The sequence below is a fragment of the Cupressus sempervirens genome, chromosome 2, assembly GCF_028749045.1.
Source record: "Cupressus sempervirens isolate cs-2001-9-10 chromosome 2, ASM2874904v1, whole genome shotgun sequence".
Lineage (NCBI taxonomy): Eukaryota > Viridiplantae > Streptophyta > Pinopsida > Cupressales > Cupressaceae > Cupressus > Cupressus sempervirens.
The window spans coordinates 781,600,097-781,744,275 of NC_143119.1; the positions used below are offsets into that span (position 1 = coordinate 781,600,097).

Consider the following 144,179-nt stretch of genomic DNA (forward strand, 5'->3'; position numbering starts at 1 on the left):
TATATATATATATATATATATATATATAAAATTATATAATATTATTCTATTGGATATTCTCTAGGACCAACATATTCTAAAATTACTCTCCCTTTTTTGTGAAATCACTTGAAACATGAGATATTGCTATTTGAATTTTAAAAAAACCTTTGAAAGTCATAAAATCATCCATTTGAAAAATAGTTATTTTTGTTGAAATATTCTTAGAATATTCTCAAGCTTGTGGTTGGAAATGGACTGTTGTTGGTGGAGGGTCTCTTGTAGTATTAAAATAGTGACAAGTGACAATATAGGGTTCCTAGGGTGTTGGTAGATATGGTAGCATCCTTGAAAGATTGACAATGAGACATGCATCCATCAAACCTTCACAAATTTAAGTCATGCCTCTATAGAATGATGCCATGATCATTTACATTGTACCTTGCAAAGTATATAACTTTTTTTAAAATCCCATTATATGTATGGTGTAAGGTACGAAAAGAATTTACGTTGTACCTTTATTTAAAATATATATTATCATTTTAATTAACTTTTAGCCTATTAGAACCTCTTCACAACACTTTTTAAGTTCACTTAACAAATATCTCACTTTTTTCGCACCTCATGTAGACTTGAACCAAGTGTTCCAACACTTGTCCATAGAGTCTTACACGTGTTTCACTTTTGGAGTGGGTGGTAAGAGTTTCACTACTATCTTGCCACCTCCTCAACCTTGCCTTTATATGCAAGGTTATTTGTTACAAATTACATGTTGTAGTTGTGTATGATAATTGTTTCATTTAGATATTTTTATTTATAGAAGTGATTTAATTTTTCCAAAATCTTGGCTACTCCAATATGGTATTAAAAAATCTCTGCATTTATCATTTCTTAAACTAGCCTTAAAATATAAGAGTCATGGTAGGATATTTTCATTTGGTTCATCACGTGACACACAAACATCGTCATCATAGTAAAAACACATTGAGAAATAAATTTTGAGGCATACAAGAATATCCATAGATTTTTTGATGCAGGAGCATCCTGGGGTAGTTGGCAATCCTGTATTTTGGTGATGCGAAGCATTGAGCTTGGATTTTGTAGACCTATGTTTCAGACATGTTATATTCAAGAAATATTGGTGGACCTTGTCCTATGTGCACATAAATATTGGAGTGATCATATTGGAGTTAGAGCCCTTTTGGTGGTTGCTAGTAACATGTTCCTGATTTTCTTGGGAAGACTTTGGAGATTGTTATCGTGAGCTTTGATTTGAGGGAGTTGGGTTATGAAATCTTAGATCTAGATCATTGAATGGCATGTGGTCCTATGTCTAAGGTTGCATAATGGTATATTATCATATGAGTTAGTTATGCATTGTAAATTTGGGGCTTATCCTAAGTGTATATTTAATTTAGTCTATCGGACCAACTTGTGGTTTGAGTGTTTATTTAGTGTGAGTGTTTATTTAATGTAACTTTCTAGGCCAACTTGTGGATTGGTTTAGTATAAGTAGAGGGTCTTGTGATGTCTAGAGTCATTCATTCATGAGGGATTTGAGCAAGAGTTGCTGAGAGGAGAAAAGTTTAATAGAGGTAGTAGCAAAGTGTGGGCTTAGGAACAAGAAGATTGCTTGGTGACTTACAAGCTCAAGTTTAGATCTTCCTTGGAGTTTCTACTAGATTGTTTTGTTGTTACAAATATGGGCTATCTAGGATTTATTTGGATCTTGCGAGATCTTGCAAAATTTTTATTGTAATTGATTTGTATTTGGCCATAATGGGAAAAGCCTTGCAACTTGACACATTGCATGTAAATAGTTTTTTGATGAATAAAGAGTTGAATTATCTATCAAATCTTGTATTATATGGCACATTTCTGCTATGTGGCTATTATTGGGGGCTAGGTCATCTCCTTTGGAGGTACAACTACCTTGCATTGCATCATTTTTAATGCAAATGCATATCCCTCTCATTAAATTCCTCTATCCTTCAACTTCAATGGGAGTTGATGGGTCTAAAAAATGCCTTTATTTTGTTATGTTTAAGATACTTTGTGATACTTCATTTATCCTTGTTTTAACACTTATAAGCCTGTGTTTGATAAACCTTTGATGATTTATGGGGTAGAAAAACTATGTCATCTTTTGCCTAAATTATATCTAATATGTAGTATTTCATATAAATATCCAAATGTGCGTTCTTATGCTTGAATTTAGTTTGATGGATGTTTATTTGCAAATATGTCTTATATCATAACTAACCTGATAATAAGGATTAAAGGATGAGCGGAGGAATCCAGAAGTTGGTTGCCGACAGCATTCAAGGAGAAACGAGCATCAAGGAACAACCACGAAAAGGAAGTTATAACCACTCCTGGAAACATGGCAGCGAATAAGGAGGAGCTTTTACGAGCCATTGCCTTCTCTGCATTTACATTGTAACAAGCAGATGCTGAGACTTCATTGCTCCCTCCTCAATTCTGTTATCCTTCCTTTCCACTTTCAGTTGTTCTCCTATATTCTCTCCTGCAGACTTAACTTAGGACAATTACTTTTCTATTATGTAATAAAGAGTAGATTCCCTATATATGTCGGGATCGATTCCTGTGTGTGAAGTTTTTGGTTTTGATAAGTTTTATCGAGTAAGAGAGAACATTGATTCACAGTTTGTTGTAGTTGTGTTTTACAATTTTGAATCATGTAATGACTGATTAATGAAATGAATTAGTTCTCTTTAGCTTCTATCCTGTGTTGGTAGATTAGAGAAGCCAACCAAGGGTGCCCACTTGGAAGGTGGATTAGATTAGGATAGAATAGATTCATTTTACTAGCATTAGCAGTATTTAAAGTAAGACGTAGCTAGTTAATTCTTTCTTGTAGCATCACACTTCATAAAAATTCCTGCAACATCTACGAGAATAGACTAGTGGATGAGTCAAGATGGAATCTTTGTTATCTTGTCATTGTGTTTTCAACATTCATAGATTCAGTATTTTCCTTTCCACAATAGTAGTGTAGTTTCCTTCCTTTGCATTTTTACTTTCCTGCAGCACAAGCATAATGACTCATCAAGGTACCTAGTGCACATATTGTGCCGACCATTTCAAGTATATGTCCTTGGGTTGACAATCTAAATGCACCTCATGGTAGGGGAAAAGTAGTCCTTAGCTTGAATAGATTATTCCTAAGCCAGGCCTAGCACATGACTATGGAACACTTATTTTGAGGAGGTTCATTTTTGGCGCCATTGCCAGGGATGGTGTCAAGCTAGGAGCATTTTTGAGTCATAGTTTTTAGATTAAGTTCTTTTTACTAGTGTGAAAATTTTAGTTGCATGCATCGAAGAGGAAGACGACGAGATGAATATGGTAGATTTCTTCCACAAGGATCTGTTAATTTGAATGAAGAAGTTGAGTTGTCCTTTGAAGACGCAAGTCCTATTTTCCCCATAGTATCATCATCAAGAGCTGAATCCCTAGATATATCTAGTCTCCAACCTTTCACTAAAATAGTGACCAGTCTTCTTGATAACACTACCTTGAATCAACCAGTTGTTAATCATCCAGTGCCTAACATTCCTTTTCAGCAGCAACCTCATAATCAAGTCCCACCAGTCATGGCACAACCCACTTTTCCATTTCCACTTCCAAGTCTCATAACCAATGCCAATCTCAAGAATATACCTCCCACTGCTCTTCCAAAGTTCTATGGCCTTGCAACCGAAGACCCTAATACCTTCTTGTTTGAGTTTGACATCTTTTGTCGTAGTTTCAACTATAACACTGATGTCCATAAGCTTAAATTATTTCCAGCCACATTCAAAGAATCTACTTTATGATGTTTCATGGGCTTAGGAGCCAATGCAATTGCAAATTGGGATGAAATGCAAGCCTTGTTTTTGGAAAAATATAAAGAATATTGCAAAGCATCTGGCACAAGAGGAGATGATATCTTTAGGATATCACAGAAGGAGGAAGAGACATTAGAAGACTATGTTTCTTGATTTTTATATACACTACAAAAGAATCCTCAACACACATTGTCGGAAGATTCCCAAAAACTAGTCTTTTTGAGAGGAGTGAATGAAGACTGTTTGGAAGCATTGGACCTGATGGCCAGTGGAGATGTATATCAAGCTCAATGGGATGACCTCAAAAAGATATGTCAGAACTACTCAAGGTCAACTATGAAGAAAGGTTGAGGACCCCGTTCTATAGTTACAAAAGGAATTAGTCAAGGCATTTCAAAACTTGAAATATCCAATTTGTTGTCAGATTTCAAACAAGACATCATTAATGATGTCACTACATAGTTGGATACAATGACTGCAAAGAAGAAGCAAGCAGAGGCTGAGTTACAATTAGCTGAGTATTGTCCTCATTGCCAGAAGCAAAAGAAGGATTGCCACTATAAATTGGTTGCAAGCATGGAGAACCAGCATCTTCCAACTAAATATGTAAAGATAGATGGGGATGATGAGCAAGTATTCTTTGTTGCTCAACGCCAGCCATGGGCTCAACGTCAAGGTATGCCTCAAGACCCCTTGCAAAATTCAAATTCATATGATAATCAATGGAAAAACTGCAATACCCAAGGTCCTCCACAAAACCAACCCAATTGGAATAATGTTGGGCAAAATAACCCACAACAGTCTCAATGGTCTCAAAATTTCCAACAACCTTGGCCTAACCAGCAGAATAACCAATGGCCCCAGAACTAGCAGAACCAATGACAACCACCCCAAGGGAATTGGCAATCTCCAAACCAATGGAAGGGATCTCAACAATGGCCTAACCAAAATACTGGTGCTCCACAATTACCCCCTCCAGCTCAACAACCTGCTTTAATGCCACCACTTGCAAATAATGGACCTCAAAAGAAAACACAGCTACCTACACAGCCTCAGCCAAATCCAAATAGCCAACCACAGCAGCCCATATATAGTGTTGATACCCAACAGTACCCTACTTATGCCCTAGATGTCGCAGATATACATTTGAGATCTGGAATGACCTTACCAACGCCAAAGCCACCTCTTATAACTGAAGTATCTGACTCTCCTGAAGCATCAAAACCTTTGGTTGATGAACCTGTTGACCCAACTAATGTTACCATACCAATACCAGTTCAACTAGTAGTAGAGCCTCCTTTTCCAGACCAACTAATACAAAAGAAACTTGAACAAAGCAAGGAACAACCCTTTGACATTGTTAATCAGTTGAAGAATATGCATGTCCAAATACCTTTGTTTCAAGATATTAAGGACATTCTTGCTAATGGAAAAACTATAAGGGAAGCTTTTCTAAAGAAACCTAGAAGGAAGAAGAAGGATCCTACCACAGTTCATGTTGTTGGACACTTAGCTGATATCATGTTAGGAAGAGTGATTTCACCAAAATATTCTGACCCAGGGAGTCCAGTAGTAAGTGTCAGCATAAATGGTCAATTTGTTAAAAATGCCTTAATAGATTTGGGAGCTGCTATAAATGTGATGACCAAAGAAACCATGAAGAAGTTACAAATAGAAGGATTAAGGCCCACACCAACTATTTTGCAGCTTGCAGATAGTTCCACTATCATTCCTAATGGAATGATAGAAAATATTGTTGTGACCTTAGATTCCCTAGAATATCCTGTGGACTTCATGATTTTGTCCCCTAAAGTAAACCTATCTGGCTATCCTATCATTCTAGGTAGACCATGGTTGGCCACAGCTGATGCAAACATAAGTTGCAGATAAGGGAATATGACCATATCAAATGGCCAAGCAACCAAGCAATTTGATCTATATCCTCCTGCACAACCATTACCAGATTTGAGTACATCTTTTTGGCAAGATTTGGGAGATGAAGAAGAAGAGATAAATTCCATAGTACAACTTATGATGTTACATAGGCAATCTTTTCTAAATTTGCAAGAAGAAGATTCAGTAATCCAGAGCATCCTTACCAACACTTGTGTGGTAGGAAAAGATGTGTCTGAAAGCTCTATATTAGAATTGATTACATATGAGAAGTGTGATACAAGTTGTACTTTACTTAAGGAACCTGAAAATCTTTGTTCACTACTTCCCTGTGAATTAGAAGGAAGCCCAATCTCTGAAATTGCTATGCTAGAATCCACTATTCCTGTTGAACTGAGTATAGGCCATAAACTGCATGTTAACCCCAAATTGACATCTGTACAGATGGAACAATTAAAAGAATTACTTTAGAAGTATGAGAAGACTTTTTCTTGGGATTATGGTGATATGAAAAGATTAAGCCCTACACTGTGTACCCATAGGATATGCATTAATGAAGGTTGTCTACCACTTCGTCAACCTCAGAGGAGGATAAATCCAAGCCTCAGAGAAATAGTCAAAATAGAATTGCAGAAACTGCTTGATGCTGGCTTTATCTATCCTATATCTGATAGTAAATGGGTATCATCGCTGGTTATAGTACCTAAGAAAGGAGGAAAATGGAGAATTTGTGTAGATTATAGGGAGTTGAATAAGGCTACTAAAAAGGATCATTTTCCTTTACCCTTCATAGATCAAGTTTTGGATACACTAGCTGGAAAGAAGTACTTCTCCTTTTTAGATGGATACAGTGGCTATAATCAAATTAGTATTGCTCCTGAAGACCAAGACAAAACTACATTTACCTGTCCATGGGGTACTTTTGCATACTCTGTTTTACCATTTGGTCTTTGTAACACTCCTGCAACGTTTCAACAGGCTGTAATTAGTATTTTTGCTAATATATCACATGATTGTATGGAAATCTATATGGAAGACTTTACAACATTTGGAGTTACTTTTGAAGAAGCAATGATAAATCTTGAAAAAGTTTTAGGAAGATGTCAAGAACATAATTTGGCACTAAATAGTGAAAAGTGTTTCATGCTCATGCAAGAGGGTGTGGTACTTGGTCATTTCATATCTACTGCAGGTATACAAGTAGACCCAACAAAAATTGAGATAATTCAAACATTACCCATACCCACTAAATTAAAAGATATCAGATCTTTTCTGGGACATGCTGGATATTACAGGCATTTTATAAAAGACTTCAGTAAAATAGCCAGTCCCTTGTACAAATTGCTCACTAAAGAAGCTAAATTCAATTGGACACCTGAGTGTGATAAAGCTTTCCTGTAGCTTAAGCAACTTTTGACCACAGCCCCAATTTTACAAGGCCCTGATTGGAACCTACCTTTTCACATATATACAGATGCTTCTGATTATGCCATAGGTGCAGTTTTAGCACATAAACACTCAAATCTTGAAAATACCATTTATTATATCAGTAAGAGTCTTCATGGCCTAGAACTGAATTACATAGTGACTGAAAAAGAATTGTTAGCAGTAGTCTATGCTCTAAATAAATTTCGGCATTACATCACACGTTATCCTATCTATGTTCATACTGATCATGCAGCAATCAAATATCTCATGAACAAACCTGCTATAACTGGTAGGTTAGCAAGATGGTTACTATTGCTACAAGAATTTGACATAACCATAGTGGATAAGCTTGGAAAAATAAATGTCGTAGCTAATTATTTGTCAAGAAGCAATCATCATGATGCTGATACTACTCTGGTAGATGATGCATTTCCAGATGAACATTTGTTTCATATTGCTGTTAAAGTTCCATGGTATGCAAATATTGCTAACTGCATTGCAACTAATAAGACACCAACACATTTTTCTTATAAGGAGAGAAAGCTGCTCATACAGAAAAGCTTCACTTTCTCATGGATAGACAATTTTCTGTTCTATATTGGACCTTATCAAGTTATGCGCAGATGTATAAGAGAAGATGAGACATATGACATTTTGCATGCATGTCATAATGAGCCCTGCGGAGGACATTTTGTAGCCAAAAGAACAGCTTTCAAAATCTTAGCCACTGGTTACTATTGGCCTACCCTTCATAAAGATGCAATCAATTATACAAGGAAGTGTGACCAATGCCAAAGAATGGGTTGCCCAACCAAAATAGATGAAATGCCTCTGAATCCTCAAGTGGTGTTAACACCATTTGACAAATGGGGAATGGACTTCATCGGTCCTATTGACCCTCCATCCAATGGGAAGTCTTATATTTTGGTTTGTACTGACTACCTAACCAAATGGGTTGAGGTTAAGGCTATGAAGCATGCCTGTGATGAAATTTTTTTCGAATTCTTGTATGAAGAGATTTTTACACGCTATGGAGTTCTTAAAGAATTGGTTACAAATCAAGGCACACAGTTTACTTCCAACCTGATTTCAGAGTTGATAAAACAGTATAACATCAGGCATCGTAGATCTAGTCCTTATCATCCACAAGCTAATGGACAAGCAGAAGTTACCAACCATGAGCTAGAAAATATTCTAACTAAAACAATCCATTTGCATCGTCGGGATTGGACCAGTCAGTTACAAGAAGCTGTTTGGGCTTATAGGATAACTTGGAAAACCACTACCGGATTCACACCATTTGAGCTTTTGTATGGGAAAGTGGCAATGCTTCCAATTGAATTTGAACACAAGACTTTAAGAACAACCTTGACCTTAGATATTGATCTTCCTATAGCACAAAGAGAATGCCTCCTGCATCTTAATTCTTTGGATGAAATGCACAAGACCGCTTTAGAACACACTAAATTGGTGCAAAAATAGAGAAAACACTGGCATGATTCTCATATCCTCAACAAATAGTTCAAAGCTGGTGACTGGGCATTATTATATGATTCTCGCTTTAAGGATATGCCAAGGAAGCTGCAGATGCGATGGTTAGGACCATATCAAATCATCCATGTCTTTGACAATGGAACAGTTCAACTAACCACAATTGATGATGTGCCTTTCAAAATGCTGATCAACGATCATCGACTTAAGCTTTACAAATAGCCTCAAAAAAAAGCCAAATTCATGCAATAGTTCGAACAACCGGATCCAACAACAACTCAAGTATCTCTTCCTGCACCAGAAGGTGAAAACCTTCTGCCTGCTTCTCTTCAACATTAATTCTAATTTGCATGTCCATAATAATAACTTTATGATTCGCATAAAGTCCATTTTCTTTTCATGATATTTCTTTCCATTCATATCTTAATCTTCCATCCACCCACCCCACTCCATTTCTTAATCTTCCATCCACTCACTTTCTACATAATTAAGTTTTTGTGTTTTCAATCAAATTTGCACATGCTGATGGATGTTGTCGTTTACATTATTTTTGCCACCTTTTTTTGGAGCATGTGACAATCCACTTGGCAGATATAAATGTTTTCAAACTATTGTTCATTTATAAGTTTGCAGATTTTGTTAATTATATATAATACTACATAGTCTCTATAATTACGGTGTATTCCAGTCCCTCACCCATACTAGTCTGACAAGTGAGGACACTTGTCATAAAATTAGCAGGGGGCAGGGGAGTGTCGTACTATCCAATGACATGCATGATTAACTGTGATGATTTTCTAAAATCTTGGCATTACCCCTTATTAATGAGAACTTTTTGCCATAAGTATGCCATGTCAAGTGTTGTACTCCCACTTTCTGAATGAATTTTTTTCCTTGTTCGTGCCAAATTTTTCATGCTAAGCCATGATGTGACCTATTTTTAAAATGTTGGCATTTGAACCATGTTTTCGGACGATTTCCACGCAAATTCATGATTTACTTTTACCTAAAGTTTAATTATGGCACATAATAATTGGTTATGGAAATTAATGTTCCCAAAAAGAAGTGGTGAAGCATTTGAGAAATAATGCAGAGTCTTGAAGTTTGCATTCAGAAAGGGAGAGAGAAACAGAGTAGCGGAAGAAGTATCAAGAAATGAGAGGAGGTTTACAAAGAAGAGAGCTGATTGAGCACATTTTGTTGCTCTCTGACGTAGAAGTAGTAAGAAGATTCAATGCATGCGAGTGGTTAGGTTATTGTTTGAATTTAACAGCATATGATGAAGAAGCAGCTGTAGAATTCACAAGGACATTTGATGAAGGTGAAGCTTCTGTGTGGGGTTTGATAGTAATTGCAACAGAAGAACGAATTGCAGAAGTAACAGGGTTACCTTCTGTTGGAGAGCATTATCCGAGCTCACATGATGCTAGGTTAGCAAGGGCCCAGTTCACTACCCCACATGACCCTCAATTGGATGTTACAAAGCAGGGGTGCAAGAGATTGTCTTTGCCGCCTCCATACCCTAAGCTAGCAATGCATGTCATTAGGTATTTTACTTGTGAAGGCAGATTTCTCACTTACATGCACACCATTTTAAGTTGCTTAGTTGTATAAGGCACAATATTGCCGTGAATCTTCCAAATTTTTTGTATAATATGCTTTGTATTAGTGCGGAAGAGACTCAAAAAGGGAAAGATAATTCTGTCACTCACCATGCCTTGATTAAGTTGTTAATAGAAAGGTCTCTTAGGGATGTATCCCCTTTGACATGGGATGACTTTGTGAAATTTAAAACTCTACAACCTCAAGTTGACCTTAGTGAACGACAGGGTGAGGAAAACGTAGTTCCCAGTAGTGAGCCTGTACAACAAAATATTGAGGGAGCTAAAACAAAAAACGCACAAGGGATTGAATCAAAATTTGTTTCCATTCAAGAGAATGTGCCTCCACCTGAGTAGGACATCCCTAAAATCACTACTAGTAAAGCTAAAAGGAAACAGAAGTCACCAGAAGAAATCGCTGCTCAACAAAAACCTAGTCCTGCAATTAAGCAATAGAAGAAAACAAAGAAGGTTCCTGCAGCAACTAATCCTGCAGCAGTGACACTGAAACAAAAAAGTAGGCAAAAGATAGTAGTACAAGAAGAGACTCCTTTACAGAGAAGCCCTAGAATGAGAGGGTAGCTTTTTAAAGATCCTATATTGTCTAAAGCACCCGCTCCAGAGTCTCCTGTGCAGATAATATCTGACCATTCTTCCCTTCACACTGAGATGACAACAACTTCTAGTAATCCTCCTGCAGGATGTGAGCAAGAAATTAACGAAACCTTAATGGATTTACAAGGTGTTTCAAGCCATGAGAATGAAGTAGTTCCCGAATGTCATGATTTGAATACTGCCTTAGTCTCATATAAGTCAACATGGATCAATAGTTTGGCGGAACATCTATGGCGGGAACAGAAAAAGAAAAAGGATTATGAAGAGGATAATAGTGTCGTCACCTTGCAAAAACTCCTTTTCCAATTATATGGACAGCATTTATTTGTTGAAGCACTATGGAAAGAGGAGAAGAAAAGAATGAGCAAGATCATAACATCACAAAATGAGGAGATTGAAGAATTGAAAGAATAGCTAGAAAGACAGAAACAGTGCATGGAACATGCACTTAAATTAGCTGATCAAGCTCTTGCTTGCAGACCACCTCCTCGAGTATATGCTTTTTTTTTGAAAGAACAATATCTTTTGCTTTAGTTGATGTTAACCCTGAGAAATGTAAATGCAGAATTCAAAACCGCACAAGAGTTTTATGGGTTGTATCTAACCTTACCACCATGGCAGCAAAATCTATTGTGTGAGTTGTATATTCATAATTTTGTCATTCCTACAGAAATTGAGTGGAATCCTTTGCTCTATATAGGAGATGTGCATTTGAAATCTTTAATGTCATGGATGTCTAATGAGGCGAATTATGACAGACAACTGGTTAATTACAAAGATGAGGAGAGAAAAAAACCTTTACCCTTGAGGGCAGAAAGTAAACAACCAGAAGAAATGCTTCGAGACTGGTTTACATTAACCTATGGGAAGAGTAATCCAGAAGTTAGAAATAAGGTATTTGTTGCTAGAGCCAAAGTGTATGCCAAATATGAAAACTTGCCCTACTTTGCATTCTAGAGAGCTATGACCGGAGTAAGAAGTAGATGGGCACAGTTACCTGATTCTCTCAAGAAATCAGAGCCGCACAGTCTTATTAATTTGGAAGCAGCACTATATAGAGTTCCAAAATATTTAGAACTGGGAAAGCAACTAAGGCCAGAGCTATGGTGTCCTTTGACCATGCAACCTCTAATGCTTTTATGGCCCATGTATGATATTGATGCTGAAAAACTTGATAAGTTGCAAGAACACCACAGGCAAGAAGTATGGGAAAGGACCAGAGGATTCTATTAAACCTTCAAGAGTAGCAGAAAGGGAAAGACAGAAGTTGGGGAGCTCAGATCTTTGACAAAGAAGTGTAATGCTTGAGGACAAGCATTAGTTTAGCAGGGGGCAGATGATGAGTCTAAAAAATGCCTTTATTTTGTTATGTTTAAGATATTTTGTGATACTCCATTTATCCTTGTTTTAACACTTATAAGCCTATGTTTGATAAACCTTTGATGATTTATGGGGTAGAAAAACTATGTCATCTTTTGCCTAAATTATATCTAATATGTAGTATTTCATATAAATATCCAAATGTGCGTTCTTATGCTTGAATTTAGTTTGATGGATGTTTATTTGCAAATATGTCTTATATCATAACTAACCTGATAATAAGGATTAAAGGATGAGCGGAGGAATCCAGAAGTTGGTTGCCGACAGCATTCAAGGAGAAACGAGCATCAAGGAACAACCACGAAAAGGAAGTTATAACCACTCCTGGAAACATGGCAGCGAATAAGGAGGAGCTTTTACGAGCCATTGCCTTCTCTGCATTTACATTGTAACAAGCAGATGCTGAGACTTCATTGCTCCCTCCTCAATTCTGTTATCCTTCCTTTCCACTTTCAGTTGTTCTCCTATATTCTCTCCTGCAGACTTAACTTAGGACAATTACTTTTCTATTATGTAATAAAGAGTAGATTCCCTATATATGTCGGGATCGATTCCTGTGTGTGAAGTTTTTGGTTTTGATAAGTTTTATCGAGTAAGAGAGAACATTGATTCACAGTTTGTTGTAGTTGTGTTTTACAATTTTGAATCATGTAATGACTGATTAATGAAATGAATTAGTTCTCTTTAGCTTCTATCCTACGTTGGTAGATTAGAGAAGCCAACCAAGGGTGCCCACTTGGAAGGTGGATTAGATTAGGACAGAATAGATTCATTTTACTAGCATTAGCAGTATTTTAAGTAAGACGTAGCTAGTTAATTCCTTCCTGTAGCATCACACTTCATAAATGTTCCTGCAGCATCTACGAGAACAGACTAGTGGATGAGTCGATGGAATCTCTGTTATCTTGTCATTGTGTTTTCAACATTCATAGATTCAGTATTTTCCTTTCCATAGCAGCAGTGTAGTTTCCTTCCTTTGCATTTTTGCTCTCCTGCAGCACAAGCATAATGACTCATCAAGGTACCTAGTGCACATACTGTGCCGACCATTTCAAGTATATGTCCTTGGATTGACAATCTAAATGCACCTCATGGTAGGGGAAAAGTAGTCCTTAGCTTGAATAGATTATTCCTAAGCCAGGCCTAGCACATGACTATGGAACACTTATTATGAGGCAGTTCAGGAGTCCACACTCTTTGAGAAGACACTCATGGCCATTTCATTTTCTTATTCTTTGTTGGGTGTCCATAAATTATTTAGAAGATCTCATTGCAACATGTGCATAAGGATGTCTAATAAGCTCTAGGATTGACCTTATTTTTAATGCAAGGAAGAAAGAGAATAACCAAGGCCTATGGCACACCCAGCTATCCAAATCTACCTTGCGAGAGTTAACATAGCAGAAAACACAACACAAATACAACACCAAAGAGAGAGAACAAGATATCTTTATTGATTCTTCAAGTTAACAACATACATCCCCAGCTGTAAGGCCTTCTAGGTTACAACCAATACAAATTACAATCCTCAAATTCTCACTTTCAAGCACATATCTTCTTTTCGCAATCTGACCTCTAGCTTCTGTCTCCCTATCCCTCACTACCCCTAAAACCTAACTTTAGACTTCCTTAAATACTTGCCAAAATGGTTTACAAAAGATTCTAGAACATAGAAAGGCCACAAGTCGGCTCTTTACAAATATTAGCTACCTAACATAAATTCAATGCAAGTAGAGTCGGCCCAAACTAGAGCTAGACACAGACAACTCAAAAAATGAAAACTCGCACTTGACATCCACACGAGCTCGACATCCAAAGGAGTCACTCGACAAAAACTATGAAGTCTGTATCCTGTAATGCTTGACAACCAAAGAAAATCACTCGGCATCCAAGGCACTTGACAACCAAAGGATTCACTCAACATCCAAAGAATTCACTTGGCAACTAAAGGAACTCAACAAAAACTAAAAAATACTTGGCATCTAAAGAGTTCACTCAGTAACCAAAGGAACTCGATAGAAACTAAGAACTTGGTAGTCACTGACAGAAAGAGCAAAAGTTTAGGATTGCAAGGAAACCCAAGATGCTCCTGCATCAGACAACTGAGGTTTGAGAAAATGATTCTCCTAAATCATGCAAGTGTCACAACCTGAATTGAATCCAACTCAGATTGATAAATTCATGTAGCATCTTCAATAGGTCTATTCTTCCACTTCACCAAATATTCATAATAATCTTTTCCCCTTGTGCTCTTACCAATTCTCTGATCCAATACCTGTTCAACTTCTTCAATTTGCTTCTTAGGATAGTCCTCTAATACAAAAACTTCATCATCTGATTCATGATACTTGTATAAATTAGCAACATTGAATATAGGAGATATATCCATGTCATCAGGTAACTCACCTTCATAAGCATTTCCATTGTCTAATTTCTTCACGATCTTACAAGGGCCAAACTTCTTCATCTTCAACTTACAATATGTTCCAACTAGAAATCTTCCTTTCTTCAAATGAACCATCACCTCATCACCAACTTGAAAATCATGATGTCTTCTAGACTGATCAGCATTCTCCTTATACTTTTGATTACTTTGTTCTAACCTTCACTTCCTTATGTAAAGACTCCATAAAATCAGCAAATTCTTCTCCTACAACACTTCTCTTTTCTTCACCAACAATATCTCTCAAATCTGATACTCCTCTAAGCTTCATTCTAGTAACAATTTCAAAAGGTGTCTTTCTTGTACTCCTATTCATAGAATTATTATATGCAAACTCAACTTGTGCCAATACCATCTCCCAATTACTTGGCTTGTCTCCAACTAAACATCTTAGAAAATTACCCTAGCTTCTATTCACAACCTTTGTTTGTCCATCTATCTGTGGATGGAATGTAGAACTAAACTTCAACTCAGTACCCATCTTCTTCCACAAAGTCTTCCAAAAATAACCAACAAACTTACTATCTTTGTCAAAAATAATGCTTCTTGGTAATCCATGCAATCTCACAATCTCGTTAAAGAAAAGTTTAGCACCATGCTCAACATTTGATGTCTTCTTATATGGTATGAAATGAGCCATCTTAGAAAATTTGTCTACTACAAAAAATATGGAATCATACCCCTTCATTGTCTTAGGTAATACAAGAACAAAATCCATACTAATGTCACTCCAAGGTTTCTTAGGAACAATAATAGGTGTATAGAAACCAGTATTTTGACTTACTCCTTTTGCAACTTGACGAACTCCACAACTCTTCACAGATTTCTGAACATCCTTATACATTTGTGGCCAATAATATTTCTCTTTCAGAAAACTCAATGTCTTATCAATTCTAAAATGTCCATCCAATCCACCACTATGCTTTTTCTTAATCATATTCAACCTCATAGAACTTCTAGGAATACACGATTGAATGCCTTTGAACAACATTCCTTCTTGAATGAAATACTCATCATGCTTACTTGTGTGAACTGTCAGATTTGGTGCTCTGCACTCTCTCCACACCTCAAAAAAATCAGGATCAACATCATACAACCCTTTCATTTCATCAAAACCAAGAACTTCAACTTTCATTTTAGTCAACAAAGAATGTCTTCGACTCAATGCATCAACAACTCTGTTAGTAACTCCACTCTTGTGCTTAATCACAAATGTGAAACTCTGCAAGTACTCAACCCGCTTCATATGTCTTTGATTCAATTTATGTTGACTTCCCAAGTATTGTAAAGCTTTATGATCAGTATACAACACAAAATCCTTAGGAATCAAATAATGTCTCCACTTCTTCAATGCTTGAACAATAGCATAAAACTCTTGATCATACACATAATACTTCCTTTTAGCATCATTCAACTTTCCACTAAAGAAAGCAACATGCTTACCTTCTTGACTTAATATAGCTCTAATTGCATTGCTACTTGCATCACATTCAACTTGAAATACTTTGTTGAAATCAGGCAAAGCCAATACAGACAATTCAACAACCTTTTGTTTCAAAGTTTCAAAGTTTCAAAACTCTTATTAGCTCCATGTGTCCACTTGAATTCCTTTTTATCTCCCTTCATTGTCTCAGTCATGGCATTATAAACATAACTAAAATTCCTTATAAACTTCTTGTAAAAACTAGCCAAACCATGAAATGATCTTACCTCACCCACATTCTTAGGTGTAGGCCATTCCAAAAATTGCTCTAACCTTCTCTAGATCCATCTTCAATCCATTAGTTGAAATCATAAATCTCAAATACACAATCTCCTCTTGCATAAAAGAACACTTTTTCAAATTAATCAACAACTTTTCCTCTTTCAACCTCTGTAATACTTGTCTAATATGCTCAAGATGTTCTTCCTTAGTCTTACTGAATATCAAAATATCATCCAAATAAACAATCACAAACTTTCCCAAGAATCCTTTCAGAACTTCATTCATCAACCTCATGAAAGTATTAGGTGCATTAGTTAAACCAAAATGCATAACCAACCATTCATACAAACCATCTTTTGTCTTGAAAGAAGTCTTCCATTCATCACCTTCTCTAATTCTGCTATGATGATAGCCACTCTTTAAATCAATCTTGGTAAAATACTTTGCTCCACTCAAACAATCTATTATGTCATCCATCCTCGACATAGGAAATGTATATTTCACTGTGATCTTGTTAATAGCTTTGGAATCAGTACACATTCTCCATTCTCCATTCTTTTTAGGTGCTAATACAATAGGTACAACTCATGGATTCAAAATTTCTCTAATTAAACCTTTTTGCAACAACTCATGTACTTGTCTATTAAGTTCTTCATTCTCTGTAGGTGTCAATCTATATGGTGCTTTGCTTGGAAAACTAGCTCTAGGAATTAGATCCATACAATGACTTGTGCTTCTTACTAGAGGTAAACCATCATGAATATCATCAACAATAATGTCTTTATACTCATTTAGCAATTCTGTAATTTCTATTGGTACTCGGCTATCACTATCTGTTGTCACTCGGTCATTACTAGCTTCTACTGCTCGATCATTACTACCAACACTCAGTCCTCTAGGAACTATGGAAAAACAAACTTGGTTCCTCTTCATTTCCTTTTCAAATTGTTTTCCATTAACCATGCATATTTTCACATTAGTACAATTCACTTCATTTGGACTTTCAATCAAAGGCAACAATATTTGCTTCTTCCTATTCACCCAAAGGGTATATTGATTCAATCTTCCATCACGTATAACATATCTATCATATTGCCAAGGTAATGTCCAATTTTGAACTTGAAAAGGCATTGCTCACTTACCAATATCTTATGCTCATATTTGATCCATGAAACATGATAAGGTTTGGGATGTTTCAGCCTCTACAACTGCAACTTTGTAACTAGCTCTTCTGATGCCAAATTTGTAGAACTTCCACTGTCAATGATAACTTTGCAACATTTTCTAGCCATCTTACATCTTGTCTTGAAAAGACTTCTCCTTAAAACATGTTCCTCATCACTTCCCTTATTACATAAGGTTCTTCTCACCATTAGATTTTCACTAACCTTAGGTCCACTTGGTGAACCCTCATCTTCTCCTTGAATCACAACGTTTCTACTACCTTGCCTACTTTCAAAAGATCTACATTTAAAAGATCTATGTCCTTCTTTATCACATCTGAACAATTACCATGAAAACCACCTCTAGTATAAGAATTACCTCTTCCTCGGTAAGAACTAGTACCTCCTTGATAGGAATGGCCACCTTTCTACTCAATCTTGCCTTTGTCATCATCCTTCCATTCATATTTGTCCTTATCTTGCACAAAATTGCCAAATTTGCCACCTTCTCCATAGGATCTACCTCTACCTCTCTGGAATCTACCACCTCCCCCTCGTTGTCTTTGTTCATGCTTCTTTTCTAAGATCTCTTCAACTTTCAAGGCATATTGATATGCTTCTTCAACACTTTCCAACTTCACAAAACTTATTTCATCTTGAATACTAGATCTTAATCCATTTATGTATCTTGCAATTTTCTCAACATCATCATCCACATGTTCAGATTTGATGTCCAATCTATAGAATTCCTCAGTATACTCCTTCACACTCATGTCTCTTTGCCTCAAATTTTGCATCTTTTTTAAAAAGCTAACTTGGTAATCAATAGGAAGGAATTTGTTCTTTACCTTGTTCACCATCTTTGGCCAAGTTCTAATCTTCTCCTTTCCTCTCTTTTGTCTATCAGTTTGCAAATGTTTCCACTATAGTGATGCATGACCTTTCAACCTAGTGACTACAATCTTCACCTTTCTATTATCAAGAGTGTTCTCATACTCAAAGAACTTCTCCATATCTGAGATCCAATCTAACATAGCATTGGTATCCAATTTTCCATCATAAGAAACAACTTCTACAGTAGGCTTTGAATTTTCCCTAGACAACACTTGCAATAATCTCTCCTCATCTAGATCTTATTGAAGTTCTAGATTATGGTTTGGTGCTACTGCTTCATCATCACTTATATCATCAAGATGTGCTCCTCTCCTTTGGGATGTCTCCACAACATCTAATCTGGTTGCAATTCGTCTCAACTGATCCAATATAGCATCATTGACATTTCTTCGACCACAAACCATCTTTACAAATCAGGTTCGTGCAAGATTGTAACCCTCTGCAAGTTATAGGTCAAATCCACAGATCTGCCACCCTACAACCAAATCCAAATTAGGGTTCAACACGATCCAATCTCCACAAAGAAGAACCTCAAGCTTTGATACCATCTAATGCAAGGAAGAACGAGAATAACCAGGGCCTATGGAACACCTAGCTATCCAAATACCACCTAATGCAAGGAAGAAACATAATAACTAGGGCCTATGGCACACCTAGCTATCCAAATCTACCCTATGAGAGTTAACACAATAGAAAACACAACAAAAATACAACACCAAGGAGAGAGAACAAGATATCTTTATTGATTCTTCAAGTAAACAACATACATGCCTAGCTATAAGGCCTTTTGGGTTACGACCAATACAAATTACAATCCTCAAATTCTCACTTTCAAGCACATATCTTCTTTTCGCAATCTAACCTCTAGCTTTTGTCTCCCTATCCCTCACTACCCCTAAAACCTAACCTTAGACTTCCTTAAATACTTGCCAAAATGACTTACAAAAGATTCTAGAACATAGAAAGGCCACAAGTCGGCTCTTTACAAATATTAGCTACCTAACATAAATTTAATGCAAGCAGAATCGGACCAAACTGGAACCAGACATAGACAACTCAACAAATGAAAACTGGCACTCGGCATCCACATGAGCTCAGCATCCAAAGGAATCACTCGGCAACAACTATGAACTTGACATCTTGTAACGCTTAACAACCAAAGAAAATCACTCAGCATCCAAGGCACTTGGCAACCAAAGGATTCACTTGGCATCCAAAGAATTCACTTGGCAACCAAAGGAACTCGACAACAACTAAGAATGACTCGACATCCAAAGAGTTCACTCGACAACCAAAGGAATTTGATAACAACTAAGAACTCAGTAGTCACTGGCAAAAAGAGCAAAAGTGCAGGATTGTAAGGAAACCCAGGATGCTCCTACTTCAATTTTACCTATTCTATCTTATACTTTACAAGACATTACACACACACACACACACACACACATTACCTAAACTTTATTGTCTCTTTATAAGCTTAATGAACGACATATGCGATATACAATTTGTGTGCTTTTGTGAAAATTTATAGAATGAAATGATTTTTTGGTGTTAGAAATGATAGTCATGTGAATTTTGTTTTTTTGAGAAACCAACTTGCAATGATAAGTTCAATTGCCAACTTGTAGCCAAGAAGACTACCCACAATATGTTGTCTCTAGTAACTCCAAATGCACTAGTCATGGAGGTGCTAAATGTGATGTAGTAATTGAGAATAGAAGTGATTGCTTGCTACTTTTGTTATGTTGTCAATCGGGAATAACTACATTTGAAGGACAAGGAGAAGATTGGGAAACAATGAGAATATAATGACATTTACTCTATTCTTGCAGGTTTCTTATTCTTATTGTTCTTAAATGTAATATGAGTTCAATTGGGATTGTGACACCACCAACTCTTCTTAGTTGGGTTCTTATTACTAGTTGTGGAGAGAATAAATCATCCTCATTTTTATGAATGATCGACAAGTCTCAAAGTCCTAAAATAATCCACTCTTGGAAATTGTGTATAAATTCTAGATCTTGTCATAGGTAAGGGTTATCGATGATATTATTAGTTACTTAGTTTTAAAACTCTATCATAGTTTCTTATTGAATCGATGCTATCACTATCAAATTATGTATCTATTTTGGAATTGAATAAATGTTGGAATGTGGATGAACTTTAGAGTTAGACTGAGCATTGTTATTAGAGGTTCCACCAAGGGTTAGTTGAGGTATTGTAACTCTCTTTAGAGCATATCATTAATAATAGTTAGGTTATTATTTAATTTGATAGATTCATTGCTATGCTCAGTTCCTTCAAATTATATTGCCATGATTAGTTGATAGCATTGCTAAAGTAAAGTTATGTGTCTTAAGTTGTTACATAGCTGTAGTAAGAAATCAATTGTGACCATATGTCAATTGATCAACGACATGAATCGTATTTTGTGCAATTAGGCTTACTTTCAACATCCCTATGTTTTGCATCTAGTTTATTATCTTCAATCAAAGATAAGTGATTTCCACAATATAATAGAGTTTCTTGATTAAATTATGTGCAAGATTTTAATGTCAACATTCTAGATAATACTTTGTGATCCATTATTGAGATGAAGAGAGCTAAATGATTTATAATGATGGATCTCAAAGTGTGATTAGGAATATTGATATTAAAATCTTGCACACAATTTAATCCAAAAAATGGTACATCTTGTCATTTTTAAGTTAATTTTGTATACACAACTAATGGGATAACTTAGAGAGCCCTTAGTTGCACATATAGTTCTAGCATAATCCAAGAAGACATGTCCTTGGTCGAGAATTAAATGAACCCTTGTGAACTCTTTTGGTTACTTGATAAGAGAATCATTAGTCTCTTCAATAGTTTGCAACACTCTATTACACAGTAGAAATTAATCGATACTTACAAAAGTTGTGGAATTGAAATTTACACTTGCTAATCATGTTTTCCTTTAAAGTTTCTAATTCCTTTTAACAAATCTATTTTTAATTGCATATATATTCCAACAAGCTTTTAAAATTACATCCACAAAACATTCATTAATTTCTTTTAAAAAATATTTGAATTCACCTTTACAACCAATCCATAGCTTAGAGATTGATGATATCATCAATGATTATAGAAGGTATAAACAATTGAAGCTCCCTGCTTTTATATATATAAAAGCAACTAGATTTGTCCTGGTGTAGGCTCATTCATTCCATTTAGAGAAGTCAACAATTTGGTTTCCAAGTTGTAACCACTTACTTTCTACAGATGAATTAATTTTAGAACATGTTAGTTTGAAATAGTGGTAAGTATTTAGTATTTAGAGTAGATATGGTGGGAAAATTTTAATAAAGATGCAGGATCAGACTTTGGTCTCATAATCAATGACCGATAATTTTTTATACTTCTTATTTTATTTTCAATGTAGGTTCACATGGTAATGGTCTTCGCTTCATAAATTCAAGCCGGACTGTAAAATGATGGATTAACCGATGGGATGCAGAAGATGCGGAGAAAGAGTAGAATACCATTGTAGATGGATCTTTTCGGGGATTAAAATATTAAATATGATTTTCGAGATCTCATCACTATTCAGCACAGAAATGAAAATTGACCTGGACTTTATGTGGAAGAGGGCATGGAATTTGCGGCCTTGATAAGTATTGTCAACCATGGAATCTTCTTGTGCTTGGAGCTGTGCCTGCCCTAGTTGTGCAATTGCCCGAGGGGTACGACAAATGGGAAATTAGGGCACTTTGGGTAGATCCGTAATGACCTATTAATATTTATTCTGGCGATGGATCCAAAACATCGGTTCAAGCACAAGAATTTCCAGAAACTTATTTCTAATGTTATGGACCCTGGAAGTCGTAAATCTTTAAGCTAGAAGCGATGGAGAAGTTCGGGCGACGGAAGACTTTTCAATTGATAGGGGTTTTTGGCGCAGTTGCTGTGGGAATGAGCATTCTTGCTGAAATCTTGCGAACTAAGGTGAATCTTTCAATTATGATTATAATTTCGATCCACATTTAAAAAATAAAAATCTGTTTTTTTTGGATGAATCTTCTATGTTGGGCTTGCTTCTTTTGCTAGTGGTATTTATACGTAAGTATGAGAAATTTGGGTTTAATTCTTGTCGACAAACTTTCGAAGAACTCGTCTGTTTGAATTAACGAGTAATTGAGGTAAATGTGTAAGATTTCGTGGGGCTGGGTTCAGTTTTACTCTGATGAGTTTACTAAGCCCCTACCATCTATGTCAATTGAGTCAAATTGTATCCTATTGTTGTTCGAATCCTTTTGGGCTATGTTGTCTGGTAAAAGAAATTTTGTTTTCCTGCGTTGCTAAATTAGTAAATTCTGTTAACAAATAAGGGCATTTGCGTCTTCGTGCTTCTTCTTTTTTCTGAAAGAGTTGTACGTTTTTTTCCTCGGACAATATTTCTGCAAGAGGGTTCCGTTTTCTTAATTTCCTTATTTAGATTGGGTTTAAAGGGATCGGAGATTACTATTGTATATATGAATGTGTAACTTATGTTTACTTAAAGTCTGTTGATTTATGATTTGAGTTTATCCCATTCACACAGAAAGGTTTTTGTAGTTCATATTTTATAAATTGTAGATACTTGAATTATTGTGTATGCAGTGGCAGCCTTACAATGGCAGAGTAGGTAATTTATTTAAAACAATAATAGAAACTAGGGCCATTTTGGAGAATATGAATTAGATATATCATATTCTTGATTTGCACAAACTCAAATGAACATAGCTGGGCAAATCTTTTCTGAAGATTAAATAGTTTATTTTCACTTGCAGAAAGACGAAGCAAGATATGATTACAGGGGATGCAGCCTTCCAGGAAGCCCTGCTTTGCCTCTGGGAATCATAGCGGCCATATCGCTGTGCTTTGCACAAATATCTGCAAACATAATGGGAGGCTGTATATGCTGTTGCACTAGAAATCAGTTCACTACTCCATACAAATTAGTTACCATCATTTTTCTCACCCTTTCATGGTAACATTCATCACACTTCATATATCCAAATCAGTAGTAATTTTTTATTAACTTAGTTCTCTTCATATATCTAAATCAGTAGTGATTTTTTCTTAAATTAGTTCTCCAAATCAGTGCAAATCTTGTGAGACGAATTTCTGAATTCCAATTGTTGAACAATTTATCTTTATCAACTTTTCCACGGTAGGCTTATCACCACAAAAGAATGCACCTAGCATGAAAGAAAATTCTGTCCTTTTGATGAGCCCAATAATGGGATTTGAATTTTGAAGGAAAATCTTCCTCATCGTGGAGCCCATTTATGAGGCTCCAAAAGTAAGAAAAAATGTAAATTTCCCCCCATGATGCTGAGTCCAGAAGTCAGGCTAAAATGTTGGAAAGAAAATTATAACACTGTTGATTCCAGCAAGACTTTAAAGATTTTTTTTCCCTGTCATCTCAAAATCTTGAAAAGAAAATTATACCATAATTAAGTTTGGAAATTCATGTCACAAGTTATGCATCCTGTGCAAAATCAGTCCAGAAATATTTTAAAAAGGGAAAAATGCTTTTAAATAAAAGATTTGGTATTTCCACAGATCACAATTAAAGGGAATGATTTTTAAGTAAAAGGGTTTTGTGAGAATGTTGTAACATCAACTTTCTGATCATTCGAGTGGCATATCATCAGCTTAGATGTATATCCGGCGGGCCATTTTAGTGGTCAGTAAGTTTATACACAGCTTTTATTTAGAAATATCATTTCTCATCATTATGAACTGTGGAAACATTAAATCTCTCATTCAGTATCTTATAGACAATTAAAGATCTTAATACAGATCTTATAAAAAGTATTATACTTAAAAGATCTTAGCAAATATCATTTATAAATTTGTTGAGTTATTTAGATTCTGAGATACCAGGTTTTGCAGGACCAGTTTTGTGTTTGCAATAATTTTATTAATGGCGGGATGTGCACTGAACCAGAAGCAACGGGGATGGCTGAACAATGAATGCTATGTGGTAAAACCTGGCGTCTTTGGAGGAGCTGGTGCCTTGTCCTTTGCCACCACAGCATTTGGTATGATCTATTATGCATTGATGAGCGGCAGTGATAAAGAGGATTTTGGGATGCTTTCATCGGTGATGCCCATAGCCACACCCAGGCTCCTCCCCACCTCCAATTCAGACATTTCTTCATCAACTGCTATGGTGGGGCCAGGAATCGAACTCAACCCTTCTCTCAACCACACAAAGTAATCTGAAACAGCATCTACCCATTTGGAACTACAATTTAGCAATTGCATACTTGTTATTCTTTTCATCACAAATAATAAATTCAAGATCCATGAAAGTGGTCAGTCAAAAAATGTACATACCCTTCTTCCCCTGCCGCATGCATTTTGGAATAAAACTCGATGCTCTTGTCAGATCATACAAGATAAACCAGAAATAAATTCTCCAGTAGGTACCCATGAGGAAGTACAATTTGAAAGCTTGTCATTATAAATTTATAAAAACGGAAAGAATATGCAAGGCTGGACCAGAAAGATCTCCTCTTGCCGGCAGAGCTCGGAAATGGACTCAATCCTTTGATGATAAAGAAAGTGAGTATGATTCTTTCTTGATTGGCATAGCCAATTACAGAGAGTTTTTTAATCGAAGGCTCCTTATTATGGCAATTACAATGAATTGTTAAGTTTTTAAATTAAAATTAAGTTGTGCTCTGGTGAAGCCATTTTGCTGGTGAGACAACCACCAGGGTTTAAAGTAGGTCTTGTGTCTTTACTTTGTTGGGCCAATGTGTCAGCTGAATGTGACTTAAATCAGACTGAATATTCAAACTTGTCCAATAAAAACAAAATTAAAATTAATATTTGAAATATATTAATCATTTTTTTTGTAATATTATATTTTATATCTCTGAATTAAATCCACAAGTTTCTATATATAATTTTATGGAGTTGCTCTTCCAATTTGTGATTATGTGATTGAATTAAATTATAAAGTGAAATAGAAAAGAACCATCAAAATTCTAAAGGATTTTTTTTTTTTTAAGTGCGATAGTAAATGTTCTTAATAAACACAGATCAGTCTTTGATTTATTAATAAAGATATTTGAAGAGATTAAGTGCAAATGAGAGAAGTTGCAGTTCTATAATCAAAGAGTATCATAGAATTCGACTATATTTGTGTTAAAAGGAGCACTCCTATCAATGGCAATGCTTTCTGGTACTTGAATTTGCCAAGCTTCACACCTTCTCACGTAAGTGAAAAATCTTTAAAAATTGCTGGACCAATAATAACCAACATCGAGGTTTTTGTGGGCACTATTTTTGACTAAGAAGTGTCCACCACACATACAATTATGCATTTCATTCAATACTGTCTCAAATTGATGCTTGTCTAAGAAAAAAAATAGCACACCATCCCAATTTCTCCAATATAGATCCCCTTATATTAATATATATCTAGTTGCTTGTAATTTTAACAATCTCCTTTGATTCTCATTGAGACCATTAGGACACTTCATATGCTTCAAAGAACATACTGTATCCAACTGAATGTTATTTATCCATTAGTTTATCCGAGCCTTGCCCTTTCACAAACTTGATGATTTGGATCTTAATGGTTTATTCCTCAATCTGATATATCCATCTATGACTTCCTATTACCTTTGTCTCCCTGAGGATATTCTTCACAAGTGCATTGGGAGCATACGATATCACTTCTGCTCCAACTCAGTAGGGCCTTAATGACTTTATTTCTTTGACCTATGCTTATCTTTGTTTCTCATTGATCTCATACTTTAACCCAACATCTAGCAAGGATTTACTAAATAAGGCAATTAATTGCTCATTCCCTTCTTCATTTTTTGCAATATGATAATAACAATTGTATGGAAAAAGGCAAAAGAAAAAGGGTGACTTCAATACCATACCTCTTTGATTTATTTTTTAATATCAACAATGACATCAAGTGTTTTAGATGTCCACTCAAGTTTTTATTCAATATTGTAGAGATAGGCTTGCCAATCTCTGTTAAATTTGAAATAAATCTATTTGTGAAATTATTTTTTCGAACGAAAGATTAAACAACCTTTATAGTTTTTGGGATAGGGATTTTGTTAGTAGATGTAACTCTCTCAAGATCTATTTCTTACTCCCTCTTTGTACACTATGTGTCTTAATATATTTTTCTCCATGACACCCAAATGATATGTTTTTTGGATTTAATGACATCCCATATTTTAAGGCTTTTAAGAATATCTTCAAATGACTATAGGAGTCTTCAACTTTATTAGATTACATAATAAGGTCATTTTTACAACAATTAAGTCTGCAAATGGGAAATCCAAAGCCCTTTGAAAAGTAGCTCTGACATTTGTCAAACCAAATGACACCTTAACATAAACATATGTGCCCTAAGGTGTAGCGAATGCAATCTTGCATTGTTCTAATTCTTTTACTGAGACTTGATTATAACATGAAAATCATCCATCATTTATAGTAATTCACACCCAAGCACTTTTGTACAATAGGGCTTCCATGTTTGGTAATGCATAGTTATCTTTTAAAGGGGAGAAGTTTAAATTAATGAAGTCAACACATCGAATGTTTCCATTCTTCTTTCTTACTAGTGCTAAATTTGACACTTGCGTTGAATGTCTTTGCTTGATGATTCCACTATCTCATAGCTTCATGAACTCTTCTTGCATCTTAGCAGCCAAGGTTGGATTTATGGGCTGTTGTCTTTGTCTAAATGGCTTGACATCAAACTTCAAAGAAATCCCATCCTAGAATAAATTCTCTATATGCATTTAGATCATTGTAAGACCAAGAAAACACATGCCTATACTTTCTTAGAATGCTATCAAATTGTCACTTATGTTTGAGGTTAGTCTTTTTCCAATACATGTCCTTCGGTGTACTGTTAGTTCCTAAATTTATATTTTCAAGAGCCTCCTCTTTGACTAGTACTGCTTTGACATCAAATTTATCATCTTTATCAAATATTCTTCGTAAGACACTAGCCCTTTGGGGATCTCATCTCTCTTCAATTGAACCACTTCCTTCCCAAATAGTCTCCTTTCCATCAATCTCTTCTACAAGCATCAAATTTTCTCTCATGATTCATATTGATCTTCACAATGTAGAAATTCCAACAAGTCATTATCATCCTCAAAGACCTTCCAACTGTATACAATATTAGTGATTGTTGGTGTAAATAGATATTTACTATTTACACTTTACTTAAGTTTACTTAGGTTAGTGCATTATTTTATTATTTATTTTTACGAGACACTTAGGAGTTTGCGCACTTTTTTGAGTTATCATATTGACAACACAGAAGTACGCAACTCTAATTATGCACATGGTGTCTACAACACTGGAGTTTGCATCATTCATTGAGTTGTCATGTAGACAACACAGTTATTCACACTCCTAATTTAACACATGTTGTCTACAGCACTGATTTGTGTGTCACACCATTGTAGGCTTATCCTTTCATCATCACACTTACTTCCGTGCTTAATGGAGGATAACCCATATTTGGTGGACATGTGCCTGGTTGTATGACTTATCATGATGTTGATTCTGAGGCATTTTAGATGTATCTTAGAGGCTTTTATGTACAGGCACTCCTAGTGTACTTGTACATAGTATTGAATACTATACAGTTATTCTGATCATACTCTGGTCTAATTTGTGCTTGTGTTTTGAGTTCCTTGGTCTTGGGTGAATTCTGCCCTAAGGCAGATTTTTACATGGTATCAAAGCTAAGGGAGATACTTGTCACATAGCCATTTGAGACCTTGTTGCTTCATCTCTTTAAGGGACTCGATTCAGATCTGGAGCATCAACAACAATTGAGAGCGTCTAGAGCCGAAGTGGACCTTGCCATTGCATCCAGAGCGACGATTTGGTGAAGATTGACTATAAATTTGCCTATTTTAGGCCATAGTTGATCGTGAGAATTTTTTTTGCTAATCGAAACTCGAAGGCTCGATTTGCAAAACTAAGTATGGTCTTTTATCAGTCTGATTAATTTATTTACAAATCTGTAATTCTCTGTATTTTTCAAAATTATTTTTTCGTTTAGGTAGAGAAATTTTTTTTAGCACAAGCACCAGGCAATCACACCTTGGCCCTGTGCAGTGCATAATATTTTGTAGGTATTATTTTATTTTGCAGGCATTAACAATTCCAAGCGGGCATCACATATTTGTTCAGTGGACGGCATTCAAATTTCGGCCACGCACACAATACATCGGCCAATCCCTTCCAGCGAGAGCCACACATAATTGGTGGTCCACGACTTACATTCCATAGAGGGGGTTGTGGTTTTTAAACACTAACCAACTCCCTTTACCCATGAATGTGGGATAAAGAAGTTGGATCCCCGCCTGTTTTTAAATCTCTAGCAGCTTGGAAATTTAGTCCGACGATGAAATATTTTGCATCTTGTCCTCAATTTCCTGCCCGTAGATTAAAACTCCAAACCCTACGTAGACAAAGACACCTGTCAGCCATTCGATTGCATCGCATTGCCATGCAGCGAATAGTAACTCATTTACTCAACAACACACAATCCACATAGACCCCTCATGTTTAGACACGTGGTGTTCTCTGCATGATAAACACGTCAGCACCAATCCTAGTCAGCAAAATCTTACGCCCATGTCGCCCTCTTGCATAGTTCAGTGAGCACCACGCGAGCAATGACTCATCCAGACATGTAACTGCCATGTCAGCGTACGAAAGGCACGCCACTTGTGCCACACAAGTGCCATGTCACCTACCATATCGTTGAGTCAACAATACATGTCAGACTCGGCCGTACAATTAGTACGTCCTGACGTCAGCAGCCGTACAAGGTGACGTCATCACAGGCCTACGTTTCGCTAATGTTAGCAAAGTGCAAGCCTAAAATTGATGACCATTTGACCATCATTCCAGGGCATTTTTGAACTGTTGTGACGACCGTTTGACTGTCAAATTGAACACATTATTTTCCTCTCTAGACCCCTTTTTAGATGTAGTTTTGGTTTGGTAGCTCGACTTCAAACAGCCATAACTCGACTTCAAACAGCCATAACTCGGTCATCCAAACTCCAAATCATGTGCATTTTTAAAAAATATTTTGGGTAAAATTTCTTGAACTTTTCAGTGGTGCAGTTATTTTCTGATTTTGGTGTATGGATTGGTTAGAATAAGCATTTTTTGGCGACTGTACCTATCTAATCTTACATTTTGCACCTTCAAACGCATTGTACGGGCTCATCTGGACTCTTTCTCAAGTTCCTTTTTTTTTGAAAGTGCATTTTTTTTGTTTAGTTTTCAGATCTATAGTTACATTGTAGCGTTGTGTGGACAAAAATACCACTTTCAGAGATAGGTCCTATTTTGCATTGCATTGCTTCACAATTGTTGTATTTTTGAGCTACATTGTAAAGGTCTAGATTTGTACTCTATATAGAGGTTGTAATCAGCAAAATCAGAAAGTCCACATTGTCCATTATGACAAGTGGCCTATTGTAAATGCACTATATATAAAGTGCCAAAATCATTCAATTGGGGGGGGGGGGCGGTGCGCGGGGGGTTCCACATAATTATGCTACTTGGAAAGAAAAATTTAAGGAACCATTGGTAGAAAAAGGTTTATTGTGTTATGTCATTGGTGTAGCAAAGAAACCTCCTGCTGATGCTGATGAAGCTCAGAAGGAAGACTGAGAATCCAAACAATAGATGGCCCTAGGAACCTTGTTGAAAATATCTCTAATACTATCAAATTTCACATTAGGAAGCTTACCAATCCAATAGAGGTTTGGGCTAAACTTGAAGCTTTGTATGGGATGGTAGATGAAGACATGGCTTACACCATAGAGGATAAACTTCTCAAGTTGGATCCTAGAAATTTTGACACCATTAAAGACTATCTTACCCAAGTAAAAATGTATAGGGCACAACTTAAGGATTGTGGTGAACCCATCAAGGATGGAAAGATGATTAAACACATCATGACTCATCTTCACTTGAATATGCTCATTTTGTTTCTAGCTTTAATACACACAAATTAACAATGGGTAGTGCCTATGTTAAGACTTCATTCGAGAAATTCTCAAAAATGTTGATCTTAGAACATGACAATCTAGTGGATATGAGAATTCTCAAGTCTTCCAAAACTAAAGCCTTGGTAGCAAATGAAGGTAATTCAAGTGGTAAAAACTCCAACAAGAAGTAGAAGCAGTGGAAGGCTAAGCCACAAGATGACACACAACAGTCCTTCTCAAAACAACGATCTTCCTCAAATCAATCTTCTTCCACTCAACATTCTTCTTCACAACAAGGAAAGTCTTCTTCCAAAAATAATCAAAAGGGGAACAATTCCAACAAAAAAGAGAAGAAAACTTGTTCCTATTGCAAGAGGAATGGTCATGATGAACATGAGTGCAAGGATAAATAGATTGATGAATTGGTAAACATAATGAGGAAACACAAAATTGATGTACCAAATGCATATAAGGATAAAGGATCTTCATCCACTTCAAAGGGTAAGGGACAAGCTTTGGTAGCTAGTACAAACAATGTTGAGGAATGGGTTCTTGATTCAAGAGCAACACATCATATGGGTGCTTCAAGGGAGCAATTTTCCTCTTTGAAACCATCAAATGTACCTTACATCTATGTGGAAAGGCAAATCATGAGACAAGACTTTATTCTTTCTCACATTTACTATTTACACTTAGGTTAGTGCATTATTTTACTATTTATTTTTATGAAACACTTAGGAGTTTGCACACCTTTTTGAGTTGTCATGTTGACAACATAGAAGTACGCAACTCTAATTATGCACATGATGTCTACAACACTGGAGTTTGCATCATTCACTAAGTTGTCATGTAGACAACACAGTTATTCGCACTCCTAATTTAGCACATGTTGTCTACAACACTAATTTGCGTGTCACACCATTGTAGGCTTATCCTCTCATCATCGCACTTACTTCTGTGCTTAATGGAAGATAACCCATATCTAGTGGACATATGCCTGGTTGTATGACTTATCATGATGTTGATTTCAAGGCATTTTAGATGCATCTCAGAGGCCTTTATATACAGGCACTCCTAGTGTACTTTTACATAGTATTGAATACTATACAGTTATTCTTATCATACTTTGGTCTAATTTGTGCTTCTATTTTGAGTTCCTTGGTCTTGGGTGAATTTTGCTTTAAGGCAGATTCTTACAGTGATGAATGGTTTAATTTTGATGTCCACTTTTGAGATGTTGCTTAGTCTTGCATCATTTTACTTTAAAGCAATATTAGCTTAAATGTTTGCCATTATATTCTTTGTGCGATCAACCCAATGCACTGAAAATTTATTAAATAATTTAACTATGTCAGAAAATTCATTCCTATATTGTTTGTGTCTTGTGCATTTGGTGATTTATTTAGATTTTGTGTGAAACAACTAGTTATGAACCTCCATGAACATTGAGTAGGGTGTGTGCACCAAGTTGATGTACAAAAAAGTGGACACCCACAAAGAAATCAAATTATTTCAAACTAAAAAAGTGGCCAAGCTTGGTAATCGAGCCTGACCTTATTACATATAATAATAACTTGATCGAGTTTTTAAAAACTTTTAATTGTCCAAAAATCGATTGGGTTTTGGAAAGCTATAATTTAAAAAAAAAATGACAAACTGCTCATTTTAATGCCTACAATTGTATAGACATAGCTTGGGGAGAAATTTTTTTTGCAAAACTTGATTGGGCTTTGAATTGTTTGAAGCCATTTTCACCATTTTCAATCATGTTGCTCTGTAAACAAGGTAATTTTGCATTTTAAAAAATTTTTGTTTTTGGTTCTATTTGTTTCCATTTGGTTCTATTTGTTTAAAAAATAAGGTTTGTTAGACATGAAATAACTCCTCATACACAAACAACACAATCAACCTCTGAAGCACAAAACCCTCCATTTGATTGTGGGGCAACCATACAACCCTCTTCCCGTTGCGACACAGGCACAAAACCCACCACCCACTGCAAAAAAAACACACAACTTGACACAGTGCAAGGCTGAAGTATCTCAAAAGGAGATGTCCTAGCCCCCAACAATATAACCACACAATGGAAACACAAGAACAAGAAACAATAATGCAAGATTTGATACTAATTGACAATAATTTATTCATAAAATATAACTGATTGCATGCAATATGCCCAGCTGTAAGGCCTTCTGGGTTAGGGCCAATTACAAACAACAATTACAAAATCAGTTCTACAAAATCCTTCAAGATCCAACTTACAAAAACCAATCTCAGCTAGCCCAAATCTATAACATAACAACAATTTGGAAGAAACCACCAAGGGAATCTAAACTTGTGCTTGTAAGCCTACCAATCAATCTCCTTGTTTTCCAGCTGCAGCTCTAGCCCTTCTCCAAGATCCAAGTGTAAACTGCCTCACATTCAACGCTCTATCCACACACTCACAACGTCATCATAATCTTGTTGTAAACTGCCTCACATTTGGTGCTTTGTCCACAGACTCAAGAAAACTCACCCTTTAGCTACTCCCACATTCACTTCTCTGAATGAATGAATAAAAGACTCCACAAGACCCCCTATTTATATCCAACTAAGCTACAAGTCAGCCTAGAACACAAATTAAATACCCATACATGAATTAAATGCCACAAGTCGGCCTCCAACATAAATTAAATGTCCAAAATTGATATCCAAGTAAAATCATGATATGTCCTAGCTCTGATTGAATTATAACTCGAGTTTCGAACCATAGGTAGTACTTTAGGTCCTCTACAACCCCTTAAATGTGCAAAGGTTGATTTCCCAAGGAAAAGTGCGCATCCATCTCGAAAGTCATGCATAGAAACCTATCACATAGTTTGTCAGAAATCGATACTCTGGGAGAATTGCCATATCTCCCAACTTATAAGGAATTAGAAATTTTTCCTTGGACCATAGATAGTATTCTAGGCCCTCTTCAATCCCTAAAAAGTGCACCCTCTAACTCATTTTGAAAAATTAGTTATACAGCCTGCAAAAAGCACCCATAAACTAGAAAAAACACATTTTCAGCAGCAAGGTAAAAACAGTTCAGACTTCAACTCAATCCATCCAATCTCTATGCAACCATGAGGAAATGTTCCCCAATGTGTCTCCAACGCATCCCTAACCATGAAAAACATAGCTCCACCAAAATCCAAGCTTGATGCTCCTGCATCAAAGTCCTCAGGTAAATAGAAAAGTATGTCCCATATTTTGATGCCCAAAGAAAGATTTGCAACCAACTTCATCTTTACCAAAGGCTTCCACTTCATCAAAGTCAATAGAACAACTCTAAAAATCCACCATCTATGCTTCATCCATTGAAACATTAGAATCAAATACATATCAGCAACCCAATCAATATGCTTACACCCAAGAACAAACTGAACATAATGCTTCATCAACAAATCGTCATCCACATCAACAACTAGTGAATCCACACCTGCAATAACAAACTCCATATCAACAACAATATGTAACTCCTTAGCAACATATGCCAAACTCTCAACACCAACCATCTCATTGCTCACAACAAGATGCTCTACAATAAAAAACTCGTCACCAACAACAACTAGATCATCCATGACCAAGTGCTCTGTAATTCCCATGTCAGACTTAGCCAACTGATCACGAAAACCAACCTCTGTCCCAACATCAGCAAGGTTAGGAATATCTTCAACAACAACCTCCAGTTGCTCTGTAAGTTTTGTATCAAACTCCACAATTTGATCAACAAAACCAAACTCTTCCACCTCGACCTTGCCATGCCATCTTCTCTCACAACCAAGTCTCTTAACCAACCAAACAACTTTCTTCCGGATCGGTATACTCCAACTCCACGGACATCTACAAAATGCCTTCCTCATCCTATCCTTATCTTGATCAATACATCTTAGAAAAATTCGTCTCCACCACATCATGAAGATTCACAATCATCTTAGGGTCCAATCCTCTCAGAGCCATCTCCCAAGATCTTCGTAAACCCTCTGCAACAAATCCTTCCCACGCTCCTTGTGACAAAACCAAATTGTTTGCAAGTCAGATCGCAACCTGCCACCTTGCATGAACAATCAGGAACCACATCACAAGTTCAGGACCGCGGATTTTCAATCCATAAACTCTCTACGATCATGCCTCAACAAGATCAACCTTCCATCTTCACATCCATCGATCCATCTGCAAGCCCTCTACAATTGCAAGTTAAAACCACGATTTTCCACCTCACAACCAAGAGATCTAGGACTCCAGAAAGAAAATCCACCACTAGGTCAAGATCAAATCAGATCTACTTCTCCACCCAAGTCCTGGTGCAAACTGCCACAACTTCGGCAATCTGTCTACATGCTCAGGAACAATTGTGCTTTGATACCATTTGACGCAACGCAAGGCTGGAGTATCCCCAAAGGAGATGTCCTAGCCCCCAACAATATAACCACATAGCGGAAACACAAGAACAAGAAACAATAATGCAAGATCTAATACCAATTGACAATAATTTATTCATAAAATATAACTGATTACATGCAATATGCTTGACTGTAAGGCCTTCCGAATTAGGGCCAATTACAAATAGAAATTACAAAATCACTTCTACAAGATCCCTCAAGATCCAACTTACAAAAACCAATCTCAGCTAGCCCAGATTTGTAACATAACAACAATCTAGAAGAAACCACCAAGGGAATCTAAACTTGTGCTTGCAAGCCCACCAAGAAATCTCCTTGTTTTCCAGCTGCAACCCTAGCTCTTCTCCAAGATCCAAGTGTAAATTGCCTCACATTTGGCGCTTTGTCCACAGATTCAAGAAAACTTTCCCTTCAGCTACTCCCACATTCACTCCTCCTCCAAATGAATGAACAAAAGACTCCAAAAGACCCCCTACTTATATCCAACTAAGCCACAAGTGGCTTAGAACACAAATTAAATACCAATACATAAATTAAATGCCACAAGTCAGCCTCCAACATAAATTAAATGCCAAAAATTGATATCCGAGTAAAATCACGATATCTCCTAGCTCCGATTGAATTAGAACTTGCGCTTTGAACCGTAGGTAGTACTTTAGGTCCTCTACAACCCCTTAAATGCACAAAGGCTGATTCCCCAAGGAAAAGTGCACATCCATCCCGAAAGTCATGCACAGAAACCTGTCATGCAGTCTATTAGAAATCAATACTTTGGGAGAATTTTCATATCTCCCAACATATAAGGAATTAGAACTTGCGCCTTTGACCATAGATAGTACTCCAAGCCCTCTTCAATCTCTAAAAAGAATAGCCTCTAACTAATTTTGAAAAATTAGCTATACAACTTGCAACATGCACCCAAAAACCAAAAAAAACACAGTTTCAGTAGCAATGTAAAAATTGTTCAGACTTCAACTCAATCCATCTAATCTCTATGAAATCATGAGGAAACATTCCCCAATGTCTCTCCAACACATCCCTAACCATAAAAATTGTAGCTCCACCAAAATCCAAGCTTGATGCTCCTGCATCACAACTCTCCATTCAATATTCCCCTTTCAAACAAACACAACTACGTATAAACCCTCCACACAAACCATTAGATCATGTAAATGCTACGCAAGAGAACCTTATAAACCACCTTACACAAAATACCTCTCACATTAGCCAAATGGTAAATAGGTTGATGTTACCTAGTCTTGCTCACCACTCAACCCTGACAGATACACTAGAACAAATGACCCAAAAAGGGAATGAGGTGTCTAGGGAGGTTACAAAATGGGGTTCATGGAGGGATAGGTGTCGTGCATTTTATGCCGATGGATTATCATATCACCAAATGAAAGATAAGGACATAAAGAAAGGTGCTATATATACTCTTTTTACTGACCCTAATTCTAGCAACTTCCTATTAGAAACAACCAAAACTTTTCCTATTCATTGGTGCACTCATGCTAGGATGAGATCATGTTTTTGGGATAGATGGTATATGGTATTTGACCTACCACCATGTAATAATTGTGAGGAGCCTTTATATTTTTTTAAGGAATCTATACTATGAGTTCATCTTTGGTGAGAAGCCAAATTACCTTGACATCCACAAGTTCTAGGATAAAGGGAAAGGTTTTGTGTAAGATGGATCTGAGGCTCTTAGGGTGGTACCACAACATGAGAGGATACACACAACATGAATAACCATGTCTTATGTTGTGGTCCCAACTACTGTAAAAGAGACCATTGATTTACATACTCTTCATGCAACTACATCATTGACAAATGCCATCATTCAACATGGCTCATAATTAGGTCATATTACTTCACCTATGACACTTCCACCATCATCACATGTGCCATTAGGGTCATCGCAGCCTATAGTATCTCCATCATCACCACTTGCACTACCAGTTTCATCCCCGTTTGTGCCACCTGCATCATCATCACACACATCATTAGTCTTCGAGGCACAATCAACATGTGTGTTTTAGTTGCTAGCACGTATGCGATGCGACTAAAAAAATCATGATGGATTGACATGCCATCTATGTTACATTGTGGGAAGATCTATATGCATCTAGAGGTGGGGATTTCATGCTCACAAACAATATGATGATGATAGTCTTTGGTGGAGAGGAGACGCAAGCTTTTTTGTTTGAATTTTCAGAAGTTATTATTTAATCACCTAAATATCGTAAGCATAAATATTTTTTTATTTTATAGAACACTCTAGATTGATATGTGAGCAATACACAATGTAGGGTGAAACAAGTGGTACGAGAACACCATAGAGTGCTCATTCTGTTAGAGGTGCGAGGCTAGGAACAATAACAATTGAGATAATTTTTTTAAAAAATTGTCTTAAAAGTACAATAATACATTGGCTTCAAAATAATGTTTCTTAATTGTTATGACACTAACAATACAAAGTTCCCCAAATGTTGTTTCTTAATTGTTATGACATTATCCAACTCTGTTTGGTCCAAGGCTCCTTGCCAGAACTTTTTGGACTTTTAAACCTTACATCATTTCATCCATTTCATGCCCTAAGATATTATGTTCCTTTATATAGCTTTCCACTATCTACATATGCCAATCTTCCACCTCATTCAGTAACAACCAAATCTCTAAGGAGTTTTACAAGGAAGGCAATAGAATATCCATCTCTAAGTTAAGTTGACAAGTCATGTCATTTAATTACATCATGTGAAGTTTTTTGTGATGAAACCTTTCCATCTCCCACACCCATCATTCCTCTTCCATCTCCCAAAACTATAATCTCTCTTTTGTCCACCCCACTTATAGATCCCCCTCCATTTCTTACCATTATTGAAACACCTCTTATAGATCCCCTTCCATCTCCTACCATCATTGAAACTCTCTCATTCATCAAATCCATCCAATTCCCATCCACATACCCAACTCCTAGCATTACCTAAATCCCATCTAATGAACCTCATGAGTCCATCCTCCATATACCCATCCCCATTGAAGAACCTATCAACTTGCATATCACCTAGGGTGTCTTGCAGGAGTGTGGAGGTCATGAATCTACACTTCTATTTCTTGAAAAGGTGTGAAAACTTCATTTGTATCTCTCTTTTCCTTCCTAGTCTCTTTGTTTTCAATTTAGGTCTTGTAACCTTATTAAGTCCTAGTTAGGCCTTTTTTCCTATCTTTCAACTATCCTTCCAATCTTGTCCACACATTGTCTAAGATCCATTAAACATCTTAGAACCATTGGTTTTGTACCTTCAATCACCCACTACAAGAATCAACTCATTGTTATCAAATCCTTTATGTCAAGGTATACAAAACAATGCTTATGATGAAGAATGATCAATGAAACATTCAATGACCTTCATGTCCTTGTGTCTTCTTTCCCTCATATGATCTTCTTGTCGTTCTTGTGTCTTCTTTCCATCTACAATATTATCTCATTATTAACAATGCTCTTTACTATTTTATAGGGGGTTATCGGGGGCTGAAATTTCTCAAGTTGATGATGCCACACTTTTTGCCATTGACTTTGGCCTTGAGAGCTATGTAGTATCATATTTTGCACACCTATCAAGTTTATAATTTGAGTTGAACTCATAATGTATCTTATTCATTCTTCCTAAGTTATTTTTGTTTGTACTTTAGGGTACCCCACATAGCTTGAGGTTAGGAGAAAAAAAAAAGAAATCAACAAGCACATCCAAATGCAAAAAGATATTAAATACAAGTCAAGTTTATATTTTCAAATTTATTATAAATGAATGTATATACATGTACTCAATATTGATGAACATGCGCAGACTTGTTTGTTGAATATATATAGAAACAATTGAGTTTTGTAGAGTTGATGAATGCACTTGATGCTAATGTTCATGACAAGGAAGAGGTAAAATTTCATATTTTCTTTCAATTAAATATCATTATTGTGTCATAACATGTTATTTTTTTCATCCAAGAAATTGTCAAAGCTGCCTCATTAGTGGTGTTGCCTCCTACAAGTATAGGACATGCATATGAGGTTATGGTATGCATTTGTTCTATATACATATTAAATAGTTGCATTTACAAATGAGTACATGTATTTTTCAATTTTGTAGTAATTATGATGCAATGCATAACCAAATGAACCCCCAGTGGAGGTGATCCAGTTCCCAAAAAATAACCACACAATGAAAAAATAACACAAGATAGAAGATACGATACCAAGCTCAACTCTTTATTAATAAAATAATTGATTACATGTAATGTGCTAGGCTATAAGGCCTTCCCGTCTATGATCAAATATAAAGAAAGTAATAATTTTGCAAGATCCCTCAAGATCCAACCCAAATCCTAGCTAGTCCATATATGTAGCACAATAGTACTCTGGTAGAAACCTCCAGCGAGATCTAAACTTGTACTCGCAAGCCACTAAGAAATCTCCTTGTTTCCCAAGCCCTAGCTCTACTCACAAATTCACAACTCCAAATTCCTTCCTCAAATCTTTGCTACTCCGCCATCTTCTCCATGCTGGTTCCATTTTCACTTGAGACTCCACAAAACCCCTCTTCTTATACCCAACTAAGCCACAAGTCAACCTAGAAAATTATAAATTAAGTGAAACCTTATATTAAATACATATTTAAGCCACAAGTCAACCTATAACAGATACTAAATACAAAATGCCTTAGAAGGATTACAAGACCCATTAAATGCACCTAGGATACAGATACAAGGCCCTCCATAAATCCCTACGATTGCTCCACATCACGATCACACTTCTCACACATTAAATGCACCAAGTTGATTGATCAAATCCGCAAGAACTTTGTTTGGCAAGCTCAAACTGTCAAGTATCAACAACCACCAACCAAGCATGACCGAGCTCCCACAAGCATTGACGAGTTCCTCAGTTGCCAAACAACCAACACACACCAAGCAATGCAATGAGGGTCTAGCAACATAGTATATGCCAAGCCCTTCAGTGACCAAGCTCCTCAGCCAGTACAACAACTCAATGATGACCGATGAATGCTTCTCCTTCAAATGAGCATCTAACCTCTAACTGAGCCCATTTAGTCAAGCCTCCAATTGAGAAGCACTACAGAGATGATTGAGCATCTTGAGTCTTCCATCAATAATGCTAGAATCTCTAGGAACCTTAGATGCCCTTGCATCAGACTCCTGGGGTGCAAAGAAAAGCATATCGTACACTTTGTTCCTTCATGAAAACCAGACTTCCACTTCATCTTCACCCAAGACTTGCCAATCCATAAAGCCAAGAAAATGAACAAGTACATCAACCAATTCATCCTTCACAAATCTACAAACAACCAATCATCATATTCACTCACATGAATAAACTAAACAACATGGTAACGCACAAGTAGGGTCTACAACTTATCACCACAATCCATATCATCAACAAGAGCATCAAACTCCATGTTTAAAACACAAACATATAGATCCAAAACCAAATCCACATTGGTAGCATTATGCAAGCCCTCTTCAACACATGCCAAAATCCCAACACCAACAATCTCATTGCTCACAACAAGATGCTTTGCAACATGTGAATGATCACGCACAACAACCTTATTATCCAAAACCAAGTGTTTTACAATTTCCATGTTACTCAACCAACTGATCATGAAAACCAATCTCCATCATAACATTAACAAAATTATGAATCTCTTCAAAAACAACCACAAGTTTCTCTATAGGTTTTGCATCAGACTCCACAAACTAATAAACAAAACCAACCTCCACCTCGACCTTGCCATGCCCTCTTTATTCTCAAACAAGTCTCCTAACTGACCAGATAACTATCTTCCAGATTGGTAGACTCTAGCTCCATAGATCTCTACAAAACTCAACTATCCCTTCCTTAACTCGATTGGCCAAGCTTGCTTCCATCTGAGAAAATGTCTCTGAAATATTCTTTGCCACTACATCACGGAGATCTACAATCATGCTAGGGTCCAATCTTCTGGGAGGCATCTTCCAAGATCTTTGCAAACCAGATCCAACCTTCACTCAACAAGATCAACTTGCCATCTTCACAACCATCTCTCCATATCAAGGTCCATATGCAAGTCCTCTGCAATTGTAAATCAGAAAAACGATGTGCCACCTCACAACAAAGATATGTAGGACTCCAAAAAGAACAATCCACCACAAGATCAAACTCTACTCTACAAAATCAGCCTTCACTCTGATAATATCCAACCAGATCAAACCTTCACGCAATCGAGGTCCTAGTTCAAATTGCCTCATATTTGACGATTTGTCTACATGCTCAAGAAAACTAGCTTTGATACCACCTAATGTAGTGTAGAACCGAATGAACCCCTAATGGAGGTGATCTAATTCCCAAAAAAAAGCCACACAATGGAAACACAACATAAGATACAAGATCTGATACTAGATTCAACTCTTTATTCATATAACAACTGATTACATGCAATGTGCTAGTCTATAAGGCCTTCCTAGTTACGATCAAATACAAAGCAAGTAATAGTTATGCAAGATCCCTCAAGATCCAACCCAAACCCAAGCTAGTTTAGATCTATAGTACAATAGTACTATGGTAGAAACCTCTAACGAGATCTAAACTTGTACTTGCAAGCCACCAAACAATCCCCTTGTTTCCCAAACCATAGCTACTAGCTCTGCTCACAAATTCATAACTCCAAATTCCTTCCTCAAATTTGTGCTGCTCCATGATCTTCTCCAACTGGAGCCATTCTCACTCAAGACTCCACAAGAACCCTGTACTTATACCCAACTAAGCTACAAGATGGCCTGCAATAGATATTAAATAAAAAATGCCTTAGAAGGCTTACAACACCCATTAAATGCACCTAGGATAAAGATTCAAGGCACAAATAAATCCATACTCTTAAAGTTGTAGGTTCAATTAGATTGATTCGATTTGATATACATTATTGTTATTGGTAAATCATCATTCTCTATATATACTTATCCATGTTAAATAATATATATTATTTTTATATAATAAACATATATATATATATATATATTGTTATACATATTGTATAATAATATTATATATGGTTGTTTATATTACTAATATATTAATATGCTAATTAGTGATGATCAATCGTAGAGACATGTCTCCTCCTCTCTTATTTATAAGCCTTCATTTGCATTTGGAACACAATCAATACAAATGACAATTGTTAGTACATTTGCAACAATCCTAGAAATTAGCATGGTATTTGAGCCAAGTTAATGTATTAGACAAAAGCCATAGTACTAGATATTATATCTATAAGGATCTATTTAATATTTTTTGTGGAAAATAACTATTATAGATTGGAAATTCTTTGGCCTGAACTGTGAGATATAAAATCTTTAATGTTTTTGTTGGATTCAATATATACTTCAACAATATAGAGCCTTGCAAAGTTATGTGCAACCAACAAAAGTTTTATGTGCCATAAATGTTCATATCATGTTGTGCTTAATAGGAGTTCTTAAAATCATTCCATTATTCATTTTTTAGTGAGTGTTGTGTTGCATGGCCAACATGGAATAGGATGCACATTATAAAAGAGTCATTGTAATATCATATGGTTGGTTTGCTTGTATACATTGGGGGAACCATGTGACCTTCTAAATTGAATACCAGATGCATCAAAGAGATGTTAGTGACCACAAAGAGATGTTGGTTGAAATAATTTTTGTTATGATTTACCATGTTGAGAAAATTATTTGATAAATGTCAGAGATTCCAGTCGAACCTGATTGATAGTCTAAAGCAAAGATTGAAGAATTTTGAGTTCAATTAATTGTTCTCAGAGAAACTATTATGTCTACACAGATGCTCCCATGTGGACTCTACAGACAAGGAAATAGGGCCAATCATCCTGAATCATACACATGCAACCAGTATAGTTTGGGTGTTTATGTTTAACTAAGGAAAATATAAGACAAATATAAATCAAACTGACGTAACGTAAGGATTGAACTCTCCATGGTGGGGGTGACTTCTTGAGCTACTTCCATGGTGGTGGTATTATAGGTTGAAAGATCTTGATACAAAATAAAGCTGAAATAATATAATAAGATGACCACCAAGGTAGATGTGGGTAGAGAAAGGTAAGTAAAAAAAGATATGAGATCATTTCATAAATATTGATTTCTATATATTCAATATCTATTAGATATTATAATCGAAAATATATATTAATTATACTTAATTATTTTGAGATATTTATCAATTCAAAGGATTAATGTATTGTAAATACTTAAATTCGGAAAAATGATTAAATATCTAATAAATCTAAAATGCATATATATAGAAATATTCTTTAATTTAATAATTTGATATTATTAAATATAATAGGATTAGTTGATGTGCAACAAGATAGTAATATATTCTCTTATGAATACAAGTGAATATAGAATAAAGTATATCTTTAAATCAAACATTTACCTATATTACATTGGAATGATCTTATATTATTATGCATAATTATTTAATATCTTTGATTATTTTAATTAATCAATGAAGTCTCTATCTTATTTGTATTTTTGTATATACTTTGAGTTATTTACCTTGATCTTTTCCTCCAAGAATGTTATTGAACAAGAAGAGGGAGATTGAGATTCAAAGGGAGCCTGACATGTTATTAGAGGCAACCTTGGAAGGGAGGGAGAAGATTGAGGATATTATTTAGTTAACCTTCAGTGAACTCGATCTTATTGATTAAGAGGGAGTGCACAATGTTGAGATGGATTCTCTAGTGGTGATAGCATAATTTTAGTGATAAGGAAGGAAGTATGAAATGGGAATATAAATTCAATGAATAGGAATGTACATTTACTATCAAAATAAGATATTCATATTAACTACCACCTTAAACAAATCAAGAGTGAAAACTTTATTTCAATTAATACAAAAGGTGCTAGACACCATGGGCCCACCTTTTTTGCGAGAAAACTTACTAAGGAGAGTGGTCATCATAGTGGTAGCTGAGATAGGAAATATGTGATTTAGTTGAACAATTTTTTGTCAATAGGGTGCATATACATTGAGATCACAAATAGATTACAAGCTTACTCCTAAAGAAAATTGGTATAAATTTTTTCGACTCCATAAAATGAAATGAGTGGAAATTATACATTGTTGGGGGAATAATAATATTTAATGTTTCCACAATCTAACTAGCTCATCAAGTCTTCAACTCATTTTGGATAGCAAGGGAAACACAAATCAATTGGATAAGTGGATCAAGCATTGTCTAAAATCATCTCGAATAAAAAACTCGACAATTAAAGAGTGTCTCAGTTGGGAAGAAATCATTGGGCCACACATTACATGAGAACACAGATATGGATTGATTTAGATCCGATATTTGGATCAGCTCTTTACTTGCAAAAGGGGTAGACATTAGATTGGGGCAATCAACACGAGAGATGATGTCAAAGTAATCCATATTTGATTTGATGCAAAATTGTTCAACAATATAGAATGAGTGGGAATTTTACATTGTGGGGGGAACAATAGTCAATGTTCCATTCCCACTTGAACCTTATTTAGAGGGGAGATGTTCCATTGTTCATGTGTAGATAAGTATTCTTATCTTTTACATTTATCTCTCTCTTATTTTTAATTCTATACATACTATAAGGATTATTTGCCTTGATCTTTTCTTTTATGTTTGGAGATATTCTTATAGGAAAAGAAAGTTGGTACTTTACACATGCTAACAAATATTGTGCAAACTTAATTTAATGATAATAGCTCCAAAGACCTCGATGATCAAGATGGATAAAGTGAGGCTCTTGAAGGAATTTTTTTTGATGATTGAGATTATGAGATCCTTCTACATTAAGAGGGAGTATGACACTTCTTCTAAAGCAATGCAGGAGCTTAGAAGATTGATACTCAAAGGGAGTCTAGAAACACATGTGTGTGACTAAATGATGTTGATGGGCCTTCTCCTATGTATATCACGAGGAAGTGATGACTTATCACTAGAAAATTAGAAAATTGATATTAGATTCAAACTGAGTCTAAAAAGAATCCTTGGGGGAAGAGACCTATAAGGGAGTAACTATTGGACCTGACTTCCCAGGGTCAATGTTTAGAGGGAGATTTCTTAAGGTGCAATCCTTTGTGAATGATGTCTTCTCTATGAGAAGAAGTTCCAAGTGAAATTTATTGTAATGTGTTCTTCTCTATGAGAGAATTGAGGTAAAAGCCCTTATACCATCCTCTGACTTGGTTCATTGTGGTTACTATTTTGCATATGATATGTAAATGAAGGTGACAATCTTTCATTGACATATATAAACAGAAGGTAATCATTATAAGATGACAATATTATAAATGGTAGACATGTTATCATGAAAAACTTCATTAATTTGTTGTCCTAGAGTGTTGAAAGTCATGATAAAGAATGTATCATAACACACTTATTAAGTTTTTGTCATAGAAAGATTAATTTTTGCAATTGTGTGTTATGAAAGGTGACAACCTTTCATATGTGTGAGGTCACTATTGTAAGGTGATGACCTTTTCAATAGTTGATCTATCTCCTAACACCAGAATATGTTGGAGCAAGTGTTATCATGGTTCTTCAACCCAGATTTTGTAGAACACCTTGATAACCAACTTATCATGGTTCTTTAGGCTAGATTTTTTCGGACACCTTGATAATCAACTCATCATGGTTCTTCGAGCGAAATTTTGCTGGACACCATGAAAACCAATTGTTATGGTTCTTCGTGATGGATCTTGCCAAACACCATAACTTAAATCTATCATAGACCACACTTAAAGTGGTATTCAAATCTTGTATTATAATTGCTTCAATTCTCTTTATGCTAAAGAGGAAGCATTGAGAAATTTAGCCTTATAGTGAATTGAATATCATACTGAGATGATATCTCTTCATATACTGGAGAACATAATGTGTTCTACAAATCCTCCCTAGCTAAGAGGGAGTGTTTAAGTTGTAGCTTCAGTTGGATTGATTCAACATGATATACATTATTATTTTTGGTAAATCATTATTCGCTATATATACTTATCCATGTTAAATAATATATATTATTGTATATAATAAATAAATAAATAAATTATTGTATATAATATATATATTATAGTATATAATATATATATATATATATATATAATTATATATATATATATATATAATTATACTTATATAATAATATATTATATATGGTTATTTATATTACTAATATATTAATATGTTAACTAGTGATGATTAACCATAGAGACATGTCTCATCCTCTCTTATTTATAAGCCTTCATTTGCATTTGGAACACAATCAATAAAAATGGCAATTGTTAGTACATTTGTAGTGATCCCAGAAATTAACACATACATCCCCATGGTCTCTCCACATCACAATCACACTCCTCACACATTAAATACACCAAGTCGATTGATCAAATCCATAAGAACTCTACTTGACAAGCTCAAAATGTTGAATGTTAGTGACCACCAACCAAGCATGACCGAGCTCCCACAAGCATTGATGAGTTCCTCAGGTGTCAAACAACCAACACACACTGAGCAATGCAGTGAGTGCCGAGAAACACAATGTATGTTGAGATCCTCCAACGACCAAGCTCCTCAGCCAATATAACAACTCAATGATGACTAAGAAATGCTTCTCCTTGAACTGAGGACCGAGCCTCCCCACCAAGCCCATTTGGTCAAGCCTCCAATTGAGAAGCACCATAGAGATGACTGAGAATCTCTAGTCTTGCACAGAAAATGCCAGAATCTTCAAGAAACTTAGATTCCCCTGCATCAAATTATCAACAATGTTGGGTTATTAACATGTGTTAATTATCTTTTACCTATTACAATACCCTGTATGACTTCATACAAATCCTTTCTCATTTCATTTTGTTAGGAGTCTCGAGCATCTAGAGGTATGCATGTAGATTTTTAGTTAAGTCTCTCTTGTGATCTCAATTTGGATTTCTTGTTTGTATGATAGAAATCCTTAACACCTACATCTACAATGCTAACATTTTTATCACTTACCATGCAAGTTGTGCCTCAAACCAACACTGATTCATCAATGGTTATGCCTCCAACTATTGTGAGAGATCCAATTCAAGTTGTAGTACATATTTGATTTTTTACTCCATTTAAAAATCCCTAACACCTATTCTACAACTCTAACATTTTATCACTTACCATACACATTGTGCCTCATATCAGCATTGACTCATCAATGGTTGTGCCTCCTACTAGCATGAGAGATCCAACTCAAGTTGTAGTACGTATTTATTGTTTTACTCTATTTATAAATCCCTAACACCTACTCTAAAATTCTAACATTTTATCACTTACCATATAGGTTGTGCCTCATACAAACAATGATTCATCAGTGATTGTGCCTCCTACTAGCATGGGAGATCCAACTCAGGCTCCAATACACATTTTTTAAGCTCTATTTAGAAATCTCTAACACCTACCTACAACTTTATCTTTTTATTACTTACCATACATGTGCCTCATATCAACATTATTTCATCAATGTTTGTGCCTCCTACTAGCATGGAAGATCCATATCAAACTCCAATACATACATACATACACTAGTACATTTGACCCCATTTTTAGACCAAAATTTTTGACCATCTAATAAAATGGGGTCAAATTGGTCGAAATGTGCAAGGAAACATATATATATTTTTAAATACAAGCCCGTATTGGTCAAAATTTTGACCAACAAGCCCGTGTTGGTCAAAATTTTGACCAACAAGGGCTTACACTATTTCAAAGTAAGAAAAAGCATTGTTTGCCACCCTAATTTCATTGTCACGCGACTGGAAGATAGCTTGTGCACTTAATCATTTCCTACATTGTATTTTGTGGCCAGGAGTACATGCCAAAAGGGTTTTATAGCTTCAACACCAATAGGGTTTGACAGCTTGGGTTCTTTGGTGCTTGATTGTAGCAGAGGAGAGCTCGTGAATGCTTCAAAGTTAACATTGAAAGAGATTTCAGAAGCGAAAGCTCTTGCAGCATCAAAGAGTCATAGTGAAGCTAAAAGAAGGCGGCGTGAAAGGATTAATTCACACCTGGAAATGTTGAAGAGTCTCCTTCCTAGCATTACAAAGGCGAGTTGAAGTTTTGATTTATAGATTGACATTTGATTAAAAAAATTTATCCACCTGAATGCATAAAACTGAGGGTTAACCTGCACAATACAAGCAAGAAGAAGCACGCTCCATTATATCTTTTCCATAAAGTAGTATTTGATAAACATATAATGATTTCCCATCTAAAGGATATCTTAACATAGATGAAAGGTTAGGTTTCTGCCATGGGATAAAAGATCACTCTCTTCAAGACACATTAACTTGCATCCAAAGACAAATTATTGTACAACATTAAAAATTCTATGATTGTCAACAGAGCTCTCATTCACTTGTTAGTTAGGAGAGGTTTCTTACTACCCAACAAGATAACACCCCACCTTTAGCCTCTCTCATATGACTGGTCGGAAATGAAGGATGTAGATCTGTACAAGTCCTAGTCTATGGTGATTTGGGACAATTATGGATAGTCTCTAGAAATAGAATTTAAAGAAAAAATACAATGAAAACAACACAAAAATGTAATGTGAATCAAAATAAGACTTGTTTTCCTATGAAAAAACATTATTGTGTTGTAATGGTAAAAATCAAGCATAAGATTAGTTTTTGTGACAAATCACACTGGTGTTTTCAATCTGTTTGACCTCTCTATTTAGACGAAAATGTTTGTTGAATTTTTAGCTATCCTAGTTACTGCATAACTTTCTTCTATCATATAATTGTTGTTTGAAAGCCCCTCATATTGCTTTTAAACTTGTATCTGCACCTTACATTTGTATACTTTTGAGCACATTAAGGCCTACTTTTATGTTAACTAGTTAAATTTTGCTTAGTTTGCTTCTGATTTGTTAGATCCATACCTTGGTTGTAGCATCAAGATGGTGCCACAACTCTTCATCATGTATCTTCAAAAGTTCTGTCATTCGTACCATTCTAGAATGGATGCCTACAGTAGTATTGTCTAGTTTCTAGGAAAAATGGTCCAAAAAATTACTCAGCAACTCTACAAAACAAGAAAAAGTATCTACTTCTACATGGACCTGTGTAGTAGCCAAAATGATTGTAATTAGGATACAATGAATTACAATCAAGATCTACATATCAAGTGATTTAAAGTTTTGAATGAAAATCTGGTGCACATGCTTTGACTGAAATATGCATTATAAGCAAGCAACATTGATGTAAACTAGTTTATAGCCTTAAACTGAAAAATCAATTTTTTTGTGGTTAAAAGTTCTATAGCCTACAAAGTTAGAAAATATTCAATTGTGCATGAAATCAACAAGAGCAAAAACAATTAGTTGTGTATAAATAATGCTTTGAAGTAAATGGTCTAAATTGGCCTCCTGAAGTAGACATGTACATTCTCTTTTCAATAGATAAGGCAACATGTACAAATTCTTTCAATGCATTCTATTATCATCTACAAAAAACCATCTAAACACTGCATGGTTGTCATCAATGATTTGAGGCATCTTTGTCTTGCCAGGAAGAGGAAATGGAAAACATCTCCTGCCTAAATGAGACTACTTATCTAATTCTATTAGTTGAATCTGCTTCTTTCAGTTTGTACTTTTGAATGGTAATGTTTCATGCATGTTTCATCTACATTTCTGTGTTTTTATATATTGAAAAGAAATTTCCACCTATTGACACAAAATAATGTCAAATCTAGAGGAATTGTGAATATGTCTAGGCAAGTGTTTGAGTAGTTTACATCATACAGTATGACCAAACTGTTGATATATATTACTCTCACATAGTTGCATCTAGATGCATTCCTAATCAACAAAACAATTGAGGGAAGATTATGTCTAAAAATTCAAAGGACTCTGCTGGAATAAAAGTGACGGGAGTTTCTATATTTGTTTGCCCTTGTAATTTATTGATATACAATGATTTGTATTTCATATTTTTCATATCTCACAAAAATTGGATGAACATTTTACTTCTTATGTCAACTGTGCACAGAAATTTATGGTAAACCAGTAATCTGCAGATGAGTTCCCACTATTATGGTTGGATCATCTTCCTTCAAAAATTAAAACTGATCACACAACAACTACAACATAATTTCTTAGTAGGAAAGGCCACTGATGTGGGACCAGTTATGTGCTGGTGTCTCAGGGACCTGCCACTACTTGTTGTCAATGCAAGATACATGCTAGAAGCAACAACTTCTCTCATTCAAATGAAATGAGACTGCAAACTGACATCATTTTCTTCTTGCATATTTTGCTAGGCCATGTGTTAGAAGACATTCAACAATCATTTTCACAAACTTTCTTTTTATGGCAGATAAATGTAAAATGGATATAACATCTAGTAGTGTATTTTTATCAGAGCAACCATTTCACTAACATAGGTTTGATGATAGAAAAAGGAGTGGCTTATTCTATGTGTCATCATATACAAGAGTCTGACAACTGTGCAGTGGTTGTGTCATTTAATTACATTTTAATATTCTTGATTTTGAGATTATATGTGGTAAACCAAGATCAATGAGGTCGTTCCCAATGGATCAAGGGTTGACTTGTTGGTCTAAATATTTGTTTAGAACAAATCCATCCTACTTAACTACCAATCATGGAAAGCCACGCAAATGCATGATAGGTTTGTGAGTCAATATCCATGATTACAAGGCCAGTTATTCACCTATTCCAGCATAAGCCTTATTGTAAACGAAAGGAGGAAAAAAACAACAGAGGAAATAACAGAAATGAAGAGTCTCATGCTCAACATATATCCTCTTATAACTGAAATAGAGCTTTATGAATCATGGATCACTAGTCCACAAAAGTAAAAATGATAAAACACATACGCATTAGACATTCGTAGACACAATTAAGAGTTAGACTTTTGAGAACAACCATCTACAATGCAAGACACATACAGTTAGGTTCCTTTGTTGACTAATAAGGAGTCAAAAAGTGTTATATATATGAGACTCAATAGCTCATTTACATGAAATAGATTCTCCATTACAAATGGGCACAAAGCTGCTCATTTATAATAATATCTCAATGAGCAATAAATTCTCCCAAAAAATGAGTTTGAATTTTGAATTTGTGGAGGTAGAAGTCATATTGAAGTTGGGTAGCATAGATCTCCTTTGCTGATTGTTGGAGCACCTATAGGATAGGTGCAAGGTAATTAACCTTGAACTTCAACTCTTTGTTTCACATATGCAACTAATGGGGTTGCATTTCTCGACAATGCTTAGAGCATGGCCACTGAGCTTTGAAATCTTTTCAAAAGCCATCCATGATATTGTCAAGATTTGGATATGAAACAACTCAATTCTTTTTTTAATATACATCTCTTGGATTATAACTCAAAAATGATACTTGGTATTTTTATTTATAAATATAACATAATAAAGAATTGTGATTTTTTCTATATTATTCGGTTTTCTCACTTAGACACAATTCTGAAAATAGACTTATCTTGATTTTCTACTGTTATCGTCTTCTCTATTTGCAATTATTTTTACTTGAATGTTTGTCCTTGATGCCTAGACAATTTATAGGTTTTTATCCAATAATTTGATAGGAGGAAGGTTGTTCATCTTTAAGTCTCTGAATATCCTTGGAGGGGTTTTGTTCACTTTGGCTTTAACAATTATGTGCAAAGTCACATAACATTCATTCTGAATAGATGCTCCTTTTCTTAATGACTCGATTTCTCTTTTATACTAATTGGTGAAAGATTCACATCCATCCCTGCCCTTGGAAATTTAAATTAAATTATTTTGCTAGCACCACCTCCTGAATATTGTTAGTGCTAGTTTTATCATATTATTAACAACATTGGTGTTTATGATATAGGTGCTATTTAAACTTCAATCGCATAGCAAATGATTTTCACATTTTAGAATGTATGGCATTTTGGTGGGTGCATGACAATAAATGGTTCCCCCATGATTGTACACACAAATTGTCAGAGAAAGTGCCTGATGTGAACATGCCACTAGTACATTTTCACTTGTTTTTCTACCAAAATTTTTGACCAAAGCTATAATTCCTTCTTCTTTTTTCTTTTCATTCCCGTGTTGGTCGAAAATAAAAATTCTGTGGCCGATTTGGTCAAAATTTTGACCAACCTATGTATTCTTAAGTTTAATTTCGACCAACTCAATGTTATAACAAAAAAAAAAAAAAGTTTCATTCATTCACGGGTTAAAAAGAAAAAATTTCATTCATTCACAGGTAATGCATTTCCTCACGCACAGATTTATGCCGACTGTTGGGATTCCTTGAGCTTTGCCGCTGGCAAGGGCTTGCCACAGACTTTCTTACCACATGAGTGAGCACCTAGGTGAAGTGTAAGTTGGTTCATAGCCAGGCAGCAAGCCACGAGTCATTGCTTTCTATTTTGTTTGGCCGAGTCATGCACCGCAATGCCCTTTCTCATAATGCTTGCATTGTTGGCTACAAACGACACAAGAAGTAGAAAATGAAGGATTGGAGAAGAGGTCTAAATTTGAAACATTGCTCGGCTGGTGCTAAATTGGTATTTCTCGATTCTCCTTTTACTAGGGTTTCAACTTATGTGTAGTTGCCTGCATTTTCATACACTCTCCAAATGTAGTTGTTTTAGGAATTACCATATATTCTAATACAACTCATTTCAAAAATGCTTGTTTAAGCCACAAATATGGGATGAATTTATTTTATCCTAAGAATTTGATTTGTAATGGCTATATGGTGCCTCAAATTTTCTTGCAGCTCATCAAAAAATACTGTTCCAAGGAAACATTTTGGTAGAATAAGTGAGTAAAAAGCTATGATTAAAAATGCATTTGCACATATAATTTACTCTAACCAAAAACATTCTTAAGAAAAAAAAAGGATGAAGGATTAGGAACCCCTTCGTGAACCAAAAAGGTCTCTATTTAAATCAATATGCATATTTGTGCTCATTTCTTCAGTAGTCTATAAATGATTTTTAATTTTTAATCTCCAAGATAGCCATGAACTAAATGAAATCACCAACATCCAAATCCTTCAGGTTAATTTAAGTGTGTGGAATCCTTCATGCTCAATTGAAGCGTGTGGTTTCCCTTATAGATCTATCTCTCTATATTAAAAGGAGATAAAGCTGTTTGTATTAGATATCCATATCACAAAACTACCATATTTTTCTCCATGCATATAGTCCCTTTTGGATAGGTTTGCCTCATTTTGAGGCAACTATACTCAAATGTTAATTTTTTTCTTGGTTCGATTTTGTGACAGTTTTTAGCATCAATGTTTTGGATCATCCTACGTGATCTATCAGCGTTACTTTCCTGTATCCTGATGATGGATCATGTAGTATGATCTGAAATGTTGATGCTAAAAACTGTCACACAATTTATCCCAAAAAAAAATCAACATTTAACATGGATTGTGAAGATCTGGCAGACTTACCTGTATTTGAGTCATGTCAATTATTCATGATACATTCTTGGACATTTATTATCGTGGAATCTGCTTCTACATAAACAAGATAGGAAAACATGGCTTCATGCCAAGCAAATCTTAATGCTAAATCTTATAGTTTAAATCTCATTGTGATGATAAAATAGAAAACGTCAGTGTACTTCAACCATGAACTTTACATTGGTTAGCATGGAGAATAAATAGGAAGCAAGCACAAATTAGTAATATATGCATACTGTTGATTTGTATATTTAGCAAATAAGAAAAGAACATAGATTAAATATGAGGGGTTCCAAGCAGGTTGGTTAATACTAGTCTCTTTCTAATTTATTCCTCTGATACAAAACTTTAGGAATACTCAAAAAATTGTTCCTTCCTGGTATCCAATTAAACATCTTCACATTAGTTCAGAAACCCTAGGTCTGAAACTAAATACATGCATGCTGAAGAAGTTATAAAAAAAATCAGATAGAACTCAACATATCTTAGGAAATTAAAATATACATCAATTTGGTATATTTGAAATAGGATTGAAGCATTTCACAAACCTTTGTAACTGCTCCTCTAAAACCTCACACTTGGTAATGGCATCTTTGCATTGCATGCGTTCCTCCTGAAGCTCTAGCTCCAAAGCATCCACTTTTTTAGACAACCCTTTCATCTCAATTTTTGTTGCCTTGAATTGAGATTTAATATTTGATTTATGTGAAATGATGCCTGCTAGTTCATTCTCTAATAACTGCTTTGATTCCTTAGCATATTCAAGCTACATTTGCAAGTTTTCCAGCATTTGTTTTGATTTAGTAAGTTGACTTTCTGTGTGTTCAAGTTTCTCTTTAGTTGTAGCTAGGACTACCTTTTAGATTAGCATTGCCACTCTTCAAATGCATAAGTTGTTCCTCCAACTCTGTAACTTGATGCTGGGTGTGATCAAGCTTCTCTTTTGTTATAGTGAAGACTCCTTCCAGATTAGCATCCTCACTCTTGAGACGTATGAGCTCCTCTTTTAACTCAATAATCTAATACTGTGTGTGTCCAAGATCCTCTTTGGTTGCAGCCAAGACTATTTCTAGATTTTCATTCTCACTCTTGAAGCACATAAGCTCCTCTTCTAACTCTCCAATTCTGCTTACCTGGGCCTTCAACTCAGATTCCAAAGATGTTTTTTCTACTTGAATCCTGTTAAGCTTCCTAATTATGTATAAATTGCCACCAACTAGTTGAAAGCGTAGACTATTAGCCTTTTCTTCTCCTCAAAGATCCTGAGCACTTTCTTGTCTTGTGAAATTATCTGTACTAATTGAATTATGAAGAAAACTAGACTGCATCAGGTTGGGCAATTGGTTGCCAAAATTTGTTGCTTCATTTTGGAAGATTTCACTAAAACCAAGAGCAAAAATTTTCCTAAATTGAGATAAGAAAGATATCAATTCAATAATTAACTCTGTAATGTTTTCTTTGCACTACAAAAAGTAATCCACTAACTGAGAAAACTCCTGAATTCTAAAAACTAGTTTGTCAGTATCTAATGATTTAAATTTTTGAGTCTTTTCAGGGTCTTGGGCTATAGATTGTAAGAAATTAATGATGCTGACAATAGCAATTGCAAACTCTACATCAATAGAAGTAATTCTAATCCCAGTATCAGAATGAGAAGTGAAGTTAGCTTTCACAGAAGACCAGATATGTGTCTGAGAATGTCTAGTACTTTCAGCATCTATTGCCATGGCATATTTGACCTCATCTAGTATTTTGTGCAAGTTTGCACCCTCAACATCAACAACAAGGATCATATCATGCTTTTCTTTGAGACTAACTAGGGTAGATTCATTCCAAGTGTTTCTAGCTTGCAGAACAATTATATTTTCTTGTAAATGGTTCATTTTTTTTAACAACTCTGAGCATTCCTGATTGACAGTTTGAAGCTTTGATTCTTTTTGTGCAAGAGCTTCTTCTAAGAAAGCTCTATCTTCTTGATTAGATGAAATATCAAAACTTCCTGAAACATTCTTGTCAGTTATTTCATCTAAATTTCCTACTTCTGCCTGATCCAATCTAGTTGAATCCATGGAAGCCAATCTCTCCATCTCAAGGAAATCATCCATCAAATCTACCTTGGACACATCACTGAGCTTCTTAGCTTTGCTAATGACCTTTTCTATTTTGATATGATCTAGCTCTGCAATCAGGTGTTGAAGCCCATGACTCTGCACTAGGGTCACCATCATTCATGTCCTCAGAAATGGAAGACAAGCTTGGTGGATTTCTTGTGCTTTCATTTCTTGATCCTTCCAAATGCAACTCAAGTGCAGGTTTTCCTTGCCTTTGCCTCAAAGATTCCAACTATTGTTTAACAGTGGAGAGTTTGGTAGCTGTTCTAGCACACATGACTCTAGAAGCCTTAAGCTCACTTTTTTGTTTTGAGAGAGCATCTTTTAGCATCTTGTTCTCTTCTTCAATTGCCGACACTTTTCCTGTATGGTATTTAGTTTCTTTTTGAGAATGTTCTTTGTGTCTATCATTTAATGTCTCTACTGAAGAACGTGGTGAACCAACACCCTTACTAAGTGACTTCCTCAATTTGATATCCCTAGACTCCCTTCCAACAATATCTACTTCAAGTTTCATTTGAGCAAGTGTAGTAGGCCCTGGTAATCATTTTTTAAGAAAACCTCTTAGCCTCTCACACTTGGCCTCTAACTTGGTAACTTTCTTAACTATTTCTATTTGCTGTTTGCTAGTAGCCTGGGCAGATTTCTTACTATTATCTTTCATCAATTATTATACCCAGTTCTTTGTTAAGCGAATGACGTTTATATTTGAGGCCAACATTCTCACTTTCTAACATCTCAAGTTTAGTTTGAAGAACTTTAGCCTTAGACTCAACTTAGTTTCTGGCTTCTTGCAAATTAGATAATGCTTTTGAATTTTCTTGAAGAGATGTGGATGTTGCATTACTTCTTGTTTCTGCCTCATTTAGTAGCTACTCTAGTTCTACTATTCTAGAATCAAGCTCACATTTTGATTTGTCCCATTCTCTAGTCTTTTTCACCATAGCCTCATGAAGCTTCTGTTCTTGTTCCTCTCTTGAACTCCTAAGCTCCCGTGAAATTACCTGATTGAGTGTCTATATTTTTAAAAATCAAATCATATTTGAGGGTTCATGATGAAGAAACTCTGAAATTAGTGCTCAATATTTTGATTCTATCACAACTTTTTGTTTAGCATGTTTACCAAGAGAAAATCCAAAAATTATTGCATTAGGAGAGAAAGTATTTGATTTTGTAAGATTTTGTTTACACTGTATTTATTAATTAGAGAAAATATGGGAATTTCCTCTGTACAGATTCATTAGTACTAATTCAGAGGATTTCACAACTAAAGTCTGCCCCAAGGAATTCTCAAGTGCCACAGTCAAGCTTTGAGACTATCAAGAGAGGTAAAGGGCAACCTAAACAAAAATCTTCTGGTTGTGGGAAGGATTAGTCCAGTGTGGTGGATTGTTATGGAAAGGATAACCTCAAAGTGTTGAAGGAAAATTCATTGGGACCAAAGTTAAGGTGTGAGCATTTGTCTCCTGTAAGATCTTTCCCAAGTAAGAAAACCTGTTGATTGTGTCTTTGTCTCCACCACAAGAAAATTCGAACTCCAAAACCCATTAAACATAAGAGGCCCAGACTTACATTGAATGAGACTACCACTTTATGTTTTCTAGAGTCTCCAGCTGGTACCGTACCTATAAAAGAGCTATTTAGCTAAGGAAATCAAATAAAGATTGAAAAGATTGAAGAAGCAGAAATAACCTCACCTTCTCATGAATTCACTGTAAAAGCCATGGGTGCTAGAGACTCCCCAAGACAAATCTGCATAGTACCTCCAAATAGCAGAGGATTTCCTTTGATACTGGCAAATTCCAATCACCCAAAACCCAGAATCAACACTTCAATCTAAATATCAGTTATATTTTAATGCAAAAATGCATTCACGTGTGAAACATAATTCCCACATAGCATAAGAGAGAAGATTGTTCGTACATGACAGTTCAAGCATGAGTCATGGGTACTGACCCAGTCAGATTGTTGTGGGAAAAATCTCTAAAAATGGGGCATATGGGTTAAATACTAAAACAAAACCTAGCATAAGATGAACCCAAATGGAAAATAAAATATGGATAAAAAGTAGAGCCTTATAGAAATTCTTCAGGAAGTGGACTTGATATTTCATTGTTCTGCAATAGCCTACACATGTCACAAAAATTAGCGCATTTGTCTCATACTGTAATGCTCATACCTTAATGCTCAGGCATTCATTTCAGAAAGTGATGTCTTGTTCTTTTCCTTAGAAATCAGTCAAAATGGATACAAAATGTTCTTGTCACAAAATTCCCCAAAAAGACCTCAATAGAGACAAACAGATTGAAGTTTGAAGCCATTGCAACATACTTGTCTGTTGACACAAATGGATATTTTTAGGATATATTCACAATTGGCAATGCAATGAGTCAAATTCTTTTAGATGAATGCAACTTACAACCATGAAAATCAATTTCACTTGGGTTAAATTTCATTCTGCATATGTTGGTTTCAAGTATACATTTGACATCTTTGCTAGAAATGGGTTTATTAAGTAATACGGTAACATAGAGGAGTAACACAAATTGTCAATGTTTAGTTTCATCTAGATTACCATGGTCAGTAGGTAGATACGAACAAGATGGTTTCATAAACAAAACATTAGAAAGTACTATGATTTTTTCCTTAAGAAATGTTAGGGTTAGGTCAAGAATCATGGATGTGATTGCGAAGAAGTTGCATATTCTCAGTGATTGCATATAAAAAATGGTGGTAGAATGCAAGTGTAAAGCCAATTTACACACTCACTCAACATCTTTTTAACTGACTAAATTTGAATGATTCACACTCATATATAAACCATTTCAAGCAAAGAAATAAACATTCTCTAAACGGGAAAATACAAACCAAAATGGTTCAGCACAACCATTGTCATAGATTCTGAGATTTCTCCAACCCACTACTATCTACCTCTACTAATGTATACCTAGTTGTTGTAGGTATCAATACAAAAGAATATCATAAGTGTATACCTAGTTGTTGTAGGTAGAAATACAAAAGAATATCAAAAGGGTTATCGAGAAGCAGGGAGCATATTTAATCTGTAGCAATGCTAGAAATTTACCTACCCTTGTTCTGATTTGCAAGTTGCATACACAAACTCATGTGCTAATGGTTGTCTTAGGTTTTTTCTTCATCCTTTTTTGAGAACCTGGGTTTGCTAGGTTTTGGCATGGGACTAACAATTTGTTTGTTGTTTGAAGATGAGCTTTCCTCTTTTTGTGATGTTCTAATTGGATTTGAATTTTGCATTACTCTAAAGCTGCAATATTATTTTAAATAGTTTGATCATTTTATGTTGGATCCTTGGTATTTCAATCAGTTTCTAAAAAAGATCCACCCTATTTTGTTTTGTCAGACGTCTTAAACTTTTCTGCATTATTCACTAGTTGACGGGATCACAACTCTGATACCACTGTGAATGCCTTAACTAATAACTTGCAAACTATCACTTAGAGGATAATATTATGTCAATTTAAATTGTAAAATGTTATGTACATATGTAGAGGATAATATTTTTTAATTTAATAAGGCCATATTGTTGTCTGCATTAATCAATGGAATGCTCTAATTTCAAAGATACCCTTCCTTGTGTTTCTTTCAAAATTTAATTGTATCTTTCTTGCTGGATGCACATGCCTTCAATGGACAAATACACCGAAACATTCTGTCAACTGTAAATTTGGATTGAAAATTGGATCTCAAGGCTATAGCTCTTTAGGCTAGGAATGCTTGAGACATCTCTTTGAGGCATTTTGCAAATAACTAAGATACATTGTCTATAAATCCACATTTTGCAAACATCTAGGCCTTCTAGAAATTATAGGATCATTTTAGTTACATTTGAAAAAATTAATCAACAATTTTCATATGTGCAGATATAAACATTAACTACAACATGTCCAATTTATTTGTAGGTATATTTTCCTATGAAGAAAGACCATGCCTAACAATATGAACCCAGAACAAAATAATGAGAAAATGGCTGCATTATGGGCTCAGTTATGAAGAAAATCTGATAAATGTTATTGTCCTTACAAAAAGTGTAAGGGCTTAAAGAATCAAAGAATTTTGATCACAATAGCCCAGAGTCATTGTAGGCAATATGGTCATGTTGAAGGAGGCCATGATTTTTGTCCATTGCTGAATGTGGATTTCCTACTAGAGGAACATGGAGGTGTGAATATCCAAGCTAAGGATAACACTCCGATGGAAGAAGATGATAATGTGTCAGAGGACATGATTGAAGAAGATGGTATTGGGGCAGGTGATGAAGAGGCTCACAATGATGGTACTAGCGAATCTGATAATAATGATGAAGATGGTCTTGATATACCTTTACTTGAGAAGGCACATGAGCCCTTATACGAAGGGTCCCAAACAACTCTACTGTCGGCTATAGTGTTGTTGGTGAACTTAAAGGTTATGAATAGTATATCCAATGTAGCAATGTCACATATGCTAAGGTGTGTCATTTTTGTCATCTTCAATGTTAGCATACAATTATTATTCATTATATTAACAATGCATATTTGTTGTTGTAGGTTGATTAGTGAGTTTTTGTTACCACCATCAAAAAAATTTCCTCGTTCGTACCGAGAATTATCAAACATTATGGATCAGATTGGAATGAAGTATTAGACAATACATGCATGTCCCAATGATCACATTCTATATCATAAACAACATGAATTTGCAACAAAAAGCCCTGATTGTCATGTTAGTAGATATCGGTCAGATCAAATAACAAAAAAAGTGCCTCACAAGGTTCTTCGGTACATTCCCATTATTCTACGTCTTGAACGGTTATTCAGGTGGGCTAGCTTGGCATAATTTATGGATTACCATGCACACAATATAAGTTAGGATGACATTATGTGAATGCCTACTGATGGTTCTGCATTTAAAGAGAGAAGAAACATGGTCACACTTTGAAAAAGAACCTCATAATCTAAAACTTTCATTGGTGGCAGACGGTGTCAATCCATATGGAGATATGAGATCTGTTTACTCAGTATGACCTATTTTTGTTATTAACAATAACATTCCTCCTTGGATGTCCATAAAGAGGGAGCACACAATGTTGTCAATGATTGTGCTAGGTATTTTTTTATTTTATAGTTATCTAAATTAATTTATAAATAGTGCATGAAAATGGTTATAATAACTATGTAATGTTTATGTTCATTCAATTGCTAGGTAAATACCAAGTTAAAGATATGAATGTGTATATTGAGACCCTAATTGACGAGTTGTTGAAGTTATGGAATGACATCACTATGTATGACATCTCTAGACTGATAGGACATCGACAATTTCAATTCCATGCAATGCTTGTATGGACAATACATGATGCCCCTGGGCTAGCTCATTTTTTCGGTATGTTATATTTTTAAGATCACATATTTTTGGTCTGTTATAGTGCTTACACATTACTATCAAATGCTTAAGTTGTGCATGATAATTGTACATGATCCAATTATACATGATCTTTTAGGCCTTCAGACAAAGGGAAAATTTGCATGTCCAGTTTGTGGTTCGAAGATGAAATGTCATTATTCAAGAAGTTTAGAAAAGCAGGTGTTTGATGAGTTGACACTTTCTCTACAATAATCATAGGTATCAAATTGCCAAAAAACATTTTTTCAATGGGAAAGAAGAGATATCATCAAGGCCACGAAGAATGACACCTCATTCATGGAAGTTAGAATATAATCGACTAAATCATCGAGGTAATGTCTAATTTGTCGTCCGAAGTTTACAATTTGTATTTTGATATTGTCTTATATTTACTAATGCTGTAATTGATGCTCGTGAAGGTCGTCAAGGCATCAATGACCAACTTCCTAGGAGAATGAAAAGTTATCCTACTCAATTTAGTAGGTTACCATACTACAAGGATCTCCCAATTGCGTATTTGTTTGATGCTATGCATATTGGAAAGAATGTAACAGAGACACTATGGAAAATGTTGGATGGAAGGCATGATAGAGAACAAATTGCTAAAATTTATACTGACATTCATGAATCCAATCATGCACTAAAAGTTTTCATTGAATCAAATAGGAATGGAGACCACATAAATACAAGTGCCCTTCCTTGGTTATTAATGGAGCAACACAGTGATGCATTAAAAGAAGTCATTAAAAAAACAAAATTTTCAACACGATTTGCTGCAAATATAAGCACTCTTCTATCAAAGAAAGGTGATTTTGGGCCAGGGTTGAAAACACATGATTGACATACCTTCCTTAAGGTAAGTCATGTTTTCTATTTACAGTATATTTGTAAGATTGAATGTAGTAGCAATTGCATTATTTAATAATATATTGAAATGATCATTTTTTAATAATTGCAGTTTGTCCTACCTCTATCCCTTCCACAAAAATTTGACAACAGTATTAAACAAGTTATATATGATCTTGAAAAATACATGAGGTTAGAAGAGTGTTTTTTCTTAGATTTGTAGCTTTTTATCTGAAATCTATTGCATAATTTTATTTAGAATCTCCTTTATGTGTTTTTGCATGTTGAATCTCTTTTAGGTGGTTTTCATCTAAAGAAATTGAAAAAAAAGATATAAAATATTGGAAGAGAAAAATTCTACAGCTTATGTGTGAAATGCAAAAGTGTTTACCTCCAACATTTTTTAATGCTCAAGAACACTACCTCATACATCAAGTTGAGGAGATTGAATTGTGTGGACCTGTACAAGCTAGATCAATGTGGATGGTTGAGAGGCACTTGAAATTTATGAAGGGCTTGGTTCGACAAAGAGCACATCTTGAGGGTTCTAAGATAGAGGGATATATGATATACCAGACCATGGTGTATATTAGTGAATATCTTCCAAAGTTTACAGTAGGTATCCATATAGATCGCATTTGGGATCCCAACTGTAATGAAAAATTCAAAGGGGAGTACTTGACGAGGAAAGGTAGATTGAGGAGGGTGAGAGGTAATTATAAGTTTTTTTTTTTGTAATTTAACAATTCTTATCCATCATCAATATATATAAGTTGTTTCTAACTGGTGTAATTGTCTTCTTTATAGTTGGTCGTGAGTGGTATGCACTACACTTGTATATTGCAAACAATCTTAATTGGATGACAGTATGGATTGAACAATCTCAAAAAAATGGTCGCTCATTAACATGGGATGGTGTTGCATCATTGATTAAAGAAGCTCATCGTAATGGAGATCTTAATGTTACGCCAATGGTACTTGATCTAATATATGGCTTAAGAGATACAAAGATATGCATAAGATTACTAATCATGAGACATAAGTTTAATATCAAATCATAGATCAATGAGAAGATTCTTGACATGTTTGAATAATTGCAGGTCAAACACCACAAAGCTATGTACTACCATGGCTATAAATTCTGCACAAAAAAGTTAGATGAAACAAAGAAAACATGTGATTCTGAGATAAGTGTTGTCTTCGCGGTCACCAATATTTCATCTAGAATTGACATACATTCTTAACAATCTGAAAATCGATACTATGGCATTTTGGATGATATACTTGAGTGCAACTTTAATTCATTCAAAATAGTTCTATTTTTTATCAAATGGTTTAAGTTATGACTGAATCGAAATGATCTCGATAGGATTGTTATGGAACACGATAGTGGATTTACTATGATTAATACAAGGTCATTTGAGCCAGTCAGAGATGAGCCCTATGTTCTTCCAAGCCAATGCGAGCAAGTGTTTTACTTTGGTGTTCCACACAAACTAGGTTAGTCATTTGTTGTTAGACATGACCCAAGATGAAGGTCGGTAAAGTATAATGTGATCGAAGAAGAAGATATTGAAGAAGCACAAGAGAAAGTAAATGATTATCAAGAACGAGAGTTACCCAGTGATGAAGAAGAAGAAGAAGATGGTGATGATTTTGGTCATGCTAATGATAATGGTGATAATGATGATGATGATGTTGATGACATACATATATATATATACCCACACATAGAGAGATATGAACATAGGCAGGGAGGTAAACCAACAGAGAGCAGTACTAAAATTGTCATTTAATTGTTATGATGTTTTAGTTGATAGACCAAAAGAGAGCAGTACTACTGAAGCTAATCCATTTCCTGGAGTAGTTTGTGTGATTAATATTGGTTCGTATGAAGGGACATTGTTGCTGAATAAGAAAACTATGTTTCCATTAAAAGAACGAAAGCTTCCAGGTGCTTTAAAATTGATATTATTTAAAGTGTAAATTTAGTTTACTTTTACATTACTCATTTTGGACTAATTAATCCTTTATGTTTTTGTAGGTAATAATGCTTTCTTTGAACATCTTTTTCATATGACATTGAGACTATTTGGACCCACCATATGTAAAAGGTACGTAGTTTCATATCATTGCTACATAATTTTTCTTTTATTTTATTTATTATAATATATTAAAGTTATTGATCTAACAATCTATTCGTTTTTAAAAAGGTGAAATTTGCAAGCTGTGGAATTAAAAAATCAGCTGATTGCATCTATTGAGGAGAAATTTGGGAAAAACATTTTTGACACTGGCCTACTTCTAAAAAGAGAAGCAAAGCATATAAAGACTGTGACGGATCAATATAGAAGGGCTCTTAAGGATAACCCAAAGTACGACCGTCCTCCTATGATTCCACCGATGGAGTGGAATGAAATAATAAAAGATGCAAAGGAGAAAAGACTATGTGAAGATAGAGATAATGAAGCAGCACATGGCAAAAAGAGGTATGTCATTATAGTATTAAGTACATTGTAATCATGCACTAATTATTGATATTTGTAAATATATAATCAAAGATGTTTGAAATTGTTCATAGATTGCAGGACACATCTGTGGCTACAAAAGCGAGAGTAGAAAAGGTTGGCCAACACAAACTTAGCTTTGGTGGCTATATGAATCTGCAGTCTCGACTTGTAAGTAGAGCAATGAATTTTTTATTTTTTTAAAATATAATGTTGCAAACAATTTTGTTTAATGAAACCATACATGGAAAACTGACGTTATCAAGAAAAAAACATAGGGCACAGATTTCAATGTGGAGGTCACAGATGAAGATAGGAAAATTGCCTTGAAGGAACGCTATAAAGTTGTGGTTGCACGCTTATGTGAAGAATTTGTAAGCCTTGCCCAAGAATCTAGTGCACAAAATGATATCTCCTAGGTAAATTGGTTAGATGAAAAGTAAATGAAATTAAATAGTTGAGAAGATTCTTTTTTGGTATTAGTTTTAAACGTAAATTGACTACATAACAATGTGCATAACATTTTACTGCAACCTTCATATCCTACCATAGAAATTGCTCATGACCAAGGCTATGATGTGCATTATAGTGGTGGAGGTATTAATTTGCTATTGGAAATTAATTATGCAATTATGAACACAATTTAACATCTTCAATTGGAATTCGATGTGTATCCTTTTTTTGAATATTTCAGAGCATGTTGAACATCATGTTGAAGGAGTGGACCATGTTCCAAGTGTTCAACCTGTTGACACAGTGGCAGATCAAAATGTTAATGTACATGATGTGGCATTGTCAAGTAAGAAAAATGCATTTTATGTTGTACTCATACTTAATTAAAAACTTGTAACAGTTAGAAAAAGAAAAAGAGTATGCCAATTTATCCCATTCACTTGTTCTTGCAATAGAGCCCCCTTTAGTGCAGCAACTTCCTGCTCCTCCAAAGAGAAGGAGCCATCATAATTTGACATTACACATGCCAGAAGAGGAGGAGAATGAAGCAGATATGGATGCTCCTATGAGCACGTTTCTTAAGAGAGCTCAGAAAAACTAAAAATGGAAATGATGTTTTAAAAATCTTCTTTGATAAACATTGTTGGATGATGAAAGAACTTTGTTTTAAGTAATTATGTATGAATGATGCGTATTAATACAGATTTTTATTTTATGTTAATGAATATTGTTATGTGTTAATGAAGTTTTGATTAGTATTGTGTATTAATGAATTTTATATCATATTAATGAATGTTATGTGATTGTATTGATTGAATGTTATAGTTCATAAATGGATGGATGAATGAATGAAGTATGTAATTAGATGATAATGGGTAATTTAGATTGATGTTAGGGGGAGGGGGGTGAGGCCAGATGAACTTCCACCTTCACGTGGTTGGCCTTGTTAAGTAGAGAATATTATAGTATTCTTGAAACCAAGTGAAGCTCAAACTAACATAAAATGGACACTTGGCATGTCATAGGTCTAAAATGATCCACAACTACTACTGCCCATAACATACAATGCAAATGTGATATGGGATTTATGTGTGGCTACCTGCAATGTTTGATATTTGATCATTTTGTTCCCTTCATATATTTACCCTTTTTTTTTTTCCCTAAGCAATAGTTGTCAATAATGATATTCTGAACTATGCATTAGGTGACTTAAATGACCATTATGGGTAAATACTACAATATCATTCTAATAGAAATAGTTGATCAAAGATTCATCTCCATCTTTGGGGAAGAATGCTGACAGGATTGCTGATGAGGGCACATTCTTGCTTGTGAGTGAGCTAGGTTCTATAGCTATATGTCTCTTGTTTTTCCTCTTGATGTTAGCTCAGTTGTTGAGGTGAATTGTGTTTATAGGCGAGGTCTACTTAAAATATTTGATTAGAATTGTCCTACTTGTGAGATTATTTCCCTTGGTTATATTTTGGATAACTAGTTGAAAATGTTAAACTATTGTGGATGCAATGTAGAGAGTTTGTTTTAACTCATTTGTTAAATGTGTTGATCACGAACTATAATTGCTAACAACACCTATAAGGATTTTAATTCGAAGCCTTTGGACAAACACAAATTTTAATTGAAATAACTTTTGAATATATGTAAGAAATTACTGTTCCAACGTGTACTCTAGAAAAATTTGTTAGGCAAATTCATCAATGTTCCTTTCAAAATCCAATTTAACTACTTCCTGTAGATTTTATAAGTCTAGTTGTATCGAGCACTAATAGGTCGTTATTTTGGTGTAATGGCAACAACATTTGTAACAAGTGGTATCAGAGCTCGGTCTTATTTGAGTCCTTTCAATTAATGTCAAAGGCTAGATTGGTAACCAATTGGTAAGCACTTCCCTCAGAATTTGTAACATGATTTAACCATTTCTAATAAGAATGCCACCTTCATGAAAACTCACAAAAATGTTATATTATATAGGAACACCACCCCTACAAGTGCTCCACCATTGTTCACCCACTATCCCTCTGCCATCTCCAAATTTAAACCCTCGTTCCCATCTGTGAAACCTTGCATCCCTGCATCTTTTGTCAATAAATTACTGTTGAGATTGTCAATTTAGTAGTCAATGCCTCTTTTGAGATTCATGCCATGGATCGGAATAAATCTACCATTTCTATCTGACATTAATAGTTCAAATTTTTGATACAACAACAAATACTTATAACAAATATATACAGCTATGGAAAACACATAACAGCTTTGGTTTTTTTTGTCTCGAGACAAATTCCTGTCAAAGAGTTTTTTTGTTTTCCACACAGTCAATTTTCTTGTTCATTGTGGTGCTAACAAAAATAGTGAGAAGCAGTTACAAGGGTTTGTTCAGAATTTATTTTGATGGGAAGAGTAATGGGTTGATTGTATTTTTGTCCACACGATCATTACATCTTGATCTACTCTATTCATTGGCATTTTCTTTTCCAATCTTCTTCATCACATTAAATCTTTAGATATATTTGTTTTCAAGTGAGATTCTATACTCATTTATTATTCTCTTTCAATTCTTAACCGTATCCCATTTTTATTCACTTTCAATTCTAAATAGGTTCAATAAGCCTCCTAAAGCAGTTATGGGCTATTAAAACTTCTAAATAGACCATCCTTTGTTTTGGCATTGTTTTATCTCTTTTTTGATGCCTATTCATTTAGTTTCAGTGAAAATGTTTTGAGCCAATAGTGATAATGATTTGAACCAAGAGTAGATTCTCCATGTTTTTCTTTTTTAAAAATAAAGACAGTACAATAGAATCTAAAGTCATTATGCACTAAATATTATAGAGCGCTGAAGCATTTGCACGAGCACTGTGATCCATCTATCATTCACTATGATTTGAAATCATCAAATGTTCTCCTTGATGCAAAATACAATGCCAAAGTAAGTAAATTTGATTGTAAGGGAATATTTTCACATAGAAAGTATGTTTCATAACAATCTTTCTTGTTTAATATGGCATGCAACTTTCAAATTTTGGTCTTGCTGTAACAGTTCGAGGAGTTGTGGACAAATTTTTTTTTCAAGTTTTGGGAACCTTGGGATATGTAGCTCCAGAATACCTTGTAGATGGTATGCCTCAAATACTAGGTTGAGCTTTCAAATTATGTTTATGGAATATCTGCTTCCCAAGAAAATCACATCCTAAGAAAATAGATATAATTAATATTAATTTTCTATGCTACAAATGCCCCCATGAAATTGATTCACCTCTACTTAGATAATTTTCTTTGTACAACCAATGATAGAATTATCTTTGTGTAACCAATGACAAGGAAATTAACGAAAAAAAAGTGATGTCTATGCATTTGGAGTAGTTCTATTGGAACTGATTACTAGAAGAAAGCTTGTAGACAAATCAATGCTAGAAGGAGGCCTATCTCTCGTTACCTGGGTATGCTTTATCATTTTATGTTTTAGCTTAGGAAATTCAATGTATTAGTTTCCAAGAAAGAGTACTAACATATTTTTGAAGGAGATTGGTGTCATTGGTCTTAAGACTATTGTTATAAATGTGAGTACTTTCAATGGAAAAGCATGAAGTCACAATGACTAGTCTCTCTGAGTCCATGTGATACCAAGGCGCATGTTGTAGTGGTGTTACCAGTAAAATTAAAAAGTTATAAAATATACTATAGTTTATAGGGAGTGAGTTGATTGTTGAATATGTAAATATATTGTAGTTTATAGGGAGTGAGTTGATTGTTGAATATGTTTATAGCTGGCTCTAGTCCTTCTACTTAGTCCAATAGGATTCTTTGTCGCATGACGAGAAATGTCATCAGTGAGCTGGATAATGGCTCTATCCTCATTAGAATTCTCCAATTTACCAAGAAGGATCTTGACATGCTCATTAGAAGCCTTAAGAAGTTTATAGCTTTGATTAGAAATGCTCATCAGGGAAGAGTCCAAACTAAAAAACCTTGTACTTTATTGTTGAATATGTTAAAGAAGAAACAAATACCAGTTAATTTACAGATTGGAACTGACCTGAATTGCTTGATGTATTTTTTAAATGTTGAGATGCATATACTAATGAATTTTTGGTTGCTACAAGCCAAGCCACAGCTGACAGACAGGTCAAAGCTTCCAACTATTGTGGATCTTGTGATTAAAGAGTTGCTGAACTTGAAACATCTTCAGCAAGTAAGTTGCATGCAAAATATTTCTTTTGAAGGGAATTGACATTATTTTTAAAAATACATTCAATTTATACAATTTTAATCATGTTTTGGTGGATAAAAACTTAATGTTCTTCCACATTTCTTGCCCATTTTATTGCATATCTGAAATCAGACATAATCTTGCCATTTTCCAATAGCTAAATGTCTTTAACTATGATTGGAATTTGGCATAAAATGTATTTTTAAGGTTAGATTGTCATCTAGTTCTGGTTGATCGCCATTTGAAAATTAGAGGTGTTGATCCTTTCATTGAAGAGAAAATTTATAGTGCACTACATATCATCACACATAACCAAAAAAGTTGAGCCAAACTCTGAAAGTCCCATTGAATCTATAGAAGGAAGAGAAGAAATTGATTATCTAGATTGAAAGGCATTGTCCACTTCATAATCTTAGCAAGAAGAACATCATAAGTGCTTGTGAACCAAGTATTTATGATGAAGCAAGAAGGAAAGAAAAATGAAAAAATGTGTTGAGTCAAGAGATAGACATTGGAAAGAAAGCCATTGATTATAAAAAGTATTAAGATCAAGTTTAAAAATAATGTTTTAATTGACAAGCACAAAGCAAGATTAGTAGCTAAAGAGCAAAAAATTGAAGATTGAGGAATCTTTGCTCTAGTTGCAAAGATAATTATGGTTAGAATGTTGACAACGCTTGTTTCCAATCATAGTTGGAATATCCACCAAATAGATATGAAGTACATTCCTAAATGAAGATCTGAAAACCCAATTTTGTTAGAAAAGAAAAGGAACACATGGTATGTCACTTGAAAAGACACTATATGATTTGAAATGAACTCCACGACATTAGTATTCAAAACCAAATAAGTACTTTCCCCAAAGGAAATTGATTTTTAAAAAACCCAATTTATACATCAAGAAGTCTAATTGCATGTTATTGTTCCTTCAAAATTTTGGTCGTAGGGTATTGGTCATAACGCTAGAGGTTGATTTTCTAATTATTGTAAATAACTTATATGTGAGTTGAACAAAGATATGAAGATCAATTTGGAGACCATGGGGAACTACCCACAACCTCAAGCCAACTCATCTACTTGTGCAGGCTCAACACAACAAACTATTATGCATATGTAATTGACTATTACTATCTGACATTGTAGGCTGCTGCTTTTACTAAGGGACTCAAGTGCCCTGTGAGAATGGTGGACTTTGGTAGAAGGTTGTGCCACAGAAAACAATGGATAATTTAAACCTCAATAATCTGTTTAATAACTATTCTGAGCAAAATTCATGATGATATGTTTGGCTAGGATACCAAACCACCTTAAAAACTAAGGAATCGATACATATTTTTATTGAACTAAAATTATAAAGAAGGAAGCTGAGAAAAAATAGGGACTAAATGGGATTGAAGAGAAATGGAATTGTCTTATATTAGGAAAATTAATGTAAGATGTTTAGCCAAGATTTTGGGATATAAAATATATTGTAGTTCAAGACACATATCAATGATAGTAGGAGTCATATAAACTATATATAAGATAGTTATAGACAAAGGAAAATTTTGATGTGTGCAAGATCATAAGGAAACAACTACTTCAAAATGTGAGGATAATCAAACATGAAAAGATCCAGCCATTTAGATTTGGTTAACTGATTATGTATATATACTTTCATATCTTACATAAATTCCCTAATATGTCAAATTCATCTTGGGTGTCTGATAAATGCACTATGGAACTTATCATTGATTAGTACATGTAGAATAAGGCTATAATTATAGAAGGTAACTTTGGAATGATTAAAGGTTTTTAGATTAATATGAAATAAAGACATAGAATTCCAAGGGCAATTATAGAGAAGTATACAGAGAACATTTTCTTTATTGTGGAAACAGATCGATTATACCTACATGAAAGTAGTTCACCCATGGAATATCTTCATACATCCTATGGGTTATGAAGTGACACAAGATATGCTGGAAGGGTATTATAAGGTGATGTTAGAGTCACCTAGGGACACTACTTGTGAGAGATGAGGTACCTACCAAGAGAAGTATAGTATGGCGAGAGAACAATTATATAGTTGTACTAGGAAAAGGAAAGTGGAAAACATGGTAGAAAAGATAGCCATAAAAGGAGATGCAAGAAAAGAAGAGTGGAAAGAAGTTAAGAAAATGGCACAGTATAACTATTCTATGGTAGATTGAGTTGCTGCATTTCTAGGTGTGAAAATAGGAACGTCAAAATGGAATCTCTAAGCTTATTACCTCAGTGATCCAAAACCCCCAATCCTCTTAGGCCACTCAAACTTGTAGGCAAGGTCCCTATCAAGAGATTTGACATTTGCTAGGTTTTTTTAGAATTTTGTTTTTATTTTGAGCTATGATTATTCAATGTTATTGTCAACAAAAAAAATTTCATTATAATGTCAAAAGAAATCTACTCAAATCTATATGGATTCTTTCATGGTTTTAGATTCTCTCATTTATTTACTTTGAGCTATGATTGTTCAATTCTATTATTAACAAAAACTTTTTAATCATAATACTTGAGGAAAATCTACTCAAATCTATAGTTCTTTCCTAGTTTTAGATTCTCTCTTTTATTTACTTTGAACTATGATTGTTTAATGCTATCATCAACCCAATAAAAACATTTTCATCATAATGTTACTTTGGTAGAACAACAACTTGTAGCCCAGTTGTTCAGTGCAGGGGCAATTCAGGTATGCATTGCAAGCAGTTCAATGAGTTGGGGATTGTCTTTGTCAGCTCATTTGGCTATTGTCATGGGTATACAGTATTATGATGGACAAGAAAATTCTCACATAGACTATCCTATAATTGATCTTCTCCAAATGATGGGGCATGCCAGTAGACCTCTACTTGATAATGCTAGAAAGTGTGTAATTCTATGCCATGCACCTCATAAAGAATATTATAAAGAAATCTTATATGAGCCATTTCCCATGGAGATTCATCTAGATTACTTTCTCCATGATCATATCAATGCTGAAGTTGTCGTGGGTACTATTGAAAGTAAGAAGGATGTTGTAGACTATCTTACTTGGACATTATTCTATCAAAGACTCACACAAAATCCAAATTACTATAATCTTCAAGGTGTCAGCCATAGGCATTTGTTAGACCACCTTTTTGAGCTTATAGAGAGTACGTTGAGTGATTTGGAATCAAGCAAATGTGTTGCCATAGAAGATGATATGTATCTTTCTCCTTTGAACCTGGGGATGATAGGATCTTACTACTATATTAGCTATACCACCATTGAACTCTTCAGCTCATCCTTGTCTGCAAAGACAAAGCTAAAAGAGCTTCTTGAAATTCTTGCTTCTGCCTCAGAGTATTCACAGCTTCCCATATGGCTAGGTGAAGAAGAAACAATAAGAAAATTGATAAATCATCAAAAGTTTTCTATTGACAAACCAAAATATACCGATCCACATGTAAAGGAAAATGCATTGTTGTAAGTTCACTTTTCAAGGCATGTCATAGTTGGCAACCTAACACTAGATCAGCGAACTTCTTTCTACTAACTAGCTTCTTCAAGCTATGGGGAATGTTATTTCTAGTAATGGTTGGTTCAATCCAGCTCTTGCAGCAATGGAATTGAGCCAAATGGTTACACAAGGTCTTTGGGACCATGATTTTGTCCTGTTACAACTTCCACATTTCACCAAGGAACTTGCTAAGAAGTGCCATGAAAATCTAGGGAAAAACATTGAAACTATTTTTTATGAAATTGAGATGGAGGATGATGAAAGGCGTGAATTCTTACAAATGATAGATTCGTAGCTGTTAGACATTGCTCATTTTTGTAATCACTTCCCAAACATTGATTTGGCATATGACATAGTTGACAGTGATGATGTGAGGGCTGGAGAGAATATAATAGTGCAGGTCACTCTAGAAAGAGATCTTGAAGGTAGACATGAGTTGGGTCCAGTTGATGCACCAAGGTATCCCAAAGCAAAGGAAGAAGTATGGTGGCTAGTAATTGGGGATTTAAAAAGAAATCAGCTACTGGCCATTAAGAGGGTATTGCTCCAAAGGAAGACTAAAGTCAAGCTTGGGTTTACTGCACCTTCAAAGCTTGGAGAGAAGACATATACACTATATTTCATGTATGATTGATAGCTTGGGTGTGATCAAGAGTACACTTTCACAGTCAATGTGAATGAAGCAGAAGACAAAGAAAATGCAAAGGAATGAATGTTATTTACCGAGTACCACAGTTGTATAAATTTTGCATGAAGTTGATATGGTCAATATATGATGATGGAGAAAGATTGTATGGCAAAAATTTGCAACTCAAATATATGGGCTCACAGAATAAGTTTCATCTAGTAACTTGAATGCTTTTAACATGGGTTTCAGTGATACATGATTTCAGTTAAAAATTCATTAATAAACAGCTCTTGCCATTGGCTTCACCAATCTATGATTTCAATAAAACAAATCATTACTAACACTAATATTAAGATCAATTGCAACATGCTTGCATTTAATGCAACCCATTAATTGGGAATCAAGACTTTAGCAAACTAGCTAAGTGTACTTGTGGTTACTGTGTTGAGCTTGTAATAACTTAAATAGTTAATACTATTTTCATAGCATAGAAGTATCTGGAACCCCCCCTCAATGGCCAAAATTTTCTCATGTTCCTCTTTGTGAAAATACTTGAACCTAGAAAGGACCTTGTCCAAATTTACTAAGTCCCTTATCGAAGGATAGACATTGAGAATTGAAAGAAAACCTTTAAATTCTATTGGAAAATTCTCCTGATAATCATCATATGGAATAGATGGAATGAAAGAAACTCAACAAATTTACAATATGGAAGACCTTCTAATATCCCGGGATTGAATAATTTTTTACCAAAGGTAGTGAATAGTACATTCATAAAGTGGAATGGCTTTCAATATGTCGGGATTGAACAAGTTTGTACTCATTTTAATGAATAGTGCATTTATAATATGGAGTGCCTTCCAATATTTTTGGATTGAATAGATTTAGTTGTACTAACTTTTCTTAAAAGTGCATTTGTAATGTGAAATGTTTTTTATGAAATTAATCAGAGCTATATTATAAATATGAATTTAATTTATTCAATTCATTCATAGAGCTGCTAGTGCATGTAAATTTTTATGGACTCATGTTTTAAATTGTTTATGCTATTTATTCAAATTATCATTATAATTAAATTTGTTTAACTTTATGACACTTCTAAATAATAGATATAGATTTTTTAATTTTTTATAAACTAATGTCTAATATAAAAGAAACAAACAAATGGAAATTTTAATAAAACTCTCATATAAAATATAATACAAAATAAAGTAAATGGATTTACTAATATATAAAGTTGACAGGTTTAGTATATTGGTTTTAGTTTTAGATTTCCAATATCTCTGTAATAATAATAAATGTTGAATGCATGGTAGAGAAGATAGGTTTCAAACATGAATAAGAAGATTATAAGTCATATAATAATGATATGTTGCTAATGATAAATTCTTGAGTTGAACAATGATAAAGTTTATTATTAATCATTATTATAGCAAAGTTTCAAACTCATTAGTATTGAATTAAGCTTGATAAACAACAAGTTGATATACAAACAACAAACTGAAACAAAAATCAGAAATTTTAACCAAGACTCTTAACTATGATGCTCACTAATGAATATCCCGTAAATATACTTAAATACAAATATTAAAAAGAAAACCTGATTATAAAATTATTTTAATGCAAAACAAATTGTAAATAGTAAAAATATTTTTGTGTAGATAGTTTGGGTACTTATACTGCTATGTTTAGAACTTACATCCATCCGAAGGTACAATATTTTTGTTACTAAATAGTCCTTTAAATTCAACTCACTTATTGAAGTCTAGTAACCAACATTAAAAAATCAATTATTAATGATCTATAAGGTTTCTGTAATTGCATGAATGTACCTAAAAAATCTCAGTGCCTGGAAAGAGGAGTAAAGTTATAGCCAATGAATGGCCTAGAACTAGAAAGGTATCTCCTATTGGCATGTTCTATGTGGACAAGGGAGCAATGAAAATGGTTGTCAAAGGTGTGATTTTGATGGATGGAAAAAAGCTTCTTCCATTTTTTCAAATATTGTAAATAGATTTTGAATGTGCTTGTGAACCATGTGGATGGATTTTAACTCATAGTGGAGATGGGCAGAAGGAATATGGTGCATAAGGAAGACATTGGATTAAAATATTTCAAAGATAAATAAGCATTTGGCTATGGGGTCCCCCATTCCACTATGGAAGGCCTATTATAGAGTAAGTTGCTTTCTTCCTCTTAGTGGAAACACCCACTTCTCATTGCCTCTTCATTCATGAAGAGACAACAAGTTCTACACTTGTGATTTTCAATACAATCATCTGCATCAAGGTCTTTTCAAGTTTAGTTCAGTTTTAGAGAAGAGAAGAGAAGGCAGCATAAAGGAAGTGGGTGAATGTGAAAATGAAGGATAATGAGGGGAGAGTCATTTCTAGTGGGTTTTGTAACATGGCTGAGAATGATTTAGAGATGCAATACGTTCATAAAGTTAGTGTTAGGCCTCGAGAAAGCACACTTCATTGCATTGAAGGGGCTATGAAGGAGACCTTGTTTCCTGATGACCCCTTCAGGCAGTTTAACAACCAACCAACAAAAAGAAAGTGCTTCTTGGGAGTTCAATATCTCTTTCCCATCCTTGAAATTTTTCAAGTCAGATCTTATCTCTGGTATAACTATAGCCAGCCTCGCCATACCACATGCAAGGAAACTTTAGTCCGTGTTCTTTTCTCTATAGTTTGAATCATATTCAATGATCTACCATTCTAATACTCTTCATTACTTGAAGGGTAACATTTATTTTTATTTTCTTAGAGTGAAAATGGAACTTATTCAAGGTATGATACTAATTCATTGTATTTTGCATGGCATTAGTTATGCCAAGCTGGCCAACCTTCCTCCTATTCTTGGACTTTGTGAGTATCTAGCTTATGTACTTGAAAGCTTTTATAACAGTTATAAGGCATGGCCATCAATGATGTTGGCATTTTGGTTATTTTGACTGGTGACAATTAAATGGTTTGGATGTATAATTGTTGCAAACTTTCTAATACTATTTGTTTTGGTTGATAGCAGAAGAGATGACTTATGACAGATGCACCATACTAACTTTTCTTCTTTCTTTATGTGCTTGAATGCTTTGAGCACTTTAGTATTTTTCATTTTAATTTGAGGAGAACAAAATGAGTGGTATAATGATTCTCCAAAACTTGGTCAGCTAAGCTTTTCATAATTTCATCACTATCTTCTTTTTCATAATCATAGATTATGAAATCATAATCTTTTTCATAATCATAGTCTTTTTCATAATCATAGATTATGAAGTGTGATTCAAAATGTAGATGTAAAAATTATATAAAATAATTTTAAAAATAATCTCTTTATCAAAATGAACAGTGAAAAATGACTACCAACAATGTACTATGTGACTAAAAAGCTACATCCTATATAGTATCTCATATGGATTAATTCTCTCCTGTCTTGTCACCTATCTTTTTATTTAGTTCTAACACTGCAGCTAACTATCTTATAATGTATTTCATTAGAAATCTCTTTCATCTTTCATCTTAATTTGCAGCTAACTAGAACTGTAACTATCACATTTATCAGTGTCAGTTTCCTTGATATATTGATTTGGAATTCACTTCTTTTTCCTTGTGTAACTTACTTTGTGGTTATGATACGTAAGCATCAGAATTGTTGCTATTCAATGCATCCAAAAGGCTAAGTTACTCAGAAGTTAAGAATCGATTGAATTTGACTGATGAAGATATTGTTAGATTGCTACATTCTCTTTCATGTGCGAAACATAAAATTCTCAATAAAGAGCCACATACAAAAACTGTGACACAAATATATGTCTTCGAAGTCAATTCAAAATTCACTAATAAGATGAGGAGAATTAAGGTATGAACTTTGATATAACAAATTGTATACTATTTTGCCTATCTGTTTTTAACAAAAACTAATGCATGTGGAGATCACATGGGAATTGGTTTCTGATTGCAGATTCCACTCCCACCCAGTGGACGAGGAAAAAAATTTGATTGAGGATGTGGATAAAGATAGACGTTATGCAATTGATGCATCAGTTGTAAGAATTATGAAGAGTAGAAAAGTTTTAGCAGACCAACAACTTGTTATGGAGTGCGTTGAGGAACTTGGATGAATGTTCAAGGTGAATTGCCTGATTGGATGCTAGATACTTTTATTTGCATCACTAGTACTTTAGATTTGCTTTCTACTTTCCCATAATGAATGGGTTTATACCTGTGTGAATTTGTAAAAAGTGGTCTTTTCTTTTTTCAGTAGATTGTCCTTTATCCATAAGAAAATGATATACCTGGATAAGTAGGCATATTGATATTGTAGACACCTAAAAATCCTTTAGAAAATAAAATATTTTTATTTTCTGAAAAAAGTCCCTGATGACATCATCATTTATTAATTAATTAATTTATTTTTATGTCATTAAATCCCTTTATCTTAATTAAAAATATTTAATTAAGGAATCCCTCCCAAAAATGTTTAAATCTTATTTAAACATTATTTCCTTATTTATTAATTATTTAATTAATAAATTGACCAAAAAACCCAAAATAAATAAAAAATTTATTTTTTGCCCAAAACTTGGCCAATTTCCTTAAGACCACTAACCTCTTCCAAAATATTCTAATCCTTCTTTAATTTTGATTAAAGGCTAATCTCATCATTTCCTACCCCTAATCCCAACTCAAAATATTTAATTAAGATTAAATATTAATCCTCATGTTTATTAAAAAAGTTTTAATAAATATCTCCTCAACCCAAACCCTTGAAATAAATAAAACTTTATTTATTTCCTAAAAATCTAATTTATCCTCATCCTAAGAAGTTCTAGACTCTTCTAGAAAGTCTTCATCCTCATCCTAAGAAGTTCTAGACTCTTCTAGAAAGTCTTCATCCTCATCCTAGGAAGTTCTAGACTATTCTAGAAAGTCTTTATCCACATCCTATCTAGACTCTTCTAGAAGATGTCTTTAAACCTAATCCTAATCCCCTCCTAACCTTGTCACATTCCCTAAACATGGGTTAAAGCTTACTAACCCAAGCCAAAGTTAACAAATATCTCCTCCTTCACCCACCCTCATTAAATGCCATCCACTTGCCTATCCCTAAGCTAATCCTAAACCATCCTAATCCATCCTCTAATCATTTGCACAATCCTAAGCAAGCTTAAAACCTTCCTAATCAAGCCCAAGTCGAAATTCCTCTCATCTCCCTCAAAATATCCCAACCATAAAACTTTATGAAGCCCACTAGGCCATAAATGACTCTTCCAAGCCCTTTTATTGCTCTTACAAGCCATTATGAGGGTCTTTATGAAGATTTTATCCCTTGAGCCTCCTTTGTTGACTCATCCTTCCTCTTTCCTCCATCCTCTCACCCTGTGATATGTGTCACTCCCTAATTGGCTGTAAGGAAGCACAATCCATGTGCTCTCCTCTCATGCAATTTGAGCCCTCCATGAGCTTTTCTCCATTCTTGCATCTTAGCCCTCAAACCCTCAAGCCTCTTGCCTATAAATTGGATCCTTCCCTTTTGCAAAACAACACAATCCATGAAGTAAAGTCATAATGCCATTTTAAGAAGCCATTTTACATCAAAACCATACACTCACACCCAAATTTCAACTCCATTTGAAGCCCTTTTTGAAGCATAAGCTTGAGCATACATCCTATCTATTTAGACAAAGCTACTCAACAAAATAGCTTCTCATTGAGAGAGCCCATTAATGGCTCATATTCTCAATTGAGAGCTCATCTTAGTCTATCTTGAAGTTTATGAATTTTGTTTAGTTTGTAGAAGCTTTATTTAAATTTGGTTTCTATTAGCATACTAACATTGCTCATACAGATATATCTTCATAGGCATATTCATAGGCATATTGGAAACTGTTTGATGTACTTTTTCCTCTTTGTAGTGCATAGTTTATGTCTGCAGTCCTGATGTGATCATATTTGGCATGGTGGTTCTTTGGAAAGGGAGGAGATCCTAGCAGCGGCAAGCCCAAACTTCAGATTGTTGTTCCTTCTACAGCTTTTGGTGGAGCATTAATAAGTTTTGTACTATGCCAGTAGAGTTCATAAAGGTAACAAGAACTAGACTTTGTATCTATTGTATGTATATAAATTGAACTCTATACTCCATACCATTGACTATTTGTTGTTTTGCAGTGTAGATTTCAAGTTCAGGAGAATGACAATAGGCAACTGAGAAAGCATCAGTAAAGATATGCTGGGCCTCTGAACTGTGCACTAAAAACTCTTAGAAATGAAAGGGTAAGGTGTTAAATTGTTGTTACTATTTGGTATGTAGTTGTAGACATGCAATATAAATTCTTCACATGGTATCCTTCATTATACAAGATACGGTTTGATTTTTTCATTGGTGCATAATTTTCCAGGTACAAGGTTTGTTTCGTGGTGGCCTAACTACATTTTTTAGGGAGTCTATTGGAAACATAGTTTTCTTTAGTACTTATCAATTGAATCGTTATCATATGCTTTCACTTATTAGTATGCATGATAAGGTGAATCCCCAAAAGAGTTCCTAGTCTTCTCAATTTGTTAGAGTAGATTTACCTGTGGGGTGTAGAGCACATGGAGAGCTTGCCTGCTTAATTAGAGTTTTATTTCTCATACTTTTCCCAAAGGGATGTCTTCCTCTACTGCTTTGTTAAATACATCAGAAAGGATTTCACAATTTTCCTTGTAAACTTTTGCCAAATCTAAATTTGATGAATCTTGAAGAGTTATGAATTCTCCTTCCAAATTAATTGATTTTGAATCACCATCATTCCTATTTTTTAGGCTCCCATTAGATTGACTACTACATATAATGGTGCTCTCATGTTCTTGCTGCAATGCTCTTTTACAAATTACCCTGCAATTGCAAAGTCAATTTATATCACAGGTAAGTTGTATACAAGCTAAAAGTCAGTAATCATTACACCTATATGCATAATATTAGTTAAATATCATCAAGGTGCCTCAATGTACATAGCCTGTAAGAGGGAGAGATCAACTCCTTAAGGAAATTTCCTTTTAGGTGCCTACCAAAAATGGTATGATTCTTCAGAATGATGGGGCTCTTGCATAAGCAGCATAATGATCTCTTTATGGGATATATTGGGTTTTGCCCAAAAATAACAAGTCCCCACAACACAAGTTATTTATAAATAGTATTCTATATATAAAATACGTAATTGCAATTCAATTTAGAGAAAATTGTATCGAGGGTTTATGATCATTATACAAATGATATTGAAAAAAGAACACCCTAAATTCACTTGTATCCATTTCACTGCATACTTCTAATAGCTGACCATATTAGGAATTCAGTGGAAAAGCTTGATAGGATGCTGGGAGAGTTGAGACTGTCCTCCTCAACTAAACTCAATGGCACATAATGAGTGTCCAAGTCATATGGCCCCTTGGGCCATGAGAATGGTAGGACGTCTACCATCTTGTAGTTGTCATAGTTAATGATAGAACCAGTACTGGTGCATCTTTTTATCAAACATTTTCAAATTGATCCCAAATATGATGTCTGATGGAAATCAGATAAATAATGGATCAGAGATATTCTTCCTCAACCAAGGCCAAGGGCATGGAATGAGCCTTTGACCAGAACCCTTAGTCCATCCATCTCACGATTGGCATACTTGACGAGGGAAGACCATTACTGCTGTATCTTCTTAACAAATTTATATGGAGATTAGTAGAAGAATACTTGCATACTAGTTACTTTCTATTATATTCTTTATTGCTGTTATTTTATACGCCGATTCTTTTCTAATTCAAACATGATAGTTTAATTTCCATGAGGTTTTGCAAATCCTCAAGACCACAAGATAGATTAAGCATCAATAAGTAATTGTGAAAGATCTCCACCCAAACCCAATCCAATTTTTCCATTTTTTTTGGTTTGATGTATGTTTTGGACTCCCAGGAATGGTGATGTTTCTGAGTTTGACAATTCTGATCTGACTTTGGCTGAGTTCACTGTGATGCTTGTTTATGATAACACATTACAAATGATTAAAGGAAATGACTATGCAATGAATCAAAACATGTACAGCTAAATGATATGGCAAAATATGAGTTTATTGTTTACTACTAAGACTGAAAAGAGAGATTACAGACCTATTATTAGTCACAAATCAAACTGTAACTGTAGAACAAGATTTAGTATGCAAAGAACATTAACAAATAAAGTAAACATTCACAAACCAAAAAACTAAATTCACATATATGCTTAGACAAAGAAAGCAAACAAGAAGTGCAAACTTCACAAGACAAAACACTCCATGCTTTCTTGATTCTGTAGATGTGTCCTTTTGCTGTGGATGTATGCTCAAGATGCTTAAAAGCTACTTCAATGGAGATGGGTAATGGCAAATTGGTAGCTTTGTGAGCTCTCAATTTGGCATTATAAGGGTAAGATTGATGGCTTTGGTTCTCAAAATAGCATGGTAACTTTAGCTCAAAGATTGTTGATGAAATGGCTTGGGATGGGATTCAATTTATAGGCTAAGGGGTAGAGGGATGGAGGGCTTAGATGCAAGGATGGATGAAGGCTTAAGGAGGGCTAGGATGCACTCAAAGGAGAGCACATGGATTGTGCTTGTTTAGCACCAATGGGAAGGTGACACTTGTCACAAGGAGGATGAGTCTGAGAGGGTAGGGTAAAGGGTTGGTTAAAGGCATGATGAGTGGGGTTGAGTATGTAAGAGGGATGTAAGAGGAATGAGTGTGGAAGAGGGAAGAGTGTGGAAGATGGGTGTAAGAGTCATGAGTGGGCTTGTAAGAGTCTTTTATGTTTTGTAAGAGCACTCATGACTTAGTGGTTGGGTTTTTTGAGGGAAGACTTTGGTTTGGATTAGGAAAGTCTTAAACTTGTTTAGGGAATGTGACAACATTAGGGGGTGGATTAGGCTTGGGTTTAGGATTAGATTAGGGATGTTAGAGATGTGCAAGTGGATGGCATTAATGAGGGTGGGTGAGTTAGTGGATAAGCTTGGTTAGTATGGGTGGATGGGGTGGATTAGGCTAAATGGAGGATTAGAGATAGGTTAGGGGTTTTTGAATTTGAGGATTTCATTTATCAAATAGATTTATTTAATAAATGGAGATTTTTGGAATTAGATAGGAGAAAAGGATTTAATTGATAAATAATAGATTATTTGATTTATCAATTAGGACTATAGATGATTAATTAAATTAATCAACTAGGGGATGACAAAGGATTAATTAAATAGAAATTTAATTAATAATGCCTTTTTAGATAACTAAATAGGATTACCAAAATAGTGTAATCAAATTTAGGTGTCTACAGTAACAATTCAATCCATAGGTTTTAATGCCATATAATCAACATGTATCACATCCAGATGTTAGCTAGCTATTGTAGGCTTCCGTAGACCACTTTGGACTAGTAAATGACCACTTTAAGGTATGATATGAAGTATGATCTGCAACAGAAAGACTAATATTATCCTACATAGGTTTGATATGCAATTTCTAGCCATCATATTCAGTGCCACGAATCTAATATGAACTTTTAGCCACTATATCCCTTCAGATATGGTAAGTTTGAATGACACTGTAATTTGATTCCAATATTGAAAACTAAGAACTCAAATGACTAGTACATTTTGATCCTGTTACACCAAACATCTGGAACTAGATTACTTGAGTAGATTGCAGATTCACACTAAATGATATTTATCATCAATGCTTTGGCAATATAAATTGCAGAACTAACTATAAAGAAGCAAAGACTGAGTTTCATAGTCAATATTAAGGCATTGTTATATCTCAAATCACATGTATAGGAATGAGAAATGTTGCAGTTTTGGATCCACATTAGCTCTCCAAGGGGTAGGCAACAAGCTTCTATTTCCCATTGTGACTAGTAATTCAACTATGCTTTTCAAACCTCTAATTTTCTCATCTAGCACCAACCTTAAGAGCCTTCTAGGTGATCTATGTTGTTTAAATCTCTCTCAAATATTGCTTATTTATTTGTTGCTATTGCTAGTCCCAATTGTAGGGACAAATTTATCAATTCACCCCTTGTACCATAGTTATCCTAGTATAGCCATGACAGTCAAACAATGAAGGCTAAACTTCTTTTGAGATTCTCATGAATGGCTCTAAATACATTCTTGTCACATTAAATGAATAGACAACTATTGTTGCTAAGAACACATTTTCAGTCTACTAGTCTTTAGTTTGTTTATGATCCATAGTGTTAGTTTATAGTTAATAAATTATAATATTAGCTTATCCACCACCTATGAGCATCATCTAATTGCAATGAGTGCTAAGTGTTCCATTCATTCTCATGAGAGATGAGTCCTTGTGAACTATTACTCATGAAACATGGGTCAATGAGTTTGACTTAAAATCTACAAAGTTGAATCCGCATAGCAATATCATAATTTGACTTGCCGTGGAAAATATCTCCTACTTACTAATAATATATTGCCGTGTTGGTTAGTTAATGGTTGGTTCTTATGGGAAAAATGGTTTTAGAAGCTAAAAAAGTGAAGGCCTTTTGAAAAATAATTGAATGTTGTAGTCCACATGTTCATCAATGTATCATCAATGGCCTTTAGCCATATAAGCTATAGTCTTATTCTAATATATGTCCTTTCCCCTTGCAGTTGAGCTGTTGGGTATAGGTTTGGACTGCATCTAAATAAAACTGTTCCCCTGCTTATTAACTATTGTAAAAGTGCATCTGAAGCTGATGAGGAGCTAAGAGAATATAGCTTGCATGTGTTAAAAGAGTTTGGTTGTAGAGAAATTATGTATTTTCATCTCACACTATTTGTCAACATTAGTGGTTCCATTTTAAAAGTTCATGTCATCTATATTGAAAGTATATGTATGTTTTGTGAAATGCATCTGTAGATTTCATTCTTCGAATAGAAAACCCTAATTATTCAAAAATCTGTAAATAATCACCTTAAAGATGCAATTTGTAGGCATTGGAGAGTTTTGTCCTATGTTGTGCCAGAGATGTGGTTGTTTATTATGATATGATTTTGGAACTTGCTCTAGACTACATAAGCTATGATCCAAATTATAGTGATAATATGGAAGAAGATATAGAAGAGAGAAATGGAGAGGAGGATGAGTATGTTAAAATTTCTTAAGAGAATTATTTGCTTGAGAAAATTTAATTTTTGCACAATAGTCTCCTTTATTTTCATGTAATTATGAATTTTATGACCAACATGTGAATACTATTCTGTTGATGTAGAGAGAGTGCTAATGAATATAGCGATGATGAGGATATCAGCTGGAAGGTTCGGAGGGCAACAACTAAGTGTTTGTCTACTATGATAACATCTCGTCTAGAAATGCTATTAAAGCTATATGAGGAGGGATGCGATTTGAACCTTTCTCAATTGTTGCTGGGAGATATTTATCATTTTCATAAAAGTTGACTCCATTTGTCCTATACATTTGCCATGGTTTTTGACCTTTGTATGCCCAATAATTTTGGCTTAGTGTCTCTTCAAAGTTTATGGTTTACCTCTAAAGAGTGACAAGAATGGCCCTTTGTCTTTGTTAGAGTTAAGAGGATACATAAATTCCATTCTCTTGGCATAACACTAACCTACTAATGTTATGCACAAATAGGAATAAATTGAGTTTGAAATGATATATATCAGTTGTTATCTCATTTCAAAATGTGGTTAGTTTTAGGAATTCTTTTATAAGATGTTATATGAAATGATTGCTAACTAACACCTGCCAAGGAAACATAACTTGCTTCTTCCCACAATGAATTCTACTCAAGGTTTTGGCATTGTGAAGTGTAGCCCAATTCTTTATGTGCCAATGGCAATATTGAGAATGCTAAGAGATGCCATGGTTACTCTCATTGATGTTATTTCTTTGTTGATAAGTATATCTATTCCTTGGTTTGTTAAATGGGAATTAATCTAAGGGGAGAACACTTCGTTATTTTTCCAAGTAAGTGTTTTTATAAATATAAAATGATAGCATTATTTAGACTTGCACAATACACCAAATTTTTATTTGCTTCAAGTGACTTGGAGGGGTGACTTGGTCAGCTGACTCGATGAGCCGACATGGCAAGCGAACTTGGTGAGCAAACTTAAAGAGTCAACTTGGTGAGGCGACTTGGCGAGCATACTTGAATAGTTGACTCAATGAGTCAACTTTGGGAATAGACCTAGCAAGCCGACATTGTCAATAGCCTTAAAGAGGTGACTTGGTGGGGCAGATTGGTGAGCCTACGTAGAGAGCCCCACTTGGTGAGAGAAGATGGTGAGTGGACTTGGTGAGACGACTTGGAGAGCTAACTTGGTGAGTAGACTTAAGGAGTCAACTCATTGAGGCGACTCAACAAGGTGATTTGATGAGCAAACTCAGAGTCAACTTGGCGAGTGTACTTGAACAATCGACTTGTTGACATGACTTGGTGGGGTGACTTGGCGAGCCCACTTGGAAAGCATACTTGAACAGTCAACTTGGTGAGATGAATAAGCGAGTTGACATGGTGAGTGGGCTTAGAGAAGCAACTTAGTGGGGCAACTTGGAAAGCACACATAACAAGCCAACTTGCCAAGGCAAGGTGGTAAAACCACTGGCTGAGCTGACTTAAAGAGTCGACTCATTGAGGTGACTATGTGGGGGTGACTTGGTGAGCTGACTTAGGGGGCGAACTTGGTGAGTGAACATAAAGAGTTGACTTGGTGAGCATACTTGAATTGTTGGCTTGGTGAGTTGACTAGGGGAGTCAGCTTGGCGAGTTGACATGGCCAATCGACTTAAAGTGGCAAGTTGGTGGGGCAAGTGGGGGTGACTTGGTGAGCTAACCTGGAGAGTTGGCCTAGGGGGTGGACTTGGTGAGAAAACTTAGAGAGTTGACTTGGTGAGTGTACTTCAATTTTCAGCTTGGCAAGTTGACTTGGGGAGCTGGCTTGACGATCTAACATGGTGAGTGAGCTTAAAGTGGCAACTTGGTGGGGCAAGTTGGCAAGCTGACTTAGCAAGGCCACTTAGAGATGCGACATGGCAAGCTGACTTGGTGAGCAAGCTTGATGAGCAGACCTAAATTTTGACCTTGATGAGGCACTTTGGTGGGGTGACTTGATGACCAAACTCAAAGAGTCAACTTGGCAAGCATACTTGAATAGTCAACTTGGTGGGGCAAGTTGGCAAGCCAACTTAGCGAGTCCACTTGGTGAGGGGAGATGGTGAGTCGACTTGGTGCGATGACTTGGTGAGCTGACTTGGTGAGTAGACTTAAAGACTGACCTTGATGAGGCACTTTGGTGGGGTGACTTGATGAGCGAACTTAAAGAGTCAACTTTGTGAGCATACTCGAACAGTCGACTTGGTGACATGACTTGGTGAGTTGATTGAAAGAGTCAACTCATTGAGGTGACTGGGTGGGAGTGACTTGGCAAGCTAACCTGGAGAGGGTACCTAGGGGATGGGCTTGTTGAGAAAACTTAAAGAGTCAACTTGGTGAGTGCAATTGAATTGTCAGCTTGGTGAGTGGACTTGGGGACTTGGTGGGACATGTGGGCGAGCCGACTTGGTGAGGCAACTTGGTGAGCTGACATGTCAAAGCTGCAAAATTAGATTTCATTATCAGAAAGTTTGTCATTTTGATGCATGCATTAGTTTGTAGTTAATAAATTCTTTCTTAAATTTATTCTTTTTAAAACCCTATTCTAACTATTTAAAGAAGAGAACTATGTGTATTTTGACCAACCATCCATCATATGGAACTCATAAAAAGTCTTATAACTGGCAACTGACATGTCTTTACTTCTACCACTACCATTATTAATCAGTACAAGCCAAATTATCATTCTCTAATGCTACCTACTAGTTACACCATTGCAATACAGTGCAACAATGATATAAATAAAATTTTGAGGAAAAGATTTTAGTTCAATACCAGAATTGTCTACTCAAATCCATATGTTCCTAATAGTCCCAGAATGGTTGCCTTGAAGTCCCCAATTCTTGGCTTCCGTTATCTGATAGAAGCTTGCTCGTTATAACTGGAAGTAGATTGAACTCCAAAGATGAGTCTATTTTTTTCTAATTTTGGCATGTAGCTTTAGGAGAAGAGCAACTGAGTGGTCAACAAAAAATATCTCCCCTTTCTCAGGAAGGGTTTCTCCATCAAACATGAATGTGGCATTCATCTGGCTGGTTCATATTGCCCCAGGCCATGGTCAAGAAGATTTTTTGATTGGCATGAAATATAGCTTCTAGTACTATATCCTAGATCAAAATTTTGCCAAACTTTTGATGGATGCCTATAGCTTATCCCAAAGCTCTCATTCAAAAATTATGAGATGATCAATCAAGAGGAAATAGTTGAGAGCTTAGATTGACAATTTTCAGATGATCATATGAAATGAAATGGGTGTGCAAGTAGAAAGAAACTAGAAAGACATTGTGTATAGATGAAGGCATGAAATGGATGGTTTTGGAGCACTCAGCACAGACACTCAACATTCAGTACATATCATCATTTGAGATCAAATGGGTGTATGGCATTATATGCATAGTGAATAATAAAGGAGGGAATTGAACCCTCCCTGAGGCTCACAATTGTTGAGGTCCACTTCAGCAATGGCCCTTCCTATGAAATTACCATCTAAAACCTTTCTAATGAGATAATGTGTTATGAGCTCTTCATCAGTGGGATCGAACGTGAATCCAGGAGGCAATTGTGCATCACCCATATCATGAACCATGATATGGGTGATGTACAACTGCCTCCTGGATTCACGTTTCGTCCCACTGATGAAGAGCTCATAACACATTATCTCAGAAGAAAGGTTTTAGACAGCAATTTCATAGGAAGGGCCATTGCTGAAGTGAACCTCAATAACTATGAGCCTCAAAAAAAATTCGACCAAGCATTGGTCAAAATTTTGACCAATGCCTAATAGTTTTCTACCAAGCATTGGTCAAAATTTTGACCAATATCCAATAGTTTTCTACCAAGCATTAGTCAAAATTTTGACCAATGCCCTACAATTTTCTACCAAGCATTGGTCAAAATTTTGACCAATGCCTTGCAGTTTTCTACCAAGCATTGGTCGAAATATCAACCAATACTTGGCAGAAAATGATCTAGAAATTTCAAAAGTTTTTGACCAATGTATTGTTCAAAATTTTGACCAACCAATAGGTTGGTCAAATTTTCGACCAGAAAATTTTTGACCAATGTGTTGGCTGAATTTGGTCGAAGTTTGGTCAAAAATTGCTTCAAACTTTTGACCAATAAAGGTCAAAAAATGAGCCCAAATGTACTAGTGATACATACATACATACATACATATATACATACATACATATGTACATACATACATACATATATATACACACACAATCTATTTAGAAATTCCTAACACCTATGTCTACAAATATAACATTTTATCACTTACCATAAATGATGTGCCTCATACCAACATTGTTTAATCATAAGTTGTGCCTCCTACGAGAACTGATTCATCAGTAGTTGTGTCTCCCATTGTGACTCTACCTCATCTTTTTTTATGAGTCATGCCCATCCATGAAGGTTCCCATTATTGTTATCATTCAATCCAAGTTGTGGTCACTACATGACATTGATATATATTCAACTTTTGACTTGTATATATTCTACATTTGTATTGTGCACATTTGACATTTATATTGTACACATTCAACATTTGTATTGTACCTATGAGACATGACTTCTTTTTGTAACTATATGATTGATGTGGAACGATATTGTTCATTTTGATATACATTAAACTTGAATTTCCATCCAACTTGTTCATTGTGTGCATACAATGTTCTACTTCATCTTACTTTTTTGCAATTAATCAAACACATGAACTTTCATTATTTTATATTTAAAAAAAAAAAATGTTTATCAAATTTAGTGTAACATGTAATCAAACTCATATGTGACTTATTTTGATGTAATAAGACATAAGAAGTAAAAATATGTAAATATTTATGTATTTGTGTCAAATTATTAAAATTGCACACTTATCTTGATGTATTTTTGGAAGCTCTTATCTTGTGGTTTGACCGCCATTTGGCATGCATACTTAAGATAACATGGGAAAGGATCAACCAAGGGAAATCGGCACTCTTATAATGTCATTTATCACTTGTTAGGGCTCCTACGATGTGTAGATGTTGGTTCCAAAAGGTTTTCTAAACATTTTTCGAAACTTGCTATGTTTGTCATTTTTGCATCAAAAGTTACAATATGGAACTCAAACCAACACTCCTCCATGAAATGATTTTTTGTGTTATTGGATCAATTCAATAAATCAATTAGCCTTACAAGGTCATGAATTTTTCTTAGAGACCCTTAGGGATGCTTTTGTGTAGTGTTCTCAATAATGTCTAAGGAAATCTATGGCTGAAATGAGGTTGGCACTATGCTAAACCTGACCATCTGGTGCTAACAAAGAATACAATTCAATCCTAGGATGAATGGTTTGAAATATACACAACCTTGGTCATTTTAATTGAGCAACACTTACAACTATTAGCAATAAGCAAGAAAGGCATACCAAATCCAACCAAAGTTGGATCTCCTAATATTGAGATAGGTGATTGTAGGGCTTGAAAACATGATCTTCTAGCACTTGACCATTGATCAATACCTCACATGAGCTCGAAGATATGCCCTCTCAAAAATTGATGCCCAATGTTTCTTAGAGACCCTTAGGGATGCTTCAGTGTAGTGCACTCGATAATGTCTGAGGAACTCTGTGATCGAAACAAGATTGGAACTAGCCTAAAATTGGCCAATCAAAGCTAACATAGAAGATGATTTGATCCTAGGATGAATGATTTGAAATTTACACAACCTTTCTCATTTGAACTAAGAACTTTTGGCATTAGGTGAGAAAGGGATGTCTATAATAATTTCCCTTAGGGCAAGATTCACCCAAGATCGTAGAACTCAACACAAGCACAACTATAGACCAAAAAAGAGTATGATCAATTAATTAGAGTATGTCCTCATACATTGCTCTATATTGTATGTCCAAACACACTAGGAGTGCTTGTATATAAAGGCCTCTTAGGAAGCACCTAGAATGTCTCTAGAAAGAGCCAGGAGATAAGATAAGCATGACAACCAATAACAAGTCTTATCCATCATTCTAGATGAGTGGATAAGAATTACAAGGTGTATCTCAATTGGAGTTGTAAACACCATGTGCTTAATTAGTGTGCTAACTCTTGTTTTGTAGACACCATGTGCATAAAAGAGGTGTGAACTCCTATGTTATCAACATGACAACTCACAAGAGTACACATACTCCTAGGTGACTAATAAATAAATAATAAAAATATGCATTAACCTAAGTAAACTTAAGTAAGTGTAAATAGTAAATACTTATTTACACCAACACCCCTCTTAAGTGAAACTTAGTGGAATGCACTTAAGCTTACAAAAGCTAAGATGAAATGCATGATGGGTCCCAACTACTAGGGCATGTACATAATGATATTCAATCTCCCATAAAGTGGAGAAAGAGGGAAAACCTCATGGGAAAAACCCTCCCCCAAAAAGAGAGATGAAAAGGGATGCATGGATGGATGGATTAATCAAGATCCCCCCATTACAACATACATCTAGTATATACAAGTGAGAAATTGGAGAAGGAAAAAAACCCCTAAGAGGAAAAAGCCCCCCAAAAAAAGGAGAAGAAGGAGACGAGGTATTCCCCCCCCTCCCCAAAGGTAGTGTGCCAATCAGTGATAAGTGCTCCAATGTAGAAGTTGATCCATGACCGTTGAATGATGTTCCTCCCCTTTGGAAGAAACAAATGCAAGGGTACAAAGGAGATGCATCCCCTATATGGAGAAGGAATCTCGATGATGTAAGGTATCTCTAAAACTTGTTCAAGTATCCCTATATTGATACTGATGGTTGCTCCCTCCAACAATGCTGAGAAGAAGTGCAGATCAAACAAGGAGTGATGTAGAACCTATTTCAAGGAACCAAAAGTCTTCTCAAATGTCAAAGAGACCTCCAAAAATTGTTGTACATAAGTATCCACAATCATGCCAACCTGTAATGATTGATCATGTAGAGAATGGACATTAGAGTCAGAGTGGGCCCTCGCAACAACTATAGAAGGATTGTCCTCAGTAAAGAGAAGAAAAATATCATTCAAGAAGTCCTCAAAATTTTCTCTATGTGACTCCACGAAAAAACCTAAAATGTCAGTCAAGAAGTCATCAACTAGAATTGGAAGACAAAGTGTACCTTGTTGTGCTGAAGAACATGAATCTGTCACTGTGGCAATGGATGAAGAATTTTCCTCAAAGAGAAGACAAATATCATCTAGGATGTCTCCAACATCCTCAATGTGAGACTCCACGAATAGGCCTGCAAGGGCGAGAAGTCGTCATCGCATGAAGGTAAAGTAGTAAGACATAAAGGGTCCTACTACACTAAATCCAAAGTATCTATGGCTAGAACAGGATCAGTAGGAGCAACATGAGCATCTAGAGGTGTGATATCATCTGGAGTTGAAGGTACCATAACTAGAGTGATTGGATGTAGAATGCCCTCTGGAAATGAACACATGGATCTCCATATGCTTCCCAAAGAGCGATCCAAAGATCATGAGGAAAACTACTCATTCTTGCCACTATAACAAGAGCAAAAGATTCCTTACCCATACTATGGTACAAATGATGAAGTTGCAAAAGATATGTCCAATTAAAATGTGGTGGCAATAAATAGAGATAACGAAGCAATTCTTGATGGTCTCTTAGATGATCAAGTATCAAAGCACTCCATGTGTGATAGTTCCTTGTTGTCAACTATGGTCTAACACCAAACTAACATGTGTGACAAGACTCCATGAGATCAATCAATGAACCCCCCAAAATACAAAAGAGATCAATCAACCCCTCCTAATGTATGATTTAGGCACTTTATAGCTATTTTCCAATTTAGGGCCTATTTCTGAAAGTAGTATTTCTATCCATAGAACCTATAATTTGATTGTAGATCTAGAAGGTAGACAAAAAAATGCACTTTCAAAAAAAATGAAATCTGATTATGTGTCCAGATGAGCCTATACAAAGCATTTGAAGTGGCAAAAAATGAGATTTGCGATTTGAACAAAAAAATAGGAACAAAGATCTTAAACCACCTGCACCAATGTGTAGATCATGAAATTCTACCCCAAAACAAAATATATTGCTCGAAAAAATGAGTTCGTATGAGAGAGATATCGATATTTGAAAATCATTGCTATTACTATTTTTCCTAAATTGCTATCGCACCTCCAAAAATCAAATGACTCTAGATTTCACCTTGGATGTCTGATTTTTGTGAAACAAAAGTTGATTTGTGGGTTTTTTGACCTTCTAAATGTGATGCAAATATTTGATTTGCACTAGTAAGCACCAACCTTCACCTACAAAAAATCTCTGCTATGGTTTGATGGCCAAATTTTTTTTCAAAAAATAATGTAGATCTGAAAAAATAGCAGAGATGCAGATGAAAAAAAATGTAGATCTAAAGAGTAAATGTACGAATTTGAAATGATCATACCAAAATTGCAAATCGAGCTTTTGAGTGTCAGTTTGCAAATTTTTTTTGCCTCATAATTGACTTTGGCCTAGGGTAGGCAACTTTATAGCCAATTTTCACTAAATCGATCGATATTCCATATATAATGGCAAGGTCAGATCTAGCTCTAAACACTCCCAATAATAGCGACACTCTAGATTCGGGCTGAGTTGTTAAAGCAAGAAGATGGTCTCAAATAGCTATGTGAAGAGAGATACTCCAAGAGCTCTAGTACCATGTAAGAATTTTCCTTAGGACAAGATTCACCTTAGATTGTAGAACTCAACACAAGCACAACTGTAGACCAAAAAAGAGTATGATCAATTAATCAAAGTATGTCCTCATACATTGCTTTGTATTGTATGTCCAAACACATTAGGAGTGCCTTTATATAAAGACCTCTCAAGAAGCACCTAGAATGTCTCTAGAAAGAGCCAGGAGATAAGATAAGCATGACAACTAAGCACATGTCTTATCCATCATTCTAGATGAGTGGATAAGAATGACAAGGTGTATCTCAAGTGGAGATGTTATAGACACCATGTGCTTAATTAGTGTGCTAACTCCTGTGTTGTAGACATCATGTGCATAAAAGAGGTGCAAAATCCTATGTTGTCAACATGACAACTCACAAGAGTATGCATACTCCTAGGTGACTAATAAATAAATAATAAAAATATGCATTAACCTAAGTAAACTTAAGCATAAATAGTAAATAGTTATTTACACCAATAATATAAAATCCAAACAAATTTGGATCTCCTAAAACCAAGATAATTTATTGTAGGCCTTGACAATGTGATCTTCTAGCACTTGACCATTCATCAATACCTCACACAAGCTTTGAGATATGCCTAGTCAAAGATCGATGCTCAATGTTACTTAGAGACCCTTAAGGATGCTTATGTATAGAGTGCTCGATAATGTTTTAAGGTCTCTATGGCCAAAATGAGTTTAGCACTAGCCTAAACCTAGCCAACCCAAGCTAATGGAGAAGATGATTTGATCCCAAGATGAATGGTTTGAAATTTACACAACCTTTCTCATTTGAATAAGCAACACTACAACTTTTGGTATCATGCAAGAAAGGGATGACAATGTCAAACAAAATTGGATCTCCTAAAATTGAGATACATTATTGTAGGCCTAAAAAATGTGATCTTGTAGCACCTGACCATTCATCAATACCTTGCATGAGCTCTAAGATATGCCTAGTCAAAGATTGCTTCCCAATGTTTCTTAGAGACCCTCAGGGACACTTCTATGCAATGTGCTTGATAAAATTTGAGGGACTTTGTGGCCAAAACGAGGTGATCACTAGCCTAAAAATGGCCAACCAGAGCTAATGAAGAAGATGATTTGATACCAAGATGAACAATTTGAAATTTACACAACCTTGCTTATTTCAACTAGATAACACTACAACTTTTTACATCAGGTGAGAAAGGGATATGCCAAATCCAAACAAAGTTGGATCTTTTAAAAATGACATAGTTTATTATAGGTGTCGACAACACAATCATATAGCATCTAACCACTCATCAATACCTTGCATGAGCTTGGAGATATGCCAGATCAAATATTGTTGCCCAATGTTTCTTAGAGATCGTTAGGGATGCTTTCATACAATGTGCTTGATAATGTACAAGGGAATTGATTGCCAAATGAGGTTGGCACTAGCCTAAACCCTCCCTACCAAAGCTAATGGAGAAGACAATTTGATCCAAGTATGAATGATTTGAAATCTACACAACCTTGTTCATTTGAACTGAGCAACATGACAAGTTTTGACATTAGGTGAGAAAGGGATTCCAAATCCAAAAAAAGTCAGATCTCCTAAAATTGAAATGGATTATTGTATGCCTTGACAACACAATCATCTAGAATTTGACCATTTATCAATACATCACACAAGTTCTGAGATATGGCGGCTCAAAGATCGATGTCTAATGTTGGTTAGAGACCCTTAGGGATGTTTCCAGCTAGTGTGCTCGATAATGTTTGAGGGACTCTATGGCTGAAATGAGGTTGGCACTAGCTTAAAATCAACCAAGAGGAGCTAATGGAGAAGATGATTTGATCCCAGGATGAATGATTTGAAATTTACACAACCTTGCTCATTTGAACTAAAAAACACTACAACTTTTGGCACTAGGAAGAAAAGGGATGCCAAATCCAAATAAAGTCAAATCTCCTAAAATTGAGATAGGTTATTGTAGGCCTCAACAAAGAGATCCTATAGTACCTAACCATTCATCAATACCTTGCATGAGCTCATAGATATGCCAACTCAAAGATTGATGCCCAATGTTTCTTAGATACCCTTCGGGATACTTTTGTATAGTGTGCTAGATAACACTTGAGGGTCTTTGCGGCCAAAAAAGGGTTGGAACTATCTTGAACCTGACCAATTGAAGCTAATGGTGAAGAAAATTTGATCCTAGGACAAACAAATTGTTGATGTACACCATTGGTAAGATTGGGAAAAGGGCATAAACTTACCTAGAAACTCCTTTAGTACCTCATTCATGAGCCTCATGAAGGTACTTAGTGCATTGGTTAGCCTAATAGGCACGAATAACCACTCATATAATCCTTCTCTTGTCTTGAAGGAAATCTTCTACTCATCTCCTTCTCTAATGTGAAACTTATGGTACCCACTCTTCAGATCTATCTTTGTAAAATACATAGCTCCACTCAATAGTCCATAATATCATCCATCCACAATAATGGAAATTTATACTTGATTGTGATCTTGTTGATAGCTCAAGAATCTGTACACATCCTCCATCCTCCAGCCTCCATTCTTCTTAGGTGTGAATAGCGTGGTACAACACATGGACTCAGACTCTCTTGAATCAACCCCTTCTACAACAACTCATGAACTTGTTTATTCAACTCTTCTCTTTCTATTGGTGTCATTGTATGCTTCCTTATTAGACAAACTAGCTCCTAGAATCAATTCCATTTGGTGACTAATCTTCCACACTCAGGGTAATCCATTAGGTACATTATTTGACACAATATCAAAAAATTCTTCCAAAAAATCTACAACTTTTCCATGTACCTCGTCTACTTCTTCTTTACCATCTTTTGGAATTACAAAAAAATACATATGCTTACACCTCATATCCTTGTGAAACTCTTTTCCATCAACACAACATATTCTGGTCACACTACATACCTTTTCTGCTTTCTCCTTCAATGGTTTAAACTTATGTTTCACTCCATCCTTTGTTAGAGTATAGGTATTTATATGTCCATCATGTACAAAATGCCTGTCAAATTGTGACAACCTACCCAACAACATATGACATATGTCCATAGGTATGATATCACACATCAGCTCATTCTGGTAGCTCCCAATATTGAACTCCATTAAGCATTGCTCATTGACCATGACATTGTGGTCTTCCTACACCCATATGATATGGTATAGATGCGGGTGCTTTTTCCTCTTCAAATTTAACTTTATGACCATCTTTTCCAATATTAGATTGTTAGTGCTTCCACCATCAATGATCACATCACAACACTTGTCTTTACATTTTCACCTTGTGCGAAACAAACTCCTCCTTTGATCAATTCATTCTCACCACTCACCAAGAATCTTCTATTAACTAGGCCTTCTCCTCTTCCAACATCTTTAGAATGTGATGATTTGAAATCTTCATCAACATGTGCTACTTTGGCATGGCCTTTAGTTCTTCTGTCATTCCTTCCTTGGCATTACAAACACTCAAACACTCTATATCCTTCTTCTCTATAGTGAAAACATTTTCCACAGAAGCCTCCTCTTCCAAATCATGTCCTTCTTCCTTTTCCTCTCTGAAATCTATTTTCCTAATCATGGAAATGATTGGAATTGTTTCCCCCACTACAACAGTTGGGGTCAAATTATGACGATGGTGTGATTTGTTTGTGATTTTTATGTTTTTTTTTTGTAAGTGTGCCTAGTGCTCTTGTTATACTGATGTTGGATTCATAATTGTGACGTCTGCGTGATTATAAACAAAAAAAAAAAAAAAAAACACAAAATTAATCATTCTCCATTTGATTTGATCAATTGTGGGGAGTTGCGCGTGAAAGAGCGTGGAGAGCTCCAAATGAGGGTGGAGAGCTTTGAACATTGGTAGAGATTAGTGGAGATCTAGGATTTTTTTGTCATGTCCTTATGATCTCTACATTTTGTTTTCATGATCTTGTGATCTTCGTGTCCTTCCTCTATGATTTTGTTGTTGTGTCATGCCCTTGTGATCTTCATGCCCTTGCTCTATGATTTTCTTCAAGGGGAGAAGAGGTACCTATGTAAATGTTCTTTTCTTTTCCTTCTAAACATGTATCTCTTTATATTTCCCCTAGTAGGTGATTATAGAAGCTTTTCTTTCACTTGGGGTCCTAAGTCAAAGATTTGTTCTAGAGCCACCATTCCCTTGGGGATGCTGTTATCGTAGATGATATTACATATTTGGTTGAGCCTTAATTCCTTTATAATATATTATAGTGACTTTTGATTTCTTCTCACCTTGTGAGAACTTACGGGTAGTAGAACTAAAAATGTTGCCTTTATCAAATTGTTGCATTCCATATCTACCACCATTGGCCTATGTGTAACCAACAAGAACCACCATATACACGGGTTCTGTCTCTATTTTTCTTTCACCAATACATGATTATTGAGATTTCATATAGTTTCTTTCTGTTTTCCACAACTTGCATTGATGGAAATTCCAACTTTTCTTACATTCTCAAGATCTACTGAACAAAAAGTCCCATATGCATTGGCAGCATTTTGTCAAATAATTCATGTAATATCCTTTTCTTTGGTAGTGAGTAGGTTGTGTGCATGGTTGGTGCTCCATTAATTGCAATTGAATTGCTATATGTCCCATGTGTGACCACATGGTGAGATGGTAAAATTATGCATTTTCTACACCATTATTCCTTGCTAAATATACTTGTGATGTAAGTATGTTAATCGGGTATCAGTGAGTGAAATTTTCATTGAACTTGATAGGTGCATTTTGTCCATCACTTTGATTGCTTACATTCCACATGTCCATAGTCATGCAGTTGTTAATTGGATAAAAGTCTCCCTTCAAATGAGCCCAAACAAATTTCTTAATGGAAAATGACCAACTCTCGGTTTAAACCTTACATTTCCAATGAAACGTCGAGTCTTCATGTTGATTTACTCGCTTGATGGTGCTTGAGATAATGCATATCATATCCTTTTGGGAAATCAAATTGATAGCTTGCATAGTCATCAAAATGTTTGGCCTGGGCTTGTTCATCGTGCCAATTATAAATCATGTGGGTAAATTATATTCAGCTACTAGGCTTTTTAATCACATAATGGAATTTTGTGATGTTTAATAGAATGTTATGAACACAAGTAGTGCTTCCTCCATTTCCCCCCTTCCCTATGCATATTTCTAGAGTACTGGTGCTCTTCCAAATTCATTTGGCATAAGATCCTTGTTTTTAATAGATTTACAATGCATTGGCTGTCAACCTGATTTCGTAAAGATCTTGACATAACAAGAACAATAACATTTTACCTTCCATATTTAAGATTTTAATTGCTAAAAGTTGTAAAAAAAAATCACCCAATTAACATTCATGATCCAAAGAGAATATCCATTTTAATACCAAAAAATGGGATCAAAATATAGGTGGGTTGTTACTGCTACTAGAATTCAGTCATTTTCCCCAAATCTATACTTCGTGTTAAATAATTTAAAAATTATTGTAAATATAACCTCCAAAAAATTTAGTCATTTGTTTAATTAAATCCAACCCTCTAGACAAAAAGCACTTAACTACATATTTGAAACACAAGTGGCACTTTTATTAGTTACTGATACTAACACATCTTATGGTGGATTCTAAATCATTTTATGAATAAAACTAACTTCATTAATCCAAAACCAATAAGCATCTCAATATCATCACAATAAAGGTACAACCACATGATTCAAAAACTTATAACTAAACCCAAATAGCTCATCTTCAATAGTCTAGTGACTTAGATTTATTCTCATCAAAATATCAATGCTATGAATATTCTACTTCTACATTGGCACACCCAAAAGAATATATCTCCACATACAACTCACTCAAATACTTTGAGTTACGTAGTTAATTTTATATTGGCATATTATTCCTTGAAAGGGTATCATCTACGATTCATCTTAAAGCATGTTCATAACAATGATTTGGAGCTCTTAAAACATAGAAACATACCAACTCATAACCAAAAACATAACAATGTGGGGATAAAAAGAAGAGAAAATACTTTACAAAGAATACATCAAGAAATTAAAATTCCTCCTAAATGCCAAGATCACATTTTTATAGATTTTCCCTCCAAAAGATTGATGACTTAGAAGCTAGGATGCTCTTGCATTACGTAGACAATCATCCTACCATTTATTTTATTTCTCAAGTTTTTTAAGGCCATTTTTTAAATGTGAAATGGTGGTTGAACATATTCAAACATGAATTAGGGCTTTCTCAAGAATGTCACAATTGCCCTTCTTTCTACTTAAGTTGTGGAGAAAATAGAATGGATAAGCTTATGTAAATTGAAGTCTGATTGATTTTTTTAAAAATGCATATAAAGATTGAATTTTAGAAGGAAAAAAGAATATTATTTTTCTTTTATATTTTAAATTAATGTTAGAGGATTTCAAAAATATGATTTAAAACTTAATTTAATTAATTTTAATATAAATACATACATGCATGCATGCATACATACATACACACACACACATATAATATATATATACATACATACATATATATAATATATACATACGTACATATGCATATGTATGTATGTATGTATATAAGTAGATAGATCTTTTTTAAGGTGCTTATTACATCTTAACACAATAGAAAAATTGATCCAACTACATACGTATTCCATAATCCAAATAATAAAACAATTTAAATCACTCAACCCATGCTAAGTGAATTACCTGAAGATCCTGAACAAAAATAATGCAAGCTAGGAAAAATAGGTAGAGTTTGCAAGAAATTTTACAAAAACATATCATAGCAGATATTTTTAGAAAGAAACAAGCCATAACCCAATTAAATTGGTCTAGTTGCTAATTAGCTGGGTTGATTACAAATTCCTATAGAATTTTCATTAGATTATGTACAACAAAATGAACAATCAGTTGTTCCTTGCTAGCAGGATCAAATATAGTTTCCCAAGGTGATAAAATTGCATATGCAGATGCATCACTTGCATGCCATGCATGAAGCACATTCCCCAAATTATAATGAATGGTTGGATATAAAGGCTTCATACGATGGCCCAACAATAGAAGCCAACAATGTAACCATGCATGTATTGGTACAGTCTTCTTGCAAGGATCCGAAGTATCCAGTGCATAGGTTCAGGGTCCCTTGGCTCCTAGGAGTTCATAACAACTATTCTCACTGCTGGAAGAATAACTTGAGTGAAGAGTTGAGTGTAAGGAGTTGAAGAAGAAAGTTCTACTTTTGTGTAAATGCCATAATCATGAGGTGCATTCCCTTGCAGAAGCCTCTTCCACAATGATATTACCTCTAAACCATGCAAAGGATGTTGAAGTGGTTCCCAACCTTGAAACACTCTTATAAGAAATGGGAAAGAAAATGCAGATGCAATACATGAGAAATTGCATAACTTGTAGTCCCCCTGATATTTGGACTCTAAATTCTCAAGGACACTTGCAAGTGATTCCAATGTCATAGTACCTACCACAACATTTTCTTGGATTCTACCCAGTTCTCCCATAATATCCTCTATGTTGTCTAACTATTGAATCTATTGTGCAATCTCTTTCTAAAGTCACTCCTACTCCTTTTGGTATATTGGCATAGACTCTCTCTCGTGCCTTAAATTTTGATCAAACTTCTTAATATCTCCCTCTACCATATCTAAAATCAACTTCACATTGTGTTGTAACTCTGGCATAGGTGTTTGATCATCGATAGCTTTCATTTCAACATTCAAGTTTTCAAGTCTCCTCTTCATTATGTGTTTGGTTTATCAATGATTTCCTTTTATTTGATTACAAAGCATCTCAACTTGCTGCTCCATTGATACAATCATCCATCTATCTCCAGATTGTGCAAGCACTTGTTGTTTTATAGAATCTAGATAGATACTGATAGTTCCAAATCCCATAAACTTGAAGACCATCATGTGTGCGTCCCACTTTAGGGAAAATTGGATGTCATGTTCTTGTGCATATGTTTTAATCACTTCCTTCAAATTCAATTGAGGTGCACCCACGAAATTATTCAGGCGAATCCCACTACCTATGGAAGTTGATACTTGTTGTTGAGCATATGTTGTTGTTACTTGTAGCTGCTGAAGTGCCTCAAATTGGTGCTACTCCATCACCTTAAGATAGCTTAGATTCTCTCTAGCCTTGGGTAGGTTGTTCCATAGTCGTACCGTCCACAACTTGATTCATCATTTCAAGGGAAACATTTAGCTAACTTCTTATCCTCTCATTAGAAAGAATCTTGGGGAAAAATAGTCCTTTCCACCCTAAAAACCACTCTATTACTTAATTAAAATTAGGACCTGAACAAAGCCAATGATACAAAACCTACTACCACTTTGGAAAAAATGATGCCTCCAACATTGCAACCATAATATAAATGGGAATAGAACATGCCCAAGCCATAATCCAGTTAAATTGGTCTAGTTTCTGATTAGCTGGGTTGATTACAAATTCTTGTAGAACTATCATTAGATTAGGTATGATAAAATGAACAATCAATTGTTCCCAGCTACTAGCATCAAATACAATTTTCCAAGGTGATAAAATTGCATATGCAGATGCATCACTTGCATGCCAGGTATGAAGTACATTCCCCAACTTATAACAAATGGTTGGATATAAAGTCTCCATACGCTAACCCAACAATGGAAGCCAAGGATGTAACCATGCATGTATTGGCATAGTCTCCCTACAAGGATCCCAAGTATCTACTACATAGGTTTAGGGTCCCTTGGCTCCCAGGAGGGTCCCTTGGCTCCCAGGAATTTATAGTAGCTATTCTCACTATTGGAAGAATAACTTCAGAAAAGAGTTGAGTGTAAGGAGTTGAAGAAGCAAGTTCTTGTTGTGTGTAAATGCCATAATCATGAGGCTAATTCCCTTGTAGAAGCCTCCGCCAAAATGGCATTACCTCTAAACCATGCAAAAGATGTTGAAGTGGTTCCCAACCTTGAAACACTCTTATAAGCAATGTCAAAGCAAATGTAGATGCAATACATGAAAAATTGCACAACTTGTAGTCCTCTCGATATTTGGACTGTAAATTATTAAGGATACTTGCAAGTGATTCTAATGTCATAGTACCTACCACAACACTTTCCTGGATTCTATCTAGTGCTCCCATAATATCCTTTATGTTTTCTAGTTGTTATTTCTATCATGTAGTTTCTTTCTAAAGCCTCTCCTCCTTTTGGTATATTGCCACATACTCTTTCCCGTGCCTTAAATTCTGATCAAACTTCTAAATATCTACCTATACCATATCTAAAATCAACTTTAGACTATGTTGTGATTCTGGCATAGGTTTTTGATCCTCGATAGCTTTCATTTCAGCATTCAAGTTTTCAAGATTGGTCAACACCCTCACTTGCAAACCTCTCATGTCAAGCACTTTTTGTACTATTTCAACATCATGGTCTTTCTTCTAAGCTAACAATTCTTCAAGTGCATTTTCTTGGAAAATATTAATTTTGTTGAACAATTGTAAACTCTTAGAAAGTGCATTGTTGTTTTCTATTAGCATCGACAAACTTCCCTTGAACAAAATGAAAATGAAGAGGCATAAATAAAACACAAATTATGACATTTCCTTCATTGTGCCCAAATCTTTTCTTTATGTCCCTAAGCTAGATAGTAATGTCTATTGGTTCCCATCAACAACTAAGATAATTAGTTCTCCACCACTATCAGAACTTATCAATGGGAGAAAGATAGTGCAAATAAGTAATCAATATGAAATGTGAGCTATGTTGATGTGGTAGATGGAGATATAAATGGAGCATATTTATAGGCGTGAGATGGGTTTATCATTGGATGATAAATGTGATGAATAGGGATGAAATGCAAGGGTGAGATTTTGAAAAGAAATAATCAATAGCGTTAACTCAATTGGAATCAATTCGATCTCAGACTCCTCAAATACAATAGATAGACGATGAGTTGATGCAACACCTAGTTGAGACTTATACAATAAGTATTAATTTAGTTTTTAATTATAATAAAAGTTCAATAACAGTTTTTATAGTACACTCTTTTACTTGTGTCATTAAATAAAATGCATGTGTTATTTTTACAGAGGATGCTGAATAGATTAAATGACCATGCCTTAGATGATTATAATTTAGGTGGTTCAAGTACATCACATGTTCTATCCTACACTTTTATTTTGCTTGAACATATTTTTAATAGCTCTAATAATCTTTATTTTTTGTGCTCTAACAATCTTATTTTTCAACTCCTAGCATTGATCCTATGTTCACTACGCCACCTGCTACAAGGAACATAACTTAAGAGGTACTGCCAACTGAAATTTCAACAACACATAGCATGGCCACAGATTGATGGAAATGACCATTGTTAAGTAGATTCCTATTTTTCTCTCTCATTTTTCATGTGTTTATTTCACTTGAACTATTATTTCTTAGGGGGCATTTTGTAATATTGGGTTCATTTTTTGCAGGAGGCGATGAGGACATTCATGGATGTACCTACATTAGATGTACATAAACATTAAAGATTTGTGGTCAATTTCTAAACCCAAAACAAATCTGAACCCAACCCAAAGAAATTTGAGTGAATCTTGAACTTGAATATGAACTGACAAATTAGCCAAATTGCTTGACGTTAAGGAATCTCAAACTAGGATGCTAAAAAAAATCCACTCCTTTCCATATTGCATCCTCAAGTGAAAGATTCTTCCATTTCACAAGATACTCCAAAATAATCTTGTTCCTTGACCTCTTTTCTCTTGCACCCAACACCATTCCAAGTTCTAGGATCAATTTTCCTTCATCATCCATGAATGGAAATACTTGTGAAGGGGCTTTTTTCTATCCAAGGGCTTTCTTCAAATAGGAAATGTGTAGATCTCTTGTCTTGATTGATATACCAGTGAGCACAATTGGAACATGGTATTTTATTTAGTGGTTGGGTTTATTCCAATTTTTCTTGACACTTACTTCCGTTTTATATTTTATTTCAACCATCTTTTGGAATTAGCTAACTTCTAATTAGCTGGGTTGATTATGAATTCCTATATAATTGTCATCAAATTAGGTACAATAAAATGAATAATCAGTTGTTCCCAACTATCAAGATCAAATAAAATTTTCCAAGGTGATAAAATTGTATATGTAGATGGATCACTTGCATGCCATGCATGAAACCCATTCTCCAACTTATAAAAAATGATTGGATATAAAGGCTCCATACGTTGGCCCAACAATGGAAGCCAAGGATGTAACCATGCATGTATTGGAATACTCTCCCTACAAGGATCCCTACTATCTATTGCATAGGTTAATTAGGGTCCCTTGGTTCCCAAGAATTTGTAGTAGCTATTCTCACTATTGGAAAAAAAAACTTCAGTGAAGAGTTGAGTGTAAGGAGTTGAAGAAGCAAGTTCTGCTTCTATGTAAATGCCATAATCACAAGGCTCATTCCCTTGCACAAGCCTCTTCCACAATGACATTACCTATAAACCATGCAAAGGATGTTGAAGTAGTTCCCAAGCTTGAAACACTCTTATAAGCAATGACAAAGAAAATAGAGATGCGATACATGAGAAATTGCACAACTTGTAGTCCTCCCAATATTTGGAATGTAAACTCTCAAAGACACTTGCAAGTGATTCCAATGTCATAGTACCTATGACAACACTTTCCTAGATTATATCTAATGATCCCATGATATCCTCTATGTTGTCTAGTTTTTTTTCTATTGTATAGTCTCTTTCTAAAGTTGCTTCTTCTCCTTCTAGTATATAGCCACAGACTCTCTTTCGTGCCTTCAATTTTGATCAAACTTTTGAATATCTCCCTCTATCGTATCTCAAATCAACTTCACATTGTGTTGTAACTCTAGCATAGGTGTTTGATCCTCAATGCTTTCATTTAAGCATTTCAACATTCAAGTTTTCAAGTTTTCTCTTCATATTATGTTTGGTTTATCAATGATTTCCTTCAGTTCAATTATGATGCATCTTAACTAGTTGCTCCAATGATGCAATCACTCATCTATCTCTAGATTGTTCAAGCACTTATTGTTTTGTAGAATCTAGATAGATACTAATAGTTCCAAAGCCACAAACCTAAAAACCATCATGTGTGCATCCCACTTTAGGGAAAAATTGGATGTTGTGTTCTTGTGCATATGTTTAAATCACTTCCGTCAAACTCAATTGAGGTGCACCCATGGAATTATTCAGGTGAATACCACTACCCATAAAAGTTGAGGCTTGTTGTTGAGCATATGTTGCTGCTACTTGTTGCTACTAAAGTGCCTTAAATTGGTGTTGCTTCATCATCCTAAGATAGCTTACATTCTCTCTAGCCCCAAGTTGTTCCATAGTCATTTAGCTGACTTCTTATCCTCTTAGAAGCTCAGGGAGAAATAGTCCTTTCCACCCAAAAAACCACAGTGTTACTTCAATAAAACTAGGACATGAACAAAGATGATGATACAAAACTTGCTGCCACTTTGGAAAAATTATTGCCTCCAACATTGCTACTATATGGTAAATGGGAATAACACACACCCAAGACATAGCCCATTTAAATTGGTCTAAACGATGATTAGCTGAGTTGATTGCAAATTCCTATAGAATTGTCATCATATTAGGTATGATAAAATGAACAATCAGTTGTTCCCAACTAGCATGATCAAATATAAATTTCCAAGGTGATAAAATTGCATATGTAGATGCATCACTTGCATGCTAGGGATGAAGTGCATGCATCAACTATGACTAAAAGAATTTTTTTTAAATTTAATAATTTGCCAAACTATTGTAATTGCAATGGTTCATTCCAACGGCTCGTTGTTTCTTACATAGAATAATTGTCACAACAACATCATAACTACAATGGCTAGATTCGATGGGTAACTATTTCTTATTCAGTGCTACTATCGCATAGACGTCACAATTGTGAGAATTGAATGGAAGTTGAAACCATCATAAGTATGATGACATACTATTGCAATTGTGATGTCAACAACATGAACTCTTGTCACTCCCATCTTCCAAGTTACTATAATTTTAGTCATCACCATTACGATGGTTACCCTCACCATCACAATTTATGAAAGAAAAAGTCCAATGGCCTGATGGAAGCCAATTCATGGTTCTGTCACTAGGGCGACGGGTAGATGTTGTAATTGTGATGATTTGCCAGTGCAAAATAGGTCCAAATGTAGTAGTGCCCTCTTTTTTTGACTAATATTTCTAGCCTCAACCTTGTTCAATTGATCATAATTTCATCTTCCACAAGACCATCCACCAAATCTTCCACCATGACCTCTGCCACTCTTTATATTATCAAGTTTTTTGCTAAGGTTCTCCTCAACTCTTAGAGAAAACTAGTATGCCTCCTCAATACTGGTCATTTGAACTAGACTCATCTCCTCCTGAATGCTTGGCCTCAACCCATTAAGATAATGAGAAAATTTTTCCTTATCATCTTCTACATGACGGGTTCTAATGAGAACTCGATTGAACTCTTTAGTATACTCTTGAATGGATCTTCTTGCTTGCTTCAACCCTTGCATTTTCTTCAATAGATCAAGCTCATAATCCACATGAATGAATTATCGCTTCATTTTGGCTATCATCCGATCACATCTTGTGATTTTGTCTTTTCCTCTTCTATTTCGCTACAATTGGATCTCATGCCACCAAATTGTTGTAAGACCCTTCAGTTTGACCTTTGAAAATTTGACCCTATATATATAGATCTTCAATATCTTCATAATCAAAGTATTCCTCTAGCTAATTGATCCAATTGATCAACTCCTTAGGGTTGATATTTCCTAAAAATGTGAAAACCTCAAACTTAGGTCTTTTACCGATCTTTACTCCTCATCTAGGTTCAAAACAACCTCTTCTTCGACATTTCCTTCTTCTTCCTCTTCATCCTCACTTTCTTCTCTTATAACAAGATTCATTCATCGGTGCATTTGTTCTGCCAATGCATGCATTTGTCTCAGTAGGGTTCTAAAACCTTTAGGCATAACACCTATGACTCTTCCACCATGCTGTCTTTTTGGATGCATTTTTGCACTTCTATTGAAGCCTTAGTGCAAACTGCCTGACAATCAGTGATCTTCCCACATGCTCAACCCAACCACAATCCTGATGCAAATTACCTCCCAGTCGGTGATCTATTTACACACTGAGGAACTTCCACTCTGATAACACTTGATGAAGGGTATGTGCTCCCCTTAATACCACAATAATTAACATAAACATAGAAAATAAAGAGAGAGAAAAAAATATGGCCTTCTTATTATCGCCACAAATGTCAAATTAAAAAATTACAATATACAACCCCACATATGAACCTTCCTTTCAAAAATTTGCAAGACAGAGGTGCGACTATCACCCAAAACTACCCTACATAACCTATGGGCCATCCTTATATAGGCACTTTCTACCACCCAGGAAGGTTCTAGACACTAAGCTAACCCTTGAGGCCAACCAACCAAATATTATAATATTCCATTACACTTTATTACATAAAATCAACTCAAGATAATTTACAAATTACATTTTCAAATGGGTCCACTTCTTGAGACCATAACTAGTGAATTGTTGACATGTTGAGCTATTATAACCCCATTCTGAAATCCTCAGCTAGTGATCTATAGTGCCTAATTGTGCAAGTGTACATTGGTAGAGGTTTTGCCTCATTTCAAAGCCATTTAGGCCTTCATCATTGGACCTGAATTTTGGATAGACTAAATGCATATCAAAAATATGCAATAACTACACCAATACATATGATATGACAATAGAACTAATCTGACATGCTAATAGCTCAAAGATGAACCTCCATAAATGAGATTAGAATAATTTGAGAACATAATACCAACTTACTAAAATTAGAAATATCCCAAAAACATCAACTCTGTATAGGAATAAGCCTTATTAAAAACTCAAAAAATGGAAAACTGGAAATAGAAATATTTTTGAGTGATGCAAGATTTCCCTTATGCCTAGGATGCTTTTGCATCAAACATCAACCATAGTGATGTTTTTCCAATAAGAGGCCTAAAAAAAAAAAGCTCTAAACTCAAAATCTTTCATAACAACAACCACAAGGAAAAACCTATTATCTGTGACATAACATCTATAATAAGTAGTATCAACCTATATTCCCAACTCCTTAATCATTTGAAAAGGCATAATATGAACAAATGCTCCACAATCAGTCATATAATTTTTTTACTATCCTATTCTTTTATCATCAAAGTCATATAAAAGGGATCAGCTTGAGAAGGGTTCTTAGTCAATGTAGTTCCCAAGTACATATGCTATTTCTTCATCTTGTTTAGTTGTTGCAAGGGGGTCGTGTTTATTCTCTTTATTTCTATCTTTAGGAAAAATAAATAACATCTTTGCAGTTTTCTCCCTATATTTTGGAAATGTCATCATATCCAACAAAGGAACATAAACCTTCATCTACAACAAAGTGTTTGTTATGTCAAATGATGTTGTGCTTGTAACTTGTGTGGGTTTAACCAATCCAACCTTTTTAGAAGTTTCATTTTTCAATGGTTTGACAACTTTGGTATTGCCAACTTTTAGTTTAGTTATTTTATTAGTTTTCTTATTGGTTGTGGTGATTGGCCCTTTTGTTTTAGTTTGTTTTCTTTCACAAAAATTCTAGAAGGTTTTCCCTGATCTGAAGAAGTTGCAGTTACTCCTAGCATCGGCTACAACTGCAATAGTCAAGACTTTCCTTTCTTCGTTTGTACCTCTTGTTAGCCTTGGAATTCCCTTTACTTCTTAGCATCTTTGAGAGTTTAAATTAAGTTCATAATATTCTTCTGATGAGTCATACTCATTTTCTTCACCAAATGGTTCAACTCATAGTGTGCTGATCAATTGATTAGGATCATACTTGTCATATTCATCTTTCTCCCTTTGTAAACTTGGTGCTGCAACACATTGTAGTGGAGAGTAAGGTAAATTTCATAGTATATAGCATGGGCTATCTTCTACCATATGGTTTCATCTAAGTGAATCATGTGGATCTCTATTATAGTTTTTCTTTTGGATCTCCAATTTTCCATCCATCAAATTTGTTTTGTATGAAATATCATACAATCTTGGTCTATCATTTCTATGAAATTTAGGTATATTCACCTTATAAACCAATTGTGATACTTCTTTCAATATACTCATGACTTTGTCAAACTTATCATCTTCTTTACTTTATCAATGATACTTTGGGGTTTTGTAACTCAATGCCATCTCTTCCATTTTTATTTTTTATTTTTGTTGTTGTTGTTGTCAATTATAATGGTTTCTTTACATGCATCATGCAAAACAATCAAATTTACCAACCTAATTTCATGATTGGCTTTGCTATCAAAAGATTCCACATAAAATGCCAAACAAAACTGATCAATTGGCTTCATTTGTATAGGAACTCTATTCAACAAGAAGGTCAAACATTGCCCTATGAAGAGCATGTACACAAATAGACAAGGCTTGTGTTGTTTTTTCATTTTAATTGTTTCCATTACATAAAATTTACACATATTTTTTTGGGTAATAACAAGATAAGTGTAGGAGGACATCTAATAACAAGATAAGTGTATGAGGAAAACCATGTTGAAAATTAACTACTTAGACCTACTGTCCAAATCTAACCTCACAAAGAAAGAACCACTTATAAATAAGCATACAATTACCTATAGGATACACTAATAACCTATTGTAAAGGTGAATACCAACCTTATCATTATACCAATTTTCTTTGCCCATATTTTAGCAATACATTAATAACTATGATTCAATCAAAACAATGATAATGAATGTAGATTTTTGGTTCACTCATTGAATTTAGACAATATTCTCTTTCATTAACTATAATATCCCAACCAAGACACATATCATCAATCTCTGATTCACAAAGTATAACCTCATATCCTCAAAAGTATTCCATTAAGACTACACTCTCACTAGTACATTTGAGGTCAATTTTTGACCTTTAATTTCAACCAAGGCCTTTTTTTGGCATGTTCAATTGATTTTTTGTTTGTTTATGAGCATGATTTGGTCAAAATTTTGACTAGTCGGGCTCATAAAGAAAAGAAAAAGAAAAATGTGCGTGCAAGATTTATTTCACAATTTGGACATTTTAGGCGGGAGCTGATTTGGGGGTTTGCGTGCTTTAGAGGTCTACATTTAAGGGAATTGAACTTGGAGATAGGGGAGGGCTTTTGATTCTAAGGGGGGTGATTCTAGTGCTTGAAGACGGGGGGTGGAGGCTAAAGAAGTTTATGGGTCATAGGGAATTTCGACCTTGTTAGGGTGAATTTCTAATGTTCCACCCATTATCACATCGATGCTAAAATATTCCATTGGATCTAGATTATTGTTCATATATCAAAGAGTGTGAGATTCAACTATGTTAATTGATCTTGATAGAGAAGATGTGAATGCATGCTTTGGAGGTCTACGAGTGTGAGATTCAATTGTGTTAATCCTAGTGGAGAACACGTGAATGCCCTCTTTGTAGCTAGGTTTGCGAGTGACACGAGTTTGAACACGTTTTCCTTCACACTTTTGCTGCACTTTTCTTTAGTATTCTTGTCTATTCATTTAGGTAGATTTTTATTCTTGGTCTTTCTATAACATTAGAAATCTCATTAAATGGATTAAAGTTGTTTTTCAAGTGCTTTACCTGATTGAGAACTTGCTCTAGTCAAGACTTTATTTCTCTTCCCACACTATTACAAGTTTATACTTGGGATACCATGTTTTTATTTGTGTTTTATCATCATCACCAAATGTCAATTTATGGGCATATAAGATCATAGGAAGTTGTCATAAAAGTCTGTTGGTTAACAATTTGTTTTCCTTATCTTTTTGGTTTATACCTTGACTCTTAACTTTCCTAAAGGCCTATGGAGGGAAAAAAAGCTAACAACAGAATGGGTCAATGTAGTTATCTATCAAGGACCCCTAAATTGAAAGGTAAAACAGCCTTTTGAATGCAAGATATGCAATGAATTTTTTTTTTTTTGGGTTTTGGGGGTATGCTCTTAACTTGAGAAAAGAAGAGGCAAAAACAAAGTTGCTCAACACTTTTAACAACCTAGGTAATTGAAAGGGGGACTAAATCACAACATGCAATCTATTTCGACCTCAATGTAATAAATGGAAACATGCATAACCAACTATAACATCAAGAAGAAAGGAAGAGATGATGAAATAGGTAATTCTTGGATTACACAATTAGTTGATGTTTTGACAATACCCAAATTGTCTATCCCTTAGCTACTCCATCCACCAGTTTCTGGCTGCCTTATGCAACAAACTACACTAAACACACAAACTACAATGTACAACAAAAAGAATAAAATAGATGCTTATGCTGAAGAAAGTAAGACATATAATCTGTTGAACGAAGGAAACAAAACCAAGTTCATTTACATTCATTCAATTCTCAACAATAGCACATTCATTCCATACACTATACTAAAACTAAATGAATAACAAAACTAGACATGGACTCAGAGTCACACATAGTAGTCCCAATTAGAGGGGTTTTCCCAAAAGTAAATTTTTTGATCTTATTAACTTGTCAAAAGGTTACATTTATAGGCCTTCTCAAAATGGTTGGTTACACTAGATGATTGCTTCACAAAGCATCTCTGAACAAAATACACTAAAAATAGGACAAGCTTGAATCATTGTCTATTACAGAGACTAAAAAAATGCCATGCATGGCTAAAAAAAAAAGAGAAGAGGGAGAATGAGAAGTGTCTAGAAAAGCATCAGAATATCATGTCTTCTTAGGAGTAACTAATTTGGCTCTATAGACTTTCATGGTGCTAGTTACTTTATCCAATTCTTTGACATATGGAATGATGATGTTGTCAGCTCAAACCATCCAGTAAGCATGCATCTCAATCAATTCATCTATTTTGGTGACCCTTGACTGGAATTTCTCCCATTATCTCCTTATGATTGCATCCATTGCTAAGAGTTCCTAGATCTTGGACACTTGAAAGTTGAGTGGATCAATTTCTTAATCGAAAAATGCCAAGAACTTTGATTCTATTCTCTCAATATCCACAAGCCTTCCATTAATAGACACAAAGGACCTTGTGTGCAATATCTTCAAATATTGAAACAACTTCTCAATGACCTTTTGCACCAGGCCATGTACATCCTTTAGTTCATTTTTGGACCTCATAGATCTCTCTATAAAAAACTCCAAGGATTGTTTCCAATGAAACAATGACTCTTTTACCATCTTGAGGATTCCATGAGTAATAAAAACATTTGTCTTCATGTCAATTACTTCTTGTAGAAGAGCCAACTACTTTGTCAGCTTGTCTATTGCCTTTTGTATGGTAGTATGATGATTTGAAGTTTCTTCCCTAAGTTTGTGAGCATTTAACAATAGGCTTCCCAAGTTTTCAACTAATGGGGGACCTTGAGCCTTTATGTGATCTACCCATGCCCAACCAACCTACCTGAATTGCCTTTCTTGTTATAGCGTTAGGAGTAGATTTTTAAATTGACTTGATGAAGTACTCCTAAGTGCATACCTTATGTACTCCTCTAATTCTCTATTCGAGGCCTTCAAGATTTCCTTTTCTGCTCTAAGCTCTTTCATCTTATCTTGAATTTTCTCATTGGCAGACTTCCATGTATTCACCACAGAGTCATGAACTAGGATGCTAATATCCACCATTCTAATTTGGAAGTCATCTTTGGAAAGCTCATGAAATCTACTTTCATTTTGTGGCTTAGCAATCTCTAATAGCATATGGTCAGTTGTTGAATCTGTAGCAAGTATTGTAATTTTCTCCTACTTTTTTTTCTTGGATGGTTGAGAAGAGGTGACTTGTGTGATCAAGTCCTTTGATGGAACTGCTTCCTCATATCTCCTTTTCTTCCTATCAATGGTCTCTTTAAGCCATGACTTTGTAGAGAGCACATTGATAGCCGACTACAAGGCAGTGGGATCAAATAGCTTCCTTAGAATTAAGGAAGTTTGCTTTCTCTAAAAAGAAATAGGGAAGGTAGATACCTTAGTTATTGAGACAGCTAAGGTATCCCCTTATTCAGATGAATTTTGTTCTTGGCCATCCATGGGATTGGTGTCATCATCCAAATTGATGACTTCACTAGGGGAGGATGGCTTGGCCACTAATTTTTCTTGTTCTTTCCTTTTATCCTTGTCATCCTCCTTCTCCCCAAATTTCCTAGTGTTTGAAAGAGAGCCAACTCCACTAGTAGGAGTGATTGGACCATTCTTTTGAAGAGGTTGGTCTCCTCCTTGACCAATAGACTTTGATGGACCTACAAAAGTTGAAGTAGTAGATGGGGTGGTTGCTACTGTAGTTGACTGGGAAGCTCTAGAAGATACTCCACCCATAGAACTAGTGCTCCTAGTCCTCTTCTTCCTTTCTCAATTCCACTCCACCTACTTATCTATTGTTTTGATTATTCCCTTCATAAGAACCTCCATAGTGTCTATGACTAGATCTTCTTGTAGGACGTGGGATGCATGTAGGCTCCATCATTGGCAAGGTTAAAAATATCAAAAAAGTTGTTATATAATTTGATCTCATTAATTGTTATCCATGATCAAAAATTCTCTCAGGTTTGATACTCATTGAGACATCTGAACCATAGGTATTTAATATTCGGAACATGCCTGTAGGCATATCCCAACTTCAAGTGATCCCTAAAAAAGTTAACTAGATTATATATTGAGGCTTAAGCACCTCATAGTCTACCAATTTGATTTTTTTCTCAAAGGTTTTCACCAGATTCTAAGCATCAAATCTAGAAGCACATGAATACAGTCCAACCACTATAGGGAAAGAAATCCTAACTATCTTCTTTACACTAGAACACAAGGCGTTCACTTCAAGGATATGTCAACACAATTAGACTAGAACCACCTTGTCTTCTGGATACCTTGGAAGCCTCTTAGGAAATCCGTTGTAAGCTCTTATCTTCAAATAAGAGAAATTCAAAAATTGGATAAATGAGCATCCAAATTGGTTGATGGCTGAAATTGCCTCTGGTGAAAATATCCTTTTAGGACATCCTTGCAATTCTTGGCATAACCTCATTGTGAAGGCATCATTTACAACCACATACTCCTCAAAACTTATTTGCAACTGTACATGTGGGCAGAACTCATATACTTTGGTTTTCTTGTCATAGTTTTGGATGCTAGGGAGGTCGGGCCACAAGTGGTGAGTAGCAAAGGCATAGATTAGATAGGATGACATGTAAAATTGCTTAAATCCTCTTGCCAAGTTCAACCACAAGGTGAGATAATAACATATAATCTATGCCTAGTCAATCTATATATCCTCTACACATATTACTTATATTGGGAAGAAATAGTGCTTGATGAACTCCAAGATCTCCTCTTTTCCTTTTAGTTTGAGGAGGAGTGCAAGGATATCCACTATTTCTCTTTTCAAATTTGTGCTGAAAAGGGTCTTCGTCATTTTTCTCTTCTTTGAGCGAGCGATTTGGCACCATGTCCTCTCCATTTCTTCCTATCTGAGGGTCTTCTTCTCAACATCACAATACTGCTCCTTCATAGGAATGTCGAACATGGACTGCATCAATGCCTTGTTGATCGAGATGAGGATAGATTGCTCAGGAAACAAAATTTGCTTTATTTTTGGGTCGTATCTCTTGATACATTCCCTTAAAAGCTTAGGTGAATGTACTGCCATTAGAAAACCAACTACCTCAACCAGTTTTCTCTCTTTAAGCTTTTGAGTGATTGGGTGAATAGGTTGAGAATTGAGTCTTCTATGAAGATCACCCAAATCATAGAATTTGAAAGATGTGTCTATTAGCTCTTTTAATTCACTCTCTAGGCCCATTAATTTATCATAACCAATAGCTCTAATTGCCATTTGCTATGATTTCACATGATACAATTCTCAATAAATAGTCATTTTTATACAGTTGAAGAAATCAATTGCAGGAAAATTCTGATGAAATAGGTATAGGAATTAGAACATTGGTGCCACATGAGCAAAATTAAGTTTGGCCAATGATTATAATAACAATATTTTCATTCAATTTGATGATCAATGACTATTTGAACTTCCATTCTCTTGCACATGAAACTTAAATTCCTAGAAGCTCTATTACTTAACTTGGAGTAAATTCATATTACCAAAAATCACTTAACAAAACAAGACTTTAATTTTTGCGGGGGAGAAAGAGAAACTTAGCATTTTTGCAAACAAACTTTCCTTCTATTCAGAATTGCAGCACAAGGAGTAATCCTTTGTTAGCTTGCACACTTCATTCTTTCACTTTTTGCCTTAAGCATTTAACATTGCATTTCCTTTATAACGAGGCCACACTCTTACTACTAACTTTTTCAAAAGAATCTTTCAAGAATCTTCAAAGAATATTTGTACTTGTAAAGTTACTTGTGTTTCTATTCCCAAAGTCTCCTAATAAATAACATTTTTCCTTACCTTGGGACAAAATACCCCTTTCTCAGCAACATTTCCCAAATTGGAGTACAACTAACAAAACTTTACTCTTAACCTCGATATAATGGCCTCAAAGCTAGGTCTTGAGCATGCCTCACTAATGAAGAGCTCACAATAGTTCTTTCAACATCATGCCTTTATTACTTGTTTGTAAAGCCTTAGATATTTCACAAAACATTGTGGCCTCAGGAGCAGAACAAAACACCTTCACTTCCATTAGTGCGCAATGGAAAAATGATAAATCCACTCTTTTCCTTTTGAAGGTAGAAGCTACTTCTACAACATGAATGAGATTCTTCCTAATCTATATCTATAGCTTTATGGGTCTTTCATTATGCCATAATCATATAAGCAACTTCTAGATTACTTTCATGGCTTCCTCTTTCAAATACACAGTCGATTAAGTTCACCAATTAGGAAAACTAGTTCAATTGCTCAAAACCCATAGCAGAAAGGATGCTAAGGGAAGATAACAAATTGTGAAACACAAATGACTTACTTCTCATTGAGAAGATGCCAAAACACATCTTGACAATGCCTAGATCACCTAGACCCCACATGCATTAGAAAAATAGGAAACCCACTTAGAATGATTAGGTAAAGGTAATGCAAGGGGGCTCAAAAAACAAAGACAATAAATCACTCAAGAAAGATGAGAAGTAACCTAAAAGATACTTAAACATCACACTTGGACACAAACTCACTTTCATACCAATGACTTTTAAGTTTAACAAGGGTAGGACTAAAACTTGGCATCAAAGTCACATGTAGGTTTAAAGGTGTCACTTTTGGCTAGTGGGTAGGGGTATGAGATTCCTAAACCCTAGCTAAGAAGGTTCAGTGACAAAATGAACCTAGATTATGAAGAAAATAAGGAAAACCTTCATCATGGTAAACCAATATGACAAAAGGTAGAGTGCGTAGATCTATTTGGCTTCCTTTTAAGTGTTATGTCACTTCAATATTGTAAAGTCATGTTCCCAAGTTGGATTTTAATTTGGAAGATTGTTTGGTTATAGTGGTAGTTGATTGGGTCCTCAATGCATCCATTTAATACTCAACTAGATTGCTATTTATGTTTTTTTCATGTTGCCACTCTTTATTTGTCAATTTTAGCCCATTGATGCTAAGGACGGTTGTATGCAAATCACTTCCATACTCTTGCACTTGAAGGTGTACCTACATTTGGGGCACACAATAGGGCATAAACTTATCAATTCATCACATTACTTGATGTATTTTCTCTCTCTCTCTCTCTTTATCTTTGAATGCCATCACAAGATACACCAAATTTCATCTATGAAGTTCAAATTTCAACGAAGTTTTACACTTTCTAAACTTCATTTGAATTCTCTATGTTTGATCATAGTTTCCTCTAGTAATCTCTACTATCACAAAAGTTGTTTCTAGCAAGGTCGATACTAACTCATCCTTGTGAGTTAAAATATGAGGCCTCTATGTAAGTTTGTATTACTCATATTTACACTTCAACTTAGAAAATTAGTTTGATTGCAAGTCACTTGTAAGAGAGACATTGAATTTCTTGTTTGACATAAGTGAGGCTCATAGTCTTACTAGTTGGAATAGACCTTGTTTTATGAGTCATTTTCTCTTAGATTTATCTAAAATTTTAGTTGATGACTATAGCCATTCAATTCTAAATTGCTGCCATACTAATACACTGTAATGTCTATATTGTGCCTTTTTGTATTGTGATATATATTGTTTTCCACACTGATAACAAACATTTGGTGTCTCATCTAGTTATTGTATCACTAGAATAATTTGTAACAAATGGATATTTTATCAAATGACTAGTTTCTTTAATACATGTTTCTTGTCTTTTTTGGTTCAAATGAAATAAGTTCAATTAAAATTCTTATCTTATAGGGTCATCATATTGTTTTATATTTGTGAATTAATTACATTTAAGTAATTTTTTCATAGGAAAAGATGTACATGGCTCATAGTTACACTTGCTATGAATTTTTAGTGAAATATTTAAGACAAGTAGGAGCTGCCAAAGAACAATGACCAAGGGATTTATTCTTAAGGTTCTAGTTAATTATTAAGTTATATTTCTATTGTGGCATATTGGTAGAGATGAACAACAAAGAATATTTTGAAGAACATGCTTTATGCATCAACAAGAAATTGACACAAGAAGATTTTCAGGCTGGGATGATAGAAGCTCCAAAAGAGAATATTGAACATTACTTTTGACCTTTCAAACATTTGAATATTTCTTTGAATATCGCCACAATATTGGTTTGAATATTTCTTGATTATATTATATGAATCTTTTTATCAATATTTTCATATTCACATTCTACAATCCACCATCAAAATGAACAAAAGAGAGAAGAAAATGATTAATCTAACTAAAAATCTTTTCAAGGTATATGAAAAAGTTTGAATGAATGTTTCATGAAAAATAGAGATATGATAAATGGTTTAATTGTGTATAAATAAATGGGACATAGACATGGAAGGCAATACAACATACAAAAGTATAGACCAAATGGTTGCTTACAGAAAAAGCCCTAAATACTTGGGCAAATTGGGCAAATTCACAAGCAGATTTCAAGAAATCAATAATATTTTTCAGCACCATGGCACCTCACCATTCAAGGTTGGTCATCTTATATGATATTTATTTCTAATTTTACTCAACAAGTTTTAAATTTTCATTATCTTGCACTGTAGTAAATGACATTGCATTGTTTAGAGTTATAATTTATTCATGCCAAAATTTCTATCATAATTTGATTGCATGAAACTTCTTTCCATGAATGTTGTCTATCATACACCATGATCTACCATTAGAATAAAGAAAGCATAATAGTAGACAAGGAGAAGATCATTAAGTATGATTCATAACATTGGTAGAAATAATTCACACAGTCAAGCCCTAAAATATTTTTCATGATTAATTTTAATTTGAACATGTCCACTTGAGCTCTAATTAACATAATTGGCATGATTTTAATACAGGTGTGAGAAAGATACAAAGCCTTTGCAGAGAACATCTACATACAATTCTCCATTACCATTTCAAGTGTCAATACTAAAACACGTTGTGAACAACACAAGTTTTCCTCTTGTTTTGTTGGATATAATAGGAATATGCCAGCTATGCAAGGATTCACATCCATCTAAATATGGTGGTGGTAGTGGCTCCTCTATATGTTTCAATGGACTCTTGCTTGATAACATTTCCTTCTAGCGCTTGGAATGAGTGATGGGATGGAAATGTTGACTAAGTGCTTAGAGCCAGTATTATTCAATGGTATAAAGTGTGGAAGAAAATTAGATCCTAGGTGTGCATCTTATTTATTTCTTCTTATGTGATGGTTTTGTTTTAATCCTAAGAAAAGTTGACTGGATATAATTACTATTGCTGACAGGGCTATGTAGTTGTTCCTAATGCTGATTCCACAATTTATTCTTCATTTATATGTTTGTGTTGGTGTAATTAAATATCACTAATTACACTTACTTAAGCTTACTTAGGATAATGCATTGCATAGTAATTTGTGATTGAGACACTTGGAAGTTTGCACCTCAATTAAACACATGGTGTAAGAGAATTCCACTCTAGGTGGTTATAGTTGTTATCTCATTCCACCTTTGGTGTACTTATTATATTATCATCCTCATCATTGCACATACATCATTGCATAATGGAGGATGATCCACCTTTGGTGGACATGTGATTCCACCTTGTGTGGGTGATAGCTTATCTTCTCCTTATCATTGTCTCTTATCGCCTTTCCTATATAAGGAGGCCTATTATGTACATTTCAAATCAATCTATTGGATGTAAATCAAGTCCATTATCAATAATATAATTCTTGCATCTTCATGCAATTGCCTTGCCAATCTCTTGTGAAAGTTATCTTGGTCTTTCATTTGATCCTGGGGGTGTTGTAGAGTCACCTAAAACTCTAACAATTTGGATGTATATATTTTTATCGCTAAATTTTACTTCCATTAATTCTATCCCCTTTTCTAATTGTTGGCATTTAACTCCATATATATGATATATCATTTCTATTAAAGTTTTGTAACTCTTATATATCCAATATATGTTTATCTTTATTCTTAAGAGATTGTACCCCCTCTTATTATCGTTTACAAAAATAATTCTAATATATGTTTGATCATTACCTATTATCAGCATAATGCAATAATGTATTATGATCTCTACACTTCACTGATTTTTCAATGATTCATCAATATTCGTTTAGCTACCATAATATTGATCAAAGATGTTTGAATAAATAATTCTACTATCAAGATCAAAATTATTTTTCTGAAGTGTCTTTAATTGCTATCAATATGATTGAAGTGACTCCTATTAAATGTTTCATCTTAGAAGTTTTTCTTTGATATTAAATATATCCCTTGTATCTCCTTCCAATATGTGCTTGTTAGCAAGTATGAGGTACAACATTATCCATGTGGGTGTATGCTTTCTTCTATCAAATTTTTATTCCCAATACTAATATGATGTTTGCATATTAAAATAGGCATAGGCGGATTTATTTGGCAATGGTATATGTTGCCGTCAATTAGTTTGAGCAAAGACCATGTCCTCAAAGTATTGCCAGTGCCAGTTGTCCTCTTGTCTATGGCAATTATAATTTATCATAATTTGTTTGGGTTATTTGATTGTATTGTTATTAACTCTTATTCCAAATTAATATTTATTATATTATATTATTTAAATAGTATTGATATATTATGTTATCAATCTATATGTTTTCTTACAATACATAAATTTATGATATGAGAATTATAATTATAATTTATCTTTGATACATGCTCTAATTTAATTATGTAGTCTCAATATCAAATAACTTAAATTAAAATAAATGTTGTTAGTCTATGGCCTAGAAAATGGCTCATGGAATGTGTTTTGCAAGAGTTTGTTATTGTTGGTGTAAATACGTATTTACATTTTACACTTTACTTAAGTTTACTTAGGTTAATGCATTATTTAATTATTATACATTATTTTATTATTTCCTTAGGTGAGACACTTAAGATTTTGCATACCTTTATGACTTGTCATGTTGATAGCACAAAAGTAAGCAACTCTAATTCAGCACATGGTGTCTACAACATAAATTTGCATGCTACACCTTTGTAGGTTTATCCTCTCATCATCGCATTCACTCCTGTGCTTAACGGAGGATAACCCACACCTAATGGACATGTGCCTAGTTGTATGACTTATCATTTTGTTGATTCTTATGCATTTTAGAAGCATTCTAGGGGCCTTTATATATAGGCACTCCTAGTGTACTTTTACATTGAATCAAATACATATCAATATTCTAATCATGCTCTTTCTGGTCTACTGTTGTGCTTGTCCTTGAGTTCTTTGATCTTGGGTGAATTTTTCCCTAAGAAAAATTCTTACATGGTATCAGAGCTTGGAGAATTTCTCTTCATATAGTCATTCGAGACTAGTTTTACTTTAGCACCTCAACCTAGATCTAGAGTATCACAATCATTGGGAGCGTCTAGAGCTAGAACGAACCTCACCATTGCATCTGAAATGTTGATAAGTGAAAATCAGCTATAAATTTGCCTACCTTAGGCCTAAGTTAATTTTGAGGCAAATTTTTTCTGCAAGTTGGCACCCTAAGGCTTGATTTACAATTGCGGGTATGATTTTTTTTAGATCTACAATTTATCCTTCAGATCTTTATTTAATTTTCTCTATATTTTCCTACTATTTTTAGAATATTTTCAAAAAAAGTTAGGCCAGGTCAGCCTGTAGAGAAATTTTTTTTGCAAGAACCGAGTAGTGACACCCTAGCCCCTGTAGAGAATATACACAAAATATTCCAATTTACAGGGAACACACACAACGACATTAGCTCAAAGTTCAATGGCTAAGCCAATAAATCCGACGAGCACTGACCAAGTTCACACTGACAACCAAGGTTCAAACTTCCACAACCACTTTGTTATTTGTTACTCCCTCCATGGCTTATTCCATTTAAATTCCTATAGGTTCTTTCCCACACTCAATGTGGGACTAACACCCATTCTCTGGTTACCTTAAAAACTTCTGTGGCACCAAAATTCACCTCCCGTCGGTGCGCTTTGAAAACTCTAGCACCCAAAAAAAATTTTCAGTAGGACATGCGGCATCACTCCTATGTGTAGATAGAGCCACAAGGTGCCAAGAGTTGTGGCCATGTACTCACCACGCAGACCCTTCATCCCCTACCATGTGGCAAGCAGCTATCACCTGCAGAAGGTTTTTTGATGATAGTTTTCTGTCTGTCGTTGTTTTGAAACACAACCACCATTTAAAACCTATGACAACTGTAAAGTAGTGTTTTCAACAACTCAAACCAATTCCAGCATCCACATCATCTCCTCTATTCCCTATTTAGTGATAGGTCAGTGTCAACTCGACACTGCACAGACCCCACCACATGACACACTGATAGCAAGCACATTGACTGCGTGGACTGACACATAGGCATCCCTATCACCAAACACATTAGCTAAAGTAATTAGACATGTAGACCAACCACATAAGTGCCATATGACTGCCATGAAATCAATTTTTGTATAGTTATGTATAGTCCAGTCAGCTGCTATGTCACCCTCGGTGGTTGTTTTTTGCTTATGTTAGCATTTTATGATGTTAAAATTGACAATTGTTTGATCGTAATTCCAAGGTATTTTTGAACTACTGTGATGACTATTTGACCGTTAAATTTAAGCTCATATTTTTCTGCCTAGACCCCTCTCCAAATGTAGTTTTGATTTGATAGTTCGACTTTGGGAGGCCATAACTCAGTCATCCAGACTCCAAATTAGATGCAATTTTTTAAAATTTTGGGTAGAATTTCCTGAACTTTTTAGTGGTGGTGTTCTTTTCTAGTTTTGGTGTAAGGATTTGTTAAAAATTGCATTTTTTGGTGACTGTACCTATTCAATCCTGCATTTTGCAACTTGAAATGCTCCATACAAGCTCATTTGAACGCATTTTTAAGTTCTATTTTTTTTGAAAGTGTGTTATTTTTTATCTAATTTTTAGATCTACATTTAGATTATAGGGTTTTATAGACAAAAATATCACTTTTAGACTTAGGGCCTTTTTTGCATTGTAATGTTTTGATTACTTCTCAAAATTGTTGTACATCTAAGCTACAATGCTTAGTGACAGATTTGAGCCTCAAAGGATAGTTGTAAATAGAAAAATCAAAAGTCCACTTTGTACATTTTGACAAGTGGCCTATTGTACATGCACTACATATAAAGTGCCAAAAGTATCCTTTTTGGGGGGTTCTTTGATTGAGTGAAAGGGGGGGGGGGTGTATTGTGTTCTTGTGTCTCTCTTTGTGCTCTTTTACTTTTTTGCATAATGGGTTCACCTAAAGGTCCACTTATAACTTCATGCAATTATTCTACATGGAAAGATATTGTATGGATTAGATTAATGGAAAAAGGCCTAAGTCTTTATGTTGATGGTTCAATAGCAAAACCCATTGATGCCACAGTACTCAATGATTGGAAAATTAAAGACCAACAGGCTTTAGGAACCATTAGGACTTGTGTACATAGAGATCTCTTCTTCTACATTTCCAGTTTCAAGGAAGCCAAACCTGCTTGGGAAAAACTTGAATCATTGTATGGTAGGGTGGATGAAGAAAAGGGATACCAGATTGAGGATGACCTATTTCTCTTTGATCTAAAGAACTTTGACACAATTCAAGATTATATCAACAAAGCCAATAAGTTTAGAGCACTACTTAAAGATTTTGGTAATCTCATGAAGGATAATAAGTTGATTCATCACATCCTGAAGAGGCTACCTTCAGTATGCTTCCTTTGTTTCGAGTTATAACACTCATAGGTTGACAATGGGAAGTGCTTTCCAAAAGCCTACATTTGATGCATTTGCAAAAATGTTAATTTTTGAGTAATGCCACTTGATAGATATGGGACTTCTAATGTCATCAAAGACCAAAGCATTGGTGGCTAGTGATGAGAGCCAATTAAGTCAAGGAGTAAAAATTTCTAACAAGACGAAGAAGTAGTAGTGGAAGCAAAAATCACAATTCGAGACACAACAATCTTCCTCACAGCAAGGCAATTCTTCTTCCAACAAGAAGGGAAGTAATGAAAAGAAGGGAAAAAAAATTTGTGCATATTACAAGAAGCTAAATCATGATGAGCATCATTGCAAGACTAAGAGAATTGATGAGTTGGAAAACCTACTCAAAAAGAACAAAATTCAAGTGCCAAATACTTCCAAGGATTCAACTCTAACCACTTTAAAGGGAAAAGGGCAAGCACTTATGGCTAGTTCAAGTTCTTCATCAGAATGGATTCTTGAGTTAGGTGCCTCATATCACATGGGTGTTGGAATTAACAAGTGGGAAGATTTACTTCTAAGAGGGGGGGGATTAGATGTAACTAACTTTAACCCTTTTAAATTCTTTTAACTAAAACCATTCACAGGCATCTAATCTATCTAATGAGCTTGAAAGTAAAGACATGCATGAAAATACACAACACAAAAATTTGGTAACCCAGAAACCCTCCAAAATGAGAAGGTAAAATTGGGGTGGGGATGACACCCACAAAATATCACTGTAGCAATGTGTACCTTCTCAAGGTTACAATGTTTGACCACTTTCAATTATTTTCCCTATAAAAGGTTTGTCCTATTAAAGACTTTTACACTCTATCAAAAGTGACCTGGTTAAAGGATTTCACTACCCTGCTAAAAATAGGCTTGGTTAAAGGATTTTTGTACATTCACTTGGAATGCCACCTTGTTAAAGGATTTACAAATTGCTCCTAGGCCAACCTAAGTCCATAGGATTTTCATTATCTAATACAATTGCTAGAGAGTATTAGAAAGTCTTTGACCTGATAGATTTGCAATCTCCAATTGCTGATTCCAGATCCTTGTTTTTCTCTAACTAACCTGATCCTTGCTTGATCTGATATGTCACTCTTCAATATTCTAATACTTTTTTCTTCATCAACTGAATGTTGCAATGCTATTGTATTCTTCTAAGTCTTTTCATACTTTCCTCTAAATTTTGCTATAGTTTACCCATACACTTCTCTCATCCATGCATATAATGGGATTTTATCCTCCTTTTAAAGATTTCAAAAACTTAGGGTTAGGTATGAATCTACGGTCCATATTAAATTTTTATTTCCCGCTCATTCCTTGTACTTTTCTTATTGGTTGCATGCCTTCCCTCCATTTTTCTTATTGGCTACATGTTGATTGCATAGGTAATGCAAAAGATTCGTTCTTATCCTTAATATTCTTTAAGATGGCTCAAAAAATGATTTACATAGGTGTTTGTGCAATTACAAATAACTATTTCCAATTTGTGTTACTTGACACTTGTTACCTCTAATGCTCAGCTCATATAGAAAAATGGGTTCACTCAGCACCTATAGCAATTCTATTCCACTCAACTTCTATAGTGACTCGACACCTATACTTTGCTCCGCACTTAATCTTCACTTGGCACCTGAAGATTGCTCAGCATCTGAAGTTCACTCGGCACTTGTTGTAGTTCTATTTGGCTCAGCTCTTGAACTTACTCAGCATCTATACATATTTTACTTGGCATGTGTTATTAGCTCGACATGAACATTGTAAACATCTTAAGTGTGTTGACACGAAATAGTCAAAACCTAGTCTTAGATTCAACAATCTCCCCTTTTGACATGAGTGTCAAAACACTTAGCAGTATATCAAAGTCTAATCTCCTCAAGTAAAATATGCATATAGTTTGGCATATATACAAAACTTCAAAACTTCTCAAAATTCTATAGAAACTATATATATATATATATATATATATATATATATATATACCTCAAAAATTTTGTAACTCCTCCTTATTTGGTGTGCCATTTCTATTCCTGCAACTATAACCAAAATTATTGTGCTCCCCCTGAGCTGATGTATCTATTTAACCTGTACTTTGTATATGTGTTTCTTTCCATTCTTATTTACAACTCCCCAAACATTATATCTCCTTCTTAATTATTTCTCCCCCTTTACTATATCTCCGCCCTTTTGACACTTATATCAAAGGGTTCTAAGGATTAAGACAATATTTTTCCAAAAATGTTTTATTGACCTCCATAATCATCTTGAGAGATGCATCACAATTATCCAAAGAAATTTCCAATGATTTATGTTGGATAGCTATCTCTACTACAAGATGAATAGGTCCTTCCAAAGTAGAAAGATTAGGATCTTTCTTTAGAACATTCTCTACATATACTTGTTCTTTATAGAGTACTTCTAGATGTGGAGTTATGCAAGACTGTATCTGCATCAATTTGGCCTTGATGTTAGCCTCCTCTACTATCAACACAACTAGTATTTCCTCTACTTCTCACTCTAAGCTGGATCTTTTGGAAATTGAGTGCTAGAAATCTTCAGATTTCTCTCCATTGTCATTATTCTTTGGCTTGTCTCCTGTGTGAAATATGAGAAATCACACAACTTTTTGTACAATGAAAATACATTCTCAACTACCTTTTTCACTTTTTCAATATTTTTTGCCATTTCAACTTGTGACAGTGCTATTTCACTTGATATCTTTTCATTAACTTTTCCTTGAAACTTCTTCTCAGACCATTCCATTAGTTTCACATTGGTTTCCTGGTCTTCATTAGTCACCTGTTCTATAATATCTATCAGTTGTTCCAATATAGGCTTGGTTTCATTAGGTTTCTGAATGTTGAATGCATCAAGAAATATTTCTTTTATTTCTACCAGTGCTTTCTTCTGCTTATACTCATTTTTGAGTATCTCTTGTCTTTTCCTCTTTTCTAGTGCCTCTTTCACTTCATATATCTATTGCAAGTTCATTTTCCTTGAGTCATAGCTTGGTATGACTATTTCTTCATCAAGAGTAGGGTCTCCATAGTGAAGTACCCTTGCAATCTTGGTAGTGCTCGAGCCTAGTGTAGAGATTTGAAATAGCATTGCATCAGTGCTAGACTTCTGAGGAGTAGTCCCTAAGGTAGGAAAGTTCACCAACATTTGTATTGCCTCCTAATCCTTAGGGGTTTTCTCTACTTCTTTCTCCTCTCCTCTACTGCCTTAATCAATGATGACAATTTGAGGAGGTGCACCTTGGGTTTGTGCTACAGGAACATCTTGTCTTGTTTGTTCCTTTTTAGACTCCTTAGTAGTAGTTGTCATCTTTGTTGTCGAATCAACCTTAGCAATTTTGTCTTGTACCTCTTGCTCTTTAGGTTGATCAGTTGTAGTTGTGGGAGGTTGTGTTGATAGATCTTGTGTGGTTTCCTTCTCCCTTGTTATTGCTGCTACAGTTTTCTGTAGCTCATCAAAACTCACCAATACTGGATTTGTGCATAGTTGCACTTGTAGTATTGATTGGTGAAGGATCTTCTTGAGATCCTCTATAGTTAAGGGGTTGATGTTCTGAGCAAAAGTTTCAGGAACATCCTTTGTAATGACTATAACTATAGGTGTTATATGTGGAGGACTAGGAGGTGGCAATTGTGTATCTTGTACATTTTGTTCAGTTTGCTGCTCCTCTTTAGTTGTTGCCACCTCATTTTCTTTTTCTATTTCCTCATCCATTGTTTCTTTTTCTGGCTCTTTTTCCCCTTCATCCTTTTCTTGTTCTCTTTCTTCTTCTTTCTTACTAGCCTCAACCTTATTTGCATCTTCATCCTCTTTAGTGTTCTGTCCCTTAAAGGGATCTTCTTCTCCATCCTTGATAGTAGTCAAGCCATATATCAACTTCCACATTCTTGTTGATTTAGTGACAAATTCTTCAAATTTATTCTACAAGATGCTAAAGGCTCTATATTTTGGTGCAAACTTGCTTCCATGTTTCTTATTTTCCTTAGTGATTTGACCTTTACTCAATTCTGACATTACTTGTGCCAATGTCGATTCTCTTATCTCTTTTTCCATTTTTAAACAATAACGCCACTTATTTTCAACAATTTCATATAATTCCTTAGGCACTGTATTGTCTAATTCAAGAGGAGTGTTCTTGAATTCTGCCATCATGGCATATACTAATTCTTCAACTTTATATAGATCTTCTCTACTCAACTTATTAAAATCAATATTTTTCAATCTAGAAAAATCTGCATTCTTCCTAACATTATCACAAATTTTATAAATATTTGACTTAGGAGCATGGCTTACCACTCGAAATTGGCTAATATCTTCAGATTCTGCCCTTTCCTCATCATCTGACTCTAGTTGTGCAACATATTTTCTCCTTGGTTTCTTTTGCATAGGACCAGTTTGCGCAGTAGCCTTCTTCTTTTCTTTGTCTTGCTCCTTGGCCCTTTGAGTTGAGGCTCTTGTACTGGCTCTTGTTATTGGGGTATTTTTGGCTTGGCTTGGCTTGTCTTTGTAACTTTCTTTGCTTTAGGTTAGGTTGTAGGCTGAGTTTTGGCCTTTCTCTTCTTGGGCTTGGCATGAGCTGGTGCTTCCTTAGCACCTTCTTCCTTTTCTTTATCCTCACCTAAGCCTTGTCTCAATGCAAGAGGTTGATGTTCCTCTTCATCATCATCATCATCTTCCTCAGCTTCAACACCTTCTTCTTCTACTTCTTCTGTAGTACCTTCTCCAAACTTTTCTTTCAACTTCTTTACAAGCTTATCTTTCTTCTTTAAACTAGAGGCAATCTTCAACTCTATGTATACCTTAGATCTCACCACATCATATGTTCCAAATGTGGTGCATCCTTATCAATTTCTTTTGCAAGCAATATTGTGATTGTTGATGATGCTTCATCAATGTTTAGCTCATATCCTAATGGTCTTAGCCATCTAGTCCTTGAATTACTACTTGGATATAAGTATAATCAATATCAACTAAGAAACAAATATCATTGATGTGTTATTCCACTAGGGAAACTGGTATCCTCAATCTTTGCTTTATGGATTTCTTGAAATCCTCAAAGTAACTGGTCATTAAAGAGTCAAAGTTGTCTCCCATTTTCTCAATGTACTCATTGATTTGAGTAATAGCTGACTTATCTAATTTCCAATCTATTTTTCCAAAAGAGGGAAATTCTTCTAGAACATAGAAAAATATACAGATTAGAACTAATCCAAACTTACACTAAGCAGCTTTTGATCTTCTTATTACTCCCAAATTCTTCATGATTTGCTGTAATAACAATTCTGCTAGATTTGACAATTTTGTAGGCCACATCCACAACAATGCATTGAACACTATTCAATCTGCTTGATTGATAAAACTTGTGAGATATGATTCTTATTGCAAATTCTAGAAGGGGATCTGTTATTGTATCAATAGTCATGCCCCTTTTATTCCATTTTGCCCCGGTGTTCTTTTCAATAACCTCTTTAGAATCACTCTGCAGGGTCTTGTACCAATCTAGGGTTGGAAAACCTATAACCCTATGCATGATTCTTTTTTTTATCTTGATAGATCCTTCTTCTAACCATAAACATCCATTATGTATCCTACTTAGGAAAATTCTCATCCATTCAATTTTAAAAATTGTGGGAAAAACTAGGGCACAGGTTAAGCCCTTTCTTTCAACTATTTGAAATTCTTCCTTTAGCACTCCATTTTCACACAGTTTATCATATGCTTGATGAATCTTCTTGTCTCCTATGGCTCCTACCTTGAAATTGTAACATTTCCTAACATCTTGCACCATTAGGACTTTGGGTGGAATCATGGATAGTGCACCAGTAGGGTCATTTTTATATGCAACTTCTAGAATCGACCTAAAATTTGGTTGTTTAACCTCATTGCTAACTAATTGAACCTCAAAACCTTCATTTTACTTAGGAATTTTAGAATAGGAAGCCATATTGAAAATCTAGGGTTTCAAAAGATATCAAACTTTATAAGTGCGCAACTCAACTCTTGAGGAATACCTTAGATCGATGAAAATGGTGCTTGATCTTTTTTGAAATCTATGCAAAAGCTTTAATTGTTGTTGGTCAATCACTTTTGTGTTCTTCTCATTCTTGCTCTACATTTGAATGATGAGAAATGATCATAAAATTGACCTTATACTCTTCAAAACATAGCATTAAATGCTTAGTGCATATGCAGCTGTACACTTGGCTCCTTAAAGATTTTAGCATAACTCGACTCCCATTGGCTTTCCATCACTCGTCTCCAACTAGATTTCCTCTTCACTTGGCTTCCATTGCCAATTCAGCTATGACAAACACTCAGCTCCTACTAGTAGTTCAACATTTATTGACATTCACTCGACATCTAAGGACAACTTGGCATATTGGTGAAAACTTGAATTTCAACTTTGCATCTCTAATCATGCTAATCTCTTCTTTTCTAGGACTGATTCATGATGAAACTTTGTAAAATAGTCCCTTATTCCTTCTATCTACTTATTTGATGAAGTGTGATCACTTGACCTATTAGGTGAAGTGATCCCTTCATTTGATGTGGTAACCTCATCTTTCTTTTTCCATGTCTTATTCATTTGTCCTTTGATGTGTTCAACATCTACCTTGTCTTTTCCTTTGTTAACTTCTAACTTGGGTGCCTTTGAACTTGTTGGAAAATTCTTGCCAATATGACTAGTCTTTAAGCAACTAAAACATGTGGTTTGGCTCAACCATCTGCTATAGTTTCCTTTGAAATGTGTCCTTATGCAGTTTTCAGAAATGTGTCCATATTCCTGATAGTAATGACAGCTATACCTAGTGTTATAGTCCCAATTATAGTGATGACCATCGTTATTTCCCTTTTTAGGATGATTTGATGTCCACATAGGCTTTTATCTACACTCAAAACCTCTATGTCCATACTTTTTGCAATTGTAGCAGTGACCTTCAAATTTTGGTGTACTAATAGTCCTAGTCTTGCAGTTATGTGCTTGATGTCCTTACTTTTTGCACTTGTGACAGTAGCTTGCATTCTTAGGCTTATCATGCTGATCGGCATTTTTGCTTCTGCATACCTTAGAAGTATGTCCCTTTTTACCACAGAAATGACAAGTACGTTTAGTGTTCTTACCTTTGTTACTCCTTTCTTCTGCAGTCTTGGAGGACTTTCCCTATTTAGTGCTGATGTATCCCAATCCTAAAGTTTCATTGCTAGCTCTTGGTGACTTCAGTAGCTACTCAAAGTACTTGATGGCTTCATTGGGTTTGTCAAAGCTTTCTACAATCTCCTTCTCTCTTTTCAAGTTATTTTGCAGTTGATCATTCTACATCTTCAGTGTACAGATCTCAATATCCTTGACATTTAGTTCATGATGTGCATTCATCATCTAGCTCAAGATGTCTAGCTACATGTTGGAAATTCTTTCAAACTCAATAGTCTTTTCCTCCAATCTATTGGTAAGATTTCTCTTGTCATCTTCTATCATGGCTTTTTCTTCAATGGCTCTTTTCTTTTGTTCAATTACTTCACAAAGAATTATGGCTTGTGATTCTTGTTCAAGCTTGAGTACTCTGATTTCTTCTCCTTGAGCTCTATTCTTCTCCATTAGGTCTGCTAGTCTTACATCAAACTCTTTGGAATCTCTATTTGAAAACAAATTTGAGGTGTCAATCTCCTTGTATTGTGTGTCATTCTCAGCTATGGCAATCTCTTTTCTGCTTTTTAAGGATTTTCTTAGTTTTCCTCTAGCTTCTTCCAAAGCATGTAAAGAAAGTTGTATGTCAATTGCCGAATTCTCTATGATCTTTCCAATTTTGTAGAATTCCATTTCCAAATCTTTTCTCCAAGTTGTAAGGTTGCTTCTTGTGAGAACTCAACTCTAATACCAATTATTGGAATTAACAAGTGGGAAGATTTACTTCTGAGAGGGGGGGGGGGAGGGGGTGTGAATCAAAAGTAACTAACTTTAACCCTTTTAAATTCTTTTAACTAAAACCATTCACATCCATCCAATCTATCTAATGAGCTTGAAAGTAAAGACATGTATGAAAATAGACAACACACAAATTTGGTAACCTAGAAATCCTCCAAAATGAGAAGGTAAAACTTGGGTGGAGATGACACCCACAAAATATCACTACAGCAATGTGTAACTTGTCAAGCTTATAATGTTTGACCACTTCCAATGATCTACCCTATGAAAGGTTTGTCCTGTTAAAGACTTTTACACTTTATCAAAACTGAATTGGTTAAAGGATTTCACTACCTTGCTAAAATTAGGCCTGGTTAAAGGAATTTTGTACATTCACTTGGAATGCCACCTTGCTAAAGGATTTACAAATGGCTACTAGGCCAACCTAAGTCCATAGGATTTCCATTATCTAATACAATTGCTAGAGAGTATTAGAAAGTCTTTGACTTGATAGCTTTGCAATCTCGAATTGCTAATTCTAGATCCTTATTTTGCTCTAACTAACCTGATCCTTTCTTGATCTGATATGTCACTCTTTGATATTCTAATACTTTGTTCTTCATCAATTGAATGTTGAAATTATACCCTATTCTTCTAAGTTTTTTCACACTCCCCTCTAAATTTTTCTACAATTTCCCATACACTTCTCTCATCTATGCATACAATGGGATTTTGTCCTCCTTTTAAATATTTTGAAGGCTTAGGATTAGGTATGAATCTACGATCCATATTAAATCTTTATTTTTCACTCATTCCTTGCACTTTTCTTGTTGATTGCGTAGGTAATGCAAAAGATTCATTCTTATCCTTAATATCCTTTGAGATTTATCTATGTCAGCTCAAAAAATAGTTTACATAGGCATTTGTGCAATTACAAAAAACTATGTCCAATCTATGTTACTCAACACTTGTTACCTCTGATGCTCGGCTCATATAGAAAAATTGGCTCACTTGGCACTTATAGCAATTCTATTCCACTCAACTTCTATAGTGACTCAACACCTATACTTTTCTTGGCACTTGATCTTCCCTTGGCACCTAAAGATTTCTTTGCACTTGAAGTTTACTTGACACCTATTGTAGTTCTATTTGGCTCGGCTCTTGAACTTACTCTGTATCTATACATATTTTACTCAGCATGTGTTACTAGCTTGGCATGAACTTAGTAAACATCTTAAGTGTGTTGACATGAAATAGTCAAAACCTAGTCTTAGATTCAACAATGGGTTCTTCAAAGGGAGACTTCTCTTCATTGAAGCAGTCACAAGTACTGCACATCTTTGTGGGAGATGATACTAAAATGGAAGTTGAAGGTAAAGGACACGTGGAGATGGAAAATAGGGAATTCAAAGATGTTCTTTATGTTCCAAATCTTAGTTCTAATCTCCTCTCAATTTACCAAATCACTCCCTTTAGAGATGGCAACAAAGTTGAGTTCCTTCCAGATTCAGTAATGGTGTGAAGTCTCAAAGATGATTCATTGGTTGCAGTAGGGAAAGTCAATCATGACAAGAGGCTTTATTCCTTCTCCTACTTTGTGCCTAAGTCTCCTTCGCATACCTTTTTGACTCAATCTAATTCATGAATCAAATTATGGCATGAGTGGTATGGTCATATTGCCTTCGGCTATCTTCAACAACTTTTCTTGAAAAACATGGTCAAAGTTCTACCTATAATCAAATTTTCTAAGAGAGAATGTTCACCATGTTCAGTTGATATGCATCTAGAAGAGAAGATTGATAAAGGGAAGTCTTCAATAGCTCCATTTGTTCTTTAGTTAGTTCACATAGTACTAGCAGGTCCTTTTGTAGTGACATTAGTCAGCCAGGGTTGCTACATACTCACTTTCATTGATGACTTTTCATGCTACACAAGGGTCTAGTTTCTTCATCACAAGAATGAAGTGATTGATAAGCTTCAAGCCTTTAAGAGTCATGTTGAATAGAAATCAAGGAAAGCCATCAAGGTTCTTTTGATGGACAATGAAAGCAAATAGAAGACTTAAAGACTTTTTCAAACTTGAGGGTATTGATCTTCAGAATCCACCAGCATTCAGTTTGCACAAGACAAATGTTGCAGCACTAAGGATACAAATTCTTAAGACCATGTCAAGTTGCATGATACAAGCCAAGTCTCTTGATCTTACACTTAAAGTCAAAGCTATTAGTAATGCCACTCCCATACTTAATAGGTCTCCTTATAATGCCTTAGATGGTAAGACTCGTTTTGAGGCATGGTGTGGTAGAAAATTAGTTGTGAAACACTTTAGAGTCTTCGGTTGTCTAGCATGGGAAAACATATCTTCCAGGGGATGCAAGGAACCACCACCTAGGCCTTGTACTTTCATCAGATATAAAGATGATGTTAAGGCATACAATCTTATGTATCCTAAGACTCATGATATTTTTTTTGAGAGGGATGCACACTTTGAGGAAAGTTCACCCAACTTATCCTCTACTCCTCTCCACACTTCATATGTTGTGGAAACTGATAGTGACACCAATGATAGTGATTCAACAGACTTAGATTTGTGGGATCCTATTGACAGATGCATAGAGAGGTCACATCATCAACATATTCCACATGCATACATTGCCACAGTGATAGGTCTAGCATATCAAGGTACACCTTATTTTCTAGCTCCAGCAACAGGGGATGACTACATACCAGACATTTTAGGTTTTTTTGTGGAGTCATACATAGTAGACTTGGGGGACATAATTGATGATATACATCTTCTCTTTGATGATGAGGATCCTTCTTTAGTTGTTGCAAGGGCTCACTCTAACTCTCATGTCCATTCTCTACATGATCAATCTTCATAGGTTAATGTGATTGTGGATCTTTATGTACAACAATTGCAGGAGGTCTCTTTATCATTTGAGGAGATAGTGGGTTCTTTGGGATAGGTTCTACATCCATCCTTGCTAGATCTGCATTTGTTCTTTTTAGCAGTGTTGGAAGGGGCAACCATTCATCATTGAGATTCTTTCTACACATAGGGGAAGCATCTTACTTGTACCTTTTCCATTGTTTCTTCCAAAGGGGAGGAACATTATTCAACACTCATGGACTAGCTTCTACCTTGGAGGAGCTATCACTAATCAGCACTCTTCATTGGGGGGAACTACCTTGTCTCTCTTCTTCTTCTCTATTATTGGAGGACCTTTTCCTCTTTTGGGATTGTGTTCTTCTCATACTTCACTTTTGTATATACTTGATGTATATCATAATGGAGGGTCTTGATTACTCCATCCATCCATGCATCTTATTTTTTCATCTCTCTTTTTGGGGGAGGGGATTTTCCATGAGGTTTTTCCTCTTTCTCCACTTTATGAGAGATTGCATTTCATTATGTACATGGGTACCTAACATGGCCTAGTAGATGGGACCCATTATGCATTTCATCCTAGTTCTTGTAAACTTAAGTGCATTCCCCTAAGTTCCACTTAAGGGGGGTGTTGGTGTAAATATGTATTACTATTTACACTTTACTTAAGTTTACTTAGGTTAATGAATTATTTAATTATTATGCATTATTTTATTATTTCCTTAGGAGAGACACTTAGAAGTTTGCATACCTTTATGAGTTGTCATGTTGACAACACAGAAGTAAGCAACTCTAATTCAGCATATGGTGTCTACAACACTAGAGTTTTCATAATTAACTAAGTTGTCATGTAGACAACACAGTTATTTGCACTCCCATTTCAGCACATGGTGTCTACAACATACATTTGCATGCTACACCTTTGTAGGCTTATCATCTCATCATCACACTTACTCCTGTGCTTAATGGAGGATAACTCACACCTGGTGGATGTGTGCTTGGTTGTATGACTTATCATGTTGCTGATTCTTATGCATTCTAGAAGCATTCCAAATGCCTTTATATATAGGCACTCCTAGTGTACTTTCACATTGAATCGAATACATATCGATATTCTGATCATACTCTTTTTGGTCTATTGTTGTGCTTGTGCTTGAGTTCTTTGATCTTGGGTGAATTTTTCCCTAAGGAAAATTCTTATAGTTATGCACAAAGATGATGTTTATAAATTTATTGTTTTTGTTGCCAAAGATCTTTAATACTTTAATCGATTTGAGTTTTCTTATGTTGGAATTCAGGGATAAACTAACCACTACTCTTTTAATACTGCTTTCATGTTTGAAGACTAGATTTTAACTCAACTGATGATATCAGAGCTTCATGTCCAGTTCAGCAGTATTGCTGGCCTTGTGGATTATTCCATTATATTGTGTTAGTATTCATGCACAAGAATGTTAAATTTTCTTGTAATGGGCTATTGAGAAATCATTAACATCATATCCAAGCACAAGATGAAGTAGGTATCTAAATCACCTGGTGACTAGTGGTTTGTATGCATTATGGTGATGCACAATAATCTCTTCAGTTCATGTAAGGCTCATCTTTTATTCTAATGGGATTTCTTTTTTTCATCTTATAGTTTCCAAAAAACTATGTTTCATGTTGTTGAGTTCTCACCTCCTAGTCCCCTATACCCACTTTTGTTCTCATGTCATTAGCCTATTCAATTAGTATTCTATAAATTTTTTAGGTATACTTTAGGCATCTCCTATGCATTTTATCCTATATCACCATCCTCCACAAGATGAGACTCTGTGGGACACATAAATATTTTCTCATTTGGGATTTTAGTTGACACATGAAAATGCCATAGCCCAACAGAATAAACTATAGAATCTGCTACTTATGGTTACTACTATATTGGGGTACATTTCTAACTTTGAATATTTTAGCATACATATGTTGGACTCTTTGTGCAAAGCTTTATATTTTAAACACTTTATTAGTATGCATTGTAGCTTAGATGATGATGTGATTTGTATAGATGAATCTTATGTATATATAGAGCACAGTCAACTTATACATGTGACTACATATTGTATCTATTATTTTTATTGTCCTACCTTTTCTTATAATTATCTATCCTAGTTTTCAAGAATATTCATTATTAACTCCATTAAAGGTGGTCAATGTATGGGTTCCCATTCCTACATTTTTTGGTGACCACATTTATATATAATATATCTTTTTTCTCATTTGTTTTCTTGTGCACCTTAATTTGATTAGCACTCTCATCCCTAAACCTGTACCTGTACTAGTAGCCTTGTGCCTTGTGGCAACTTGGTTATTTAGTGTATGAGCAAACTAGTATTCTAGCAACATTGTTGTCTACCTCTTTCTTGTTCTCTTTTTCAATACAAGGTTCACATGACAATGACATGTGGATTAAAGTGAACATGTGGAGTATTATGATGATGGGTGGTGGGGCTAGAAAATGGGCTTGAAGAATATGCTTTAAAAATTAATTCCCACCTATGATTCTAAAATGTCTTACTTGATGTAATTCAACAGTACAAACCATCATGACCTGTGTTAAAGCTTTCATGTATGCAATCTATAACTCAAAGTTTGTTTGGTGATGATAGAGCTATTGCATCTGGTGCACTGGTATTTCTAGTCTTGTGATTTTTATTGTCTTTAATGTTCATACCATAGATTGTCATTTTGAATGATTTAATTGGGTGTCTTTTTCCAAAATTCAAAACAATTGACATGACTGCAAAAATTGTCCTTCCTTTGCAAGGACATTGGTAAGTGATCTGTGTAACTCTTGAGTTTCTTAATTCTAAGTTGGAACAAAGGTTCCACTTCAAATTTGTTATCTTGTGGAAATATTTTACAAAAAACTAATATTTTCTCTTATTAGAGATAGTTCGGAAACCATTACAATTAATTCAAATTCCTTATTAAGGGGAATCACGCTTATGTTGCAGATGCTTAAGTAGAACCTACGACCATCAGTTTTAGTTTCTAGGATGACTATTTTTCCTCCAATTTCGGAGTGCTATGAATATACGTTATTTCTTGTTTTCTTTAGGTGGTAGATATGGTTATATAATATGTTTTCAAGTTGTACATATTAATACTAAATAATATATTATGAATTTATCTTGTTTCCCCCTCTTTTCCAAGGAAATTTGTTCATTAGGACTAGTTGCTTTTTTGTTGAATACATATTTTTTAGAACAATATCTGAAAAAGATTATAAAATGGTAAATATAATCTTTATGCTTGTTTGCCAGACATGTATGTTTATTTCTCTTCATTTTTGTGTAACAATGAAAATATTTATTGAACATCTACTATAAATATTTTGTTTGTGCTAATTATGCATGAAATTAACTTAACAGGCAATATAATTTTCAATATTATAGATGTTACTAGGAATTTGGAGCATTTTGTTAAATAAATTAACCGAGCCATATTTTTAACATAATTGTGGTTGAACAAATGATTGTTTAGTGTGTACAAATTTATTCAACCATCTTTTCAATTTTCTTTATAAAAGTGTTTGGAAAGTGCCTAATTTCAGGCCACTCTTATAGTGATGATGATGATGAGTAGAAATATATTCTGTATAGTTTTGTTTGAAATGCATAGAAAAGGTGCTTGGATATTTGGATTCAATGATTTTTAGCTGATTGGGCCTTGCCTTTTATATAGGTACTAGTGGAGAAAGCATTTATGGTGGAAGGTTTGCAAGTTTTTCATTGTCCATTCTATTATAATTTATTACTTCATTTTAAATGTAAAATCATATTGTTAGCATTTTAATTAATTTTTCTTTTATCTTTGCAGATAAGAATTTTTGGTTAAAACATGATGGACTTGGAATTCTTTTGATGGAAAATGTTGGTGCACATACCAATGGATCTTAGTTTTTCATTACTTTTGCTATAGCACCTCATCTTGATGGGTATTTACTTGATGTTGAGATTGTAGTCAGCCGGGTAATGTTTTGCTTTTCAAAAGGCATGCTTTACCTATTTTTATAAATTTTTTTTTATAGCAACCTGGGTTTGTGTGTAAACTGATAAAATTTTGTTATCCTCTAAAAGAACAAGTAGTTTCCTATTAACATTAGACACCTTTTTTATTTTTAACAATTGACCTACAAATCTTCATAATATTTTGTAGGCTATTCTCTACAATATAGATCAATTGGTATATATGCTATTGATGGGGTGAGGCTAATATTTGGTTGACAAATGTGGCTAACAAATATGGTTACAATTGATTGTAATTTCCCCCCTTGTGAACATTTCTAGAGTTCCTTTCTCAATAGTAGACATGCAATATTATTTTCTATGTTACTTGTGTAGGTCTCTTGTAGGCATTTCTTGATATGCTTGACATGAATTTTTCATTTTAAAATATAAATAGCTTCTCTTAGTTTCTTGTATCCATTCTAAAATATTTTGCTACTTTCAATATATAAAATGTCAATAGTTTAAAACGTAAATTTGAGATGATATGTTGTTTTCTTTGAATATTTTATTAATTTTGAAGTAATGTCATATAGATTTTAAGGATTTTTTAAATATTTAACTAACCATCTTCCTTTTTCTATTCGATTACAGGGACACAACTTCTCAAAGATAGATGGTAAATACTTGCACTTTACTATTATTTGATTATTCAATAGCTAGCATATCTCTTAAGTCTCATGTTAAAACATACTCCCTGTAAAGTACAATATGATCTAAATCCAAAAACCTTCTCCTTTCCTTATTCTAGATTGGGATGCTTGCAGGGATTTTGCAAAGATAATACTCGTATTCCTTTAGGTTTGAGTGCCCTATTCTATGAAGTGTATGTACATGCGATAACTGTAGATACTTTACCTAGAGTTCTGTTAAACTTTTCTAATATCTCTATTAGGCATATGAAGATACCCATGGAGCCAAATGCTTGTAAGAAGACCTTTTTAAAATAATGATTCTTGATGTAGTACAAATATACTTGAACTCTTGAGATAACTACCTAATATAAACTATAGCTATCTTATTATTCTCGAGAATACTATAGGCATTCAGTCTATTGGGAATTCAATGTCTTCTTAAAAGCTAAAACTATATGCATGGCTCTTTGTAGGTGCATTGTATCCCTTAATATTGTATTATTAATGTAAATTATAAATATGGATCTATATCGAGATATATATTTTTTCTTTAGTTTCTTGCAACAGTATGATATTAATTCCTTTTAGATCAACAACTTTGTATAAAAGCTAGACAAGTCAATATATACACCAATCATGTTATTTAGGAATTATGTCTAAAAAAGACAGTGATAGAAAAACTACTGACAACAAGAAGTGAAGAGGCATCATAGAGTATTAGGCTCTAGTCTGCATCATAGTGAAGAACACATTGAATAACCTAGGTATGGCATGATACTTCTCGTAGTTTTGTTCCTATGATTTAAGTCTGATCATCCTCACACGCATAAAGAAATTGGTAACATGCATATGTTGTAATGTCCCCTGTAGAATAACTTAAATTTTTCCCTCAATCTAAAAGATCTAAAAGGATCCAAGGTTGTGAGCAACCAATGATTTCTAAAGTTTATATAAAATTATATAACTAGTTACAGAAATTTGCTAGTTCACCCTTGGTTTTATTCAAATCTGAATTCCTTTACACCAAAATTCATTAATGAACACCTTATATATTGATAAAGGAAGGTAATAGATAATATTATCCACATCCAAGTCTAATATGATTTAAGGTAATCTGTTTTGAGTACTAGTTCGATATTGAGAGTTGACAAGAATATCAAGTTGTTGTGCTAGATATATTTTGATGTGTATAAGATAGTACTTATCCAATTTTTGTTTTCTAGTTAAACCTCTATATTTTGTGGTGGCCTACTAATGATTTGTCTGATATAATATCATAGTACTAGTGCATGCTTATTTTGGTCATAGATGGTTCATGTACATGCTTCACTAAATGTGTGCTAGGTTATGAAGCCTTTCCTATTTGAATTCTTCAAATATGTAATTGATAATTCTCCTCCAATCTGGTAGCTTATATATATAGATATGATTTCTTTGTCTTTCCTCCTCAATATGTTTCAATGGACTCTTGCTTAATAATATTAAGTGAACTGATGAACACACGATTAGTTGTGTTTTGCATCATCACTGCCTTGTACAAGTCACATTTCCCTACCTTGTATAGGTCACATTAACTGAAGCACCAATGGCACAAACATTGTAATCCTCATTCAATAAAACATTGGTGGGTTCATACAAAATGTTGGGTTTAGCTTTATTGTTAAATCTTTAGGGGTGGATGGTGTAACTCACTTGGACATTGTGGTTAGAAATTGTGTAAGCATTGGCCATACTAGTTCCACCAAACATTTAGCAAATGCCATGAAACCATGCCTTGAATTCTCTATATATTTATTTGATGCCTTGCTTCACTTAAACCATCAAATAAGCATTGAAATCCATCATTTGACATTTTATTTAACCATTAATGAGATTTATTTCATACAGGCACGTCGAAAACCTCAATTGATAGAAATGTTGTTTCTTCATTTGATGTTTCATATACTGCTATGGTTACAATGATTAGTCTTCATGAGTTGGGATACACTATAATGATCACAGTATATTTCTATGACATATAGCAATCCCTTTTATCACTATGCAAAGAAAATGCAAAAAAAATATAGTGATGAGTGCTAAAAGAGGCTTATCCCTATAACATATAATGATCATCGGAAAATGGAAAAAAAATATAATCATTACAAAAATGAGTGATAGAGATGTTGTATCACTATAAGTCATGGAAATAAGTATTTTCAGTGATAAAAAAGGAGGAGATATTGCTATAGAATACAACAAACTCCTATATCTCTATACATAGAAGGTCTAATCTTGACATAGCAATGAGTGATGAGGAAAGTATATCACTATGACATATAGAGATCCCTTTTATCACTATGCGAAGAAACTAGAAAAATAATATAACGATGAGCAATAAAGGAGGCTTATTGCTATAACATATAATGATCATTTGCAAATGAAAAAAATATATAATTATTACAACAATGAGCAATAGAGATGTTGTATCACTATAAGTCATGGCAATGAGTATTTTTGATGATAAAAAAGGAGGAAATATCACTATAGAATATAGGGAACTCTTCTATCACTATATGTAGAAGGCCTAATCTTGACATAGTGATGAGTGATGAGGAAAGTATATTGCTATGACATTTAGCAATCACTTTTATCACTATGTGAAGAAACTACAAAAACAATATAGTGATGAGAGATAAAGGAGGCTTATCGCTATAACATATAGAGATCATCAATAAACAAAAAATAAATATAATCATTACAACATTGAGCAATAGAGATGTTTTATTGCTATAAGTCATGGTGATGAGTGTTTTCAATGATAAAAAAAGAGGAGATATCACTATAGAAGATAATGAACTCTTCTATTGCTATATGGATAAGGCCTAATCTTGACATAGCGATGAGCGATGAGGAAAGTATATCACTATGACATATAGCGATCCCTTTATCACTTCGCGAAGAAATTGCAAAAAAAAATATAGCGATGGGTGATAAAGGAGGTGTTAGGATTAAACCTCAAACATAAATAATAGTTACATGCAAATATAAACAATAATAGAAAATTATAGATCACATAGAAAAGAACACAAGACACCAAGATTTAGTGTGGTTCATCCAATCCTTGGGCTATGTCCACCAAACAAAAACTCCAATATTATTATGATCTAGTGATTACAACCTAATTACTATCTGTAACCCCTTACAACTCAATACTGTTGCAAGAACCAATTTTTGCATCACTCACAATAAAAAAAATCCCTAACCCTAAGCCCTTTTATACAAGTAATTTTATGCTGCTTTAGGATTACAACATGTCATCCATATGTCGGCCATACATTGGCCACAACGTCAGCCCTGAACCCCAAAGAATTTATGAAGTCTATATAGTACTTCCCTGATTAGTCACCACAAACTAAAAATCTCCCACTTGGGGATTGATCAAACTCCACACTGGACAACAATCTCCCACTTGTAGACTGATCCTATACCAATACTGCTACCACATGGGGCTCCCACTGGATCAAACCACCTTAGACTCTTTTGTTCTGTGATTCATGTCTAGTCTAGAAGACCAACTGAAGCTGAAGAGGAATTTAGCTTCTCCCTTGTCACTATCATTGTAAAAAAATATGTTGGATTGTCATCTATATGGATCTTATCCATCTTTAACTATCCATCATCCAAAACTGACCGAATGAAATGGTACCACAACTGAATGTGTTTTGTCTTTGAATGCAGAGTTGAATTCTTGGCAAGATGAATGACACTTTGGCTATCTATAAACAAATAATTATCCCTTTGAGGGTGTCCCAGTTCTTCCAAGAAGAACTGAAGCCATATCATCTCCTTGGCTACCTTTGTAGCAGCAACATACTCTGCCTCTATAGTGGATAAAGCATAAACCTTCTGTAACCTAGAAACCCAACTCATAACTACCCTACCAATAGTATATACATAATATGTAGTACTCTGCACCTAGCATCAATATTCCCTACCAAATCTGAGTCAACATAGCCTTTTAAATCAGTAGTAGAACCCCCAAAGTGTAAACACTTATTGAATGTTCCTCTCAAATATCTGAGAATCCATTTGATTGCATTCTAATGCTCAATTCCTGGATGACTCATATACCTACTAATGACTCCCATTTCATGTGCAATATCTGGCCTTGTACATACCATAGCATACATCAAACTTCCTACATCTGAAGCATAGGGTACCTTGGACATCTTATCCTCCTCTTATTGTGTCTTGGGACACATCTCCTTAGTCAACTTCAAATGACCAAGTAAAGGTGTGCTGGAAGCTTTAGCATTCTCCATAGAGAAATGTTGCAACACCTTCTCAACATAATCAGCCTGAGATAACATCAATTTCTTGTTCTTTTGATCTCTACAAATCTTCATTACCAAGGATTTGTTTTGCTGCCCCCATATCCTTCATAGAAAATGTATGAGCTAACTAGAATCTCAGCCCCTTAATATGATCCATGTTAGATCTAGCTACAAGCATATCATCAAAATAATGTAGCTATCATCATCCAACCTCTTAAAATAAACATAATGATCTGAATTACTATATCCATGCTCATGCATAAAACTGTCAAATTTTAGATACCATTGCCAAGGTGCTTGTTTCAAGCCATATAAACTTTTCTTCAATCTGCACACTAAGTTCTCCTTACCTTTAACCTCAAAACCCTATGGCTAAGCCATATATATCTCTTCATCCAAATCACCATGATGAAAGTTGTTTTAACATCAACCTACTCTAAATGCAAATCTTCAGTAGCCACAATACTTAAAATAGTATGGATAGAAGTCATTTTAACAACAGGAGAGAATATCTCATCAAAATCAATGCCTTTTTCTATGCAAATCCTTTTACCACTAACTTGGATTTAAATCTTCGCTTACCTCCATCTTTTTCTTTCAACCTATAAACCCACTTATTCTGTAAAGCCCTTTACCTGCAGTTAACTTGCATAAATTCCATGTTTGATTTTTGAGCAAAGAGTCCATTTCATCTTTCATTGCAGACTCCCACTAAATCTTAGTATCCACCTGCACAACTTCATCATAACATTCAAGTTCGCCAGCATCAGGAAGTAAAATATAATACAAAGAGGGAGAAAATCTTTTTGGAGACCTAATTTCCCTTGTTGACCATCTAACATTCATTGGTGTGTGTGGCATTTTTTGTTGCGATTGTT

At 34.8% G+C, this 144,179-nt stretch overlaps 1 protein-coding gene and 1 pseudogene across 2 annotated transcripts; one reads left to right on the forward strand and one right to left on the reverse strand.

Annotated features, from left to right (window-relative positions):
* Nucleotides 1-21,788: 21,788 nt before the first annotated feature.
* Nucleotides 21,789-25,203, forward strand: LOC149575808 (protein MODIFYING WALL LIGNIN-1-like). Of its 2 annotated transcripts, none has more exons than XM_089815609.1 (3): nt 21,789-22,427; nt 23,252-23,451; nt 24,363-25,203. In XM_089815609.1, the coding sequence occupies exons 1-3, from the start codon at nt 22,329-22,331 to the stop codon at nt 24,688-24,690; spliced, it is 627 nt and encodes a 208-aa protein (XP_089671735.1). In that variant the 5' UTR covers nt 21,789-22,328; the 3' UTR covers nt 24,691-25,203. The 2 variants fall into 2 exon arrangements, with proteins under 2 accessions (XP_089671735.1, XP_089671734.1); XM_089815608.1 differs by having other exon boundaries at nt 21,837-22,427; nt 24,354-25,203.
* Nucleotides 25,204-40,340: 15,137 nt separating this feature from the next.
* On the reverse strand, nt 40,341-112,802 carry LOC149575809 (uncharacterized; annotated as a pseudogene).
* Between the last annotated feature and the right edge of the window lie 31,377 nt (nt 112,803-144,179).

Coding starts and splice junctions, on each gene's coding strand:
- LOC149575808 (XM_089815608.1), top strand. CDS start 22,329: ATGGAGAAGTTCGGGCGACGGAAGACTTTTCAATTGATAGGGGTTTTT. Junction 22,428..23,251: donor CTGAAATCTTGCGAACTAAG/GTGAATCTTTCA, acceptor TTTCACTTGCAG/AAAGACGAAGCAAGATATGA. Junction 23,452..24,353: donor ATTTTTCTCACCCTTTCATG/GTAACATTCATC, acceptor CTGAGATACCAG/GTTTTGCAGGACCAGTTTTG.